At 51.9% G+C, this 127,662-nt stretch overlaps 9 protein-coding genes and 1 long non-coding RNA gene across 23 annotated transcripts; 5 read left to right on the top strand and 5 right to left on the bottom strand.

The window, feature by feature from the left end:
• Positions 1 to 1,152: 1,152 nt before the first annotated feature.
• On the top strand, positions 1,153 to 36,496 carry TJAP1 (tight junction associated protein 1). Of its 6 annotated transcripts, XM_084514437.1 has the most exons (13): positions 1,153 to 1,225; positions 1,895 to 1,966; positions 2,267 to 2,356; positions 21,785 to 21,879; positions 23,253 to 23,306; positions 24,812 to 24,970; positions 27,768 to 27,796; positions 28,463 to 28,624; positions 29,117 to 29,183; positions 29,670 to 29,699; positions 30,565 to 30,672; positions 31,105 to 31,188; positions 32,647 to 36,496. In XM_084514437.1, the coding sequence occupies exons 6-13, from the start codon at positions 24,845 to 24,847 to the stop codon at positions 33,964 to 33,966; spliced, it is 1,926 nt and encodes a 641-aa protein (XP_084370563.1). In that variant the 5' UTR covers positions 1,153 to 1,225; positions 1,895 to 1,966; positions 2,267 to 2,356; positions 21,785 to 21,879; positions 23,253 to 23,306; positions 24,812 to 24,844; the 3' UTR covers positions 33,967 to 36,496. The 6 variants fall into 6 exon arrangements, with proteins under 6 accessions (XP_084370563.1, XP_084370565.1, XP_084370566.1 ...); XM_084514439.1 differs by lacking the exon at positions 29,670 to 29,699; XM_084514440.1 differs by lacking the exon at positions 24,812 to 24,970.
• Positions 36,188 to 41,595, bottom strand: LRRC73 (leucine rich repeat containing 73). Of its 2 annotated transcripts, XM_084514441.1 has the most exons (6): positions 41,169 to 41,587; positions 40,604 to 40,764; positions 39,488 to 39,610; positions 38,777 to 38,877; positions 37,981 to 38,164; positions 36,188 to 36,626 (listed from the first exon to the last, which is right to left on the bottom strand). In XM_084514441.1, the coding sequence occupies exons 1-6, from the start codon at positions 41,438 to 41,440 to the stop codon at positions 36,556 to 36,558; spliced, it is 912 nt and encodes a 303-aa protein (XP_084370567.1). In that variant the 5' UTR covers positions 41,441 to 41,587; the 3' UTR covers positions 36,188 to 36,555. The 2 variants fall into 2 exon arrangements, with proteins under 2 accessions (XP_084370567.1, XP_084370568.1); XM_084514442.1 differs by lacking the exon at positions 39,488 to 39,610 and having other exon boundaries at positions 41,169 to 41,595.
• A 115-nt stretch (positions 41,596 to 41,710) lies between these two features.
• On the top strand, positions 41,711 to 53,785 carry POLR1C (RNA polymerase I and III subunit C). 4 transcript variants are annotated; one of them, XR_014691385.1, is made up of 11 exons: positions 41,711 to 41,972; positions 42,919 to 43,084; positions 50,943 to 51,014; positions 51,122 to 51,229; positions 51,611 to 51,743; positions 51,863 to 51,982; positions 52,197 to 52,349; positions 52,523 to 52,672; positions 52,857 to 52,973; positions 53,162 to 53,347; positions 53,454 to 53,785. XR_014691385.1 is itself a non-coding variant. In XM_084514450.1 (10 exons), the coding sequence occupies exons 2-10, from the start codon at positions 43,076 to 43,078 to the stop codon at positions 53,278 to 53,280; spliced, it is 981 nt and encodes a 326-aa protein (XP_084370576.1). In that variant the 5' UTR covers positions 41,711 to 41,972; positions 42,919 to 43,075; the 3' UTR covers positions 53,281 to 53,452. The 4 variants fall into 4 exon arrangements, 2 of the variants coding, with proteins under 2 accessions (XP_084370576.1, XP_084370575.1); XM_084514450.1 differs by lacking the exon at positions 53,454 to 53,785 and having other exon boundaries at positions 53,162 to 53,452; XR_014691386.1 differs by lacking the exons at positions 41,711 to 41,972; positions 42,919 to 43,084 and adding an exon at positions 50,669 to 50,856.
• Positions 45,815 to 50,679, bottom strand: YIPF3 (Yip1 domain family member 3). The gene is made up of 9 exons (XM_084514451.1): positions 50,509 to 50,679; positions 50,230 to 50,430; positions 50,049 to 50,155; positions 49,455 to 49,500; positions 48,970 to 49,062; positions 48,498 to 48,629; positions 47,694 to 47,807; positions 47,281 to 47,404; positions 45,815 to 46,307 (listed from the first exon to the last, which is right to left on the bottom strand). The coding sequence occupies exons 1-9, from the start codon at positions 50,605 to 50,607 to the stop codon at positions 46,186 to 46,188; spliced, it is 1,038 nt and encodes a 345-aa protein (XP_084370577.1). The 5' UTR covers positions 50,608 to 50,679; the 3' UTR covers positions 45,815 to 46,185.
• Positions 53,786 to 54,308: 523 nt separating the features above from the next.
• Positions 54,309 to 80,591, bottom strand: XPO5 (exportin 5). Of its 4 annotated transcripts, none has more exons than XM_084514443.1 (33): positions 80,345 to 80,591; positions 79,678 to 79,799; positions 78,972 to 79,044; positions 78,273 to 78,410; positions 77,784 to 77,966; positions 76,830 to 76,871; positions 75,955 to 75,981; positions 75,574 to 75,759; positions 75,260 to 75,336; positions 74,723 to 74,822; positions 73,574 to 73,657; positions 73,025 to 73,150; positions 72,815 to 72,905; positions 71,397 to 71,525; positions 71,019 to 71,134; positions 69,924 to 70,079; positions 69,464 to 69,505; positions 68,774 to 68,881; positions 67,234 to 67,433; positions 66,551 to 66,650; positions 65,491 to 65,672; positions 60,808 to 60,908; positions 59,968 to 60,064; positions 59,414 to 59,550; positions 59,196 to 59,293; positions 58,606 to 58,652; positions 58,163 to 58,257; positions 57,307 to 57,369; positions 56,892 to 56,974; positions 56,640 to 56,747; positions 56,336 to 56,473; positions 56,059 to 56,223; positions 54,309 to 55,922 (listed from the first exon to the last, which is right to left on the bottom strand). In XM_084514443.1, the coding sequence occupies exons 1-33, from the start codon at positions 80,519 to 80,521 to the stop codon at positions 55,782 to 55,784; spliced, it is 3,732 nt and encodes a 1,243-aa protein (XP_084370569.1). In that variant the 5' UTR covers positions 80,522 to 80,591; the 3' UTR covers positions 54,309 to 55,781. The 4 variants fall into 4 exon arrangements, with proteins under 4 accessions (XP_084370569.1, XP_084370570.1, XP_084370572.1 ...); XM_084514444.1 differs by having other exon boundaries at positions 68,774 to 68,863; positions 80,345 to 80,590; XM_084514446.1 differs by lacking the exon at positions 76,830 to 76,871 and having other exon boundaries at positions 68,774 to 68,863; positions 80,345 to 80,587.
• Positions 80,592 to 80,640: 49 nt separating this feature from the next.
• POLH (DNA polymerase eta) lies at positions 80,641 to 88,054 on the top strand. The gene is made up of 10 exons (XM_084514447.1): positions 80,641 to 80,855; positions 80,931 to 81,065; positions 81,156 to 81,367; positions 81,700 to 81,869; positions 83,888 to 83,991; positions 85,003 to 85,122; positions 85,410 to 85,533; positions 85,936 to 86,001; positions 86,565 to 86,728; positions 87,130 to 88,054. The coding sequence occupies exons 1-10, from the start codon at positions 80,719 to 80,721 to the stop codon at positions 87,935 to 87,937; spliced, it is 2,040 nt and encodes a 679-aa protein (XP_084370573.1). The 5' UTR covers positions 80,641 to 80,718; the 3' UTR covers positions 87,938 to 88,054.
• A 1,859-nt stretch (positions 88,055 to 89,913) lies between these two features.
• On the bottom strand, positions 89,914 to 98,397 carry GTPBP2 (GTP binding protein 2; the record flags this gene model as incomplete). The annotated part of the gene is made up of 12 exons (XM_084514448.1): positions 89,914 to 91,429; positions 91,813 to 91,977; positions 92,251 to 92,422; positions 93,151 to 93,209; positions 93,574 to 93,709; positions 94,113 to 94,332; positions 94,984 to 95,158; positions 95,454 to 95,651; positions 96,168 to 96,276; positions 96,584 to 96,768; positions 97,044 to 97,070; positions 98,185 to 98,397. 12 exons carry the CDS (start codon positions 98,395 to 98,397, stop codon positions 91,232 to 91,234), a joined length of 1,857 nt encoding a protein of 618 aa, XP_084370574.1. The 3' UTR covers positions 89,914 to 91,231.
• Positions 98,398 to 98,542: 145 nt separating this feature from the next.
• On the top strand, positions 98,543 to 101,605 carry MAD2L1BP (MAD2L1 binding protein). Its single transcript, XM_084514452.1, has 2 exons — positions 98,543 to 99,772; positions 100,248 to 101,605. The coding sequence occupies exons 1-2, from the start codon at positions 98,594 to 98,596 to the stop codon at positions 100,776 to 100,778; spliced, it is 1,710 nt and encodes a 569-aa protein (XP_084370578.1). The 5' UTR covers positions 98,543 to 98,593; the 3' UTR covers positions 100,779 to 101,605.
• A 1,068-nt stretch (positions 101,606 to 102,673) lies between these two features.
• LOC311434328 (epoxide hydrolase 1-like) lies at positions 102,674 to 112,612 on the bottom strand. Of its 2 annotated transcripts, XM_084514453.1 has the most exons (10): positions 112,339 to 112,610; positions 110,942 to 110,965; positions 109,877 to 110,090; positions 109,013 to 109,193; positions 108,010 to 108,240; positions 107,576 to 107,705; positions 107,004 to 107,218; positions 104,268 to 104,376; positions 103,953 to 104,078; positions 102,674 to 102,973 (listed from the first exon to the last, which is right to left on the bottom strand). In XM_084514453.1, exons 1-10 carry the CDS (start codon positions 112,365 to 112,367, stop codon positions 102,772 to 102,774), a joined length of 1,461 nt encoding a protein of 486 aa, XP_084370579.1. In that variant the 5' UTR covers positions 112,368 to 112,610; the 3' UTR covers positions 102,674 to 102,771. The 2 variants fall into 2 exon arrangements, with proteins under 2 accessions (XP_084370579.1, XP_084370580.1); XM_084514454.1 differs by lacking the exon at positions 110,942 to 110,965 and having other exon boundaries at positions 112,323 to 112,612.
• On the top strand, positions 111,001 to 116,589 carry LOC311434329. The gene is made up of 2 exons (XR_014691388.1): positions 111,001 to 111,454; positions 115,793 to 116,589. It is a non-coding gene; the product is annotated as an uncharacterized lncRNA (long non-coding RNA).
• The last annotated feature ends 11,073 nt before the right edge of the window (positions 116,590 to 127,662 follow it).

A 127,662-nucleotide genomic window follows, 5' to 3' on the forward strand; every position in this document is an offset into this window, starting at 1 on the left:
ACAAGTATTGAAGGCTTTCTTGAAATATCCCTGGCTGACGTGTGGCATGGTGCAGACGGCACTTGCTGGGTGCAGAGCAGACGTTTTTGCAAAATATTCCCAAGGTCATGGAAGCAGGGTCCTGCCGAGCACCTGCCTGTTATTGTGTAGGAGAAGAGAATGCTTGGGTCCGGTTTGCAGCACTGTGAGCCTTTTACTACCTGGATGCACACATGAAAGCCTTGGAAACGTTATACATTTGGGAATATCATCCAAATGCTGCCAGGACTTCTCTCAGCTATGCAAATTTCCTCTGGGCTTGGCTCAATGAACTACCATGTGGTTATCAACTGTTAGTGAAAGAAAGAGCAACAGGGAAGGGAGCAGAGGGTGAGCTGACTTCCCTGTGATGTGCCCCAAAGCATCGGGGTGTTTCTCAGCGACTGAGGCACACAACAAGCAGAGGAAGCTGCAATTCTGGATGTTGGCTCCCAGTAAATTGCCCTGGCTGGCAAAGACCTAAAGAGGGCAATTCATCTGTAGTTACTGCGAGCCCATCCTGGGGTCCTGAGTGCCCCCGCACTCTTAACTCCATTGAGACCTGTAATATTTTTTCCTGTAGTCCTCCCGTTTCTTCTCCCCACATATCCCGAGAGTTGGGCTGCCCCTTCTCAAGCCCTGCTGTGAGGTGCAGTGACTGCATCACCTTAAAGGCAACCTGCAAGGCACTCTAGGGCTGCTGTGGAAAGCAATGTGGCAAGTCAGGCAAAGAGCAGGGGCTGGATCCTTCCTCAGCAAGAGTCATGCCATGAAGGGGAGCTGAAGGAATAGCTGCGTAACCACCCCATGTCCCTAAATACCCATGAAGGCGCCTCAGCCCTGACAACTTTCGGTGTGAAGGCACACGGCTTGTGGGACCACTTGGGTGCCACATCCCTTGGCGTTATTTCCCGAGCTGGCTCGCCTCATCTGCGAGATTTACGGGCACAGCTGGAACGGGGAGCCCCACATGTAACAGTTTGTCAGGGTGCCGATGCCTCCACCGCAGAAAAAAGCCGCCTACATCCCGCTAACCCCACAGCGCCCATCCCTCCCTCCTCCCCCCGCTCCCGCCCCGCCGCCATTTCAGGGTCGGGGCCCCTCCCACCCCCCCCCTCCCTCCGCGGCGATGACGCGGCCGCGGCGCGGCGTGGGGATTCCGCCGGCTTACCCGGCCTGCCCCGCGCCAAGATGGCGGCCTGAAGCCGTGAGCCGGGGGGAGGGGGGGGACCGGGGCTGAAGCGGGGGCAAAGCTCGGGGCAGGGCCGGGCCGGGGCACGGGGGCGGCTGGGGAGGGGGCTGAGAGGGCGTGGAAGGAGCAGGAGGAGCCTGGGAGGAGGTTTTGGGGGTGTAGGAGGTAAGGGGAGGGCAGGGGGGTGGCGGTGTGGGGGCTTCCCGCATCGCCCGGCTTGGTGTGGGGGACAGACGGGGCGAGGAGGGGGGGGAGGTTCACCCGGGGCAGCCCCTGGAAATGTTAAAAAAAATAAAAATAAAAATAAAAGCTGAGCGAAAGGGAGCGAGGTGCGTCCGGATCTGAGTTCAACGCCCTCAGCACGGGGTGGAGGAAGGGGCAGAGTGCTGGTGGTTGGGGGCTTGGGGGTGAGGTTTGGGGGTTGAAGGTGAAGTTTGGGGTTTGGAGATGGAGTTTGGGGGCTGGAGGTGAGGTTGGGGGCTGGGGGTGCAGTTTGGGGCTTGGGGATGCAGTTTGGGGTGCAGGACATGGCATTGGTAAGCATCATTTGGGGTTTGAAGCTGGGAGCCCCCAGGATCTGAGGTACGCCAGGCGGAGGTTGTCCACCGGAAAGAATCGTCCGCCAGGTGGGAACGGTCGGGTGCCAGAGGAAGGTTTTCAGAGGTGTTGGTCTGTGTCTTACAGATTCAGAGAAACAGCTGGGATAAAGGGCCCACGTGAGAGGAGGCAATGCGTCGCTGAAGCATCAGACAGCAGGTAAGACAGCCAGGAGTGAGCTGAGGCCAAGTCAGGCTGTGCTTTCATCCCTCTGCTTGAATTTTTTCGACACTATGGAACCGCATACTCGACAACCAGGCCCTCTCTAAGGTGCTCTCTCCATTCAGCCGACACAAGCCTAACATGCTGCAAAGGTCAGGGATGCAAATGAAATGGGAGTAACCCTGAAGGCTCCAGTAAGAGTCCCTCGGAGGAAAACTTCAATTAAAGGTTTAGATTAGTGCTCTTTACGTGAGATCTAAAGAAGCTGATGTAGCTGTATTCTCTGCATAATTATAGGAGGCCTGAGCCAGAGTCACGGTGATATCCTGATCGCTCTTCTGAAGATCTTGCTGCGGTGAAGATCAATTGCTGCGGTGTCAGAGTTAGGTAATTCTAGTGATCCTCTGTTCTGTTGGGTTATTTCTTTAACCACGTTTTGTTTTGTACCCATATTTAACCAATCCGATGACGGCACGGGTGTGCTGCTGGCAGGTAACAGCTTGGTCCTTTACATTTTCCATCCCTTTTACTTATCAAATCACTTTAATACAACTCCTTCATCTTTTCTCCGCTTTTAGTGGATCACTGCAGAAAATGTGTGTCCCGACAGTGCTTTGCGTCCAGTGCTTTTCAGCTTCTAGATGTTACATCAACACTTAAGCTAGCAGGTCCTATCTGCGGTAATCAGAAGCTTTGCTTCTCACCAGGCACCCAGTGCTCTTGAAGTTGTGGGAATGCATTTCAGAAGGGCCGGCGGGGTTCAAAAGTGCAACCTATGACTATCTTCATCTTTAATATTAACAGGACATTGGGTCAGGAGGGGATATGTTGCAAGCAAAGACCTGTTGACTCTTCAAAACAGCTTTTTGAACCAAAGATGACCTTACATTCTTTTTCAGTGTTTCAAGTAGTTTGTTGGCTGCTGATAAGTCACTTGCTTTGCAGCTTTCAAATCCTGGATTCTTATCTTCCCCAACCACTCTAAGTACAACCATGTGGCATGGTATTTTGGGAGAGCACGAAGTAAACTATACCTTCGAAAGAGGAGTAGTCCTTTGCGAGTCTGCCCCTTTTTGTTCCAGAGCAGGAGATGTAAAGGTGGGCAGGATGATGGATGTCAGTGCTGGTGTGAACAGTACCAGAGCTGGCTTGGAGAAGGGATTTGTGGAGGATGATGTGGTGCAGAAAGTGCTTTTAAAAAGGTAAAGCATGCCTAATTGTTTCAACAGTAGCAAAATAAGCAAGATTCAGTAAGAGGTGACTGTATTTTTTGGCAGTTGTTTGACATATACCTGATGTTTGTGAGTCCTGGAAGGTTATGATTTTTCCAAAGATGAGCTCCCTACCCTGCTGAAACATCTGCTACGTTTTATGAAGGATCTACTGAAAACTGGACCCTGAAAATTCCACTTGTCGCCACATCTACAGCCTAGTCCCAATAAATAATTCTGGAGGTTAGGTCATAACAAATAACCATCTTGCGTCCTTGTTAGCAAGAGCCAAATTTTACAGCGCAGTGTGGCAAGAATAATGGTGTACTTTGTCTGCTGTTCTTGTTACTGGGAGAAATGCTACGTGGAGGAGTCTCAAATGAGCCTGCACGTGATACTGATTGAGGGCAGGATTCCTCCACTAAGAAACGAAGATTGTAGTTGATATGTTTTCTACTCCTCTCTCCTCTTTTGACCATTGTTGTCAGGAACAGGCATTTGCATAATGAATGGAGCAAACTTCCTTGGCTGTTGGACTTGGTTGATCCTTTGTGAGTAATTTAAGGTCCTGAAGCTCTCCTAGCGTGAAAGCTTTGTTTGGGAAGATGTCCCCTTTGTGAGTGACACCTTGTGTGGTTGTGCCAGGTGTGTATTTCAAGTAACTAGCAACTGGAAAAATATGGTTCTAATATCCGTTTTACATAGGAGTGCAAAGGAACTGTGTGCATAATCTATGCAAATAGGGCTAATGCCTTAGGCAAGAAACTGTCTATCATGTTTCTCTGCCAGTTCCCCTACCTGAGGGCTTTTTCCGAACTCTAGACTGGCTGGGTCTGGAACAGAGGTAGGAAGAATGTTGCTTTTTAAAACTGAAGTACCTTTACAGCAGGTTGGAGGGGAATGATGGCCAGAATGTTAAACTGTGAGGTTTAACAGAGATGCCAGAGATGGTGTGAATGTGTTCAGATCATTCCTGTTCCTCACTCTTCATTTTTTCGGTTGCAAAATTCCCACCCCATCTTACCTTTTAAGATAACCTAGTGTGCAAAGCTGACTTCAAAATGAAGTAGACTCCTGCATGTTCCACTGGCCTGCAAGTGCTGTAGCACGATGAAATTGCTGGGGAGTCTAAGTCAGGCCACATCTTTAAGGCAAGTAGCCCCTCTGAGACCCCTTTTTTCCCTTCCCAGGAGCTGTTTCCTGTTTCCATGGCTTGTAATGCTTTATCTGGCCGAATCTTTACGACTTTAATTAATCTTTTGTCTTTTGTGCCCCCTAGTTTTGTTCCGGACTAGGCAATTATTCCCTTTGTTGCCCGGATGTTTATGGTCTCATTGCTAACACGCTCAGGCGGAGAGCAGCAAGCGGCTCGCAGGCTGTCTCCTAGTCAGAGTGCCAAGAGCCACCCTCTCTGCTGTCCTCGTGGGAGCAGTGCTTAGGAAGGAGACAGCGTGGAAGGCCGTGCAGGAGGGAGAGCAGCACTGCAGCAGCTGGAATGCAGGATAAGCATCACTTGGGTGGGCTCGGTTTCCTCTGCTTTTCAGCGGCGCTGGCTGCCAAGTTTGAGGAAGACTGCTGCGCAGAGGTGAAGGAACTGGAATGTGCTCTTCAGTTGAGGTGAATGCAATTCGGTAACACTGATAGGCATCAAACTGAGTAATGATTTTAAAGTATTTTCACATGATGTCTAATCTGTGGAAATTCGCTACCACATAATAGCGCTGAGGCTAAGCGCCGAGCGGGATTCAGGAGAGATCAAGCATTTATACAAGTGGAAATGTTCAGACTTGCTCTCGCTAAAGAACTTGTTTCAGAAGGCATATTTTTCAGACATAACCCAATCTCCAACAGGCAAAGGTTAGGGAAAGGGACAAATCGTTCCGTAATTGTCCACTCAGGCTTCTTGCTTTATCTTCTAAACCACTGAGTACTGGCTTGTGTCAGAGGCAAGGTATTGAATCCCACTTGCTTACTATTTTATTTGCCTAATGACCTTTCCTTTTGTGACACATCTAGAAAAAGGGACCCCAGCTGCTCTGGTTCGGGCTGGTAGTTGAGGATTTTAAGCTGGTGGAGAGGAAAGGTCATGCAGTCTGTAGGTGAGGACTGTCTTATTTGTGAATGCGAAGGCAGGTAAGTGCTGTCTCTTTACTTCAGGTGTGAGACGAAGCAATTTGTGCTCCCCACCTTCGCTTCTAAGCGGGAAGAGTGCATGTGGAGTTTGGCCTTTCCACGTTACAGTCCCGTAGTGGACTTTAGCCCTTAAGGTGGCTGGCAGGAGACTTTAAGGCTATTCAGGTGAGATCCAGTATGTTGTAGTGCAAGCCTCAATTTAGGGAAAACACAGCCTGTGTCCTGCAGTCTTGTCCAGTCCATGTTGAGGATCAAGAGGATCACACAGGCACGCATTCGATTTGCTGATAAAGGTCAGTGGCAGTCGTATGGAGATACATGTAAGAGGGGGTTTGTAATCTCTGCCTAAATGCAAGGGGAACTCCTGGAGATAATTGCAGACCGGGAGGATTTTCAGAGCTAGGAGCAGGTCTTTCAAACGCAGAGATCTGTGTGTGGGTACCCTCCTTATGGGCTGGTCTGGAACAGCGTGTGCTCCAGGGCACAACGTAACCCTCCTGTGGCAGGTGTAAGTGCTGTGAGTGAAGGGTTACTGGCTCTCACAAAGGTTGTGTGGTACTGAGAGAATAACGATTAAAAAGTGAAATGGTTCAGGGTCGGGAAGTAAGGTTTTAAGTTTTTTTTTCTCTACAGGTTGGGCTGGTTTTTAGGTGCAGAGGTTCGTTCTGACCTGCTGCTAGTGGCAAGAGAGAACTGGCTCACGTTTCTGATTTCTAGGGGTCAGCAAATTCAGAACTGAGAGTCCACAGTGACTCTTGGGTCTTGGGTTGAGTTCTTTATTTGTATTTTGTCCGTGCAATAAAGCTGCTTTTGGCAGTGTACAAATCCTAACTGTGGATTTCCGTTCTCCTGCGCTTAAAGTCTCAGTTACCCAGCTGCATTCTGGTAACACTCATGTGAATGGTTCTGAAATCAAGCGACAGATGAGGTAGTTTCTCTAACTATTGGGGAATTATACTTAGGCTCATAAAAAGCCTTAGGCGAGTTTTTACTTCATAGCATTTGTTTCAAAAGAATACAAGCTATTTTCCCAAGACAATAATTAGATAATTACTGTGGCAGTGAGATTTTCAACCATTATTTTAGCGTGTGCTACACAAGGTAACTGTTCAGACCCAGGAATGTCTCGCTGCAGAAGCTCTGTGCAGTTCCCAAAGACGCCTTGCTTCATTGTCTCCTAAATCAGATTTCATCCTGCAGCTTTGCTGTTCATTAGCGAGGGCTCTGCTGCTGCTTGATGGGGAAGTTAAAAATATTCTGGGGAGGTGATTTGAAATCTGGTTAATCTCAGATGAGTGAAAAGTGATTGCAGTTGATTCTACTATTCTGATTTTCATTGTTGTTTTTTTTTTTGATATATCTTATTTATTGCTTTTTCCTTATTTAAGGGTTCTTCCCCCTTCCGTTTGACTGTCAAATGGGGGAAAGGTAATGGAAAATGGCAGGATAGTTGTTTAAATTAGAGTTGCTTTAAGTAACCTTCCTTAGAATGGACTTCAAGTTCACTTCCTACCTTTGTTTTTCTGAGTAGAAAGCATCTCATGCGCTGAAGTGTGCAAACTATTTGAACTTCTAGAACTGAGTTTCTAGGCATTGCTTGCGCTATGGTTAAGCAAATACTGGGAAGTGAAAATTTTGAGAGGGATTTTCACAGCTAACTGCATTTTGCTAGCAAATACAGTGTGTTACTAGATGTCTGCGTAGGGCTCAATCCTCTTTCTTCTAGGGCTAGCAGGGAGTGTAATTTTGGGAAAACTTCTCATGCCAGGTTGGACTGACTCCTGGAAGCAAGTCAGCCAGGCCAGACAGCATAATTTCTGTAGAACCTACTTGTGAGTGTATCTGTTTTTCCCTCCTGTAATGATGCCTCTGTAATAGGGTCCTAGGTGAGTCTGAAATGGCTGTAACAGGGCGCAGCGTCGTCAAGGCTCCGGCTGGATGGAGAGAACTGTGCTGCTCTGCAGCTCCGGAGATGATTTACTGCCCGACTGACAACTTGCAATATAAACATTAGTCCAAGCATGATCTTGTCCCAAAACCCCGCCTACGCAGGGAGCCAGGAGTCTTCCTGCCACGCGCCATAAATCGTTTACGGTTTGCTCATTCCCGTGCATCTGAAAAACAGCTGCGTAGTGGGGATTAGCAGTTTGCAGAAGGCCCGTGCGGGGCTAAATTAGGGGCTCTTGCCCTGCTGGTGAATACCCGTAATGGAATAGCAGGAGTGCTTCTCTGCAGTGGAAGGCAATTTACTCGGGGAATGGGGGTGGGTGCGGGGAATCTGTGAGGGTACAGCAGCCGAGGGAGAGCATCAGATGGCAGAGCTCCCCTTGGAGCTCAAATGCCTGCCCGGCGTGGTGGGGGGTGGAAAAATTAATTGTAAGATGTGTTTTGTTAAAACGTTACTCATATATTTCTATTTAGTATGTGTGCATACATATAAAAATATAAATGTAACATACGTCATATCTACAGAATGCAAGCAGACTCCTTTTGTCTCTTAGGAGCTGAAGGGCTTTATAGGGTTTGTTTATTTATTTAATTCATGTGTGTGTGTGTGAAGAGTGGTTTCCCCTTTGTTAGGCTGTGGTGGCAGAATTTGATGATAGGAGGGCATCTGGGGCTTCACAGCTAACCTGAAGCCTTCAGGAAAAGTTTTACGATGCCGCCTGGATTTATTACACCTTTGCCATTTCAGCTCCTTTGGGAGCTATTTTTGTGCTGTCTGCGATAATTTAAATTCCCTCCAGGAGCTTCCAATGACTAACTTGTGCTTATGGTGAAACCTCCCATTTTTTCCAAACCCTAGAAGCACGATCTGTTTCATAACTCGACGTGAATTGATGCTCCTACATACATCAGAGCCTAAAGCCAGACGGTGCCTCAAGGCTTTGCGTAATAAGGAGAATATTCAGCCTTTCCTGTACAAATGAGACTAGATAATGGGGTTCGGATACCTCCTGCGTGCTGGGTGACGGAGCAGCTGCTGAGGAATGCAGATATAAGTAGTTCGTTTATGGCTGGCGTGGTGTCTCCAGCCACAAATCCTCTCCTGGGCGGGTTGGGTAAGAATCTGGGTGGAATGTGTCACCGAGGCACCCCCTTCCAGACCCATCAGCTGAATGTGAGCGCTCCCAGGCTATAGCATAAGCATCCAGGGGGCCAGTGGCAGAGAAAATGGGTCTTGGGTAAAGCAGGCGACTTATTTCCAGAAGGATGCAGTTAGAAAGGTTCTCGCTGCTCTGCTGAAGCTGCTGCATGGCATCCCTCAGAAATAGGAACTTTTTCCTGCAGCTTCCTGCTTTGCTCTCCTCTTCCCCTGACCTGGGGAGAGCAGCTGGAAGGGCTCATCCCGGCCTTGTCCAAGCCTAGGAGTTGCCTCCTGCTTGTATTTTTCTTTAATTCCCTTTTGGTAAGAGGCTTTGCAGTCTGTTTGATTTCTTGTGCCTGGCCGAGATGGAGGCCAGATAGCACCAAATAAGTTTGTGGCTGTTTGTGTGGGCATCTGAGATCTGGCAGGCACCTGCTAATGAGCTGTGGGTCATGCCGTGGCAGCTTGGCTGAGTTTCCATCAAGCTGGCTCTTTGTTGCGGCGCTGCGTGTGGACTGTGTGTGTTTGGGGATCCCTCTTATCTCGCCCGGCTGCAGAGGGTTTTCCTCCAGTTTGCTGCCTCCTCGCTCCCCACAAGGAGAAAAATTGCCCGACTCTGCCGAGCTCTTAACCTCAAGATCGAATCAGCTGCTTCACTCCTGCTTGTGTAGGCTTCCCAGATGTTAGAGGGGCGTGGGGACGTGATCGTATTTTGAGCTTTCCCTCTGTGGTGCTGTTTTCGATGCTGTTTGTGGAATTCACCTTCCCCTTTCCCTCGGAGCTGCCGGGAAGGAATTGCTGCAGTCACCCGAGCAAAGCTGAGCCTCATGCCTCAAGCGCTTACCCCTCGGGGCGAGGACTTTGCCCAGCAGACGGTTTATTTACGAGCTTGTATCGCCCCAATCTGCTGGGTTAGGCCCGAAGGGAAGGATTTGGGGCAGTGGAAATCGCGACCCAGAGCCCCTGGAACAGGGGAGGGGAGAATAGGAGTTAGCCATACAGTTAACTCCCCCCCCCGCCTCTTCTTTCTTCTGTTTCCTCACCTGCCCAGCTGTGTAGTAGGTTAGCAGTACGTGTCTGTTCTTATTCTTATGAAAGTAGACTTTGTTCTCTGAAGACTGGTAATCATGCCCCATGGGGGTGTAATCAGTTATAAGGTATTTAATACGGTGCAGGCGGGAACAGGCCGCCTGGCCGAGCTGGCAGATTGCAACACTACGGTTATAAAGGGCCCCTTTCCCCCACTCACCCGCCCACCGGTGGCAGAGGGAGGGTTGTGTCTTGGAAATAAAGGAAAATAAAGCTCTGGGGGGGGGAGGGCAGGGAGAGGAGAGGCTGAAGGGGCAGCTCCTATTCCGGGAAGCGGGCCGGTGGCAATGCTCGGAGGGCCGTGGCCACGGCGGGTTGCGCTGTCGAGGCTTGCAGGATTTTGGGGGCAGTCGCTGCCCAAGTGGATTGCAGGGGAAGGGCCCTTGGCAGCCTGCAGAGCAGCAGGGGCTGCCGTCCTCTCGGCACTGGGTTTTCTTGTGGTGGTTGGGGTTTGGGGAGGCATGGGGCGGTTAGGAGGGGAGAAGCCCTTTCTCCTGCATGCGGTGATTTAGGCACCCAAGCCGGTCGGGTGCTTTTGTAAAGCCTGCCAGGCTTCTATTTATATCTTCGGATAGAAATCTATTGGTAAAGCCAGCCTTTCGTGCCTCTTGCTTCCCGGTGCTGGTACAGCAGCCTGCCCTCCCGGCCAGGGAGGGAGTAGGTGGCTTGAGGCCTTGGATCCTAATGGGCACGGGGCAGGCTGCTGGGCCTCATCTGGTCTGTTCTTGGTACCTCATCCCAGGCCATTCCCCTGGCTGATGGGTTTTTAGGCGGGGATTGGCATTTTATTGTGTCCCACGGGGGTAAGTGCAGGTTCAGAGCAGGAGATGCAGAATGCAGCCTTCATTTTACGGGCTTGAGTGCTGACAGCTTTACCTCCTGGTTCATCTTTTATCCCGTAGGAGCAACTTCCCGTTTAGAAACCGAATTCTTTGAAAAGCTTTTGGGACTTCCAGGAGCTGCCCATGGGGAAAAAAAAAAGAAGTGTTTGCTGACTAGAACCTAAGGTGACTCTAAAATAGTGAGGTTCTGGGACTAGAGGTGACCTGCCTGTTGGATTTTTGTGCACTGAGTCTCTGGTGGTAGTGTCAGTGACCCGGTGTCCGTGCTGCTGGAGGGGAGGAGGATGCAGAGTGCAGATCAGGGCTGTTCTGTGGGCAGGAGGGCAGTGTTTTTGGAAGGGCTTCATTACCGAGGAAGAGATTGCATCTGGGAGAAGCTGCTTGACTTCAGGCAGAGTGCTTGCCTTGGTGAGGAGGAAGCCCTGGACCCTTCCAAGCACCCCTGATGCGCGAAGTCAGCCTCCTGTTCAGCTCTGCCCCCTCAGCTCAGCAGGGCTCAGTGCTGAGATCTCCCCTCCTGTTGTAGAAAAAGGCAGGGAAATTCCCTTCCCAGGCAGCCGTGCAGCTCTCGCTTCCCACTCAGGGCTACTTCCAGCCCTGCTGATGGCTCCTCACATCCCCACACCGGGCAGCCCTGCTGCCTCGCTCGGTGGCTTTTTAAGGTATCTCAAAGCCTCCTGAAGGGTTCAAAAAGGCCCCCAAAAAGACTTTGAGGCCGAAACTGTCATCGGGGTCCTGGCAGCGGCAGGGCTGGCGTGCGTGGGGAGCGTGGCGGGTGTCAGCCGGGCGGGTGTGTGGGCTTGCTGCTTGTTTTCCTCCCCTGCCCGGTGAGGAATGCGATGTGTTTGCCTTCCTTGGCCTGTGGTTGCAGCCACATTCCTGCGCTGGGAGTCAGCGCGGCGCGGCGTGCTGTTCGTTCCCCCCGGCTACGTGCTTTCAGCTCCACATCAAAGGTGTGTTTGGTGTGTAGCTTGTGCCATTCCTGGCCACACCTGGTGGCCTGCAGGCACGCAGGAGGTGGAGTCTGGCTGCGTTTGCAGATGGCATTCAGGGTTCAGGCTCCTTGCTGCTGGAGAGGCTGGAGCTGAGGCCATGCTAAACAACCCCAGGAATGCAGCGGGAGAGCCGAGCGGCACAGTCACTCCAGGGGCATGTCCTAGCAGCGATGTTTCCTTTATAGCTGCAGCAAAATAAGTCATGCCTGCTCCTCCGAAGGAACTGCCTGTTTGCTCGGGTGTGTTGTAGGGTTTAATTTATGCCGATAAGGCCAATTAAGGTTGGCCTGTCCCCCTGCAGCCTGTATGCTCTTGGTAATCAGCAACGATTGAGTGACTCGTGCCATCGTACAAACTGCATGAAATGCCTGCCCAGGGGTGCAATGGACCCAGGATTTAAACTGGGCAGGAGTGCTTCCCCCCAGCCAGTGGGATAAATGTTCTTACACGTGTTTGCTGCAGCTTGACTGCCCCAGCTTCTTCTGGAGAAGCTTTCCTCCTCTTCTGGCTAGTACCTCAAGAGCTGGAAGCTTGGTGCAGGATGGCAGGTCAGGATGCAGACGCATTAATTTGGGATCCTTGCGGGGATGCCTGAGAGGAACAGGCAGTAAGTTTTGTATGTCGCTGTCACAGGAGCCCTCCCAGTCCTATTTACATGAGTCTTTTGTTTGTCTGGCTTGGGGGAAAAATGCCCTCTATTGTCAGCATCAATCCGAGTATGGGCGCAAGGTTTGTGGGAAGAACAGCGGAACGTCTTCTGTGTCCTGCTGCAAACTCTGAGCTTTCCAGCTCATTAGCCAGTTGGCTTTGATCTTCCAGTCTTGCAGTTCCCCTTCTGGCAATTTCTAGCAGCCTTCAGTTCTCTGACCAGCCAGGCATCTCCATATCCGAGTTCATCCTCTGCAGAAGACCTCCCTGCTGCCATCCTTAGCCAGCAACAGGCACGAAAGAACTGACTTTTGGTAGCCCTCTGCCTTCATAGCGTCGCTTTTACTTTTTGGCCGGGGCCACAATCTCTGGATCAGCTGCTGCAGAGCTCCTGCTACCAGACTGCTCCATGCCACGGGCTCTTAGGAAAGATGCATGGCTTTGAAAAGCAGGATCTCAGTGGTGGCTGATCAGGGGCACCTTACTTGTTGCAAAAGACAATTGTGATTGCAAATAATTTCCAGTCCTTTCACATGGGGCTCTCTTCTCCCCTGATTTTACACAAACTATGCATTTTATTTCAAACGAGTGGCCACTGGCTCTCTACCTTCCTTTTAAGACCTGGGCGTTCAGGAGAAAGCGTGTTGCTTGAGTATTTGCTTTCCTTCCTCTGTTCTGCGATGCCAAATTCAACAACATCTCCTGTGGCAACACGAAGTGGAACAAAATATAAATAGGTCTGAAACAGGATTATGTGGTAAGTTATTGATGGAACGGTTAGGTGTATGCAATCGTTGCGTCTTTCGGCTTTGTCATGCAACATGGGCAACTGCTGCAGAAATGGAGAACTTGGAGCAATATTTAATCCAACTTTCCGCTTGCCAGGAAAGGAGTGAGGCTGATTCGTGGTCTTTTGCTTCCCCGTCAGTGAGTTTTAATATATTGAGGAAAGAAAGTTGGTTCAGCTTCCCCGCAGGCCTTCAGGAGCGTGTAGGAATCCAGGTCCTCGTGCTGCAGTGTCCAGTCCCGAGCACCTCTGCCAGGGAGATGTGCTCCTGTGGCTGGAGCAGGAACCTTCACCAAGCAGCTACATCTCCCCCTGCTGGGACAGGGCCCGGAAAACAGGGCTGCGGCCTGAGAGGGAAGTACCAGGAATCCTTCTGACCCCGGAGCACCTTGAGCCAGCAGCAGGTGTGGTGTGCCTCCAGCCGAGACATTCCTGAGGCCGGAGTCACGGACTCTAGAGCCCAGCTCTTGTAGCTGCACGAAGCAGAGGGATGAGGCAGCGGCGCTGGACAAACACCTCCACACATCTGCCTGGCAGCGCGCTGGCATTCCTCCACTCGCTTTGCCCTCGGATGAGTGGCGACCTGCTAGCCCTCCAGGTGCTTTCCTGTGATAGCTCCCCACAAAAATGTACGCAGGACCTGGCAGCCTGCTTTCTGTAGGGCATCCGGTACCAACCATCTTCGCAGAGCCCCTTGGAGGAGAGGTGAGCGGCGGTGCCATCGTTTGCAGCATGGTGAAGCGCTCGCCTCTGCTGCTGAGAAGATGTTTTCCCGTAACCTCAGAATAATTAACAGGCTTGTACTATCCCAGGGGATAACAGCGGTGAAGACCAGGCGCTTGGGTTTTACAAGAGCAGTGCTAGTCTGGACAAGCTGCCCTGAGGTGCAGCAGAAGTGCCTGGCCTTGCTGCGGTTGCCCTTTGGGACAATTTGTGCTCGTCATTACCTCCCACAGAACTGCGCTGGTGTCAGCAACGATGACAAACGTGGAAGGAGATGGTTGAGGAGAGTGCTAACGCTGTGTCAGAGGGAAGATCCTGCAGAGGGGGAAGGTGAAGCTTTGGGGTATAGGACAAGGGAGCGGGACAGCCACAAAAAAGAGAGGAGATGCTCAGGGTTACGCTCTGCTTCAGGAGCCGCGCCGCGCTGCTGTTGACAGAGCTGAGACAGCTTTTGTGCCCAATCCTGCCCTTGGCTCAGGCCCTAAATCTGCTGGGCCCAGCAGCACTCTCAGCTTCTGCAGGGAAAGCAGCAGGGGGGGAGAGGGCGGTGAACGCCCTCCTCGTTTCTAAACTGCGGCTGGATGGGGTTTGTTGCCCTAACGCCCCTTCTTCTCCTCTCAGTGCCACCTTGCTCTTCCCTGCCAGCTCCTAAGGAGCTGTAGGTGACGTGAGGATCAGTGCTTGAAGGAGGAATGACCTCGCGCTATCCTTACCCGGTGCTGGAGCCTGTAATTTTACTTTGTTCTGCTGTCTGCGTTCGGTGCGGTAGAGATCATAAAATATTTCTCTGCTGGAAGATTTTCGCTGATAAATAGCGCAGGGGATGGCCCGGGTTTCCATGGCAATGCTTCTGAATGTGCTTCTGTGTCACCAAAGACAGGGGGACTTGGAGTTGAGGAAGGGTTGAAGGTTTTCCCTGAGAAAAGGGGATGGTGGCGAGGCGGCGTGTTCGTTGTTTGCCTGCCCTTGGGTAGTGCCCCTGATATATAATCTGGAGAAGGAGGAAGCTGCCATTTGGCTAATGGCAGGGATGGACGGTGTCGTGCAGGCTACAGCTGGACCCCTGGCCACGCTTAGCTGTTCAGCTACAGCTGCAGCTGCACGATCACACAACAGCTAAGCCCGTACCATTCTCTGCCTCTCACATCTGACCATCTGCTAGGGAAAAGCTAATTAAACCAAAGCGATTCTTGCCGGGATTAAACCCTAGCAGCGGAGAAAATTGAGAATAGTACCACTATTGTTCTCCCGCTGCTGGACCAGGATAGCTGCTTTATTTGTGGCTGTAAAGAATTGCAGCCTATTCAGCTCGTTGCTGTCAGGTAGGTGTTCAGCTCGTGCACTTTCCTTCTTTCTACCCCGGATCGCTCCTGGGTTAGGTGCAAGAAATGAGGCTGCCTCGCTGAATTTTCTCGCACTTCCATTTTTTATGGCAGCTGAGGCTGTTTCTCTTTACGTGGGATTTCATGCAAACGCAGCCCACGAAGCTGTTTTCTCTCCTGGTGCCTCAATTTCTTGATTAGGGGAAATTGCTCCTGTCTCACACAGTGCTGAGCATGAATCCTGGCTCTGGTACTGGGGACCTGAAACCTTGTAATTGCTGCAAGCAACTGGTATCCATCTGAGATTTGAGACCAAGCAGCTTAATGGGAAAATGTACCTGCGGCCCTTGGAGAGTTTACATTTCAGTCTCGTAAAATAGAAAATGTGGAAGCGCAGTTCCCTTAGCAACTGATCTCTTGCATGTACCTACAGCCCTACAGCGTTACCGTGGGATGAGGGCTTCAAAATAGCTCTTCACAAAAAAATAATAAATTAAATGGACTTGAAACTCGGGTTGATTTCAGTGCTGCTCCTGGAACTCGAAGTGACAGCTCACCCTATTGTCCAGGGCTGTGGCACAGTTGCTTCGATGGCTGAGGAGGGATTTAGTTCTCTGCAAGGGGCTCAGAGTATTTTCCATTTGTCTTTCTGTTTTGAACAGGGAAGACTTGTTGCACCAGGAGGTAGCGGCCCCAGGAGAAGGCAGTGGCAAGCAGTGAAGGTTGTGTGGCAGGAGTGGATGTGAGGAAGGTTGGAGGGAGCTCAGAGACCACACTGGAGAAGCCCGTAGAGATGAAAGTGAGGGCACCAAAAGGCTGAAGATAAATTAAGTCTCGATACTCAGGGAGAAACGGTTCAGATAGCTAAAACTTGAGGACTGAGGGGAGAAAAATGGTAATTTTGGAGTTGCTAGAGTTTAATGTTGACAAATTTGTTTTGGGTGGAAATGTTGTGGGAGCCGGAGGGGTGAGAGGTGACTTCAGGGTGTGGGTTTGCAGCCCTGTGCCTTCAGCCTTGTTTTGTGCATGTGCTCGCTGCAGGGTTAGCAGGAGAACCTCAGACTTTCGTGGAAGCAGCGCAGTAGTAAGACCGTGCCTGGGGGCAACTAGCAAACATGCTCCAAAGAGTTTACTCAGATAAGCTGCTGGTGAGCCATACCTTTAGGAATGAGAGAGCGGGGAACAAACATTCCCTTCCCGGTGTCTGAGCTGTTGGACATCAGCAAGCAGAAGCTGCGTGGGTGTCTGGAAAGCAGGGTGCAACACACGGCCTTGCTAGCACCCTGTGCCCCTCGCCTGCGGAGAAAGGAGAAAGCTCCGTGCCGTGCAGGGCTTGGCATCGTGATGGTTAGTTGGCATAGGAGTAGTAAAGCCTCCAAGTCCTATAAATGTCATAACTTTAATTCCTTAATGTACCTCGAGCAGTGTGGTTGGCTTATGTTGATTCTGAGAGAGATGCCATTCTCTGTTTTGTCTCGTTTCTTAAAAAAACACGCAACGAAACCTTCTTAGGAAACAGAAAAGGGCAAAAAGGGTTAACTGCAGTATTGTTAAGGATTATGCCTTTGCAGGGAAGTTGTACTGATTTAGCTTAATCAGATTAGAAACAGTTGTGATTATATTAGGGCAGCGTTCTTGTATAGGCATCCTTAATTTCGTTTGTCTTGTATCTATCTATTTAACTTAAGTTGATTCAACACAAAGTGCTCTTAAACTGAATTAAAAACATTTCCCCAGGAGGGTTGTACCACTTTACGTTATTTCCTAACTCAATTGACTTTACTGCAGTGTATATGGAGACGAGACCTTGGGGAGAGAGCTGCTCCTTTTTATTACGAGCTGAGCGGTTTGTCGCGTCGGGCTGCGGCCGGGTGAGCGGGGAATCAAAGAGCCCCTTGTGGCTGTGTCGCTGGAGGATGGGCACTCTGAGCCCTGCATACCTTCCTACAGCTTGGGCATTCTCAGCCCTAGCAGGTGATTAAAGTCATTGTTCCCCCTCACCAAATGGGGCTGTCCTTCCTAGCGCAGGTGTGAAGCCCCTGGAATATTGTCTTGGGGTTGCTCCTCAGCCTGCCAGTAAAAGTGCCTGCAGAGCCGGTCAGCCAAAAGCAGCATTTCAAAGCCTTTTCAAATCTTTCGTGTTTTAAGGGACTTTCGTGTTTTAAAGGATGGCTGAGAAGGTTCGTGCAGGACTTTTCTGCAGCCACGCAGAGCTGGAGAGAAATTTTGCGTAATTTAATGGAGCTTCCCAGGCACCACCTCACCCCAGCGTGCTCCGTATTTTATGTGACTTGGCATGAAGGGTGACTTCTGCAAGACTCGTGGCTAAAGAAGAAGTTACAGCAGGAGCACTGCAGGTGCCAGTTCCCTTTCCTATTGGAAAGGATGAATCCAGTTGCTCCATGTGAGTGAGGGCTGTACGGGAACAAAACTGGCATGTGGACTACTCCGCAAGGCTGGCTGTGGTGGCAGCATTTCCGAAGAAAGCCGACTGCTATAAACACGCCTTTCGTGTCTTGAAATGTGCTTTTGCCACCGCCTGCACGCATCGGGGCTGTGCCGAAAGCCTCTGCGACCTTGCGAGTCCTCTGGAGGTTGGGTCGCTGCGACGAGCTTGTCCATCTGTCCTCTGTAAGTTATGCAAATCGGGCGCTGTGCTCCATTGTCAGTCTGCGTGGGTACTGCCTGGCGTGTGGGCCATCTGTGCACCGCCACAGCTCCTAGATGGAGGCTGCGTTTCGGGCAAGCCTATAGGTTGCAGTAACGGAGCATTTCCTCGCACTGCTGTTCGTCTGTGGCTCCGTGACTTTCGGTCTCTGCAATTAAAGAATCGGAGGCCACAGCTTTCTCATAACGTAGGAACCCGTGGGCTGAAACAAGAGGATTGCTGGGGGCTGGATGAGGCTTGGGGGAATACTTAGAGGTGCTGAGAAGGCCACTTGTAGGTTGTTGAAAAATTTTAAGTCGTTCCTACATGTAGTTTGTCCTAATCCGATGCCTTTTCATTGTATGCTCTAGGAAGGTAATGTAAGATTTTTTTTACTTTTCTTCCTCTCCTACACAGTGGAGGAATTGGCATGGGAAGGGGATTCCTACATGTCGAGTTTCTACAGAAATGCTCACCCACTCCCTCCTTTGCTTCTCTTCAGTTGTTTGCTTAATGTAGCCATTCTCCTGTTTGTGACTGAGAGAAAAGGTGAGGCCGTGGCTCCCCGATTTCCCTCATGTCATCTCCCACCTTCTGCCAGATAAATATCGTTAGGACATCGAGGTTTGCTTTTACTAGCAGGACCCAAGTAGTTATTTTCAGGAACTTTTGAGGTTACTCCTAACCTCCATGAGCAGTTTTCTCATGGCTGGGCATACATCTCTTGAAATACCTAAGGAACGTGCTCCTGAAGCCTTCCCGTGGAAGATCTGAAAAGAACCCAGGTAAGGAGACGGAGTGGGGAAGGAAGTGAAATCTGAGGTGCAAAGATAACGGTGCTCGGGAGGCTTGCAGCCTAAACCACCTTGTGAGAGTTGAAAGGATCACTCAACAACCTAAAGAGCTCAACCCAAAAGGATGGCTGAACAAAATGAGCTGAATTCTGGTGCATCAGCGTTTTTGGGTAAGGGGCTCTTGTTAGCCTCTCGTGTAGATGCCAGGTGACCTTTTGCCGAGCTGGTTCTTGTGCGGTTTCAGAGGTAGCCATTCAAGGTGGTTATGCTCTTCTGTGCATTGGAAAGCTCGCGTTCATTTCCTGGTCAGAATCTCCCCTGGGTATTTTTATTCTCCATTAACATTCCTTCTGGGGATTGTATTCGGGTCCTTTGCTTCCTGTCCTGGTCCTGTTCAGATGTTAATCAGCTGTTGTGTTCTATTCCAGTTACGGGTGAGCCATGGCAGTGTTTCTTGGGCAGTGCTGATCTGCTCTGGCTTTTATGAACGGTTTAGGGAAGCTAAGCTGCTCTTACCAGCTACTCTAGGCGCTGTGTTAATGCATATTTAGGGGTAGGGAGTCCAGCTGAATTGGTGGCACTGGGGTCTTTGTATTGTAGAAAGAGGGATGGGACTAAGAAAAGTCTGATTCTGAGATGGAAGAGACTTCCACGGGGTGCATGGATGTGACAGACACACGATATGTGCTGCCCAGTGGTATTTATATTCAGCCAGAACTACGTAAGACTGGATTTCATTTACTTTGGAAACACGGTAGGTGCTAAGCAGGGTTTGTTCCGTGGCCTGTTCAACAGCTAGCCCGATCCCTTTCTTTTGGTATCTTCTGGAGTTTTTTCCTATGCAGGGAGCAGAGATTTCTGCTTAACAGTCAAGGTTAATTGGTCTGAAAAGGCAGGAATGAGCAATAATCCTCCTGAAACTCAATTTTAATCCAGGAGTCACTATAATGCTATTACTCAGCTCTGAATCGTGCGCATTAACATGCAGGCAGAACCGAGAAGCAAGTTTCTGCACTGGGAGCTGTCATCCTTTTATTTTAAAGCCAGCCTCAAAGTAACTAGCAGCAGGATGGATCTGAACATATTTTTAATTGGAATTCCTTCCCTGAATGAAAAGCTCTCATTAAATGTTAAAGCGTCCTGTAATAACCTTGCCGTCCTTCTCCATTGTGCTTGGCACGAGCGGGCTGCAGGGGCTGCTTTTAGCTTCAGGCAGCTTGTTCTCCTGTCCCAGGCAAGACCTCCTGGTGCAGTTTTTACATCTCCTCTCTGATTAGGTGCCTCCATCAGGCTTGCTGCAGCAGCTTCTCACTTCATCTGGCTTGAGACACGCGGAGGCGAAGGTTGGCTCTGCCCATACGCACGGCAAGGCAAGTGGCAAGCCCCTCTTCTTGCTTCTCGGGAGGCAAGCGAGGAGAAATTGTTGAAATTAAAGCGGGCTGTGCCCATCTCCGGTGCTGGATCTGTGTTTGCACTAGAGGTTGGCTGAAACAGCGTGAAGTTTCTGGGTTAGCTGCGATGATCAGCTCTGTGGCACAGGACGGTAGCAGCGATTATTTTTACACATGAGTACGTGATTGGAGTTTTTTTTTGGAGTACTCTGACTTGGTGGTAGCCAATGAGTGTTCCCGTAGTGTTGCTTTAGAAACAAATGGGGCTGTGATGGTGCTATGGAGTGTGTTTTGCCTGTCATACAAGTTTATCTTTCTGAATAGAGAGCAAGATCAAAGAAACGTTGCTTTAAAAAGGAAAACACTGGGAAAGATGACAACGCCTGAAATAAGGGACACTTTCCGCAGTGTAGTCACCCTGTTTCTGTTAAGGAAGGGAAATGCTGATCCTGAACTGGTGAGCGGCCTGTTTTATGGGATCAGAAAAGGCAAGACATGAGCAGGTAATGATGAGGAACACCCTGCAAGTCCTTCTCTGCCCTTTTGTAGGGAACGTGCAGCCGCTCCAACAGCAGAGAGCTAACCGTGCGCCTCCTGGTCTGAAAACCAAAGCTGATTATTAGTTACCTCGGGGCTGGAGGGACTTTGCAAATACCAGGAAAGCAATAAGTATCTGCACTGTTGTTTTTTTCCTTTGATGCTTTTTCCATGTTGTCCAGAGGGTTTGTATGTGTTACTGGAGAAAACGTGATGTGAGTGAGGTGGTGTCATGGGTTCTGCGGGCCCTGGATGGAATAACCCAAGCCATTCTGTGCTGCACCACGTCTGCTCCTGGTGTGTGGTGAAAGTCTTGGCCTTTCCCAAGCCTCACAGAGGACACAGCCACTTGCAAACAGAGAGGGTGGGTTTTACACAGAGGGCTGCTGCCTGAGAGCAGCAACTAGTCAAGCATGCACACGCAGCTGCGCTCAGTCCCTGTCCCCGTGAAAAGAGGGGCTGTGTGGTTCCTCTTTGTGAGGGGGTGGAGGAATCAGCAGCTTTTTGCATTAACAGAGCAAATTGTTAGGTTTCTACTGCAGTCTTCAGAGCCTCGATGTGCTCGTGGCTTTGCCTGGAAGACAAGGCTATTGCTGAGGCTGGTCAGGGTGCAGACCCAAGCCTGGTGACCTTCAGGGAGCTCTTCCAGTGAAGCTGTCTCTGTCAGTGAGCTCAGAAATGACTCTGGACTGTGGGTAGTAGCTAGAAGATGGAAGAATTGGAGCTGGTGCAGGTGATAGTGTTTACAGCTCTCCTTCTAGCAGCCCTAAGGGACATTGCCGATGAGAGATGGACAGGGCAGATAAAAAAGGAGCAGGAGGTTAAGTTTCCTCTTGTGTTACAATGCTAATTAGGATGGCAAAGACCGGGCTGAAGAGCTGCCTGCTGCTGTAGCTCCAGGACAAAGCCGAACTTCTCCTGGGTAGTTAAAATGTGGACCCGACAGCGAGCTTCCTCGGAGAGAAGCTTGTGAATAGTGTGGTGAGTGCAGGGCAGAAATAACGCTGTCTTAAACCTCTAGGTAGTGCCTGTGTCCTTTCCAGCTTTGAAGCACAAGGTCTGTTTATTCTGCAGAGAGTCTGCTGCTCTCTGAACAGAGGCACGGCGAATTGAGCCACCTTGGGTTTCTCTCTGTGGTAGCAAAGGATGCCCACTCACTGCAGGCAGAGAGCTTAACTGTGCTGTTTGGCACAAGGAAGTCTGCAAAACAAACTCGGTTGGGGTGGCAGGCTGGTTGGGGCACGCATGGAGGAATGACAGGCTGATCCCTGGCGCTGATCAGGAGCACAGGCTGGGAAGCAGTGACCCCTGGAGCCACCTAGGAGAACCATCCGCCTTTCAGAGCCCAGTCACCGTACTGCAGAGGCATCCAGCTCACTGGAGGGCTGCTTAAAAAAAATACACACCACTTCTTCTTTGGGACGCAGTGAAGACAAGGAGCTTGCTTCACTCGATGGTCCCGTCATCAGACAGTGGCCGGATGGTGCAGCAGTTTGCTGCTGGCTCCCATCCCGGCACCTGGCCGTGGGTTGGCCTGCGCGTGCCTGGCTGTTTCCATGCGTTGTGTTGATGGGTGACTGACACCGAGTTTCCTTTCTCATGTTTCAGGGGCTGTTGGCCAGATGCTGCTGGATGCTGACAGGAGAAAGCTGATTCGGAGACGGGCAGCCAGAGATGTTTGGACACGTCGTCATTTTGGATCTGTAAGTCCTTGTTTGAGGGGAAGTTGCCTGGAGGCACCGCGAGTATTTGAGTGTCTCTGGAAATGCTCAGATCGTGGGGGCAGGTTCCCAGTCCCGGTAGCTTTTTGAGGTAGGTGGGGAGGAGATGGCAGGATTGGGTAGGAAGCAGGACAGAAGCGTGTCACTACGCCTCTCCTCACTACAACGCTGCAAAGCATTGGGAGGGGGAGAGAGAAGGTGTAAATCCAGGAAGGACCAGGTCAGTGAAGCCTGAATCTGCTTCTCTCTCTCCCTCCCTGTGCTTTGCAGCTTTGCCCTGCAGAGCAGTTAGACTGTTGTGAAGCTGTTTTTCCCTTTGCTAGTCAAGACCCGACCGCAGCCTTGCAGTGAGGAAGGGGGCCAGACAGCTCGTTGGGCCTGGGCCAGCGCTAGGGCACCTTTCAGTTTGTTTTGGCAGCGCCTGAGTTTGCGTGGTCCTGGTTGCCTGCCTGTGCCATTCACCTTCCATCTGGCTCTCCCCGTGTGCATACAACTGCTCCACACCCTGCGCTCCCGTCCCGCCTCCCAGGGCTCGGTGCCACGGGCAGGGGAAGGAGCAGCGCAGCAGCAGCAGCGCGTCAGGAACGGGAAGGCTCCGCTGCCATGTCTTAAATCAGGGGCAGAGCGATAGCCGCAGAGCTCAGCTCTTCCAGGCAGCTCGCAGGTGAAGCCATTTCTCATCCTGTGGCCATGCGTACCCCGGGCTGTGAGCACAGAAGATCCTTTCTGATCTTGTGTTATGGCCTGGGTTGGACGGACAGCGTTTTACAGCAGCCTGTTAGCGTGCCACGCTCTACCTTGCTGCTGTTTGCTGGCAGCCAGAGAGTAGCTTATCTTCCTCTGCCTCGTAGAGGTGTGGGCCATCACAGCGGTAGGCACAAGGACGTCATGTTTTGGCTCCGAGGAGAGCCTGCTAATTGCCAGCTCATTTGTAGGTGCACAGACTTAACAATTACCTCACTCAGCCTTGTAGCATTACCAAGCTCCTGTCCCTAAGGCTTCACGCAGAGGAAATGAGCAGGAAATGTCCAGTTTCACAGGAGGTGCCTGTAGTCCTTATGGAACCAGGGTTCTCTGTGAGCTGTTGCTTCATGAATTTTGGGTTTGCATGGTCCTGATCACCTCGGATGTGTCCTTGCCAAGTGGCTTTCCAGCTCTTGCAGGGCTGTGTGGCTCGACTGTCCTAAGCTAATTTCCTTTCAGAAGATCCGTTGTGGGTTGGGGCAGGCACTTAGAATGAGATGAACATCCTGTCGTCCTTGGTTATAAACATGCCCCACTCCTTAAATATTCATGGGGTGAGATTTCAAACTGTTTCTTGTATGGATTCTGAGCTGTTTGTTTCCCTTCTTCAGGGCATCTGAGTGAGGGTCCGTGCTTCATGAAGCTTTGAATTTGAGCCGAGGCTGGTAAGTGCTCAGGTTTTAGGGGCAAGAGAAATGATAGTGTGGTTTCAGCTCGGGATATCTGTATGAGTATCTCCTGCCCTTAGCCTGGCAGGAGTTGACAGAAGAGATCACCTGGTTGGCGGTGGGGTGTTGACAAACCTGCTGCTGGTCAGGATTTCAGCATTTCTTTTTGAAGAGGAGAAATGTCTTCACAGCAAGGCAGAGCCAGCTGTGGTGTTTGGAGATGCAGTGCAATGTGTATTATTTTGCTGGACGTGTTTTTTTCTAAAGCATTAGAGATCACTTCACCTCACTGGTTCCTTTTAAGAGAAAGGATCTTGAGGGAACAACTGCAGCAACGTTGAATTTTCAAGATTTTGATGGTGGATTTGACAGGCTAGTTTTAAGAAGTTGCTCATGTACGTGGAAAACACATGAGAGACTTCAGCGAGCCTGTGTTATTTTTTTTTTTAATGAAGAACAGCTCACGAATTGTCCTGTGAAGTGTAAAGCCTGCTGTGGCTTGGAGCCACTCTGTGCCTGGTGCAGGCATTTCAGTCCTCCCAGGGGGCCTGATCTAAGTGCTGAGAGGGTGCAGCCAGGCAAGAGTGGATGAGAACTGCAGAGAACTCCTCAGGGGCTCCATTTAGACACCGAACAATGTGTAAAACAAGTGGCAAGGCTGCTTGGTGGGAAGTCTTCCTGCCCTCCACTCAAAGTGGTGGAAAGGAAGATTATTCCATGCATACAGGATAGCTGCTTTCCTTCTGCCCCATATTTTGCTCTTGTGCTGCTCCTGCTCCTGCAGCAGGTGGATTCTTCCTGCCCAGCACAGTTTGGGTAAAGGCACAGAAACTAATCTGGGCTTTCTTGCAGTGGTACTGCTGCAAGTTGCAACATCTGACCTTAGGTACCAACATCTCAGTGGCATTACTCCCTAATTTGATGCCACCTGTGACTTGGGGGTGCTCTTTTCACTTTTCTGACAGTGAGCAGTTGGAAAGGTATGGCACCTCCTTCTGACAAGCCTCCCGTGGTTTGCCCCGCTTGTGGCCCAGTGTTAGCAAAACTCTTCTCAGTTGGGGCTCTTTAATGACCGGAGTCTCCTCCCACAAAGTCCCTGCCGGCAGCGGCAGCACATAATCGATAACCCCTGCTGTCACTGCTGCCTGGCAGGCTCGCTGTGTCCATATTGGAAGAGGCCTTTCCTAAAGAGCCTGATCGATAAGCTGCTGTGAGGCCTCTTCTGGTTTGCTATATATAATCCAGCTCCACACGAGCTACGTGAGTGAGCGTGTGGAGAAGGGGGGAGAGGATGTGCCAGCCCTCCGCTCCCCCTGGCTGGGAGGACGCGGCTACCTCTGACTTTGCTCCCTCTCCTGCGGCCGCCGCTCGAGCCGTGCGCTCACATCCCTTCCTTGCTCTATCCACGCTCTGCATGGGGAGCCGACGTCCTGCTGGGTTGCTTCTCAGGTTGCCTGCAGCGCGCGTGACTCCCTCTCCCGTGCGCTTTCTGCTCTTGGCAGGTAGCCCGCCGGCGGAGCCCCGCAGCCGGGAGGATGTCGAGCACGGCTCCCTCCAAGAAGCCCTACCGCAAGGCGCCCCCGCAGCATCGCGAGGTCCGCCACGAGGTCCCCATCATTCGGGACGAGCAGGACGGAGTGATTTTGGCCGAGCAGAGTCAGGTAACAGCTTGCCGGGTGGCGAAGGGATTAGCAGCGGCGCGCCAGCACGCAGGGTTTAGTCGCGCCGAGGCGGGCCAGCTCGAGCAGGCGGAGGGGTTTGAGGTTTGCAGCCCCAACTTCTCCTCGTCGTGGTCTCTGGAGTCCAGCAGTGAGAAGGAAGCGGCAGGGCGCCGAGCAGAGCTGAATGTCAAGAGCCAGCCAGCACTGCCGCGTGGTAGGAGGATGGCACAGCGGGGCGGGAAGCGGTGCCCGAACCGCGCTCGTGGGCACCTCGGCAAATTTGTGAGCCGCAGCATGGAGACGGTCGTGGTGCCTGGAGATGAAAAACCCCACCCTCCTTGCTCGTTCAAGAGCAGAAGCCTGGAACGCTCGCTTATGTTTAAAGAGCCTCCTGAAGTCTTGGCACCGAGGAAGTTTCGGGTCTCCCCTACGCACCTGCCTCTGAAAGGGATCTTAAAGCAGACCGGCCTGCGGGCGGGCGCATGCCCGGAGACCCTCCGCAAGTCCCGCTCCGTCGAGGCACTTCCCCGTGGCCGCAGCTCCCGCAAGTACAGCGACCCTCAGCTGGGCCTCGGCCGCAGGGAGCGCAGCAGTGGCAGTGCTGCCGACTCTGCCAAGCGCAAGGAGAAGCTCAGAGAAGAGAAAATGCTCTTCTCCAAGTTCCTGGACGAGATTACCCAGCGGGTGCTGAGTCCCATCCGCTTGCGCTCGCTGGGAGAAAGCAGGGGAGCAGAGCAAAGCCAGAACTCTGCCCGTTTCGCCAAGGGGTTTGCCCCAGAAAGCCGAGGGGAAGGTCATCTGGAAGAGGTCAAAACCAAACGGGCAAAAGAAAGATCCTCGTGCCCAAGCAGAAGAAAAACAGCAAAGAAATGTGAGGGGCCGGGAATGGCTTCGTGTCAGAGAAATCGTGCGGAGGAGGCTGAGAGAGTTTCCAGATTGAGCAAGAAGCCCGTTCTTGGGAAAAAGAACAGTAAGGAGAAAGTTCTTTCCTTGGAGAGAAGGGTGGTAGATCTGTGTCAGTATGAGCTGCAGAAGCTGGCAGCCCTGGGGCTGGCAGGGACATCCTCTGGGCAGCAGCACTCACTGTCTTCATGGAAAAGCAGTGCAGAGGGCAGAAGGGATGAAAGCAGTCCCTGTTCCCGGCTGTTACAGCCACACCATCTGTCTGCTAAAATCGGGCAGAAGCAGAAAGTGGAGCCGAACCACCCAGAGAAAGAATCCTTTTCCCCTCCAACACCCTGGAGCCGGGAGGAAGGGCCAGCTCCACCTAGATCCTCCCCTTCCTGCAGCCTGGCACTAAACAAGGTAGGTGCCAGGTCTGCTGGCTCTCGCAAACGGGGGTCTCACCAAGGCCGAAGCCCCCGCCTGGTTCTCACCTCACCCCTAATGCCAGTGTGGGGGGACAGAGCGGGCCCCCAGCCCTGAAGCTGTGGGCATCTCGTCACCAGAAGCTGCTATCCTGTGGTGCTACTCGTGTCGCTGCTGCAGGCTGGGTTTATCTTTGGTTTATCTGGGGTGCTGGATCTCTCCTTGATGGCTGGTTCGGGTCTTTGTAAGCCATCCCCTCTTTTCTCCAGCCTGCTTTGGGGCCACTGCCTCATTTTACTGGAAATCGCTGTATCCACTTTGCCTGCTCGCTACCCTGTGCTGGGTGTGGATTTGTAGGGGTTGGGGAGGCAGATGCTGGGTAATTCTGCAGGAATTACTGACTGCCTTGTGGGGTAGGGATGTGAGGAAAGGGTGGATTGATGCTTTGCCTTTAAGGACAGGAAGGTAGGTGCAGGCGCTGAGGACCATCCTTTTAAAATGAGCAGTGATGAAGGAAGCCCCGTGGTGTCTGAGGGCCAGGCCTGAGATGAGTTTGCCCTCTGTAGCACTGCTGGAAGCTCGGCAACCTCAGCCACAGCTGCCTGTGGCGTGGCCTCTCACGCTTCATGGGCAAGGTGACGTGTGGCAGCTCAGTGCTGCAGGTACACCACGCACCAAAACTGCTCCGTGGGCAGCTTGGGCCTCGAGAATGGTCGCGGCCTCGAGCTTTCACAAGAGATGTGGTTGTTGCTAGTGCTGATTGAATCTCGCCCAGCTGTGCTGGCAAGCAGCAGCCACCTTTTGGGTTAGCACAGGGAGCGAGAGCAGCACAGCCACGTGCTCCTGGTGCAGCACTGTCTCGCCTTGTTCTGCAGGTCCCTGCTCCCACCAGCTCCGGGGACCTTGCCCAGAATGTTTCTTTCACAGGCTGTTCTACCCTTTAGTGTTTCTTGTGCTGTCCTGGAGCAATGACAGTGGCGCTCTTCAGGTCTGCAGAAAGAAACCCTTTTCACAGCATCGTCTAGCTGGCGTGACTGCTGGACAGACAGCTCTTTTCATCTCCCAGAAAACACGCTCTGATTCTTCTGGGAGGCCTCGAGGGTGTTGTGGTGGCACGTTAATTGCTGGTGCCTGCTGGCCTGTGAGATTCCTGCTCCCTGTTAATCGTGGACGGGCAGGAAGGTGAAACACCAGCAGAGGTGGCCGTGTGGTGAGAGAGGCTGGTGCTCACCGTGGGAGAGTGAAGTTACCCAACGTGTGTGGTGGTTTCTGGTTCAGCTGCTCTGAGCCAGAGCACACAGTCTGTCTTAGCATCGGGCATGGGGGTGGTGTGTACAGATCCCAGCTTCTAATCTACCTCCCCTGACCCCTCAGAGGAAGAGCAAGAGTCCCTGCTAGGGTCTAGCAACGAGACGTTGCCCTTTAGGGGACGGTATGAGACCAACTCCTCCCCTGAAAGAATCTCACATCTGTTTTCTTCCCTGTGCAGGAGCCCTTGACGGATGCAGAAAGGATGAAGTAAGTGTCCTGCTCCCCCCGCCCGCTTGTCGTGCTGATCCCTCACCTCGTGGTCGTGCCACCTGCAGGGCGAAGCTGCCTGCCCCTGTGGGCTCCCCTCACATCTCCAGCCCTCCTGGGGCCGTGTGGGCAGAGCTTTGGTCTGTGCCTTGCCAACCTCAGGAGGTGTGGGGCCGCAGATCTCCAGTGCAGGTGCAGGCAGAGGAGTCGGTGGGTGTGGTGGAAAGCAGGAGATAAAGCCTTTAACGCAGGTGGAGGGAAGAATGCCTTCATCTCATTGCCACCGTCGTAGTGTGAGCCACCAAAACCAGCACGCAAGGGCCTGCTGCTGGGTGAGGGTGAGGTGTGGGGCCCAGACAGCTGCTAGCACTGCGCTTCATCCTCTTCTAACCTGCTCGGGGATAAATTATTGAGTGGGTCTCATTCAGCAGGGAGCTGAGCAGCCCATCTGGCGAGCGGACTTCACTCGAGCTCTGTAACCCGAGAGGGAGCTGGGAGCTGATCCCACAGCTCGCGTGGGCTTGGGTTTGAGCCTCCCTCTCCTAACTGTGGTGCACTGTTCACTGCGTGGGCTGGGGTCCCCTGACAGTTCAGTTCCTGGCTTCTGGGGTCTCTGTGTGGGATGTTGAGCCCCAAAGCAGTGGGGCCTTTTCGCTGTGTGCCCAGGTTGCTGCAGCACGAGAACGAAGAACTGCGCCGGCGGCTGACCTACGTGACGAACAAAATGGAGGCGATGGAGAGGGAGCTGGAGTCGGGGCAGGACTACCTGGAGATGGAGCTGGGCCAGAACCGGGAGGAGCTGGAGAAATTCAAAGACAAATTCCGTAGGTATGGAAAAGCAAAAAAAAAAAAAAAAAATGAGGGACAGAGTTGGAGCAATCACTCCCACCAAGGGCTCCCTCATTTGCTTCGAGCGGGCTGTGCCCTGCTGTGTTGATCGGAGGCATGCTGTCCTCAGAAAGGTGCTCCCCCAGACTGAGGGGAGGGTGAAAGCCTCACAAGTATTGCCTCCTCCAGGGTGCAGCAGGCACACTACTAGCTTGAGGGGTTGTCACAGCTCAGAGTCATCCAACGTCCTCACACCCTCCCCAGCAAAAGCATGAAGGGTCACCCAGCCAACCTCAGCTTGCCTCTGGTAATTTGGGGTCTGGAGGCCATTATGAGGCAGAGGTGAGGCACAGCTGACATGCCTTGGTGTCTTAGTGCTGGGAATTTCAGTCTTCCTGGATCTGTGGATTAATTGGTTTGCTGGGCAGTCATGAAGAAGACTTGTGTGAATGCCCGAGATCCATTCCCACGTGTACCACCTTGGTCCTGTAGGTTGCAGAACAGCTACACCGCTTCCCAGAGAACCAACCAGGACCTGGAGGAGAAGCTGCACGCCCTAGTAAGTGCCTTACTCGGTCCCTACAGAGAGGAGGTGGAGGTAGACCTATGTGCTAGGAGCAGAAGGGGGAAGGGGCCCTGGCTTTAGCCAGCAGGCGTGGAGGTGGGCGAGGGTTGGGATTCTGGCCACGACCACCTAGTCCCCCTTCTGGCTGGTGTCGTGAGCTGGTTCCTTGATTTACGGAGCCCCTACCTGGTCATGCACGTGAGCTTGGTTGCCCACAACATAACCGCATGGTGTCCGTCCGTCGTGTTGCTTCAGTCCCTCTGGAAACGCCAGGGATGTGCCAGCCGCTCCTGGGGGGCTCGTCCTGGGGGGACGGGGACAGTCAGAGCAGAGCCAGCGTGCGTGTGTGTGTCTGTTGTGTGCATTCATAACACTCATGGCTGTTTCTTTTCTCTCCCTCCCCCTCTCTCTCTCTCTCTCTCTCTCTCTTTCTCCTCCCCACGCTGCTGCTGGCACACGCTGGGCGCGCTCACCTCTCAGGCCTCTCTCAGCCAAAGCTGGATTTTTGCAGTTGCGTCTTTTCGTTTGTGTGTTTTTTCTTTTTTTTCCCCCTTTTACGTGTCCCAGCCTGTCGGTTTCATTGGCAGTCCCACATGCTCCAGCCCAGCTGGAGGGGGGCCCCCAGCCCTCGTCCAGCCAAGGGCTCACCTGGTATCCAGCAGCTGCCCGCAGCTGCAGCAGGCCCTGGCTTGCAGCGCTCCATCCGAAGAGCGTTTGACACCGAGCCAGTTTTCTCTTCTTACTCTGTCACTTGAATTTCTTGGGTCAGTATTCATTGTGCCCCTCTTACATCCGGGTCTCCGCCTGCCTTGCTCCTAAACTGTTAGGGAGTCTGAAGAGACGAGACCACTTGCATTAGGGTGGGCGTTGAGTGAGCTCCAGGTCCTTTTTCTTACCAGAGCAAGGCCTGAGCTCTTTCAAGGTGGTGTCCTTTCCCTGCCAAACAAATCTGTCCGCTCAGCACAGCCTGCTGACCTGTATGGGCAGCGTTCTCGCTCCGTTGCCCCAGAGCAGTGGGCTGGGTATCACAAATTTATAGCTCCTTGCTGCTGGTGGCAGGATGGGATGAACTATTCAAAGCCACCACCTTTCCATCAGGCACCCCATCAATCAGGGCAGAGAGGAAACGTGGTTGTGCTGCGTTAAGGAGCTTTCAACTCAGCTGTCACCTCTGCAACCAGCAGAGTGGCCGGCTCCACTTGCCTTTGGAGGCCCTCCCTGGGTGAAGAGCCAGCCTGTCCCCCTTGTCTGTCTGTCTGGAAGTCTTTGTATCCCAGCTGAACGTGGCGTTGTGCTGTGCTGGGGGTGAGGTGGGTGGTGAAGCCGGTTTCTTCTGTGCTGGGGGGATTTACACCCTTCTGTTCCCGCATCCCAGATCAAAAAGGCAGAGATGGACCGCAAGACGCTGGACTGGGAGATTGTGGAGCTCACCAATAAACTGCTCGATGCGAAAACTACCATCAACAAGCTGGAAGAACTCAACGTGAGTGAGTCTGCAAAGGGTTGTGCAAGCGTGGTGAGGTGTGGGCTCGTCCTCTGGTTCAAAGTCATGGGCGTAAAGGAGCATGGGGATGACTTCAGTGTTTATGAAGGCGGGGGAGCTGCACGCAGCGGTAGGGACAGGCAAACAGAAAAACGGCCTGAGGGACTGGGCAAGGAAGGGCTGATCTGCACGGCTGATGAAGATCAGACTCTTTTGGTGTCTGAGCTTAAGGTTTGACCTGAGCCCAGGCTGTACCAACTGAGGGGACTTCTGGAGATGAATTCCACAGGGAGGGAGGAGTTGAAAGGGACGTGCTGGCTGAGCCGTAAGAAATGCACGGGCCTTCTGTTTGAGCAGCACCTGGCCAGGCGGTGCCTTTTCGGGGAGCAGCTACGAGCCTGACGCGGCTGCACGCTGTGCCCTTTCTTGCAGGAACGCTACCGGCAGGACTGCAACCTCGCGGTACAGCTGCTCAAATGCAACAAGTCCCACTTCAGGAACCACAAGTTTGCCGATGTGAGTAGCAGCCCCGCGGAGGTGGGGAAGGAGGGCTCGTGGTTTCCACCTGCGCCTTGCCTTTTTCCAGCTTTCTCTGCGGGGCTGTTGGCCTCTCACCCTTCAGCCCTGGGCAGAGGTGTGGGGGGGCTCCCGCTCCCACTGGGAGGGCAGCACAGAGCCTCTGCCAGCTCCTCTTTCACCCCGGCTCCATTTCACAGGAGCTGTTATAAAAAGCACAATAACCTTGAATTCGATAGCCTGCCGGGTGCCTGCTGGAAGCTGGCGGGAGGACAGACCTCTCTCTTACCCTGCTCCGTCCTCTTGCCTTTCTCACCTGTCCACGTGCGAGGGCCACGCTGGCAGATCAGTGGTTTGCTGAGGAGCAGTTCGGGGGGCAGCGTTCAGGGTGTCTTTTCGGCCTCCTGAACGGGAAAAGTCGGTACCAGGACGTGCTCCCCCTTGTGGGTTCTGCTCAGCTCGTCCTGCCTTCAGGGTGAGCGAAGGTAGCAGCATCACTTCTCCGGCTGGGAACATGAAATCTGCTTCGGGCCCTTGCCCCAGCTCTCTCTTTGCCCGTGCCCTTAGTCCCCAGCCCTTGGTAAGCTCCTCTCAGCGACGCCGTGTGCTCATCTTTAGTAACTCAGCAGGTGACCGATGCGTCCCCCTCCCCCTTTGTGTCTCAAATTAGCGCTCCTGAGGTCCGTGTGTATCAGTTACTGCTGGGGTAACCTTGACCCCTCTCCCAGCTGTCTCCCCTCCCCAGGGCTTTGCATTCTGCCCCCCCAGAGGGCCGTGTCCCACGCTGGAGGGGGGTCTGCCCCTCAGCCAGCTGTTCTCACGCACCCTGCCCCGTGCCTCCAGCCTGGGACAGGGTTTCCTTCTGGCTGTGACACGGGACAGACCCTGTTGTGCCACGGAGCGGCTGGTGGAGCTCTGCTGTCCGCCCTCTGCATCTCCGAAACGGGGAGAGGGAGGAAGTGGGATCAGCAGGGACGAGGGAAGGCATCGATCCCGATCACGGGCGGATGCCAGGGCGGCCAGGCTGTAATTACCGCGTGTGGGGAGCGCTGCGGGTCCTGCACTGGGGGCTGTTCAGTCACTGGTGCAACCACCAGCGGATTTTCCACCGATCAATAGGCCTCCCCCTAGCATGGGCTGGCTGGGCCCTGCCTCTGCGCTCACAGGCGTGGGGGATGGAGTCCCGCCTGCCACCTTTTCCTGGCCTTTTTCCGAGCTGGGTCTGAGAGCCACGGCCTGGAAACGTGGTTGGTGTGACAGCCAGAGAGCCTTGTTCATCCCTCATATGGGGCAGGTTCTCCGTGGAAAGAGATTTCTTCCTCAGGGCAAGTTGGGTGAACGTTAGGGTTGAGATAAGGAGTAAAAGTACCCGTGAAGATGGGTTGGAAAAGGCAGGTTAACTGGGGCGTCATGGTTTCTGGGGCAGCACCCTTCTGACGTCCTTTTCCTTCTCCCCAGCTTCCCTACGAGCTGCAGGACATGGTCAATAAGCATTTGCACAGCACTCAGGAGTCTTCAGGCCCTGGGCAAGAGGCAACCCATACCTTGGCCCCGTCTGACGTTGTGCCCACCTCGGTCATCGCCAGAGTCCTGGAGAAGCCGGAATCGCTGGTGCTGAATTCGGCCAAGTCCAGCAGCGGCAGCTGCCCCATGGCTGAGGACGTGTTTGTGCACGTGGACATGAGCGGAGCCCCTCCTGAGGCCTGCCAGAGCGCGGGCCAGCCGGGGAAGGAGGGAGGGGACGCGGGCAAGCAGCAGAACGGCGGCTGCAAGCCGCAAGGCAGCGTGGAGAGCGTCCCCGAGGACGCGCCGGCCTTTGAGAAGCTCAGTCCTTACCCTACCCCGTCGCCCCCCCACCCCATCTACCCCGGGCGCAAGGTGATCGAGTTCTCCGAGGACAAGGTAAGGATCCCGAAGAACAGCCCCCTGCCCAACTGCACGTATGCCACGCGCCAGGCCATCTCGCTCAGCCTGGTGCAGAGCGAGGACGAGAGCTGCGACCGGCACCGGACGCTGCCCGGCAGCCCCGCATCCGAAGGGCGCCGCTCGGCCTCCAGCTGCTCCTGCCAGCAGTCCCCCAAAGCAGCCGGGGCTCCCGGCTCGTCCCACAGCAGCCCCTTCAGCAGCCCGCCCCAAATCCCCAGCGCCTTCGCCAGCTCGGCCAGCTCGGAGGAGGACCTGCTGGCCAACTGGCAGCGCGTGTTCGTGGACAAGGCGCCCCCCAGCTCGGAGCGGGCGCTGCTGAACCGCACGGCTTTCGGCCGCGACACCGCCCCGGAGCTGCAGAAGAGGTTCAGCCGCTCCATGCAGGAGCTGGGCAGGGCGGCCTCGGCCTACTCGGACGGCGAGGAGTCGGCGCAGAGCTGCAGCTGGACCGTCAGCCGGGACTCCAGCGTGGACACGGACAGCACCGAGTCCAGAGCCCGCCGGAGCCATTTCTCCTCAGACTACGGCACGGATTTCTCCCAGGACGAAGCCCAGAAGCTGCTGCAGGGAGGCGGCGGAGGCCCCGCGGAGCCTGGAAGCCCCCCGCCGGAGAAGCACAAGGACTACGTGGACCTCGGCTTGCCTGAGAGCCCGGCTGACGAGAGAGAAATGTTGCTGCCGGGAAGCAAGGAGAGCAGCCAAGGAGGAGCTCAGGAGGAGAGCGGCGAAGGCAGCAGGGCCAGGCCTCCCTTCGGACGGCCGCACCGCAGCCCCAAGAGGATGGGGGTCCACCACTTGCACCGCAAGGACAGCCTGACGCAAGCCCAGGAGCAGGGCAACCTGCTCAGCTGAGGCAGGAGCAGCAGCAGCCGCGTGCTGCGGGACGCCTCCACCTCCCCACTTTCTTCCCAGGGAGAAAAAACCTCTCGCTACCCTCTCACGCTCTGAAATTTTATATTTATTCTCCTCTTTGGCTACCCTCGGGCCCGCAGCACACCCGCTGCCCCGGCGCGCTCGCGGCTGTCCCCGCGGCCTCACACTGGTGCCTGTACCGGACTCAGTTCTGGGTACCCCTCGTCCCGGCGTGCCTCTGCCTCCCCGCGCTCTCACCCTCCCTTTTCCCTTCCCACTCAGGTACCTGAGGCCCCGGCTGCTCTCTTTCAACTCGTGCCAACGGGGCAGAGCGCCCGGCGGTGGCGTCTGAGCCCCTGGGAGCCCCCGGGGGCCCCGGCTGCCTCCGTGCGTCCCCTCCCCGGGCAGAGGAGGTTTGGTTTTGGGGCTTTGTTTGTGCGTCTCCTCCCTCACACCTCTTCTGTTGTTTTGTTGGAAGGCTGCTGCCTCTTCTCCTCTTGGGTGGGCTGCTTTCTTCTCGCCCGCCCTCGGGTTTTTGGGGTGGGTTGTTTTTTTTTTTCCCTTCCCCACCCTGCAGAACCAGCCGCAGCGCTTGGCAGCCAGGCTGCTCCCTGCGCCGAGGGCGGCCCCGAGCCCCGATTCCCTTCTCACCAGCCCGCAGAAAGCCCTCCAGCCTCGGCAACGAGATGGTGAAGGATGCTGCTGGGATTTTCAGGGCCTGTGTGGATGCGAGGGCAGTGCTCTGGGGAGCTGCTCCCTGGCTCAGCAGCAGCCCTTTGCCAGGGGCTTTGTGCCCCCTTCTTTTGGGGGGGCTCCGGGCTGGCTCTGGTGCCTCTCCGGGGCTTCCCCTTCTGGGTAGGGCCTCCAGGCGTGTTTTTTTTTTTTCTAGCCTAGCGTGATCTTGTGACTCTTCTTCGCTGTCTCGTGTGCTCAGTGTCTTATCGGGGAGGGGGGAGGGATGGGGAGAGGTCTGTAGGTGTAGGTTTGTTTTTTGTTGTTTTTTTTTTTTGAGGGCTCTCGTGGCCTGGTGTCCCATTTTAATTTTGTCCTGTGCCCTTGTCTTGTCTCGTGTCTCTCACCTGGCCCAGGGGGTGAGGCAGAGGGCTAGCCTGGCTCCTGCTGGCTGATCCTTGGCCTGCTGGCTGTTGTTTTTTTTTCCTTTTTTTAGTTGGATTTGCATCGTCTTCCTGCCCTGCTCCGTCAGTGCTCCTTGCCGTGCCGGAGGAGAGCATCCCTCTGCCGGGGAGGGAGCCAACAGCCAGAGATGCAGCCCAAAGCTGCCCGGGGGCCCTGCTCCCCTCCCCAAATCCCTGTTTTTTCAGAGGGCTGCTTGCAGCTGGGGCCTCAGCCCCAACCCTGATGCTCCAGGGCCTGTGAAAAGGAGCTGCAGGCCCCTGCGCCGTCGCCCTGTGTCCCACCTCAGGCAGCTGCGGAGCCGGGGCTCGGCCTTTCACTGCAGTATTTCACTCGATTCCTGTGCAAACAGGCTGGTGCTGAGAGCAGGAGCCTCCCTTCAGCTCGCAGGGCGTTATCTCCTGCCCTGAAGCCGGGAGGAGCGGAGCCCTCCCTGGCTGGCGCGGTGCCTGCCCCCTGCGCCCCCCGGGGCCTCGAGCTGACCCCGCTCCCCTCCAGACTGTTAATCTGTAACTGACGTGTTTTTGTTTTTGTTTTCTGAAATTTTCAAACTGATGTATATTTTAAGAGCAGAAATAAACTATTTTAAAAGTAAGGGGGGATGGCTGCCGTGTTTTCTCACCTGAGCCCGCTCTTGAGCGTGTTGGTGGAGGAGCAGAGCCTCTTGTGGAGTGTGTGCGCCACCTGCAAGCGTGCCAGGCACTGAACTGGCTGATCACCCACTCCGTGCCTGCCTTGTGATGCCCTCAGCAGGCTCAGAGGTACCCAGAAAGCAGCTGAGCCCTCTCCCAGCTGAGCTAAGTTACTGCTGCCCTCCAGCCCCTTGTTTCTGGTGCTTCAGGAGCCGAGCTGGACTGTGGTGGGCACGCAGAGACAGCCCGGAGGGGAGCCGGGGATGCCAGGGCGGTGCTGCCCCCTGCTGCCTTCAAGCAGGGCCGGGGCACTGCTGTAGCAGAGGCAAAACGGGAGGAAATTCCCCTTTTTGCCACCATTTCTGGTTCAGCACGAAGGCTGCAGGAGGCTCAGGTGGCTGCGAGCGGTGCCGCGGCTGTGCCCTTCATAAAACTCTGGTCGTGACAGCAGGACAGGCGATAGAAAGACCATCTCTTATACACATCTGAATAAATACAGCCTGCACCCTGTGGGGTGCAGCCAAGGTGTAGGGGGGGAGAGAGAGAGAGAGAGAGAGGCAGGGCAGCGTGAGCTACGCATGCAGCGACTGGACAATCACAAGCGGCCGACGGGGCGCGTGGCGACACAGAGAGGCATGTGGAGATTCACTTGGACCGGGCTCCAGCGCTCCGGGAGCCAGCGATGGGAGGTGAAATGTGTGAGGAGAGCCTCGGGGCAGCTCAGCGGAGGCACGGGGGCTTGGTGGGTGCGTGCTCCCCGCCCCCGCTGTGCGTGGTGCCGGCGCCGGCACTCTCCTGGGCAGGAGCAGGCAGGGCAGCCCAGCTACATCTCCGTTTCTGCTAGGAGGCTGTCGCCGAGTCCCGACGTCATCAGGACCATCTGGGAGCTGGGAGCTGTGGCGAGAGAGGGAGAAAACCGTGAGATTTTTGGGCTGTGGGAGAGCCTGGAGCCAGAGGTGAGGCTGAGGAATCCCTGACGCGTTAAGCGCAGTGGTAGCGGTGCCGCTGACCCAGCTGTGCCTTCAGGCAGCCCCACGCCTCTGAACCTGCAGGCCCCGAGCACCTTCCCAGCTCCGCAGCCAGCAGCCAGCTGGGATGAGCTGCACGCAGCCCAAACCCACGCGGGCAAGCAGCCGTTTCGTGGCAGCAGAGGCCTGGAAACCCTGATCGTGTGCCCTGTGAACGGAGGGTTTGTGCAGCCCTCCCTCCTCCGCCTGGCTTCAGGAAGACCAGGGCAGTCCTCGGGCTCGGGGATGGCACAGACTGCTGGCCAGGAACTCGGTGACTCCCCCTGCCAAGGGAACTGGCTGCAGGGAGGATGGGCACGCATACCAAAAGCCAGCAGGGTGCTGGTCTTCCATCCAGAAGATTTTCTAAACCGCAGAAAAAGCGTTTTTCCTGGATGCAAAGGGGGGAAAAAGATAGTGCCCCTGTGCTTCAGATCCAGACCTCGCATATTCAAAACTGCAGAGGGGGATCTCTGTTTTGGGGATCGGTTTCTGGAAACTGGATCCCAAACGCAGCCAAAGCTGCCAGCAAAAGAGGTTTATGGCTCTAACAAACGAAGAACCAGATGTTGTGAGGCACTGGGGGTGCTTGGGCTTGTCTGCTAGCCTGATACTAGAATTGGGAGGGAGGGAAGGACAATTAGAGGTGTAAGGTGAAAAAAAAAATTAAAAAAAAACAAACCACCAAGCCGGCAGGATCATGATGTAGGCATGGCAATGCACAATATTATACACACAACAGGCAATTGCTCTTCCCATCATGTACCTTTTTTTCTGTTACAAGCCCCTGCACAGGCAGGCTGTGGCACCTGGCTCACCCCTCACAAGTTTAGGCCACAGAGATAGGAAAAGCTGCTCCTGTGCCTGTTGCAGGGAGGTTCTGGAAGTGGTGAGGAATGACACGAGTTTTGGCTAGGATGTCTGGCAAAGGCCCCTGAGATCTTGAATGCTCCTGCCCTTGGTTTTAAGGCTTTGCACCAAGATTTAATTCCTGCAGCATCAGGAGAAACGCCTCTGAGGTACCGCTTCTGCTCTTTGCTGCATTGTCCTTGGAGGTTCCCTTTCCAGGCAGGGCTCAGCCCAACGCTGCTTAACGTCAAGGTCGTGGCTGGGGGCTGTCTGGGTTGCAGCTCACAGGGATAAGGGACCAGCCCCACCATGAGATCCGTGGCACTAGAAACACCCCAAACATCCCTATGGCTGTCTGCCAGCCCCACCAGGCCAGGCCCCAGAGCTCTTACTGTTCTGGCAGATCCAGGGGTTCTTCTCCCTGGCCGTGACTTCGCGAGCCTCCGTTTCCTCCTCTTCCTCGCCCTCCGAGAGCAGGTCAGAGATCTGCTGCTGCAGCTCCGGACTGATGTTGTTCTCCGCCAGGATGAGTGTCCGTAGGGCTGTGGGGTAATTCTCCACCATGTCCAGCAAGGTCTGGGCAGAGAGCGAGATAAAAGCAGGCTGACGAGCAGCACAAACAGCAGCTAGGTTCAACAGGAAGAGTTTCAGCACCCTGTTTCCCCACAAGCTCCAGCCCTCCTCGTTTTATCTCTGCCATCCTTCAGCTTTGACCTCCCTCTGCCAGACGTTTTGAGGACTTCTCTTCTTTCTGTGGGGAGAACTGAGCCTGGATTTCCCGGTTCTGCCCGAAAAGGAGGCTGCTCTACACCTGCTGCTCCCACATACCCAGGCAAGGCCCCTCCTACTGCTGGGAGCTGCACATGGACCTCTGATTCTCCATCACAAATCCAACCCCTTACTTCTCCCAAGAAACCCAAACTACAGACAGAGCTCTGTGACTTTCTCTGCTGCCTTGAGGGAGGCCCAGGAGCTCTAGGTCAGAGCTGTGCCTTCCAAGTTCCTCCCATGGCTGAGTGCTGCGAGCTCGGGGAAAGCAGCAGCACCTCTGGGTGCAGGCAGGGAAGGGGACGTGTGTGGAGTCTGGAAAGGGCAGGGAGGCAGGTAGACATCCTGGTGCCCCTACAGGTGGCCAGGACCAATTTCAGTGGGGCTTCAGTGATGCTGCAGAGTAACAGGTTTCCTTACCTGGGCCGACTGGTTGGTAAGTCCTGTTCCCTCCAAATCCAGCACTTCAAGGGTTCGACTGGAGGCCACAGCGACAGCGAGCATCCCTGCTACCTGGTCACCTGGAGGAGAAGCAAACCAGGGCTGTCGGCAGTGCCTGCCTTCGCTCACACACCACCCCTGCCCTCGTGGGGCTGGGGCTGTCACGGAAACACCCTGGGGCCCTCACCACCCTGGGGGGGGGCTCCATTTCCAGCAGGGAAGCGAGGTGGGAAGCGCCCAGCCGCTGCGCTGGGTAGGGAGGCCCGGCCCGGTCTCCTCCTCACCACCTTGCAGCAGAGCTGGAGAGAGTTGGTTTCTATGGCAACCCATGCCAGCCTCTCCTCCTCCTCCTCCCTGCTCCGGGAGAAGGGAAGGGGGGAGCAGGGGAATGCTTGGCTTCTGCCGAGCTGATGTCAGGCCATGGGGCAGAAGCAGGGGGTCAAACGTGATGGCAAACGCAGGCAGGGCACGCGGCCACGCCGCCCAGAGCAGCGAGGCTGGCTTCCCGAGTGCCAAGGGTGCTTGGCAGGGTGGATTCACTGCTGGGAACCAGGCAGGACCACTGCAAGGTCCCCATCCTGCTGGGGAAGCTCTGCTGCCCACGCAGAGCTCGGCCCCTGGCCACCCAGCAAAGCAAACTGCAGAAGCCCGGGAAGGCAGGAGTCAGGCCCCTGCGGTCCCCCAGCTTACCCAGGGGGTTGTAGTCCAGGTTCAACACTCGGAGCTGGGAGCTGTGAGCCACCGCAATGGCCAGGCGGCCCCAGCCTTTGCTTGTGACGCCCGGGTTGGCGCTCAGCGTTAGCTCTTTGAGGCCTGGAGAAGAGAGAGAAGCCAAACCAGAGCCTGAGGATCACCAAAGCAGCCGGAGGGGAACTAGTTCAGCTAACCAGAGCAGCTCTGAGTCGTGTCCCCTGTACTCCAACAGGCTAAAGGGTTTGGTTTTTGCTCCCATACACATCATTTTTTATATCACTGCCTTCCAGTGTCCCTTTATCTGCCCATGCTGTGACTGCCCCATTTCTCTGCTCTCACAACCTGTGCTCTGCTTACCCTAAATAGCAAGCACAACCGAGACAAGGGCTGTGCGAGGCGACTGACTAGAAGGAGGTGGCATGAGGTGACAGGTCAGAGAGAGGATCACAGGGACGGTGGGCTCTGAAGCCTGCACCTAGGAGGGGTGGCCAGCTGAGATAACAGCATCGGTGACACTGTGAGCACAGACACAAGGTGCTCGGGAGAGGAGTTGGAACGCACTACGAGCCTCAGGGAAAGGGGTGCTGTTCCCTCAGGACCTGCCAGCTCCTGTGTTCATTGACCCACCAGCATCAGACCGCTAAAGATCATCCCCTGTAATGATGTGAGCTTGGCACTAAGGCTATCACCAGCCATCTACACACTCACCGAGTGCACCCGCAACTGGGGACAATTCTCAGGCGCTGACAGTGAACTAAGTGCTGGGGTAGGGGGTACGCCATATATTTATCTGTGGTCACTATCAACACATAAACAGAAGATAATAAATGCAAAGCCCAAGCTCTCCACTCCTCCAGTTTCACATGCTGCTGTCATAAAGCAGAAGCAACCTGTTGGTCTCTGAGCAACAAACTGCCAGCAGGACAGATCAATAGCAGAAAGCCCACGCCTGCCCAAGGGAACCGGTCCTGTATCGCTTGGCTTTTCTGCTGTACTGAAGTCGGGAAAATAAATGCCCAAACTACAGAGCCTGCTGCTCCCAGGGCTGAGGATTTACTGCTCCACGGAAAAGCTCTGCTGGTTCCTGTGCAGCCCACGGCTCCTGGTGCTTACCTGACTTAGCCCCATCGGGTGGCAGGAGCCCACAGATCAGGTTGATGCCTTCGTCCCCCAGCATGCAGTCTCCTAAATCCAGAGCCACCAGCGAGGGATGGATGGAGAGCGCCGGGTTGAGGAGGGCCAAGCCTGCATCCGTCAGGGGACTGCCATGGAGGCTGCGTGGGTCAAAGGGAAAATTACCACGGAGCCTTCTAGGGGCAAGCTGACCCGGTGGGGAGCGAGAAGTGGGTGAAGTGAGGAGGAGGAGGGGGACAAATCCGAGTGTCAGGCAGGGAAAAAGCCTCAGGAGGGCTCTGCAGAGGGGGCCAGCCGGCAGCTATGGAGCCCAGCAGGGATGAGGGGGTGCGGAGGGCACCGGCGAGGCTCAGGTGGGTGTAGGGGAACCCAGGTTTTTCGGGGATGGGGCTGAAACCGTGCCAAGCAGGCGGGAAAGCCCGGTGAAGGGCGAGGGGTGAAGGCAATGTCAAGGGCATTTCTCCCCTGACGAGACGTGAACTCCGGGGAGCTGCTGGGCACCCCGAGCAGCATCACCGGGCCGGGGCCCCCCGCGGCTACTCACAAGAGGGACTGGACGGAGCGGTTGGTCTTGAGGGCCTCGGCCAGCTGCTTGACGCGGTTGATGTTGGAGACGATGCCCAGGTTGAGGTTGAGCTGGGCGAGGGAGCGCGACTCGGCCGCCCCCCGGCAGACGTGCCCGAAGTCCCGCTCCGACAGCTGGCAGCCCCGCAGCGACAGCAGCCGCACCGAGTTCTCCCGCAGGCTCTCGCAGATGTCCCGGATCTCCGCTCCCGACAGCGTCTCGCCGGAGATCTGGATGGAGCCCGGCAGCATCTTCCCCAGCCTCGGGGAGCCGCCGGGGCTTGCGGCGAGCTCCGGCGACACCGCGGCCCCGGGGGCGGCCCCGGGGGGCTCAGCCTCACCGGCGGCCGCCGCCGAGAGCCGAGGGGGGAGCCATCGGCGGGGCCGCTGAAGGCGTTGAGCCGGCCGGGGAGCGCCGCCGAGCCGGCAGCGGCCAGAGGGGGCCGGGCGGCCCCGCTGCTCCCGCCCCGCTCCGCCCGCACCTGCGGGGCCGCTCCGCCTCCTCCCGCCTCCCGCCCGCCCGCCCCGGCCCGGCCCCGCCGCCATTTTGCGCCCCGCCGCCACTCGAGGCCCCTGAGGGGTGTGGGGTTAAGGGTGCGCGGCCCCGCGGGGGGGGTTTGGGGTCTGGGTGGGGTTTTGCTCTCTCCAAATTAAGCCGATGTCTTGAGGAGAGCAAAAGCTGGAGCAGAGTGGGTGGCCCAGGGGTTGAAACCTGTGGAGAGGATGAAATTTGCGCTTCCACGGCTGGCCAGATCGCTATAGTGGGCTGCGGTGTGGTGCTGAGGTGGGTTAATTTCGCGTATTTTCCCCTCAGAAGGGCTCTGGAGCGCAGCAGGAGAAGCAGAGGGAATCAGGCTATTTATCGCACCTCTGCTGGTATTTTGGGAAAAAAAAACACCAAATGTGTGCCTGCCAGAGCGAGGGGGCTGTGGAGATAGATGGATGTTTCCTCAGGCACTGGGGACATGGCTCTGGCAGAGACAGGCTGGTGGTAAAGGAGAGACCCTGCCCCTCGTCACCAGCCCTGCTGCGTGCCAGGAGGCGGCTGGTACAAGGTATTGGGGCTGGGGAAGTGCCACAGGTTTGCCCCCCTCAGCAGCACGCAGCCTCAGCCCTCAGCCTGGTGAGAGATGCGAGGGGCACGCCTGACCTTCTTGCGATTTGGTGGCGCAGGTCGGAGGGATTTGCTCCCTCTTTCCCCTCTTCTGGCAGTGCTGTGCTTGGAGAGAGAGATGAAGCAAGGCCCTTGTCGTTTCGACTCCGCTGAGCCGAAAAAGGAAGCCAGTGATGTGGAAATTAGGTTAAACCACATAAGTAGGCAGCTTTCTGCACATAACTAATCTGTTAAGGAGAAAGCCTGGCTGCTCCGTACAGCAATGCTCAAGTGAATTCCAATGCAGTGGGTAACTGAGGGGCAAACCGGGGCTCCTCTGCTTTGTTTGCAGGCCAGGAGGAGGTGGAAAGCGAGGAGAAACATGAAGTATGCAGGGGGACATGAAGCAGTTTTCTTTCTTCTGAAATGAAGGAGCAGGTCACCTGAGCCACAGGGTTGTATGTTATGTCCTGGATGAGACCAAGGGAGAGAGCAGATAAGCTAGAATTGGATATCAACTTTAAGACTTTGGCTTCAGCATCTAATTTACCAAACAGATGTCACCCTGCTTTTTGAGTAATCCATTGCTGTTCTTCAGGACTATCTACATATGTCTCCTTGTTTTCCTTTTGTATAGGGGTGCATGGACTCACTCTGGCATCTGCAAGCTGCATTGAGAGCAGATCGCAGGCCTGGCAACACATCTGCGCTGGGATATGCACAGCAGCTGTATGCAGCCATCAGCAGGATCCTGGTGCAGGTGAAAAGGAGCTCCTGGTCTCTGAGGTCATTAAATGGTGCAGGTGAGAACGGGATCCTGTGTGTTTCAGGGCTGTGAGTGGCAGAGAGTGAACGTCAGGGTGCTGAGCAGGGGTATGACCAAGTAAACAGCAGCTGCTGATCAGCACAGGTCACGTGGAAGGCTGCACTCAGTCTCACCTCATGCTCACCTCCGGGCAGTAATTAACCCATGCTTCGTTCAGCAAGGCTATTATTAGAGAAGCACTTGGAGGAGAGCCCCTGGGACGCGTCCCACTTCAGTCGACAGCAGCAGCCTCAAAGCACTGCTTAGGGCATCAGGCTGCTTCTGGAGTCCTAGCGCTGACATCTTCGCTGCCTGTCGTCAGGTGCCGGAGCACATTGAGGAGACAAACGTCCTACCTTGATTTATGCTCAAATACACTGGGAAAAGTGGCACAGGAGCTAGTGGTTGTGGTTCAAAGCCTTGGTTCACTAAGCCTCATCAAAGGCTGCGCAGAGGCAGATTTGGCAGTGGTGTTTTGTGAAGAACTAGGTATTACTTCCTTGTTCATGTGCAGTTACCCAGCAGGTATGAGGAAGGTGGTTTATTGTTCTCCTCCTGGGGTGTAAGGAAAGAACTGACTCCCCAGGTGGATGCCATTAATTCCTCACACGCAAATGGAGAAAAACAGTGGGTGACGAGCAGCTAGAGAGAGACTAGATGTAGGGAGGAAGACAAATGGGAGAACAAACAGCCTACTTGTAACCCAAAACACCACTAGGGTGACAGGAAGTGCAACAAGGAAAGGCTGTAAAAATGGTCGGTCTCCCAGGCACTGCAGAGGAGAGAAGGAGACCACAGCATGCTTTAATGTGTGTATATATATATATATTTCTTCTTTCTAATCTGGCAGCCTTGAATGTTTATTTCAGCTCTAATAAGAAAAAAAAAAAGGGCTTACACAGCTCTTGCAGCATTACCCTTCCTCAAAAGCTGTGTGTGCGCAGTGGAATTATGTCAGATTTGCTGCAAGGGAGGAAGGAGAAGATGATTTTTGCTTTGTTGCAGGAGCCGTAGAAGAAAACAAAGGCATTAAAGGTAGAGAGAGTGTGGTGTGATGGAGATGTGAGGTTTGTGCTGGTAGCTAGAGGCCTTGAATAAGCACTGAGACGCCCTCCCACAAAGCCTTGACTGAGGCAGTGTGTGCAGCACGCTCTGTGGAACTGCAGCACACATGCGTTTTCCTGCAAAAGCGTCTCCCTCTGTCAGCAAGAGGGGAGGCTGAATCTCTCAGCGCAGCGCTGAACTTGTGGCAGCACAGAATATTTCAAGCTCCAGCTGCTGCTGCACAGACAATAAATTGGGGCTGGGGGAATGGGATAGAGCAAGCCCCACAGAATCTGATGAGGGTGTTTTGTCATCGCCCTGGTCACCTGTCCCCAGCTGACAGGACACGCAAGCTGCACAGGGGCAGCCTGAGGACTTTCCTCACTGCTGTCTCCTGTGCTTTGAGTCACAACGCAGGGCCCAGCTTCATCCCTCTGACCCAGTGACGTGGCTGGGAGTGGGAGGGGGGCACAGGGCTTCTCTGACGGTGCGTGTAGATCAGCAGTGATAGAGTTAGGGTGATTTTTCTTTATCTGGACTTATCCTGCTTGCAATCATCTGCCTCCTTTCCTTCCCCTCTGCCTGGACTTGGAGAGTTTCTTCCAAGAGAAGCAGCCAGGGCAAGAGGCACAAGTCAGGAAATTAGAAGCCAACCTCCCATGGAGCTATAAAGAGGGAAAAAGCAGGCTCACGCAGCATTACAAACTGACGCTTCCATTTTGTTAAGTCTGATAGTAATGGGATTTCCAGGGGCTGACAGTGCTTCAATAGCTCCAAAAACCACGGGGGATATTGGCCCAAATGATTTGATTCCCCAAACAACTTGCTTGGAGGTGTGTTCTTCCGCCAAAATAAATGTGGGGGCGTGGAAGATAGTGAGAGAACGCGTCTGCTATGGACGTGCTGGGAGATGAGCTCTGTGCTCCTGGGGGGGGGGAACAAATCATAAATTCGGGAATAAGCAAAGCTGCAGAAGGGAGGTTTATGACTCAAAATGCTCAAGTCCTATCCAGTGACGTTTTTGTTCTAACTGAAGCAGGCGACCAGCCTGTCCACTGTAGCTGGTGCCGTCTTCGTGTCATTCATTGCACTGTGGCTCTAGCCTGAATGCCCCCACAGCCGTGTCCTCTCCCAGCAGCAAAAGGAAGGGGCCAAAGAGAGCAGCTCTGCCACGCTGCCTGCCCTGTGGGCTGTTCTTAATCTTTCCTGCTGGAGCTTTCCTGCATCAGGCTGCTGGACAAAACTGTGCCCGCTGCTCCCCTTGCTTAACGGGAACACTGCTGTGGGAGAAGAGTTTGACAGAGCAATGAGAGCAAGCTGCACGAGGGTGAACGACCCTCCTCAACAGAAATATCCACAGGTGCAGGGAGAGATTTCTAACATACACAAGGGACGGTGAGGTGAGACAGCAGCTTGGACCAAGTGAAAAGAGAGGGATCGATCTGGAACACGACAAGGAAGAGAATATGGTAAAAAAAAAAAAAAAAAAAACATACTACTGCTGAAAATGTGCAGTGACACCGAAATTCGTGTGCCTTTTGTCCAAGACAGGACTTGAAACATTTGAAGTAGGACAGCACAAAAGTGCAGGGATCCTGCTTTGAGCCTAGCACGGGGTGGATCAAGATGGAGAGACCCCGCACCACTCTCCCTTTACATAGGTAGGCTCAAACGTAAGACATCGTTCAGCACCAACATCAATTTAATTCTTCTCTCTTCGGGACAGGAACAGAGCAGACAGCCCTGGGGTTACATGAGCGAGTGGAAAGAGGGGTAAGGGACAAACCGAGCTGGGGAATCCCAGCTAAACATGCAGGCGACAGAGCCACTCTACTCAAGACAGCCCCGAGCTGGGTGGCAGAAGAGGGTAATCCTCCCGAGTCACTGAGGTGCTGTCCACTCAGCTGCTCACAACTGCAACCCGATGGACAGGCCCGGGAAAGCAAAACCAAGTCTTAACTCCTGCTGTTCTGTCCTTTTCCTAAGAGGCAGCAGGTTCCTCTGGCCCTATGCAGCCCCAGAAGTAGTGAAGGAAGCGAGTCCGAGAGTGTGAAACTACAGGGTCAACGCGACGGCTTTGGCTGTTGTGTTCAGGACAGCGTTAGGAACAGCTGGAATGTCTCTGGCGACTCTCTGGAAGGGCGGCATGTTGGGTCCCTCCAACGTGTCCAGGATGCCTGCGGGGAACAGCAGAAAGGGGAGAAGGGCAGGAGTTAGCTCAGAGGCAGGTGAACCTGAAGGTAGACGCTGCGAGAGGCGTAAAGCCTCCCTCCACCTCATTCCAGCATGCGCCCTGCTCTTAGACCAACTGTTTGCTTTTCTGTTGAAATACCCTTGCGGGCTTACAGCAGGAGCTGCAGCTGAGGGTGCGATGCGGAATTTGTATCACTGCAATGCCAACACGAGCCGTGGTTGGCAGGAAGCGCACACATACTGCTGCAAGTGCTCTCCAGTTCCTGTCAATTACCCTCTCCAGCCTGAAAATCGGTCCTGGAGATCCTTGAAGAAAATTGCTTCGGCTATATTCTACCCTGTTTTGCGTGCTAAGAAGTTGCAGATCAGGGCTCAGAACCTTAGCCGTGAGAGCAGATCCAGGAAAGAACAGTGTTTATCTCTAAAAGGACTTGAAATGCTACGCTGCAACCCTAAATTATGCAGATTTGAATTTTTTTTTTTTTTTTTTAAAGGGACTAATAGGAGAAATACTACAAGAAAGAAAGAGAGGACTTGCATCTGTACAGCCTGGTAAATAGCACCGACTGGAAAATGCAGGTTCTGCTGGCTGTGTTGTACAACACAAGCTCTAACAGCGTTATGCAAAGAAGGAATATTTTTGTGACATGTTTCCTGATCAGGATAAAGCAGCCTGATTTCACCAGCGCGCAGGAAGGGACCAGACATCTGCACAAGAGCAGTCGTTGCAGCAACTCTTCACTTGTGGGTAAAGACAAAGCTTTGTGCCTCACAACTAATGTCTTTAGTACTAAATGCAGTGCACAGAGACTTCCCCATGTCAACCCCCTTCCCTGCTTTGGCAGTTTCTGCTAACAAAGCTGGTGCTGCTCGGTTTTGGGTGTGAAACTGGCCCAGGTGCCCTCAGGTCAGGTCCACGCTGCCCACAGGGGCTCCCTTCGTCTCTCCCTTGCTTACCTTCTACCACCTTGTGGTAAGCAAAGTGCAGATAGAGGAGGAAAAGCATATGCAGAGCAGCGAGGGTCCCACACAGGATGAGCCGCTGGGTGTGCCCCACAGTGCGCGACACCAGCACAGCAACCTAGGGGAGAGGTGGAGATCAGAAGGTTGGACACCAGGCAGCTGCCACCTCAGCCTCTGGTGCTGCGGTCAGGAGCACGCAGGAGGATGGGCCAAAAAGTGAGAGCCAGTGGAAACGGTGCTCAGAGCCTTTTTCCCAGTCTGCACCAGCAAATTCAGGGTAATCTGACTTTGTTTGGGTAAATTCATCTTGGCCTATCTCATCAGGAGTGCAGGAGGCTCAGGCAGGAGACACTTCCCTCCCTTTTTTGTCCCCAGAAGAGGAGGGCTTCAGGCTGCCTGTCACTCACCATTCGTAGTGTAGAGAGTCCACCGACGACCAACCAGAAGATGTAGAAGAGGGAATGGAAGTGGATGTTATAGGTGACAAACAGAGTGATGCAGTGGCCAAAGAGACCATAGCCCTGACAAAACAAGAACAGCCACATTCTAAACATCGCTCTCACACAAAGGCCCGCTGAGCACGAGCAGCCTATTACAGAATCACAGAATCACAGAATTTTCTAGGTTGGAAGAGACCTCAAGGTCATCGAGTCCAACCTCCAACCTAACGCTAACAGCCCTCCACTAAACCATATCCCTAAGCTGTACATCTAAGCGTCTTTTGAAGACTTCCAGGGATGGTGACTCCACCACTTCCCTGGGCAGCCTGTTCCAATGCCTCACAACCCTTTCTGTAAAGAAGTTCTTCCTAACATCTAACCTAAAACTCCCCTGGCTCAACTTAAGCCCATTCCCCCTCGTCCTGTCACCAGGCACGTGGGAGAACAGGCCAACCCCCACCTCTCTACAGCCTCCTTTAAGGTATCTGTAAAGAGCAATAAGGTCACCCCTGAGCCTCCTCTTCTCCAGGCTGAACAAGCCCAGCTCCCTCAGCCGCTCCTCGTAGGACTTGTTCTCCAGGACAAGTCCTATTCCTGCAACGTTTCACCAAAGCAAAGCTTTGCAAGCCACTCCTTCAAGAGTCAACCATTTCCAGGTTGTCCCAGTGCAATGCTGACTTACAAAGACTTTTCCAGAGCAGCTCACAGGCCACCCTCCCACTGGCACACCGTGCAGACACCCCCATCGTGGCACAGCCCCCCCATACATACCAACAGCGACAGCATCTGCACCATCGTGATCTGGGCGTTGCACAGATATGCCAGGAAATAGATGAAGGAGGAGACTCCCAACCAGTAGCCAAAGCAGGTGCCGATAGCCGTGCCCATCAGCGTGCCTTCCCTCTGCGGAGACAGCGTCAGGATGAAGAAAACTCAGAGAAGTGACCTGCCAGCACCCAAATTCCACCTTGAAGTACCCAGAGCCTTTCATAAGCATTATCAAATAGCTGGCTAGCAGCATGCAGGACACCACATGACCTACACCCCAGTTCTCCCAGCAGATGAGCATCAAGACTTTCTGATGCGTCGTTCCTCCCCTCCCCAAGCCAACAGGCTCTTCCTCAGATCTACACTTTTCAGCAAGGTGCTATTCTGTTATAGGAGGCTTCCTTTCCCTTTTTGCTGTCATTTTGTCATTCCCAAGCCTGGTCAAACCCCAGCTTATCACTGAGACTCGCCGTACAATGATGGTGTCCGAGGTCTTCATCCCGTGCAGAAGGATGGCCACCAGGGTGAAAACCAGCATGAGGGGTCCGTAAAGCTCACCTGCAATCTTCTACAGGGCAAGAGAGAGGAAGGAAGGTTTGGTCAGTGCTCCCGGCTACCAGGCTCCCCACCCCAGGTGACATGACGAGATCTTGGATAGTTTGTCACCTGAGAAGTAACAGCAGTGCCTCTGCTGACTGGAGCCAGACAGAACAGGCTGTGTGAGGAGTCGTCAAAGTGGTGTTAAACAGAATGCAGAAAGGGGATAATTAAAATCTAGAGGTCTAGAACCGTACCAGAATGGGGTTTGGAACAACTGTAGGAAAGGGTTTACCATCTTTTACATTTTCAGGGAGGTGAACACCTAGCAAACTCAAATCCTTAGTAACGTGGAAGTTTTACAGGGTGTTTGTGGGACATTCACTCAGAGCATGGAGTCGCATTCAGCAAAAGAGAACTCACCTGTGGGAAATTAATCATCTTCACGGGAATCATGGACTCCAGCAGTCTGTGTTGCAGCAAAGCAAGGAGTGACATCGAAAGCAGGAATGAGAAGAGAGTGAGTAAGATGCTTCAGAAATACCAGACCCCACACATGCATCACCAGCGCTTTCTGCCGTGGCTTATAGGCCTTGTGGGAGTGAGTCCTAGGGGGTCACATAAGGTAACTAAAGAAAACCCTACTGTCAGTGGGTTAGCTTTGCTGGGGAGGATTCAAAGGTGATATTTAGGGATCCACTCAGGGATGAGTGATCACTGGGAGAACAGCAGCATTTCTTCAGCCAGCCTCAAAAACTTGGCCTTTTTGGACAGCACTACGCATCCCAACAGAAGCCATGTAAGCCCAGTGAATAGAAAAGCCTGAAGATGTCCTAAAGCCCTTTTCACTTTGTTAAATTCTTCTCTGCTGAGAAGCTCAGCTGGGTGCTAAGGGCTGCTGCTGTTCCTGGGTGCCCTGAGGATGAGGAGCGGGCTCCTCACGCTGTGTTTCTGTGTCGGGGCCATGCCTTGAAGCCCGCAGCCCACCCCACACGCCCTCAGGCAGGGGCTGCCCACCTGGCGCGCACTTGGACGGGTTCCACGTCGAAGTATGGCCGCAGGATGTCGATGTTGGCGTAGAGGCTGAAGGCTTTCGACGCTTGCCTCTTGCCCACCTGCCACACCTGCGGGGAGAAGGCAGCGGGCAGCAGCGGTGATGCCAAGGGTGCCCGGGGGGCCATGGCGGGTCTTGCCTCACCTGGTCAGCGACCTGCCGGCCGAGCTGCCCCCGCAGCCCCTTGACGCCCAGGAACTCGCCGTCCTCCTCGTCGGCTCCCCCCGCCTCGCCGTCGTCGTCCTCCTCCTCCTTCATGCGCTGGTGCATCTCCCCCATGTCCTCGAAGCTGGAGCCCGACGTGTCGTCCATGTTCTCCATGTCGATCACGGCGGAGCCGCCGCCCTGAGGCCGAGCCGGGGCCACACGGCGTCAGCCCCGCGCCTCTCCCTCCTCTCCCCTCCTCATCCTCCCGGTACCCACCTGCATGTTGTCCTCGAAGCCTCCCCACTCGGCGGCACCGCTCCTGACGGTGCCCGAGGGCCCGGTTCCCGGCCCGCTCCCCGTTCCCGGGGCCGCCATCGCTGCCGCTGTGAGGCGCTGGGGGGGGCGGTGCCGCTCTGACGCGGGCTCTCGCGGGATGGCGGCGGCGCCATCTTGTGTGCGGCGGCGGGCGGGGAGGGGAGGAGAAAGAGAAGGGAAAAGGAAAGGAAAAGGAAGGGGAAGGGACGCCACACGCCTCTTCTGCCCGGCCCCGGGGAGATGGCGACCAGGCGGAGCACCGACGAGATGAGGGAGCGGGTGGTGCTGGGCGAGTTCGGCGTCCGCAACGTGAGGGGCGCGGGGCAGGGCAGGGTGAGGGGTCTCGGGGTCGTGAGGGGGGTCCCGCCGTGCTGACGGGCTGTGCCTCCCCTCAGGTGCACAGCACCGACTTCCCCGGCAACTACCCCGGCTACGACGACGCCTGGGACCAGCAGCGCTTCGAGGAGGTGGGCAGGGGGCGGCGGGGTGCCGGCCCTGGGGTGTTTGTGGGGTCCCCGCTTGGGGCACGCTGTGGTGATGCTCTGCCTGTCCCCGTCCCCATTCCCTTCCCCAGGAGTTCCGTGTGGACGTGGTGGGCGAGGAGGATGGTGTGCTGGAGTTCGACATGGTGGGCATCGACGCTGCCATCGCCAACGCCTTCCGCCGCATCCTGCTCGCCGAGGTAGGGCTGGGGGTGCTCTCACATTGGGGCAGCCCTTGGAGCCTTGGAAAATGAGGGAAATTTCTCTTCGTGCCTGTGCCCAAGGAGAGACGGGAGCTTAGGAGCCCGAGCGTTACCGCTCGTTGCTCTTGAGGATGCTGTGGGTAGAGTCTGGGGGTTGCTCTGCCCTCCATCTCTCACACTCATCCCATTTTTAAAAAAAAGAAGGGAGAAGGGGTTTATTGGATAGCCTCATTTGGCAAGAATACCAGTGAAAACAGTCTGCAGAGCAATTATTTAAGGAAGAGAAGGGATGCTGAAAATAAGACCGCGCTATCTGGATGTTCTGTTGGTGACTGCTTTGACTCTTCTCCTATTAAGTCAACCTCTTGTCTCCTTGAGGTACCAACGATGGCTGTAGAGAAGGTTTTTGTGTACAACAACACATCCATTGTGCAGGACGAGATTCTGGCTCATCGCTTGGGCCTTATCCCAATCCGAGCTGACCCTCGACTCTTTGAATACAGAAATCAAGGTGAGAGTCTTGGATCAAATAGATGTACTGAAGGGTGAACCCAAAGGCAGAAATTGGGGTCACGTAAACTGAGCAGAAGTGTGATTCTGCAAAGACTCATGATGTTCTGTCCTTCCCAGGAGATGAAGAAGGGACAGAAATTGATACACTGCAGTTCCAGCTGAAAATAAAATGCAGCCGAAATCCTCAGGCAGCCAAGGAATCATCTGACCCTAATGAGCTGTATTTCAATCACAAAGGTAAGCTATCTCTCTGTCCTAAAATTAGGAGTTGTTTTTTTCTTTTTCTTTTTTGTTCTGTTCTTGGGAGATGAGATTTGGATGTTCTCTCAGGCCTGTGAACAGAGACAGCTGATTCAGTCGTTCTGCTAAACTCACTTTTGACACCACCTGTCCTGTCCAGTCCCGTTTTCTGAGGCAGCAGCTGGCTGATGCTTGCAGCTTCTCTTCACAGTGTACAGTAAGCACATGACGTGGGTGCCCTTGGGGAATCAGACAGACCTCTTCCCAGACGCTGACTTCCGACCTGTTCACGACGACATCCTCATTGCACTGTTGCGACCTGGCCAGGAAATAGACGTGCTCATGCACTGTGTCAAGGGTATAGGTGAGTGGGCCTGGGGCAGGGGGGAGAGGAGTGCGTGTGCTCTGACTTGGGCACAGCTTTGTGAAGGGGAACTGTGGGGAATGGGCTTTCCCCCAGAGTTTGAGGCCCTGGCATCATTGCATTCTTGTTCCCTGAGGCCTGCCCTCATCCTTAACTCTTAACCGTTTGTGCAGGTAAAGATCACGCCAAGTTTTCTCCTGTGGCCACGGCGAGCTATCGACTGCTACCTGACATTACTCTCCTGCAGCCTATTGAGGATGAGGCAGCCGAGACGTTGCAGAAATGCTTTTCCCCTGGAGTCATTGAGATCCAGAACATCAAGGGTACTTTCTTCCCTGCTCTAAAGTGCCTTGTTCCTTACAAGTCTTAGCAGAGACTGATTTGTATTTGTGGCTTTGCTGCCTCTGCTGATGGGAGAGTGCTTGTTTGAGGGACAGGTACCTTTCATGACTCCAAGGCATCCATCTGCTGCAGGTGCCCATCGCGTTTCGTCCTTTTCCCTTTCAGGAAAAAAGGTGGCGAGAGTTGCCAATGCACGGTTGGACACGTTCGGCAGGGAGGTTTTCCGACACGAGGGTCTGAAGAACCTTGTGCGCCTGGCAAGAGTGCGAAATCATTACATCTGTGAGTCTGAGGTCATTTTCACAGCAGAGCCCTCCTCTGGCTTGTGCGAATTTTAGGGGCAGCTTTGGGCCTGACTGTGTTTGTGTTTCTTGCTGGCACGTGTAACCTCTTCCCTTCTGGCTGCAAAGAAGGAAGAATGGGGGACAGAAATGCTGCGCAGCGGGGTGCTGACTCGTGTCTCTCTGCAGTTTCAGTGGAGTCCACGGGTATCTTGCCTCCAGACGTGCTGGTGAGCGAAGCCATCAAGATCCTGATGGGCAAGTGTCAGCGCTTCCTGAACGAGCTGGACGCCGTGCCGATGGAGTGACGGCGGGGCAGCGGAGAAGCTTCTGGCACCTGCCTGCAGGAGTCGGTTCCTCTTCCATAGGAAAGAGGTTTGAGATGGGTTTAAGAGTCCTCAGACCATCTCTTTAAACTTTTATACTGTTTGTAATGAGCCTCAGTGAGGAGACAGACTAAAATAAAAGCTTTCTTTTACAGCTGTCTGCTTCTGTGCTGTTAACACATGTGCGGAGGAGGAGGTGGCAGCAGGCCTGAAGCTGAGTTCTAGCATTTATTTCAGGTCGCAAGCAGGGCGTGAAGAGGATCGATACGGCAGCGTAGTAGAGCACTTGGCAGCAGGTCAGTGAGCTGGTGACAGGTCCCTGGCAGCTGGGGACTGCTTGGAGGCGTCAGGCTCTGGTCGCTTACAGGCTGTGTTGTCCTGTAGCACTGGGCTTCTCTGTACGGGGGGGAAGGTGGAGGTGAAAACATGCTCTGGAAAAACTGTCTGTCCCCTGTAAGTACCTCAAGCTACGGCATTTCTCTCCTCTGTTCGTTTGGACTACTCTGTTCTCAGCCACTGAGCATGATTTGGGCTCGCCTTGAAGCAGAAGTGGGTTTCCTGGGGCACAGTGGAGGGCAAGTGACGGGTCAGATGCCCGTGCCCACCGGGGGAAGCCTGGGACAACGTGCAGGTTAGCATCAGGGGGTCAGCATCGTGTGCTGCTGTCAGCACAGGGAAGTTCTTGGCTTGTGGAAGCCTCTCTGGACAAACTGATAAAAGAACAGGGCCACCAGAGTGGGCTGGGAGTGTTCCAGGTGCCCAAATTATTTGGATTGGGTGCAAGTGCTCCTGCTTTCCCTGTCCTGGTGTCAGCGGGATGTGGTGTACACGCACTGACGGGCTGGAAGCAGCTCAGGAACAGCGGGTGACCCCTGGTGTCACCTCCCTGCCCCATGCCGGAGTGGTGCATCCCTTCCCTGCTGAGGTACAGCGACTGTCAGCCCCTGTGCTGCTTTTTTGGCAGCTGGGATAAGGCGTGCTGAATAGAAATGAAGTCATGACACCGTGGGTATGAAACTGGAATAGCTTTACTGACATTCAGAGGTGTAACACAACCAGTTCAGAGACGGCTTCGGATTTAAACATTCCTACAAAAAAAGGTTCTAAAAACCATTAAAAAAAAAAACAACCCTTGTGTCTGGCATGAAGTCACAGAATGTTAAAACAACACAATAAATACACCCAGCCTTTGCTAGAGCCAGGAGCCACGTTAGCTCAGAGGTTAAAAAAGTCTTGAGGCCAGGAAGAAAGTGGAGGGTGCTGGTGGAACAGCGGGGCAGGAGGGTGAGAGCAGCTTCCCAAGGCCTGCTCGGCCTTGCTGTGCTCCCACCCTTTCCTCCCCAAGCTCTTCCGCCTGGTGTGCCCAAGCAGCGACCCCAAACAGGCTCAGTGCCTGTTCCAGCTCCGTGGCCAAGCTGCCAGCTGGCTCCGGGCAGCCCCTCCCAGCTCCTGTGCCACGGGGAGTAGGGTGAGGGAGCCGCTTGTCAGGTAAGAGCCAGCTTTGTGGAGTTTGCTAGGAGCCCCACCTCGTCTGAACCCCACTTTCTGGCCTGGCTCCTCCCTGTAAACTGCAGTCTGCCCCCCGCTGCCGTTCTCTGAGAAGGAGCAGGCTGGGGAAAAACTCAGCCTCCTGCCCCAGCGCCGGGGGGAGGAGATCCCTGTGGGGCTGCAGGTGCTTCAGCTATTGGTCCAGGTTTGTATACCCTGCACTGGCCATGACCAGGGTGTGGTAAAAAGAAAAAAGTAAGAAAAAAATAAAATCTGTCCTGCTCCCCCTGAGGGAGAGCCAAGAAAGGCTGGCAGAAGGTAAAAGCCTTCCCTTTGGCTCTGGGTAGAACACGCTGGATGATCAGATACACACACATACCTCCAGATATATGGGTGTGGTGGCACCTGCCTCCTGGAGAGGAGCTGCACCTTAGAAAGCCTGAGCTCGAGGAGATCCTAAAGCACCGCGAGGCTTCCTGGCACCCAGCCCTCAGCCCAAGGCTCTCAGCATCCCGGCTGGAAACGGGGTGATCAGAATACTTGTCCCGCTAGGGACACGTGTGGTAGGCGTGACGGGAGTGCCCGGTGCCTTCCCTGCAAAGCCTGGCCACGAGCACCCAGAGCGAGGTGAGGGCAGCCCCCTTGGCACGCGGCACTGCTCCTAAACCCCAAGAGATGGAGAAGTGGAGTGAGAGTGAGCCGAGGCTGCAGGATGACCGGGCTTCGCCCAGCAGAGTCTACGCCTTGTGGAGATGCGAGGGCTGAAGGTGCTCATCCAGCGGAGGGGAGGGGAAGGAACAAGAGAAAGCCTAACAGACTGGGTCAGACGCCACCGCAGGCCCCATCCCAGCGTCGGGAGGAGAACGGGATGGGGCCTGCGAGGGCTTTATTCAGACGGACGCTGATGGAGGCGATGACAAGGAGAATCTAATGTGCTTACTAGGAGAAGAGACAAAATAGAAGGGAGGAGAGGAGACAGCTGCAGCATCCCGGGCTCAGGGCTCAAAGAGCGTGTTAAGACCTTCTCCGTCCTCGTTTTCTAGCACGTCTGTCTCCAGCGATGGCTTCACCTTCTTGAAGAGAGACGGCAGGTTCCGGATATGCACGTCCTTGCGGAACTGCTCCCCGAGGGGCTTCTGCAGGGGACGGAGAGGATCAGTCATGACCACCCTTCGCAGGGTGGCCAGCACCCCCTTCGCCGCTGCGTTCAAACAAACCCCAGGGGCACAGGACAAAAGGAAACGGGCTCGTTTCCCCCGGGGCATCACCTACCCCAATGCAACCCGTGATGAGGCGCTTGAAGTGATCCTTCCGGCGCTTGTCTGCCACCTTCTGCAGCGCTGGGTTCAGCAGCTTGGAATCGAACTGCTCCAAGGAGTCCTTCTGGATGTCGGGGATCTGCTCCATCACGGCCTTCAGCTCGGCGTAGCGAGGGCGCTGTGGGGGCATTGCAGAGATGGGGGCTGTTAGCTCCTCCGCCCCGCCCCGAGTCCCAAGGGTTTGGGATTTGTCTTCCCCCCCCACGTCCCGACAACAAGCAGCTTCTCACCAGGGCCTCGTAGATCTGGAAGGCCAGGTGGACGAGCGCGGCCATGCAGCCGTCGTGCTGCCCGTGCGTCTGCAGGCCCTTCAGCACGCCGGTGAAGAACCAGGACACGGCATCGGGCAGCAGGTTCCCTGAAAGCACCTGGGGGGAGGCACCGTCAGCACACAAGGACCCCGGGGGCCGACTGCCTTTCTGCAGCAGCGCAGCCGCCCCGAAGGAGAGGGCTCCCAGGGCGAAGCAGCCGTGCTTCTCGCTGCTTCCTCCCCTCATCCCGCCAGAAGCGCTCCCCTCTGCCTCCCGCGTGTACCTGCTTGAGCAGCGGCCAGCAGAGCTGGGTCGTGGTTCTTTGGCAGGACAAGGTGTCTTTCCAGGAGAGGGACGTATAGGCAGTGACCAGCAGAGCAGTGCAGACGTCCTGAAAAAGAGTTGGAGAAGGAAACTGCTCAGGAGCTGTTTCCCAGCTCTGTGATTCGAGCCAGAAGGGACACATGGGATCCTGGGACAGCTCCGGGAGATTTTACAGAGAAAGGGAGGTGGCGGTCAGGGCAGGGGCTCTTACCTCCTGCTGTGTCAGGCACTTCCCAAGCTCGGTGAGCTCTGCGCTGGCAGGGGGAGCCACCTCTGTGGCCATGGCTTCATCGTCTGCAGAGGAGAGAAAAGCAAGGCTGCGAACACGGCCTCCCGAGGACTCAGGAAGACAGAGCAAGGACTGAGCTCTCAGGAGCACTGCACATCCCACTCTTTTCCTCAGCCCTCCCCTTGGTGCCACAAGGATCACACCCCACAGCACGTTCATGCCTTGGTGAGACTGGGGTTTTCTCTGGCCCCCAGGCACATGGGGCTGAAGGCTGTGCACCGAACGGACACCACTCGGGCACAACTGCCAGCAGCAGGCCGGTCTCATCTTTTAAGGAATGGGGAAAGTGTTTGCACGCACCAAAGGGGTGGGAAGGCAACGGCAGGCAGTTACTCACCATCTCCGTCTGCAGCAACAGCAGAGTTATGCTCAGCCCCTTTCTTAGACACACAGCAAACGGCTGCAAAAACAATCGGAGGTGAGAGGAGCAGAACAGGCAGGATGTTAGCTCAGAGCATGCAGAGATGATCCTGCATGCTCTGATGGGGTCAGAGCTGCTTCAGGCTCCCCCCAGCTCTCTCCCTAGACCTTTCTCCTCACACAGCATCTGAAGAATCTGACGGCACAACATAAGAGGCCAAATGCTGCACTAACTGGAAGGCTGGAGCACCTCCCACAGTGGAACCTGCTGCATGGTGGCTGCTTCATATTACTAAGAATGTGCAAAATCATTTGAAGCCTAAAACCTACAAAGAGCAGCATTTCAAGGCAATAGGGCTGACAAAGAAAGGAGATGTGATGTTGAGGACCTGTAATCTCTACGTGGAGTTAATTTTCCCAGCCTATCTGCTCAAAGCCACACTGGCAGGAAGAAATTAGAGAAAGGGAACACAGAAGGGAGACTGCTTGTGGGAAGGGACGTGTCCCTTCTGTCTGCAACAGAACTGCTCTAGACTCAGCTTCCAAAGGAGGACAGGGCTCCTATGGGGACGGTGCCAGAAGCACGGAGCCCTAACTGCTAACAAAATGAAAACAAACAAACAAACCTTTTTTTCTGAAGGTTTTAAATCGATCTCTTACTAGGTTTTAGATGAGATGTTGACAGGGTTAACTGCCTCACACGTGGCTTTGTAGGATTACATTAATTGCTACTGGCCATGGAGGTTGTTTTTTACTGCAAGCTAGAAATCCCGTAGTCCTTCCCAGGGCAAACCTCCCCCACGCGCCGGCAGAGCTTGCTTGGTTTCACTTACTGATGAGATCCATGACTTCTCGGGTCAGCAGCCTGACCAGCTGCTCTTCAAGCATCTCCTGAGACTCTGGGTTGTCATCTGCAGCATCGTCCTCGCTGAGGAGAACAGGTTTTGGTGGGAAGGGAGCCAGAGCCCAACAGCACCCCCTCTGCCCAGGCAGTCACCCAGGGCAGGCACCGTGCTAGCCCTGGGTCCCTCTAAGCCCACTGCTCCCCCAGCACCGTGGGGAGCACCGAGGTGCAGTTGTGGCAACCTCCTCGCCTGCACCACCTGGTAGCAAGTCTGAGAGCAAACCAGAGAGCTGCAGACTCGAGTCAGAGCCCCAGAAGCACCAGCGTTTTCCATCTCTCTACCAACAAGGCTGTTTCGTGAGCAGAGGGCCACGTAAAAGACCAGAGCTGCACCCGCTCCCCCTTCCCCAGTACTCATCACGGGGTGCTTACCAGAGCATGCTTCGCTGGTTGATCACTTGCCATTTCTGAGACAACCTCTGTTTAAGACCAAGACAAAAGAGAAGATTCAAAACCTTCCCCAGAGAAGACTGAAAACCATCCTGGACACACTGCAAAGAGGCGCAGGTGCCGCTCTCACTCGCAAGCAGCAACAGCTGCCTAAGGAAGCAAAATTGGAGCCTTAAACACAGCTCTCAGTTGGAATGGGACAGGAACTGCTGCCAAATGCACCAAAGACCCAGAAAGACACCGCTGGCTGCACTGGCTCGAGGAATCCAAGGGAGCTGTCAGAACAATTGTGGGGGGACAGGCAAAAGTCCCCCTCAAACACTCTCAGTGCTGAAGGTTGAGGATCTGACAACCACAGGTTTGAATTCACAGCAAGGGGTGCTGTGGGACAATCAGGGCTCAATGAACATCAAAACCCTCTCCCCCTGCCCCAACAGCATAAAAATTGTTTAGTATCAAGGCTCTGCCCTCGTCCCTGCTGGCTGTAGAGAGTCACAGAAGCTCTCACAAACTGCTGCCAGCTGCGAGAAGGAGCCTGGGCTGCGAAGGACCAGAACAAGCTGTTTCCTTACCATGTGCAGGTAGGTGAAGAGTGGTCCCAGCATGGGGCAGACAAGGGTTTCGTAGTATTCTGGAGGGCAGGAGAGTACCAAGGGCTTCACAAACACACCTGCACAGCGCACTTAAGGAAGAGACACAACACTTAAAACTACGCTGGGAAGCCACCAGGCTTTCAGATGACATGCTTGAAGCCCCCCCTAGCTGGCCCGAGACAGCGAGGGAAGGATACGGAGCATGGGACGCAGCCTGTAATCAGGAATGTTGTTGAGATTGATGAAAGCTGAGCTGAGGAGCTGGGTGGCAAGACCCTCGACGGTGTAGAAATCCTGCTGCATGGAAGGGCCTGCATTCCCCAGGATGTGGAAACTGCAGGGAAAAGTAAAAATTAGAACTGTGCCAGGTAACAGGTACCGTGCATCCGACCTGGAAAGGCTGCAAGAACTATTAAACTGAGATTACAGAGTTGCCATGTACTAAAAGAAATATTATAGATGAATTTTAGCATAATATCTGTCTTTTTTTGGGATAACTGCAGAGAGAGGGTCCATAAATCAAGCATTTAAGCAGTAAAATGCACTTCCAAGTACTGATGTGTCAGTAGCAATTAAAAAGGGCAAAGAGACAAACTAGGCCCAGTGCTCCAGTCTGACTACCCTGTTGTGGAAGAGCTAAAAAGCAGATCCCCATTTTACAAAAAGCCCAAGCCTGAAAATCAGCCCCAGCCCCAGCCCACTGCTCCAGCCCCGCCAGGCAGGGCTGTGGGGGGATATCTGGTGCCCTTACCAGTTGTCGTAGAGGGTACAAAAGAAACCCTGCATCCTTTCTAAGACTGTTTTGTAAACAGGAGAGTCATAAAGCTCCAGCAGAGGCTGAGGGAGACCTGTGGGGAAGAAGAAACTTCAGTTACATTAAGGAGAGCACAGCACACCCCTCGGAGCACGTTCCCAGCCAGGCCTGGAAGCACTCAGCAAGGCAACACGCAGCCCGTAGGAAGAGCTGAGCCTCTCTGCAGAGGTCAGGGAAGCTCAGAGTGGTGGTACCAAGGCAGAGGTTTCATGCTAGGGCTGGTAGAGCCCCCTCATTCCTCCAGAGCCGAACTTATGGAGCTATCAAACCCACCCAGAAGCAAAGCTGACCATCCTGCAGCTCAGCTAACAGCCCGTCCCTGCTGGCCTCTGTTCATCTCTGTCAGCACACATATTACTTACTGCCGGACTGCACCATTAATAAGCTTAGAGAAGAGATCAAGGCCCTGGGGCTCCATGTGCACAGGGCACAGACAGTTTATAGGTCACAGAAAACAGATAAAGGAAGCATCTCGGTTTACAGACAGAAAACGGAGATAAGAAAGACAAAGCAACTTCCCCAAAGTCTTTTGCTCAGGCAAAACCTGCAGTTTTTAATTTTTAATTTAATGCAGAAAAAACAGAAGTAGATCTGTCTGAGACAAGCGACTTCTTTAGCTTCTTCATTTCAGCAGGTTCAAAGCAGAGCTGAGCTGCAAATACTGTGAGGAAGCTGGCTCTCCAGCCCCTCTTTGCTCCCACGGCTAGTGGCGGTGGACCACTGCCTCATACGGCTTTGAAGACCCTGCCCGCACGCTCCTCAAGAGCAGCTCCTTACCTAGGATGGCATTCTTCTCCACCTCCAGCATGTCTAGAGCCTTTGCAAATGTTTCCCCCAGCTTAGCCACCATCTCTGGCATGTAGAGATTGTTGTGAGTCCTGAAACAGAAGAGTGCTTGGTTTATATTCATGTGGCTCGCCCCCTCTTGCCCTGGACAGTGGGATCCTCTCCTTCAGCTTGTCAACAGCTCCTCTGAGGCAGACGATGAGGAAGGTGAGACCAAGCACGTGTGCATGGGATCCCCCTTCCCCACCTGCAAAAATATTGGGGGAAGCTCACCCGACAGAGACATGGAGTGATTCCACCTCATGTCCTGAATCTCCTGGCTGCCCCCTTCTACTTCTTTCGGTCCGCCCCACCCCTCGCAAGCACTGGCAGTGAGAACTCCCAGCAGTTCCCCCAGCTGATGCTGGCAACAGCTTGGGATCAGAGAGCGTCTTTTTAAAAAAACCGACAAGACACGGATTCTGTCATCTCGGAGGATCTTCGGCACCTGAGGCCCCTGCGGAGGGAGGGGCTGCTTCAGCTCCAAAATACACACACTGCCCCCCAGGGCTGGGTCACAGTCCCCGGAATGGCAGGCGGCACGGGAGGGACTGCGGGGAGAACGTCAGCCTGCTGCAGGTGTTGCTGGTGGCGGACACCCGCGCCCCCTGGACAAGGCGTCCAGCTGGGAACAGCTCCGCGGCAGCGGGAGGCCACGGGCAGCTCTCCGAGAGGGACACCAAGTCGGCCACGGGTGGCTGGCTCTTGCCATCCAGGCCAAAATGGGCCCCCTCCTCTTAGCCGGGGCCCTGAGGCTCAGAGCTGGACTCGGCAGGGGGTGTCTCTCTCACCTACCTCTCTCCTTTGAGACCTCAGACCTCCACTCTGGGTGTCGCCAGCTGCACACAGCACAAATCCTGCAGCCTCCTCCAAAACTGCAATGCCATTGTACCTGCTGCTAGAGGTGATCAAGGGCAACTCAGTATCTCTCCCTAGAGCAGCATTTCCCAAAGCAGGGGGGTACACGGGAATGGCTGGGGGAAGGGAGCGCAGACAGACCTCAGGACGTTCTCCAGAGTCTCAGCTTTCACTCATGTCTTAATGATTTATTTTTGGATTTAGTTTTATTTTTTTGGAAGGTGGCTGTTCACAATCCTGGCAACCCCGATGCAGCGATAGCTGCCTGCGTTAGCTTTGAAGCAGCAACTCTCCCGTTTCTCTCTGCACGTGTTCAATACTTCCCCGCTCACTGCAGGTGAGGAAGGCAAGTATTTAAGTCTCAGAAGAGCTGCACAAATCACTCCTTTGCCACTCACGCTCTCACTCTGGGCTGGGTCTCAAAGCATGCAGCGCTCCGCAAAGGGGACAGAAGCTGGTTTTACTTTCTCAGGAGAGGCCATGGCTTAGCCCCGCTTCCAAAAGTTTGGCTAATGCTGTTCCAGTGACTCAGAACTGTGTGTTTCTGCTTGAGGCTACCCTGAAACCTCACTTAAAATCACCTCTCATACGTCTCCCGTCTGCTCCAGGCCAACATTGGCTTTGCCCCATGCAGAAGGGCAGTGAGGCAAACCCAAAGTGTTGCGGGGTGAGCCCTGAAACCTCACTGCTCTAAGCCCAGCAGGATGGGTCAGACAGTCACATCCTGAAGCTGTGGTCACGGTCCTTAGCTGTTTCAGAGTCCCTGAGGCATTTTCTCAAGTTTGACAGCTGGAAGGGCAAATATTCACTCACAGGCCAATCTCCCTCGCTATTTCAGCCACATCTCAGTGGTAACAGAGAGACAACATCTCAGTTGCTCCCCCTGGGAGTTAAAAAAGAATCCAGCAGCCCTTGTACATGACGAAGGTCTAGTCCCTAGGCATGGTCCAGCTGAGACTCTCACTGAGCAGCACTCCTGGGCATCCCACAAACAAGAAAGCATGGAAAAAAAAAATTGAGAGATGTTTATACTTTAAGCAAAGGATATAATACTCGAGGAAGTATATTTTCAGAAAAGGGTCAGAGCTCTGCTGGAAAGAGTGTCTGATGCCTACAGGTGTGGGCTTGGAGGCCAGGAGATGAGTCCTTTAGGACAGTCCATGCCTGAAGCGTCTTGACCCAGACCTGGAGCTGCCTACACTGGAAATGCTACAGCATCCATGCCTACCCGGCAGCTCTTTCACCAGCATTAATGCCTTGACAAGGTCAGCATCTCATCAAGAGCAGTTCCAGAAAAGCCTTTCTCTGTGCAAAGTATTTTGCTGCGCCTGATCAGGCCATTTGTATATATATATATATAAAAAAAAAAAAAGCCACAAGCAAATCTGAACACAATAAAGGTGCTGTGCCAATCAGCCCATGCAGCTAGCTGTTGGCTCCAGAAGTGCCCTCATCTAGAGGCAAGGTAACATTGGTGGCTGGAGATTGCTGTTTGGGGTTTAAACCCAGAAGAGAACCATTTTAGCAAGAAGCTAGGAAGCAGTTGGGTGAAAGGAGGTACTGCAGAGAGCAGGAGAGTCATCGTTCAAAAAGCTGCAAGCAGTGATTAGCAAAGCAACCTCGAAATCGTTTAGTAAATAGAGCTCCTGAAACAAACGCGGCCAGGCACAAAGAGATAGGCTGGCAGGGAACACACCGTGCTGCCTCTGCCGCACAGAACTCCCTGATTTTCCTTATCATTTGAGCTCCCTCTCATTCAGCTTGGCTCTCTGGTCACTCCCATAAGCTCCTCATCTCGGCAAGGACCCATCAGCTTCGCATCTTTCACCGTTTCCACCCAAAACCACAGCAGAAAAATGCCACACAGGACCCAGAGAGCAGCACGCCCAGCTGCTCGGCTGGCCGAGTGCCCTTTTCTGCACACTGCTGCCTGACGGGGAGTTCAGTTCAGCTGCTCAGGGGGATCGGTGCAGCTGCTGCTCGCAGATTTGCTCACACAGCAACCAGCACCACCTGCGAAGGACGTCCACATCTGCTTCGAGCAGAAGCACAAAGCAACGCCGGGCCTGGCTTGCCCCTGCAGGGCTGCCTGCTGGCACGCAGCTAAGAGAAGCATCCATCCCCAGCACAGCCAGGTTGCTGAAGGTGTCCTCACACGAGCGGCGTTTTCCTCCTCCTATCTCTGCTTGTCTGCGGACACGCCGCTACGGGTTCCCTGTTCTCTTGTGCAATCCGTGTTAGAGGGCCCGAGGAAGCAACACATGGAAAAGGTGCTCAAAGCCAGTAAAGAATGCACCAGAACTGCCACAGCACCACCTCCAGCTTCTCCACAAAGACGTAAGCATCAGCAGCATTTACACTTTAAAGAGGCCTCTGTGTCCAGCAGCTGCCAGGAAAGGAATTGAGTGGAGGATCTCTTCTCTCCATGCCTCAGATGTAGGTTCTTGTTGGAGCACCCAGCCTTCAGAAATGCCCGGATACCTCAGAGTGAAGTACAAGCCATTTGATGTACACTACCAAGTGCTCAGAAAAATCTTAAGAAGCCTTTAGTTTGCAGTGGAAAAGCCTGAACACCACTGATGCGTTACGACAGAAAACAGCAAGGGAGCCTCCTCCTTTATGCTGATGGGGAAGTGCTAGACTAGAACACTGCTTATGCATTTTCCTGGAAGAGAAAAACAGCAGACACGGATTTTCTGCTTCTTTACAGGTACTGCAGTAGAATTTTGACTGAAAAGAGTGGCTGACAATAGTTTCCTAAGCTTGTTGCAAGAGGGATGCCTGATGTTTTTAAGAACGCACGAGTTCTGGCAGGAGCACAACTCTACTCTACCCAACCTGCCCCAAAAGTTCACCCCTCGGATATTTCCTTCACGATGAAAGGCAAAACCACCTCGAGCACAGCTCACCTGCACCACAGCCATAACCACAGGCCGAAGAACCACCCGATGGGCCACACGGAGCTCTGAGAGGAGAAGCAGTGCTAGAGCGGGCCAAGACAGCGCGTGCTTGTCCTGCCAGCCCAGCACGGAGCTTCTCACTGGAAGCAGCACAACCTGGAGCTCAGCAGTGACTACCAAACACACCTGACTGGACAGCATGAGTAAAAGGGCAAAACCCCACTGTCACCCTGAAATAAACTCCTCATCTGTAAGCGTAGGAACAGTGTTATGCAGGATTCCTCTTTTCTACCAGATTTTTCTCCCTCCTCTGGCTGCCCTAGATGTCTACACCACCAGGGATGTGCAGAGAGGCACAGCAGGGTAGCAAGAGCCTGAGAGTGTGCATCCGCTGGCTCCGACAGCAGGCAGCGCTTCAGGCAGCTGACAGTCACGTTCAGCAAAACCAGCTTAATTTAAGACTGAAGAGAACAAGGCAAACAGGAGGCGATGAGAGCTGGGACTGCCCCGGTGGTGACTGGAGAGGTGGCCTGGTGGGGGCTGAGGGCAGAGCAGAGATGTTAGTCGAGAAACGATTAACGGTGTGGCAGATTTATAGCAGTGGAGGTGGGGGAAGCAATCCCAGCCCAAGCTCCCATTGGCTTTGATGGACACTCGCAGGCCAGGCCAAGGGGTGTTCAGAAGGCTCCAGTTTCCCCAGTGCCATTCCCCACTGTGAACAGTCAGGAACAGCACTTGGGCACCTGCACCAGCCTGCGTTCCCACTGGCTTCGCTGGGGGAACATGCTCCGAGCATACCAGGAAGCTGAATTTATCACGGTTTAGCTTTCAGAGACTCTTAAGGCAACAGAAATGATTTCGAGGCAACTCGACCCACCTTATGAGAGCGAGCAAGTTGTCAAAAAGCTTCAGGACCTGCTCAGTGCAGGGGTTGCGGTAGATCGGAGTTCCACTGGGCATGAACCCAACCAGGAATCCTCCAGCTTTCGCCTCTTCCATTGCGGCAGGCCAGCGAGCTCGCTTCACAACTCCCAGGATGGTGTACACACAAAAGCTGATCTGCAGCAAGAGAGGGGAACAGGGTGTTTTCAGCCAAAGCACAGCCTGAATAAATAGGTATCCAGAGAAACCCGTCATCATCCCATCTCAAAAGGAAGACTCTAGTGAGCCTAACGAGGAGCAAACTCTGGTGGGTTTGTTACCAAGAAAATGCAGCAAAAAATTGTGCTCCTTTCCATCATGTTCAGGGACCCTTAGCCACGGCAGGGCTCATTATTAGACAAAACATGAATGGATAGTCCAATTCGTATTCAGGTAACCAGGCAGGTTCCCCTCTAAAATGCTCAGCACCACCAGTCCTTCAACTCCTTCACGCGCCGGGACGGATGTGGACATGGGCAATAGCACAGCGGTCAAACAGCATTAGCATCAAATCACAAGCACAGCTCCGTGGAGCATTTCAGCATCTTCTGCAGCCCTAGTGACAGCAGCTCCATTTGCAGCCTGTCCAGAAGTGAAGACATCTCACTAGCAACTTTAACAGTATGAATGTCCTCGGGTGAATTTTAGTTGTACTGCATGCTGCAGTCTCAGCACGACGCTTTCCATGTTGCCCGGCTCAAAAAGCACAACTCAGCACGCTGTATTTCCAGAAGTCATGTAAACCAATGGCTCCTCCAAAACCAAATTTTGCCACACAGAGAGTAAGGAACAGAGTGCTTTACTGTGCTGAATAATCTATATTGCACGGCCTGCATGCTCACTGGAGAGGCAAAAAACTGCCTGTTACTCTGCCATCAGAAAAACCTACTCATCCACACACTAAAAAAATAGATCATCGAGAGAGATCTCGTATGTAACCACAACAGAAAGGCAGGATGCAAGGAGGAGAGGCCTCTTTCTCTAGGGATCGTGCCTCTCCTGGTAATGATACTCACTCTAGAGCGGTTCAGGCCACTGGGATCTTCCAAGACTGGATCAGCAATTTTATTATCTGCACCCACGTAGGAGATAAAGGCTTCAGGATCTGAGAGGACTCTAGCAGCAAAAGACAGCACAGGGGATTATTATTTGTACCAGGGTACTTTGAGCAGAGCTTTACACTGGCCAATAAACATCTTAAAAATACAGAACAGGCTAGAGAGGTTGGCTAGCACTCCACATTGTACTTGAGAGAATGAAAAAAAAACAAACAGCTGAGTTCTGGATGTTCTCCAAGCATCTTCAGTCCTCTTGGGCCATAAGAACCCAAGATGTTTAAATCTCACATAGACAGCATTGCTGGGGAAAACTCTTATGCATGCCCAACTGTCCAGGGCTGCAGAAACAGCTCAGCTCCCTAGCTTCTGCTGGAGATGAGCAAAGATCTTTCATTTCTCATTTTCTGCAAATGCTTTAAGCATACGGGGAGGAGTTAAACAACTCTTCCCTAGCAAGGTTCAACAAACAGCACTTAGACTTGAGTCGCCAATTTCTGGAAGGCAGAGCTATGATGACAATAACTGCCCAGAGCCCCGGTGTCACCAGGCACCACCCCACCCCCTTTTTTGGTACACTCCCTGCTGGGCTTCCCACCACCTCTGCAACACGGCCAGCTCAAAGCTGGGAACAGCGCCCGTACCTCTGCATCTCTGCGGAGAGCCACAAGCCAGCAACGGGGGCCATGAGCTCCTCCAGGAAAGCCTTCTGCCGCTCGTAGTCCTTGAACTGGTTGCTGATGAGGACGAGGGCCTCCATCAGCGCACACTTCTCCATCTGGGTCAGGAGTAGCTCGTTGGAGAGCAGCTGCTTTACATGGTTGTACAACATCTCAAAGTTTGGCTGGAAAACACATCCAAGTGGAAGAGCGTCACCATTTGGTGTGGAAGAGAACCACTGGGGAGGACAGAGGTGGGAATTGGGGTGTACTGCACTATCCAAAACAGCTGGAGAAGCATGTTCTAAGTTTTTTTCCACATATCCATCTCCTTTTCAGTCTCAAGTTCCTCTGAAAGTTCAGTCTAAAAAACCACCTCTTTTCTTCCCTGCTCCTCTGTCATCATTCAGCATCCAGTTTACTTTAGTCTCCAAAACGACTGAAGCATGCAGAGGCCACCTCTCTCTTCTAAGCAATCATTTCCCTTGCAGTAGGGTCACACCTCAAAATAGTTCTGGTCCTTTTACTTAGCCACAGAAAGTACCTTGCTCTTCTGGCTAAGTGACTCTTCCAATCTTTGCTCACAAACTAGGATAACAATGATTCATATGGTCAACGCTATCTCCATGGAAATGGTTGAGTTTCTTCCCTACCTACTCCAGTGTAACCACGTCTTCCTGTAATTTTGTGTAAGTATCAGAAATCACTTGCTGCAGCAAAGTCGTCAATATATTTTGGGAGCAGCTCTAGGCCCTTGGCTCTTCCAGGGAGAGTATTTGGTTGGCCATTGGGAGATGTAGTTCAGGGGTCAGTACAGAGGGAAAGAGACAAACCCAGTAACTCATGGTAGCTGGTGCAGAATGCAGACTAGAACCCCTAAACTACCTTAATCAGCATCCTCAAGAACCCTGCTTAAACAAACTAGCAATTCCCTCTTGTGCTTCTTTAACTCTAGAGCCACCTAAGATAAACACCAATAAAGAAAGGAGCTCAAGAGGCATTCATGCTGTGTGCAGCCCACTTAATTCAGCAAAATCAAACAGAACATCAGCTTGTGGATTTCAAAAGTAAAGAATGTCTGGATTTTCCAGTCTCCACAAGCTAATCCAGAAACAAATAGTCTCCTCTTGCTCCTTCATTCTTTTAAGTAACAGAAGAGAGCCTAGAGATTAGTCACTGATAATGTCTTCAGCTAAGGAATCAACTGAGACTACCACAAGTTGCGAAACAGAAAATCAGCAAACAATTCCTACAAAATGAATCTAGCGCTGCTTGTTTCCTCCTCCTCATCCCTTTTGGATTTAATTCATAGCTTTACGATTCAGCTTTTCAGTCATAAAAAAATTTTGGGGGGTGGCAAGGGGTGGTGGGGCAGGATGAAGGAAATAAAAACCACTTCATCATTTGAGCAGGAGGAACATTTCCTTGAAGAAAAACAGAGGCTGTAGCCAAGGAAACTGAAGATCCCATAAAATCCAGCTGAAATTGAGACAAGACTCTTGGTGACAGAGCTGCATTTACGTACCAGGACAAGCTGAGGGTAATCCCGACACATCTTTATGATTGAGGAGCATGCATGCCTTCGCACATTTTTCACTGCTCGAGTTCTAGGAGCCTGGACAGACATAACAAACTTCAATGCAACAAAACGAAAGTTCAGACAAATGCAGGGTATCAAGAGACAAATGCATTACATACACTTTTCTGCACTGTTGAGTACACATCAAAACACCCCCCAACATTACACGCCCTGACCAGCCATGCAACAACCAATTTCCTCTGGAAAGCAACCCAAGGAACCTACACTTGGACAAGCTGTGCTCCCGGAGCGATGCTGTGGATCTTAATGACTACATCAAGACTCCAAGTGTAGCTGGCAGCTTTACAGCCGTTGCTCACAGCCACGGATACCAACCCCTGAAGACTACCCACAGCTAATGAATATATTTCACTCTCAGGAGGGCCAGCATAGGCTTGGGACCAAGTGCACTGGCCTCAGACGATGCCCGTGGCCTTCTACGTGTGTGAGCCAAAGCCTATTAGGCTCTGTCAATCAGGAGATCAGTTATGTTTAGACTCCTCAGCTCTTTCCAGGAGCAGGGCTATACTTGAAAAGCTTAATACAGCAGAGTCTTCAGACTCAGCATGCTCTTAAATAAATAAAACATAATTTGATCCAACTGTTACAGAGTATTAGAGAATAATTCAGACGTACCTTGCTTTCTTCTACAACTTCAAAGGTAACTGAAGCAAACAGCTGTGAGAAAAGGGAGGAAAAATCCAAAAGCCCATGTCATTTGTTAATATCCAGCAGTCACAGGTGTTTTGAGCTCAAGGAACAGATCATAAGACTTTGGTGCAATTTCATTAATGTCAGTTAACACCTGACTAAACTGAAAGATGAATCATAGGCACAGAGAGGCCTTGAAATGAAACATGGTGCTCATTGGCCAGAGAGTACACTCAAGGTTAAGATTTAAGGCTGGAAACTGCAAAATTTATGTTATTTGATACTGTTTCTTCTTGAACAAGACTCGAAGTGTTTTCCCATCATTAACACGGAGGACAGTCTTTCCCTGATGGGAATGTTGAGAGAATGAACTACTGCAGCTTAGTACAAGGGCCCTGCTCCACAAAAAGCCTACCTGATTTTCGCATGGCCTGCAAGCACCTACCTTGGAAAGTACTTGTGGTAGGTATTCTGGTCGGTAAGTGACAAACGGGAAGAGAGCAGAGACATTGGTGAGCACACAGGACAGGATGAGAGGATCCTTGGTTTCAAAATTAAGGACAAGCTGCAGGAGATCTATGCCATCATTCACCGGGATTTCCTGCAGGAACAGGGAAGGGAAAGGAGGAGGAAAGAAAAAAAGGAGGCAACGCTCAGTACTTCAGCCTGCAGCACACGGCCTACAACTCTTAGAGCTAGACTGACTTGCTGCTGCTAAGATATCAGGCTTCTCTGCTTAAGACTGCTTATCTCAAAGCAGAAAGAAAAGCAGTAGAGACCTCAGCTTACCTGCGTGCTGTGTGCACTTGCTGAGGGAGGTTGAGAGCAGCATTGCCATTGCTGCCAGGGCAGTCTTACATGTCAATCTGAAATCCCCACTATTGCTTGTGCCTCTGAGAAAGGCAAGTTTCCTCTCTCTGTTTGGATCTCAATTTTCCTTTTCACTGTCCAACAGACTGCATGCTTAACCAACTACATCAACCCATGTCATTATTTTACTGTGATTAGAATTAGTGTGAGCAGCCTAACGGGACAAAAATCAAGCCAGTCTACATGAGGCTGAGATGAAAAAATGCTCTCCTGATTTGCTTACTGTTGAACAGCAGAGAAAAATTTTATCCGATCTTCTGATCTCCCACACCCTGAGCATGGGTCTTTCTCACTCAGATAAAAGCACAGAAAATGAGAAGAAAAAACATGTCAAATCATGAGGATGAGTAAAAAAAACGTAGGAAATTTCTGCTTAAGCAGGGCTCTAGCAAGGCACTGTCAAACCACGTCATCTGAGCACTCTCCTGTGACCTCTCCTACCATCCAGAACCAAAAAATGTCTGATAGAATAAGCCAATATGAGACTGGTTCCACCTAAAGAAGGGTCAGTACTCATGAGAAACACTCACTAAACAATCTGTGTTTTTTTTTTTCTTTGCATGGGGATGAATGGTAACTACAAGTTTTCAAGGACAACACAGCTGGAAAAAACACACAGATCAACCCAAAAGAAGCCAGGAGAACAGGTAAGAGCATCTGGTACACATACGTCTTTGTCCAGGGTTCGAAACATCTGGCTGATGACGCTCTCTGAGAAGAAGGTCATGGCATCCCACTGCACAAAGGATGGGGAGAAGATGGAGCAGAGACCTTCACCCGTCTTAGCTGAAAGGAAGAGAACATTGGAGCTCTCACCGCGCTCCTCCCCTCACACACAGCACCAGGCTGATAAGCTCCCACACCGCAACATCTCAGCACTCCCAAGTACTTTTGTCACAAACAACTCACAGAAGGGAAAAGAAAAGGAGGGGCCATATGCCCAGACTCAGCACTGCAGGCAAGACTGCCCTCAGCGTGACTTCGTAGAGCACCAAGTCCATCTTGACTTGAATTACAAACCAAATCATTTTTTTTTCAGATAACTTACAGTTCATGGGTCCGGTATCAACAGGAGCTGTGAGCTGGTACTTCAGCCATTCACCAGCCATTTGGAAGCCAGTTCGAGGGTCCAGACGACAAGCCATCCTCATCACCTCCCCTTGCTGGGCTCGGAAAGCTGCAGCAAAAAGAGTCAGCCACCATGCAATGAGCTGATGCTACAAACGCTGCTCCCTCAGCAAAGCTCACCTGCATCTTTGCAGACCTGGGAATGTTTTGTACTGTTGTTCCAGCAATAGCTGTGTATTAATCTCAGTGAGTAAACTAGCTATAACAGGATGCACATTTTTTTTTGGAAGAGATACAAATGGACTAAAAATGATGGGTTAAGTAAAAACAATTAAAATGCAATATGAATTATTAAAATTACTCTAAACTGAGATTTAATAAAATTGAGCATCTGTTTTTCATTTAAAAAAAATCTTTAAACTATACATGTTTGCTGTTACAAAGCACCTTGAGATACTGAGATACAAAACTCAGCATTAGGTAACTATCACTTCCCACAGCTGAACACTTTTTACAGTTTATTCAACTTTACCCAGTTAAGTGACAGGCCGAGAAGCTAATGCTAGAAAAAAAAAAAAAAAAGAACCAAAAAAAAACACTACACCAAACCAGCAAGCCTTGTTTTCATTTCCAGAAATATGAACAAAAGCAAAGTCTAAACAAGAATTTAATCTGTTCCAAAATATTCCAGGATATGACCACAGAAAAGAGACAGCTCTACTGATTACAGATGCGACATCCATCATTTAAAATAAATCTTCAAAAATCTTCAAAAGTAAAAGTAAAAAGCAAGTAGTTATTAAGAATACCCTCTCAGCCACCGAGTACCAAACTACACCAGCCAGTGAGAGCCAACCTCATTTGTAGAAAGTAAAATACAGAAAGAAAGCAAATATAAAATTATTAAAATCCAGGTTTCCCTGCTTGCTGATATAAGATCATGATTAAGATCAGCTGTTTTAATTGTTCAATCACACAGTTGGTACTGAACCAAAAGCTTCCTAGCAGGGCCAATACAGACTCTCTGGAATGACATATGAAGTCTTCCATAAGCTGTTTTCCTCTCCTAGCCTGAGCAGGATTCCAGGCCATTTCATTTCCTCATCTAGGTGATCAAGAGGGCTATTTTCTTTGACACTAGGTAGCAAATGCTACTTGACCACTCACCTGGCCAGCATGCAAAATAATTGTAAAGTATGATAGCAAAAAAGTAAAATGAAATGCCTGAATTGTCACAGGAAAACCACAAACTCATTCAGCTCCAGGATTCAGGCTGAAAGAGTCAGGACGTGACTGGAAGCTGCCAAATCAACACGGCAGTCTCCAAGCTCGGCCAGCAGCTGAACGTAAGAGGAAAGGCACACACAACAGCATCCATGTGGGGTGAGGGTGACTTACAGTTGAAGAAGGCATTGAAGTCCTCATCGCTGTCAAAATCGAAGCGGGAGTATTCACAACTGGGGCTGTCTGCTTTAGAGGGAAAGCCCACCTAGAGGCAGAGTGGACAACATGAGGAAGGAAGAGAAGTCGCCCGTCAGAGCTAACACCAGCTTCAAGGAGGCGAGACTGAAGGAGCAGACAGTAAAATGCAGTATCATTTCCACATACCTTCACGAGGTTGGTCATAGATGCACGAAGGTACTTGGGGATCATCGCCAGCAACAAGGGGTCACGAGACAGAACCTCGTGCCGAAAAAGGGCTCCCCACGTGATCTGAGTGGAAGATCGCAGAAACTGGGGGGGGAAGAGGGGGAAAACGGGAACAGAGAAGGATTTCAGTACTGGAATCTCCACTGCTAAGCCTCCAGCGTTGCAATTAGAAGGTAAGAGCAGATTATACTGACTATTCAGCTGAGGCCAAGGCACCCTGCAGGCTCAACCTAAACTTCCAGAAAGTCAAAAAACTCTATAATAAGAACTAGGGCTGGTTGCAAATTCTGCATTAGATTCTGTACTCAACACTTTTGCGTCAGGTACCATTCCTAATGGGGTGGTAATGAAAGAGAATCCACTCTGTATTCCAGGTCTTCAGCTGAACTGAGAGACTGGAAAGCCATATTCGGCAGACGAAGTTCTGCAGTCTTCTATAGGGTAGTTTAATTATGTATTCACACATCCTTACAGAGACCTACACAAGACTTTCAGCCCCCTACATACCTGGCTGGGGTGGGTTGTGAAGGCTAAAAATGAGTCAAGGTATTTTCCAAAGTTGGCAGGTGTTTCCACATCAGAATCTGAGCCCTGCGAGGAAGACAAAGAATTTCAGACAAAATACTGAACGCGTGTCATGCCGGGTTCACAAGTGCCATGTCTTTAGGTAAAGCAGAACTTACATCCAAGGCCACGGGCTGTGAAGGAGCAGAGACAAAACCACGGAACACCAGTGAGTTTTTCTGAAACCAGCAGCCTAAGGAGCAGCAAGTTCTGCTGACCAGCCTGGGGGTGCTGGACTCAAATCCCAACCTCATTACTTCGTTATGGACTAACAACTCCCAGTGCCTAACACCAAGTGAAGTCCCTGTCACTGGAAGTAATAACTCACCCTTTGTTTGCTGCCTATTCTTGTAAGGGATAAATTATCAAAGATTTTTTTTGTTCCTTCCCTACCTGTGAGAATTTACGCTGCTCTATCACTTTACACAGGCTGGCTGCCTCAGTCTCCTCACGAACAGTATCTCTCAGCAAGCCTGCCTTCCTTGCTGTAGAAGCACTGTGCTGAATGAAGGGAGTGGGAATTCAGCAGTCAGCACCGCATCCAAAGCATGTGTGCACTTTCATCTCAATGTCGACAAAAACAGTGTTAAAAAGATCAACAGCAGGAACAGAAAACAGTTTCTTGTTTCTTGAGAGAATGTTGGCAGAAGAACAAAGAGGTATACTCTTCGAGAACATCTCTGATGCTATGTATGTATGTTACAAACATCTATCTTTTAGATATTTTTAGCGGTGAAATTTAAAAAGCTTCCCACATTAGTAATTGCCTCAAACAGGTTTCCTGTAGTAATAGGCAGCAAGAAACTGAAACAATTTTCAGTAGATTACAGAGGTTATTGGAGATGACTCTCGATGACAGCAGAGGCCTGAAATCAGGCAGGGTCTCTTCATTCTATGTTCCTATGACTTGGCAGGATACAGTTATCCTACCTGCAAGCAGAGTCGTTTCTGCCTTTTCCAAATGTGTGGAGAACCTTAGGGCGGCCAACCGTGCAGACAGAACCCTGTTCTCACGTCAGATCAGGGTTATCTCACCCCCAACCCCAGAAGCTAGCCTTGCCAAGACTGCTGCTGGTATTAGTAGAGACTTACTAGCAATGCACACAGCTGGCTGCCCAACGCACACAAAACTTGGCAAAGTCTCTTCAAGAAAACATAGTGTTTCTCCACCAGACCTTCTCCATCTGCTGTCCTGGGTGTGAAGGGAATGGAAAACAAAAACAAAAACAGTTACTCATGCTGTAGGTAACTATCTTGTAGACAAAGAGAACACTAGAGCAATTAGGTTCTTGCACGGTGAGATTTTCTTTGCTTCTATCAAAAACCAATACTTTACTGGCATTTAAAACCTCTAAAATAGTTTATTTCAGAGTCCCCCCTCATCAGTTTTAGTTTAAAAGAGAAAGCTGGGGAAGCTGATATTTATCCCACTTTGTCCTTTAAATATGGAATCTGAAAAAAAAAAATGCAGTTTTTCAGGTTTAGGAAAAAAAAGGTTGTGTTTTTTTCTCTCCTAACCAGCTTTCTGCAGCTGAGCAGCACTGTTTTTGTTTTTTTTTTATAAATTACTTACAGAAAGCCATTGCTATGCAGCTTTATGTGAAACGACAGCAGCAAGGTGGTACTCACTGGGCAGCGGAGAGAATGTAGTGCATGGCAACATCTCCAAACAACACCATCAGAGGTTTCCGATCCTCCAGCTTCCCCTATGTAGAAGAAAAGCCAAATGCCTCGATTAGACACTACTACTTATTCCCACCTGCAAGTGGGAATGTGTTGTGCTGGCACGACATTCACTATAAATGTCACTAACACAAAGCAGTCACATTCGAATGTTGTTGCCTTAAATAAAAGAGTAAAGATATCATTGTTCGGTCTGAAGAATTACATAGGAGAATAGAAGGAAAACAAAGAGGACTCAGGGTGGCTGAGGAAGAACTTACTTTCCTGCTGACGGCAATCAGGAGACACTCTGCTGCTCCTATTTGGAGCTCAGGCTCATTTAGGAGCAGACACAACATCTCCAAGAGCTTGCAGTTGTCCGCCGTGATGTGGCTCAGGGCCACCCAGTCGATGTAGCCAGCCAGCGTGTTGAGTGCTGCTATCCCCACGCGGCAGTTTGCCTGGGCCTGCAAACAGAGGAGGCAAGAAGTCAGAACCAAAGAGAAGCACAGGTTCCCACTTCTCTCTTCTCAGTGATTAGGATAATGAGTGAACAAACCCATCTGCAGGTAACAGGCTCTAAAGTCTGGGAGAGGCTCATTTCTAGGCAACCTTGGTTTTACAAATGGCTGCTGCACTGATGCCTCCATAGCTCCACTCACCTTTGGTTCCTGAGCCAGATCGGTCTTCTGAAAAAGAAAAGAAGGAATGGTGAGTGAGCAGCGACAGCACGAGCTTACTCCCAGCCGCTGCTGGACAGGCTCATTCTTGAGAACGCAGCCAGAAGAAGCTCCACGGAACAGCTCCCTAGTGAAAGAGGCTGCAGCCGTCTCCTGCTCAAGCCACTGCTACAGCCATCAAAATCACCGCTGCCTGCAGAGTGAGACGGCAGGACTTTCAGCTGCAGGTTAAGCCACAGTTTCCTTCTCATCCAAAAGATGACGCTCCAGTCAGCAGGCAGACAGCGGACAAGAAGGAAAGGCATCTCAGTGCTTCCTGGAAGCTTCCAGGAAAGAAGCTTTTGACCTTTTTAGAGTGTCTTACACCCAAGAGTCAGTCTCTGAAAGATGCTGGTGGCTTTTATCTACCGAGATTCACATCTGAAAATGTTAAGTAATTTCTCTGTGGTTAGAATGGCAGCTGGAGAGAGTGCTGGGGCGAGAGCTCACAGCCTGACTCACAGTTGCAAACACTTCACAAGGCACCGCTTGCACCATCTTTTTCCCTGACACACAGTTTGAGGCTCTCAGAGAGGGCAAGCAGTATTTGTTTTGCAGATGCAAAGACACCAGAAGCATTTCTTTCCACTGCAAGGTTTTGGTTTGGAAACTGTCTGCTGATGTATTCAGTGCAGTTACTTTCAGTCAATCTGTTTGGGTCCCAAATGTTTAACAACTGAGCACAACTACATACTTAAAAGCACTGGGGAACTGTCCATCAACAGCTCCTGGGGAACTGTCCATCATCTCCCCCAGTCTCGGTGTGCACCCAACCCTCAGCATTTCCCTGCGCACAAACATCCCAAAGATCTGCTAACCTGTGGAGTGGTGAGGGCTTCTTGTTCCTGGGGTGCTCCAACCTTGCCAATCAGAAAGATGCCACCGTTAGCAGAAGCAGCCACACTTCAGAACCTCAAGCACTGCAATTCAAACCTTACCTGGAAATGCATTTCAACCAGACTACGAAACGCACCAGGGCTTCCCACCCACCACCATGACCTACGCAGAGAACTGTCTGCTCTGCAGGAGAGGTTGTTCAGTGGATCGGTTTATTAGGAAAAGGAACAGAAGTCAGGTAAGGTGTGTTTTTTTCATTTCATCCCAGTTTTGCTTTTAGTGTAACTCTGGATTTCAATTCACAGGGAAAAAAAAGGACAAGAGATACACCTGAGCAACTTATTTCTACATTGGTTTCTGAATTCTGCTTCACTCTCTCAAATCCACTTCCTTCTGACAAGCACAGACGGGGGCAGACATTTGCCTACACTATTCCATCTTGACCAAGCTGCACACCTCTGACAGTAGGCAAGAACTCAGGAAAAAAAATCTCTTTTTGCAAAAAGGAAGAGCATTCCTCACCACACCTTGGCAGAGAAGGGCCTCTTGCCCTGAGCTCTAGGAGAAAAGGACCAGAGAGGCCCAGATGCAATGTGTGCGTCAACACAAACACGACTGCAGCAAACAACAGCAGAGCTGAGCCTGGGGCGACGTCACTTGACCACTGCCTGTTACAATGCCTACCCCAATCTGGTGTCAGCCAGCTGAGCATTCCAGCAGCGCTCACGAGGCACGCGTCCACTCGAGCCATTTACACTCCAAATCCAAACTCTCAGTGCTAAACCTGTCAGCCCTGTCACAGCAGATCCCTGCCCCACACCTCCAGCAACGGGGTTCAGACCGTTTCTGCCCCTGCTTCCCAAGCCGTGCGAGTTGCATGCCAGTTCCTAAACGCCTCCGAGCCGCGAGTCAACCTGACGGAAGGAGCCGCTTACCATGCGCCTGTACTTGTTGACGTTCTGCTGCAGGGCAGTGAGCAGGAAGCTGAAGATCTTCTCCATGTTCTGGGTGAGGGTTTGCTGGATATCTCGGCGCCGCTGGGTGGGCAGCGTTTGGAAAGTCACCACGTCCTCTGCCAGACGTAGGAGGATGAACATCACCAGCTCTGTCTGAGTTTCCTAACGTCCCAAAATGAAACAGACTCCATGAGCACGGCTGAAATGTTAAAATTCCTACAGATAAGCTCAGAGATGCAGAAAGTAATCATACATGAAGGCACGAGACACATTTTGGGAAAAGAAAACAGAAGGAGGGCTCCCTCTCTGCTAAAACCATCTCCTAGAATAACTGACTCTTGCGGGTACTTTTTGAGTGTGTCATCAACCTGTCTCACCTGACGGTGAGTTAGGCTTTCCTCAGAATCGTGGAAGACTGAAACCCACCCTACCAGCAAGTGGAAGGGAACAGACAGGTGTGGTTCATACCCCTTGCTTGGAGAGGGTATCCAGCTCCTTCAGCATGTCAGGCCAGTGCTGAGGCCACTCACGCTTGATCATCTCCACCACGATGCGAGACAAAACGTCCTTAATGTGACTCTCCTCCTCTAGAATACTTTGAGTTCCCTGCGAGAGGAGAGAGGCGCAGTTACACAAGCAAGGAAACACCAGACAATTGTAATTCTGTCACAGAACTGCACAGTGATTGCAAATATTCTAAAAAAAATAATAAAAAGAACACCACCAAACCCGAGAACATCAATATAGGGAAACTCCACATCTCAGCTACCCTGAGAAGCACTTCTACCCTCCAAAGCATCCACAGCTGGTGAACTCTAGGAACCCAAACTATTTTCCTCAAAGGGAACTCACCCAGCCATGACAACAACCACAACTGTAAAGTAAACACGACTAAGATAACGGCTTTAGTGTTCTTGCAAAGATAAAACTTTTCTATTTACTGAAGGTCCTTCTATGAAAGCAAAAGTAACTCATAGAAGCCTCACAGCCTCCTGCCCCGTGAGATGACAACACCACAACAACCAGGGATGCACAGCAAGAGAGGAACGAAATCCAGACTCGAGTTCAGGTCCTCTGTGCTAATTAACTGGAGTCCTTCCACCTTTTTGCTCCCGCTTTCTATCTCCAAGTGAAAGAACCACACTTCAGAGACCGGAAGGTACTTACGTTGGATATGAGGCCCATGACATTGTTCTTTAGATAAACCTTTTCCAGGCGAGGCATATTGTTCCAGCGGAACCTGTTCACAAGAGTTAGAAAGAAAAGAGAAAAGAAAGGACACCAAGTCAAAACATTTATGAAGATCTCCGACTCGATTCTCACTGGACCACCAGTTCTTTACCTAAACTAGATAGAACGAGACACTGGAGCCCAACGTCCCTGCCACTGCCCAATCGCTTAACGAAAAGGCTGAGTTAAAACTGCAGCTGGCAAACGGGCGTGCACTGCTGAGGTCAACAGACACGAGAAGCAGCAGCAAAAGCACAAAGCATCAGGTCTGTAGAGGCGACAGAGAGGAATCTCAGAACTGAACTAACACAAAGCCTCTTTGTTAGCGTGTGAGTAATGACAGAGAGCACTGCAAAGGACCTACTGGTAACCCTGCGTGCTTGTTTACGTCTTGCAGTGTCAACGTGGCTCAGAGCGTGGTGAATTAACCCTCCCAACCTGCCTGAAAGCCTGTTTCTCCTTAGAGGAGAAAGAAGGAGGACAAGGAATGGCAAGAGTGCCAGCAGCCATCCCCTGCTGCAGGACAGGCTCTGTGTGTGCTGAAACCTCTCCCTGGAGCCAGGAGGAACCGAAGGGGAGTAGAGCAAGGACCGGTGGCTGGCTGGAAGCGGGCTGGCCCCCAGCCCTAGCGGAGCACCCTTACTTGACCACATGCTCCAGGATCTGCAAGCCAAAGTGCCGGACGATGGCCGTCTGCGTCTTCTCAGCCAGCTTCAGCCCGCAGGGCACACAGATGGGACACTTCTCCTTGAACTCCTCGCAGAACTGCTCGGGGACAGCGACAGACATGCGGCGGGTGCTCAGCGGGGCCGCTCACCTCACCATGGAGCCGATCAGCCCCCGGTGGGGACCCCCCTGACCCCCTCAGCACCTCAGAGCCTCCCCATAGCCCCTCAGAGCCCCCCCCCAGCCCCTCAGAGCCTCCCCCTCAGCACCTCGCAGCCTCCCCTCAGACCCTCAGAGCCTTCCATAGTCCCCCCTCAGCACCTCAGAGCCGCCCATAGCCCCTCAGAGCCCCCCTCGGCCCCTCAGAGCCCCCCCTAGCGCCCTCCCAGTCCCTCAGAGCCCCCTTCCAGCACCTCAGAGCCCCTCATAGCCCCCCTCAGATTCCCCCCTCAGCACCTTAGAGCCCCCCTCAGCACCTCAGAGCCCTCCATAGCACCCCCCAGCCCCTCAGAGCCCCCCTCATCGCCTCAGAGCCCCCCTCAGCGCCCCCCTCATCGCCTCAGCGCCCCCCCCCCCGCCTCCCTAGCGGCCCGCTGCGGGGCCCCGCGTGGCCGAGGGGAGGACGGGGACAGGGCCCCGCGTACCTTGAGCGCCTCCAGGCGGTACCGCTGCGTGGAGGCCGGGTCCATGATCACGGTGACGGCCTTGACCAGCTGCTCGCACAGCCCGCTCACCTGCTCGGCCGACATGATGATGGCGGCGCCGGCCCCTCGCCACCGGCCGCCGGCGTGCGGGGGGGGGGGGGGAGGCGCCCTGCGCATGCGCGGCGAGGAAGGTGTGCGTGAGGGAGTGCTGTTGGGACTACAAGTCCCGGCGTGCCCCGCGCACCGCCTACAGCTCCCGACAGGCTGCGGGGCGCGGTGGCGGGAGGGCGGGCGGTGAGGCAGGCAGTCAGTCGGGCGGGTGGCGCTGGAAGGCGAAGGAGGGGTGGTGCCGGCGCTCTGCCGCCGCCGCCATCATGTCGCGGGGTCGGGAGCGGGTGGTGGCCCTGGTGGACATGGACTGCTTCTTCATGCAGGTGGAGCAGCGCTTCGACCCGCAGCTGCGCGGCCGGCCCTGCGCCGTGGTGCAGTACAACAAGTGGCAGGGCGGCGGGTAGGTGCCGCGTCGCGGTCTCTCCCCGTGTCGCCGTGTCGCGATATGGCGCCATGCCCGCCCGTTGCCTTGCAGGATCATCGCGGTGAGCTACGAGGCGCGCTCCTTCGGCGTGGCCCGCGGCATGTGGGCGAGCGAGGCGCGGGCGCTGTGCCCCGAGCTGCTGCTGGCCAGGGTGCCCGAGGCCAGGGGCAAAGCCGACCTCAGCCGGTGAGCGGGGGCAGCGGGACGGGGCTGCGGGGACACCCGGGGGCACCCGGGGACACCCGGCGACACCCGGCTGAGCCTCTGGGCCGCCAGGTACCGGGAGGCCAGCGCCGAGGTGATGGAGGTGCTGTCGCGCTTCGCCGCCATCGAGCGGGCCAGCATCGACGAGGCTTACCTGGACCTGACGGGCAGCGCTCGGGACAGGCTGCGGGAGCTGCGGGGCCGGCCGCTGGCAGCCGAGCTGCTGCCCACCACCTTCGTGCAGGGGCTGCCTGCCAGCCCGGACCCCCAGCACGCCGCCAAGGGTAGGCAGAAGCTCGCCCCGGTGGGCTCCCGGTGGCCGGGCCGGAGCTTGGTGCGATGGGGATGCTCCAACAGCTTGGCTGCGAGGGATGAGCCCACTCCTGCTGCTCCCCTTCGTGCCCCCCATCCCCTGGCAGAGCATGAGCTGCTTCATCCCCTCTGGAGACACAGCACTGTGACCAGGATCTCTGTTTTCCCCGCTGCTAAGTCGCCTGCTTCTCCCCCTCGCAGCTATCGGTGCCCGCAGCTCTTCCCTATAGGGCTTGCAGCGGTACCAGCCCCTCTGCTGGGCTCAGCGATGCCCATGCCAGTCCCTTTTGTGTCCCCCTTGCAGAGGAGCTGCGGGAGCGTGGCGTGCAGGAATGGCTGGCCTCGCTCTCCTTCGATGACCCCGACTGTCCCGACCTGCAGCTGACCATGGGAGCGGTCATCGTGGAAGAAATGAGGTTGGCCTTGGAGAAAGCCACTGGGTTCAGGTGCTCGGCTGGGATTTCACACAACAAGGTATGTGTGTGGAAGGTGTCAGCCCGTCTTCCCCGAGTAGCTGGGTTGGAACGGATGGTAGATGCTGTTGTGCTCCTCTGCCAGATGGAAGAGGAGTGGGGAATGCAGCCGTGTGTGAGCATGCCTTCAGGGAAATCATAGGGCATCTGGGAAGGGGAGGAAAACTCTTCACAGAGATGTAGCCTGTGTGGTCAGCAATCAGTTAATTTACTAGATGGGGTCATAGTGTACTCTAACCACTTCTCTTACTAGGAAGAAAATGGTTTTGAGTCCCTCAGGAGAACTACAAAACACAAGAGCTTAAAGCAGGTTGCACCCTGATTTTTAGGGAACAGTGGGTCCATCCAGGGAATATTTTTACTGACTTGTTTTCCAGCGACTTGGAGGAAGAAGAATAGCAGTTTGGTGGCCCTGAGGTGAGTCGAGTTGCTTTTCCTCTTTCTGGTCAATCAGTCTTTACCCGCTGTTAGCCACGCTTTGGGTGCTGCTCAGCCAGCTGCTGCGAGCACTTCATGCACGACAGCAGCTGCAGAAACAAACTGCCTTTGATGCTGCAGTTGTGGATGGTTTCCTGCTGGGCGATATGCTTTGGGTGGTTTTACTGAGAGCCCCTAACGCTTGTTTCAGCCTCTGCAGAAAAGGCTGGTGCATACAGAGGCTGTGGAAGCACCTTTGCACGTGACTGTGCAGAATGTGCAGGCTTTTGACCTGGTGGTCTCTGCATTGTGCTTGATAGCATAGAGAGTTCTTTAGGGACAGCACAGTCCATCGTAATTTCCTTATTTCCCTTGAAAAATAAAACACAACGCTGGCATAGAAACTGGGAGCTGGGAGATGCTCTTAGGAAGAGCAGGAATGTTCTCTGTTAGTGCTGTTAATGAGAGCAAAAAGGCCAGCTGAGCATCCCTTCCACTGGAAGTTCCTACACCGGTGCTCTTCCTCAGCTAGCTCTGCAGAGAGAGCTCCAAAACATCTGTTTAGTCTTTATCTTTTTTTTTATTTTATTATTATTTTGGTCAGAGCTTGTATATTTAAAGTTGTAACTGATGAGCCCCTCTTTGCATAGGCTGAATCTCCTGTTAGGGGCTCTCGGTAAACCACCCAAAGCATATCGCCCAGCAGGAAACCATCCACAACTGCAGCAGCATCAAAGGCAGTTTGTTTCTGCAGCTGCTGTCGTGCATGAAGTGCTCCTGGGGCAGCTCTCAGCAGCTGGCTGAGCAGCACCCGCAGCATGGCTAACGGCGGGTAAAGACTGCCCAGAAAGAGAAAAAGCAACTCGACTCACTTCAGAGCCACAAACCGGTGTTCTTTTTCCTTTTAAATTGTTGGGAACTGCAGTAAGTCGGGAGTTAGTCTGGAGTTGTGGACAGTCATCAGGATGAGTCAGTAACAGGGGTGCTCTTGTAGAAAAGGCAAGTCCTGCTTCAGCATGTGTTAATTAGGTGTCAGGAAAAAAGTAGATTACTTCTCCCCATGAAGTCTCAGCCACTGGTTCAGTATGCAGCAGTTCACCACAGGAATAGTGTGGGTAGCCTTGGAAGAATCTCCAGTGAAACAAGAATAACGATAATTGGGCGTCTGCAAAATGACTGAATATGAAGAGTTGAAGGAAAAAGATGGAATTCCTCTAGAAAAGAGAGAGGACATGTAAGCCTGTGAGAAAGGCTGCTAATAAAGATCATAGCTTAATCTGCAGGAAGGAAGCTTTGTTTAGTTATAGGGGTAAAGCAGTGAAAGAGGAAAATCATTGCTTTTTTTAATTAAAAAACAAGCTATGCTTATTTCTGGCTAGTCTGTGTATTCTTGATCTTGAGTCAGATTAGGGTGGGAGGGGAAGTTGTAGAGCAGGTGGGTGAGAGGACATCCCTTCCAAGAGCTTCTGTATTTTGCAGATTTTCTTCTGCAGCATTATGCTGCGTCCTTCCTAGCAGCTGCTGCAGCACGTGCCGTTAAGTACAGTGCTTTGCAATAATGCCGGTTTGTAATAACAGGCTTTCCACTCCTCCACGTTACAGATGCTGGCAAAACTGGCCTGTGGGTTAAACAAGCCCAACCGGCAGACACTGGTACCTTCACGATCTGTCCCGCAGCTCTTCCGCCAGATGCCCATCAGCAACATGTAAGTGCTGGGGAGCTGCCTGCAGCTTGGGGCTTGGGCTGAGCTGGTCTGTGGTGAGAGCGTGTGCTTGAAATGCTGGTGCTGTGCTCCCACAATCCGGGCTTTCCTCAGGAAGAGGGCCCTGATTGTCTTCATTGCTGGGGTACGTGTCTGTGGGTTTTGTTGTTGCTTGTGTAAGGAGAACCAAAGTGACTTGGGGGTAGTAAACGGTTCCTGGCCACCTCAACAGAGAGCAATTTCATCTCAATTTATATCAGCCAGCAAAGGCTTTCATCCACAGTAACCACTCACCAGTGTGTGTAAGAGGGAGAGGAAATCCTGCTAGGAATCCCTCACAGCTGTGCGTGGCAGTTCAAGAGGAGCACGCTGGGGAGTCGAAGCCGTGCCAGTGAAGGAATCACACCTGAAGAGCTCAGCAGCGTTTTCTGGGCAGCCTTTCCCTGGGAAGAGCTGTCCCCAGAACGACTGCTGGGACGCACAGGTGTAACGGCGTAAGGCAGCAGCAGCCCTGGGCAAGGGGACCAGAGCTGTACCCCAGTGTGAGTGACAGAGCTGTGCTCCCAGAAAGCAGTTCTGGTTTTATTCTGAACACACCAGTGCTGTTCCTTGCGTGGGGAAGTGTCACCAGCCCCACTCCTCTGGAGGAATGTCACCGGTATCCAGGCGTGCAGTGGCTTTCTGCCTTCAGTGTGTCACTAGTGATGGAAAAGCGTTGGGGGGAAGGGTTCTGTTCACGTAGAAAGGAAGCAGGGAGCCTGTGAGGTGCTCTTCAGGGCATAGTTTGGGATCATCTTCTGAAGATGGATCTGAGAGAGGCGCTGAAACTGGGTGAGCTATTCCCATTTCAGCTCTTATGCATCCCTCTATTGTAAGCAGAAGACTTATGTACCAAGCGTTCCCTTCTGTCCTCCTAACTTCTGGTTGCCCTGACCAGTGGCAGCTTTTGCTGCACAAAGGCTCACTGTAGTCGTCCCCACGGTGTTTCATTTCCTTTTCTTGTCTCTGCTGTAGCCGTAACCTGGGGGGCAAGCTTGGTGCTGCCATCATGGACATCCTGGAAGTGGAGTACATTGGGGAGGTGGCGCAGTTCAGCGAGACAGAGCTCCAGACTCACTTCGGAGACAAGACAGGGTAAGGAGGTACCGCTTGCTGCGGTTTGGCTCTTGGCAGGAACCGAGACTTCCTTCTGACTGTAGGTTGTTCTGGAGCGGTTAGGAAGCTTGGGAGGCAAAAATGCAGTGACATCTTTGAGGGGGCAGAAGCAGCGGTGCAGCAGGCCCACAAACAGGCTTCTGGGCTTGGCTTCTCCCAGGCGCCCTCACCAAGACAACGCTGTGCCCGTCCCCAGCTCCTCTGCCCTGCTCCACGGTTACATTTTCCATTGGCTACCTTTACCTCATGCTTCTTCTGGCTTTCAGGTCCTGGCTCTATGACTTGTGCAGAGGAATTGATGACGAACCTGTCAAAAATCGGCACTTGCCCCAGTCCATTGGCTGCAGCAAGAACTTCCCTGGGAAGACAGCCCTGGCCACGCAGAAGGAGGTAGGAGAAGCCCACATCTGACAAAAAAAAAAAAAAAAAAAAAGCTTGGCCTTTGGACCAGATAATAAAAGAACATTAAAAGCAAAAACTAGCTGGCAGAAACAGTGCTTTTCTGTGTCACAGTGCCCTGAAACCTGAGCTAGGGGCCTGGTAGGAGGGAGTGATTTGCGTCCCACGAATTAGAGAAATCTCTTGTTGACAAACTCTTCCACAAAAAGGTCCAGCCTCATGATTTTCCTGAGCAAAATAGGCTTGTGCTGTTCAAAAGGTATTCGTGGTGCCAAGCTTCCAGGGCTGGTTGCTAGAAAGAAGGTAATTAGCCCAAAGAAAGAGGGAGGAGGCACCTTCCATGTGTTCTGGGGAGGGCATGGGCCCAATCCTGTTTGTTGTTGTTTTGTCCAGGTGCAACACTGGCTCCTGCAGCTGGCCTTGGAGCTGGAATCCAGGCTGATCCAGGACAGGAATCAGGTAAGGAGTGGACAGCAGCCTTCCTGCTGTGCCCGAGGAGGCCAGGCCTTCGGGAAGCCCCGGGGTGCTGTTTGCAGGAGGCTGGTGGTGGTGGGAGGAGGGTCTGCCTGTTCTCAGGTGTTCTCCTGTGCTGAGGTGCTGCAAAAAGGTGTGCGAGAGCCCGGCCAGCAAGGATGGCTCTGTCCCAGAACGCTGCAGGGCTAAGGATGGTCCTTAAAGCCTGTGGCATCCTTATCCTGCCTTGCTGCTGCTCCACTGCAGCTTGTAAGCCCTTTGCTCTTGGAATATGGTCAAATGCACAAAATGCAGACTGCAGGCCAGGGTGAGGTCAATCTGCTAGCTTCACTGCTGCAGGGAGGCCGAGAAGTGCTGTACAGCTCCCTTTGAAGAAAAGCGAGGACAAAATGCGTCCCATCCTGCGTGGGGCAGCTGTGCAAGTCCTTGCTGTCCCGTATCACATCCCTGGGAGATCAGGCTGGGCATCGAGGCTGTCTCTGGAGCCATTCCTGCTCTTCCCTGTAGATGTCGCTTGCAACTCAGCTGTGTCTTTCTTCTCTTCCCAGAACCACCGAGTGGCCAAGCAGCTCATGGTGGTCATCCGCATGCAGGGAGACACCCGGCTGTCCCGCTTCTGCGCCATCACCCGCTACGACGCCCAGAAGATCTACAGCGATGCCTTCGCCCTCATCCAAAACTGCAACATGGCCGGGGCTCACCAGGCAGCCTGGTGAGTGCGGGAGGAAGCCATTCGTGTCCATTCGTGTCCCTCCTGCCCTCTGTCTTTGACTTGAGGACCCACCGCAGCTCCAGCCTGTGGTGGGCTGGCAGTGCAGGCTGGCAGCTGGCTCCAGTGCTTTTTTTTTTTTTCTTGGGGGAAATGCTGTTCTGGGAAGAGGCTTTCTGCTCTGCCCAACCCAGCCTGTTGTGTCCGTGAGGCTGTGTTGCAGAGATAGCAATTCTCACAGGAAACCTCCTTCCCACCCCTTGCCAGATACCCAGACTAAGCTCTTCTGCAAGTTTCCCTCCCTCCCCTGCCTGTGAACGTTTTATGTTGCTTGAAGCCTTACCTCAAAGGGCATTTTGCTTCCAAGGGTGGTGTCTGAGTGGCTGTTGTTCTGTCCCTTGCAGGTCTCCACCACTCATATCCGTGCTGCTCTCAGCCAGCAAGTTCTCGGAGGCCCCCACACTCCTTTCTGCGGGCATCGCCGCCTTCCTGACAAGTGACACCCAGCCCGATGGCACTGACGCTGCGAAAGCCACATCTGGCAGGGGGCCCAGGGTCAAGTTTTTCAGGAGCCCAAGCAAAGAGCACAGGCAGAAGCCAGCTAACGCTATTGAGTCCTTCTTCCAGAAGGCAGCAGAAAAGCGGCAGTCGCAGGCAGCAGCAAGCAGCCTGCCAGCTCCTACCAGCTCCTCAGAGCACCCGCAGGGAGCTGCTGTTGGATTTGCCTCTGAGCAGCGTGATCTGGAGTCCCCCGTGAAGCAGAGGCCCAGAGAGGGGAGCCCTTCTCCGAGCAAGAGGCTTCTTCCCTGCGAGACGCTGCTGTCTGATGCCATGCAGACGCCCTCCACCCCACCCAGCTCCAGGATGCTTCGCAGATCGGAGCCAGCTGTGGAAGGCAACGAGCAGAACCTGCCGCCCTCTCCTGAGCTCCCCCTGCTCCCTCCTGCCTCGCCGGGGGACCAGCAGCGCTGTGAGAAGTGTGGCCAGCACGTGCTGGTGTGGGAGCTCCCGGAGCACATGGACTACCACTTCGCTGTGGAGCTGCAAAGCTCCTTCCTGGAGGCCAGCTTCCCCACGGCTCCGCCTGCAGCTGCCAGCTCTCCTGCCAAGGCAAAGAACAAGCCCAAGACTCCGGCAGGATCTAGCACAAAGCGCCCTAGGGAAGGTGTGACAAGAACTTTAGATTTTTTCTTTAAACGCTTGCCTCCTTAACATCCAGCCGGGCTGGGAGTTTTTAGATAATCGCCGTTTTTAAATAGGGTTAAAAGATTTTATCCTGCCTTGCCGGGTTTTAATGCGGAGAAGTCTAATAAATTATCTCTACCCCAAGTCTAAGAGGAACTGGAACTGATGAATAGTGTGTGGTGCAGGATGTACCCAGCTTTGCAAACTGCTCAGATGGGCTGGTGGCAGCTCGCTTGCCTCTGCATCATCCTCACATCTTGCTCTTGCTTTTCCCTGGGATGGGATCGGTGGCTCCCAACACTGTAAAAGCAGGTGCTGGGAGCACAGTGGCTCATCCTAGGGCATCTCCAGCCAAGACCAGGCCAGAACCCCAATCCAGTCACTTCAGAGGAAGCCTTCACCTCGTGATTTTCTCCCCTGGCTGCAGTTGCAGGCCTGGCCCTTACTGTATTTTATGTACAGTAGCTTAGTCTGCTGGTTACATCTCCCTTCTCTACTCAGTAGGGCAACACTTTTTTTTTTTTTTTCTTCCACCAAAATGGATTTTCCACTGCATGGTTTCTTCTACAGAAGGGTTTTTTTAAATATACACTCTGACAACTCTCTCCATGTAGCAGTCCAGTGCATGATGCTTGCCACCAGCTCTGGAGCGCCCAGGAAAGACTGCTCCCTGCTTTGAGGAGGCTGGAGCAGCAGGGTCATGCTTTCAGTGGGCTTTTTAAAGTCTCAACGCTAGTTCCAGGTAATTGCCATTGATGCATATGCCCAAGTCCTAATGCCAGGGAGGGGGAAGCAGGCTAGTCACACAGGCTGACAGTGTAACCACGTTTCTCCTCCTCACAGGCTCTGGGTGATAGTCTCCCAGCTCCATTAGAGGTATCTGCTTTGGTTTTTGGTTGGCCGAACAACTTGTTCAGCTCTCTGGGCCACGGTTCACATGTGAGAGCCTCCCCAAAAGGCAAGGGAGCTGAGGCAGCTGAATATCTTACATGGAAACTGCGGGCACCGAGAAGGGGAGGTGCCCTGCAGGGCAGGAGATGCACTCAGGGCTCAGCTCTGCCGAGAGCCCGGGGCCTCTTCCAGCTGTGCAGCCGCAAGGGTTTGGCTCCAGGCAGGGGGAGGGAACTCGCCACGTCAAAGCAGCGCCGGGTGGGGGCTGGAAACTTTGCAGAGGGTTTCGTCAGCTGCAGCCTTCCCCTCCTTCAGCAGGGGGAGAGCCTTTCGGGCAGCAGCTGATGCAAAGTGCAGCTGTCCTTGCACGCTGTCGTTTCCGCAGGGCAGCACCCTGCTCGTACCGCCGAGCTGCTCTCCCTCCACCGACTTGGCAGCTGTCACCAAGTTTTGAGAAGCTCAGGGCACAGCCCGTGCTCGTGCCTGCAGTCACGAGAAGGAATTACAGCGTCCCTCCCCTTAATGACAGCCCTCACGCTGCCAAGTGACAGGTTCCCTGAAGTCCCCGTGTGTAAAGGGAAACAGCAACCAGTCCAGTAGGGTTGCCTCACGTTCCTGAGCTGACAGCACACCTCACATCCTAAATGTCTGGCCGGACCGGCCTCAGCAGGTGCCACTGCCTGCCACAAAACCACGCAGAGAGCAGGCACAACTCCTCAGTGCCGTGTCACCTCCACGGGCAGCCCTCCTGCCCCTGCTCAGCCCCAGGGAACGATGTGTTCTCCTGGGCGGCGCTGGCAAACCCCTTGATAAGGCTGACACTATTTTAAAAACAAGCCGGGGCTTAGGTCTGTGCCCTAGAAAGCATCCCTTTAACCGGGCTGGGAGGGAACGAACGTGTGACCGCGAGGAAGCAGCAGCCAGAAGTGCTGTGCTCAGGGTGACGTGGCCACCCCAGGCTCGCTCAGATAAGCCGGGAGGGCAAGGCTGTAAACAGCAGCCCCGCCACGCCACGCCACGGGATTTATTAGGGCCGAGTGCAGGAAGCTCAGGAAGGGGTGACCCAGCACCTGGGCAGCAGGACAAGAGCCCGCTTTCGCTCCTTGCACGACTCCAGCCACCTCAATAAAACATCTTTATTCTGTACAGTGATATCTCGGTGCTGGGGGACACGGCTGCCACCAGCTGGCATCACCCCCCGCACAGGGCAGCTTTCTAGCACCAAAGGCAGAAGGAGCACGATGCAGGGCTGAAGGGCTGGTGCTCGTGGCTGACCCCCACGATTTAACAGTCAGCAGCAAAACCAGAAGCTTATGTACAGCTCGGCAGCCCCTGCTGCACCCTCCAGGCTCAGAGGGGCCTGGAGGAGCTGCGTGACAGCGAGTGAAAAACAGAAGTGCTCCACTTTTTGTGCCCAGAGTCCTCGCTGGCAGCACCAGCTTTCCTCTCGCAGCACGCCCCAGTGGCAAGGGAAAAAAACAAAGTCTTTCTTGAGGAGAAAAAGAAAGCAATTCCCGTCGCTATCTAATCACAGCTACACAGAAGTCACCTTGGTGTTAGCGACGCTGCCTGCCCCCACACATTAAGGCAAGCGTGTGAGGAGCAGCGAGCTGCAAACCGCTGCGGCCAACACGCTGGCGGCACCGAACGTCCACAAAAACAACCTGCCCGTGCCAGCACAGGGCCCGGGCCCCGCTCTGCACCACCACACAGCCTCCTGCTCTGCTGCTGCGAGGAGCAGACCCGAGTGCAAACGTCCTGCACCACCCACAGCTTCCTCCGAGTCCGAAAGTGGGATGCTGACAGAGTGCACGGGGACAGGGCGCCCGCCCGACAGTCAGGCACTCGGCTTGGAGTGATGCAAAACCAGCATACGAAGGGACACACCGCAGATTAAAAGCCAACCAGGGTGAAAACGGTGAAAAAGGGTCCTGAACACGTTTCGAGAGGTTCAAGCAGGGCCTCTTCCATCCCCTCGGCCCGGAGGGACGTGCTGCGGGGTGACCCGAGGAAGTGCTGCGTTAATTAACCCAGAGCTCGGAGAGCTGGAGTGGGGCCAGATCCCGTATGCGAGGTGGGAAAACATCCCTTCACTGCTCGTCTCCCAGGGTTCTGCTCCTCCCAACCAGTAATTTCCAAACAGTAAACAAAGCCAGAACTTGCCTGCCCAGGTCTGCAGGTGCCTCTGATCTATTCTGAGGGAGGGCAGGGTAATGAAAGCGGCAGGCAACGCGGAGAACGTGCTCAGCTTGCCCCTCGTATGGCACTGAAGGCGAGAAACTCTCCGAGGCTCCATCTCCCAGCGTGGAGGAGGGCCACCCCTGCCAGAACCGGACAGCAGCAGCTCCAGGCACCACTCGGAGAGCCACGGGAGCTTCCATCCTTCTCCCCGGCCGTCGGTGAGCGGAGATCTCTCCGACCTCGTGGTAGTCAGAAGTTGAGCTGCCCAGGCCCCAGGGACTCCTCCAGGCCGTTTTCTTTGGTGGTGATGGCTTGGAGGTCAGTGACGTGCCCGATGCCTTTGGTGACTCCTTCACGGAAAAGCAGCTTGGCTCCGATCTTCAGGTACTCCGGATGCTTGATGAATCGGAAGCAGACAACGGCCTTCTCTCCTGTCCGCAGCTTGTCCTGAAGAGAAAAAGGGCACAGCTTAGACCCACCTGCCCTGTCCGTGCACGCAGGTGCTAAGAGGAGGAAGCAAACGAGCGGGTTGACTCCCTCAGGCTGCACGGCTTGAGTCCTTCCCACTGCTGTTGGCGCAGGGGAGGGCAAGAAAACATAAGCTCTGGAGAAGGCAGAGCTCAACCCCCTCCTCAGTCTTGCTGAGGAGGAAACTCTTTAACACGTTGGGAGGGGAAATGGGTAGAGGGTAAAGGGATGGAGTGTGCTCCTAGGAAGGGACACGAGTACTCGGGATAGCAGTAGCCCCTCGCTTTAGTAGGGGACACAGCAGAATCCCAGCAAACCTCACAGGGAGGTGTGTTTTTCTCCACTTTCCTCCCATGCCTTACCTTTCCATGGATCTTCTCTACGATAGCGGTCTGCCGCACGTTCCCCACGTGCACTGTCACCTGAAAGCCTTTCCGGAAAGTCGTGGCATGGAACAGCAGCACAATCTCGGCCTCAAACACCGAGCAGATGGTGGGGTTCATCTCGGGGCTCACCATGACCATGCCCTGTACGACAACCCAAAGCTCAGACCGGTTAGGGCCAATCCCCCAGCCTCTGAACAGCACCCAAAAACCACAAACATCTCCACTCTGGGACCTGGCCTTGCACCCCACTCTCAGCCCAGTACTCACCCTATTTCACAGGCCACTTCCTTCCCTTCCAACAGGTTTTCTACAAACATCTCTCCTTCACTCCCTCTCTACCAACTGGGGATCCCCAGGAAAGCCTCCAGTCCCTCTCGCTGGAGCAGAGATGAAGCTGGCAGCATCAGGACCCACCTTGCGCAGCAGGGAGCGGTCGAAAGGCCCGAGGGCCAGCGTGGCTGCCTGGCCGGCCCGCAGCACGCGGCAGGCCGAGCGGTTGCGTTGGATGCTGCACACTTTCAGCCGGAGGAACTTCCCGTCGTCCGTGGGGCCGACCACCAGGCTCTCCCCTTCTCGGCAGATCCCACTGGCCGGGGCACAACGGCAGGACAGAGCTCGTCAGGGGACAGGGAGGAAGATGCAGCCTCTGAGATCACCCTACACAAACTCCCCAGGGCCAGGGAGGTGAGCGCCTTTGGGCTTTTACCCAGGCGTGGGACCAACTAACAGGGACAAAACACTGGTGGGGACAGGGATTTCCTACAGTAGGAGCAAAAGCCACACTATCACCCCTCAGAATACCAAATATCCCTCACACGGTGCCTGTCTCTCTGCCACACTGCGTTGTTTTTGCTGGGGAGACTGCAGTTGCCACCCGTTTTGTGTTAGTGCACTCTTATCCAAACTGCCCTGATCACTCCCAAACGCTGAGGGACAGCTGACTTCTCATGGGGTGGCATGAGGTTAGCTTCTCCTGGGGTCAGGGGACTTGCCTTCTACATCTCCCCCTGCTTGAGGAAGAAGCAGAGCAACGCCTTGGGATCCTGACTAACCTCTGCTGACTCTAGATACCAGCGTGCCTTCCCCCAGCACACTCCAGGTCACACTCCTATCACGCTGCTTGCCACTGCACGAGCAACGATCTGCTCAGGGCACCTGCAGAGTGCTGGGAGGGCTTTATCCTCCCTTGGCCCAGTTATCTGGCAGGAGTCAGCACGGAGCTTTGTACTGCTTCCACCTGCAGCGGGTAATTGTAACCTTGTGGGAACCCCAGTAACCACACACACCCACGCCCGTCTGCCTGGCCTCACTTACCTCGACAAAGTTCCTCCCACAACAGTCCCCACCTCTGGCACAGTGTAAATTTCATCAACCTGCAACAGGGAAACAAGGAACAAGCTGCTCAGACACCATGGAATAGCACTCCAGGATGGGAACAAGCTGCCCACACAGGGGGCATCAGGCACCACTTGAGAGCTTTCATCAGCCTCTACAACCTTTCTCTTAGAGGACCCTCTGCCTTTTAAGAGGAAAAAAAAAATCTCTCTGAACGTACATCCCTTGCTTAGGACAGAGCCTAGCCTACCAGGCTTTTTTCAATAAATTAGTTCTTTCTTTACTTGAACCAACAGCTCAGGAGTTCACCGTGTCTCTCCCTGTGGTGTCCAGAGTTCCCAGATGTTTGTCACATGGCACAACAAGTGCAGTAATAAAACGAGCCAAACTACCCTTATGTACCTGAAACTCTGTGAGTTGTTGCATTAGTTCCTCCTGCTCTTTACTGTTGGTCAGTGGAGGAAGGATGTTGAGGAAGACTTTCAAGAGATCCAGGTTCTCCCCAGAAACGCTGGACAGTGTGAAAATTGGGGTGATGCTGCCAGACACAAAGAGAGAGGAGTAAACAGAAGGTGGCTGGGATTCTGAATCTACCCAGTCAGCAAGAGGACAGAGACTACAAAGATACACAGCCAGAGCAGGAGGGCACATGGGCTAGGTGCAAATCTGCAGTAACCCCTGCCTCAGCGATTGCTTGAGGCGCCAACCCTCTGTCAACCCACGTTTCTGTCTTGGAGAAGCAGCTCCATGAAACCTCTGGCACCTTCTGCTCCCAGAGCCCAGAAAAATGCCTGGGAGGCAAAAAACGCAGAGGTAGGAAACCTGATGAGGAGCCCAGATGTTCAAAATGTGCTGCTCTCCCCTGTGGTCACCTTTTCCCAGCTCCGCACAGCAGCCCAGTCTGAATTGCCTGGTCCCAGCAGAAAAGAATGGTTCCTTACTTGGGAGACTGTGCAAACTGCTGGGCTGCTGTAACAGCATCATCGTCTGAGGTGACGAGCAGGGGGAGCTTGTTGCAGCCCGGCTGCTTCAGAATTCGCTCCAGCTGCTTCACTGTCCGCTCCACGGTGGCTTTGGAACACAAGTCAACTTTGCTGATGACGATGAAGAAGGGGACCTTGAGGGCCATGGCCAAGCCCAAGTGCTCTCGCGTTGTGCCTGCTGCAGGAGAGAAGTGAGAGTGTTGGTGCAGCAGCATTCACCACTGTTGGTTGCTTACGTGACAGCTATGTCACCCAATTAGGCCCTCCTAATTGCCCACCCTCAAGATTTCACCCCAACTGCTCAGTCCATCAGGCAAGGAACAAACGACATTATTCTTTTCAACAAAAACCAAGAGCATTCCAGAAAAATAAAAACAACCCAGAATTATTGTAAGTGATCTCTTTGCTTCAGAAAGAGGCGGTAGTTTTCCCTCTTGAGCTACAGTTTGCCAGGGAACAACCACAAAAATGTCACAGAAAGATGTGGGAGAACTCCAGCTGCCTTTTCACAAGGCTGAAGGATTCAGCACCCCTAAGAATATGTAAAAGCTTTTTTTTTTTTTTTTTTTCTTTTTCCCCCTAACAAACACAGCCCCAAATTCCAAACAACCTTCTCTGTCCAGAGCACTGTTTAATGTGGTTTACGACTGGTAACCCAGCTCTGCTCCCCTCCCAGGCACTCACAGGCATTGGCCTACAAAAAAATCATTAGGGACTCGCAGACTACAATGTTTTTCTGCCAACTACCACTGCTAACAAAGACCTGCTCCCCCCATTCCCCATTTCTATTCACACTGCTGTCGGTGTATGCAGACAGCACCAGACTTACCAATGCCGGTGTTGGCGCTAACCACCAGCATAGCAAAATCCGGGCAGTAGCTGGTGAGGCCGAAGATGGTTGTTTTCAGGTACTTGTGGTGGCCAGCCAGGTCGATGAACGTGATCATCTTGGAGGAACTCTCACAGATCTCTTCTGCCGTTCGGGAGTCACTGTAATTTACCACCTGAGGAACATGAAGACTTGGTAAGTGGAGGAGCCTCAGCAGGCAAGTGAAGGAAGAGGCAGCTCTTATCAGTCCACTTTAACCTCAAAATTAGTGAAGAGAGATCATTTACCACGGGTGCAAGAAACTACTTCTGTTGCAAATGGGCAGGCAGCACTCAAGTTCAGCTAAGGGGACACGGAGTTGTGCCACCTCTCTTCTCTCATGTCCCCCTCAGTGCTGTAACAGAAGGGTAGTCCTGTTCTCCTCCACCATCCCAACCACTCCCAGCTGAGTTCAGCAGTCCCCTCCTCACCTCTCCTTTGCTGTTGAAGCCGAGAATTTCAAAACTGATGCTTGATGTTCTTCCTGACTGGATTTCATGGAGATGCCGGAAGAGGTTGAGGCGTGCTCGGCCCCGTCCGTTGTCCAGCTCGCCTTGCGTTAGGACGCCCAACAGGGTTGACTTCCCTGAGTCCACATTCCCCAACACAGCCACTCGCAGGTCTAAGAACTACAGGAAAAAGAGAAAAGAAAAAATGAAACCAAACTGCTGCTCTGCTGGGTGTGTGTGAGCACTGCATGGCAATGGAGACGTGCCCCGGAGAGCTTCCTTCCACGATGGACACTGCAGCATAATCTTGCTCTGATTCTGCTCCTGCTCATGGCAAATGACACCTGAGGAGCTGTGATACACTCTTGGGTGTTGTGACTTGACTCATCAGCAGGAAGTCTAAACTCTTCCTTGTTTGCACACTGGGCTGCATCACAACTGCTGTCAAAGAAGCGAAATAGTTTCTCGAATCTGATCCAGCCAATCTCTGCTACTTGGCATCTGCCGCAACCGCAACCTTGGAGATAAAAAGCACTGTCCTCAAAGTCACCCTTTGGCAGCTCTTTAAAGCACCTGCTATGGCCCAATCTAGCGTAAAGTGCCTCTAGGGTTTAGGCTCCCATCCCAAAACCAAGCTTCTTATATGAAGGCTGTAAGTTGCCAGCAGAAGAGGACAGCCAAACCCCAGGTCCCTACCTGCTGGTTGTCAGGCACCTTTCGGACGAGCACCTCTGTTATCTTCCTTGGAACGTCGCTGTCGTAATCCACCTCCCTCTCCCGCAGCACCGTAATGTCAGCCCCAACCCTGGCACAAACACAGGAGGGAAGAGTGAGACACGTGCTTGTACTCGGCACCCCTTGTACCTGCACAGTCAGACCTGGCAAAGGGAACGGGACAAAAGCTAGGAATAGCAGGGCAGGCGCCTCAGGCTTTAAGCCAAAAAGTCCTCGAGCTGCCTTCCTATTTCCAGAGCCTCATGATAAGGGTATTTCAGTCATACAAAGATGTTGTGGAACGGAGCCACCAGCTCCTCTGGGGACTCCCGGAGCCAAGTCTCTGTACTGGAGGCTGTTTATACCCGCGGGTCCCTCAGACAAAAGGGAAGACGTACTTCTCTGCCATACGGCGCAGCGTCTTGAGCGAGGCGCGCATCTCCTCCTCCGAGAGGCCCACCAGCAGCCCGTTGTCCTCCACACCGATCTGATAGACGGCCTCACCACGGCCTTCCTGTAGCCGCCACTTCATCTGCGTCACCAGGTGCTCAAAGCGGTACTGCGAGGGGTTCACCAGCTTCAGCTGTTTAACAGAGCGGGGAGTTACAGCCGCAGCTCGGGTGCAGAGGGAACCCCACTGCCCGAGCCAGCAACTCTCTAAATCAACCCCATGAAGCAACGCCACCAACCCTGAGATCAAACTCTTCCAGCTCAGCATACCGGGCATCGCTAGACACAGAGATTGTTCTTTAGTACAGCGCTGCTTTTCTGTCCCTTCCTTTGACGTGCTCCCCATAAGTTACTCACTGCAAGGTAATTGTCTGGGAGGAAGACTTCCTGCAACCACAAAAGGCTCACCTTGTACTCGATGTTCCCATCTTCTGCCTGGTCAGAGAATAAAACAAAACAAAGGTTAGATGCTGTGCCAGCAGGGACTTCTACGGGCTATATCAGCTGCACAAATACTCTGCAGTTTGTACTGACAGTTTCAGAGAGGGAAAACTGCAGAAATATACTGTTAGGTCACAGCCCGTTCTGCCATTCACTCCTAAACTAAACTGGAACTTACTGTAGGTTGTGTGATGTAAACAGCAGAAACAATGATGAAAACCAGGTGACAAAACTAGAGAGTGACACAGGGCATCATACCGCTTTGGGGGGGGTTTATTTATTTATTTTTTTACCGCCAGCAAAGGCTAGGGACAGTCACAGAGAGTTCCAGTTTCAGAAAACGTACAGCGTATGATGAAGTGCGTTCCCCCCTCCCCGCTCACATCCCGCACTGCCAGCCAAACCACCCCCCTCGCACTTCGTCCAGCACCTTCAGATCGCCTGGTGTGCACAGAGACAGGGGACGGGGAATAAAAATTGCTGTGTATTTGCTCATTTATTGATACCCTCAAGTAACTTCTGCACTCGTCTGCTCTAAGCTCCAGGAGCCGAGCACTCTGCCAGCCCACGCTCAGCGCCTCCTTTTCCCCCGGACACCAGTTTGCAGGTCAGGAGAGGCAGCAGCCCTCTCTCCCTGCCTCCTAGCCCAGCTGCTAGCCACAGCCCAGCTCCTGGTGGCCAAAAACCAAGGGAGGGAAGCCCTGAGCTGCCAGCTCCGCTCTCGGGCAGCGGGGCTGTGCAGAGAACAGGGTGTAGGCGGGAGGCTTCCCTTAGCGCTCGGCAGCTGGCGGAGGGTAAGAAAAACCCCAAATAAAAGGGCTGGGTCTGCTTGAAGGCAGCAGAGGGAGGCGAGGCAGCAAGCGGGGTGGCCGAGAAGAGGAAGCGGCGCTGACAGCGCCTCGGGCCGAGGGGAACAACGACTGCAGGGGACGATCCTGCTCACGGAGGGCACCTGCCAGCCCCTCCGTGTCACCCCCCCGGGCAGGCTGCGAGCCCAGCAGGGCTGGGGCGCAGCACGGGGGGCACCGGGGCGGGCACAGCCCCCCCGGACCCCCTTCCCCCGAGGACCCCCGACCCCCGCCGAGCCCCGTGGCGGCGGAGGGCTCACCTCGGGCGGCAGGTAGGGCGGGTTGTTGGCCTTCCCCCCCCGGCTCCGCCCGCTCTTCTTCTTCGCCTTCGAGCCGCCGCCGCCGCCGCTCCCCCCGCAGCCGCCGCCGCTGCCCCCGCTGCCGGTGCCGGGGGCGCCCCCCCCGCGCCCTCGCAGCGCGGCGCCCGCCGGGCGGCAGCAGCCCCCGAACAGCTCCGACACCCGCGAGTCCATGGCGGCCCCGGGCTCGCCGCCCGGGCTCCCCGTTGCCCCCCTCCCTCCCTCCCTCCTTCTTTCCTTCCCTTCCCTTCCCCTCCCCTCCCCTGCCCCGCCCGCTGCGCGGCGTCACGGGAAAGCGAGGCCGTGCCCACTGCCCGCCGCCCGCCTACAGCTCCCGGCACGCCCCGCGCCGCGCCCCGCGGGTTGCTCTATGGAGCCCGCCTCGCGGGGGATGATGGGAGTTGGAGTCCCGCGGGGCGCTGCCGTTTCTCCCCCCCCTCCCCCCCCCCCCCCCCCCCGCCCTGCGCGGCCTCTCCGTGCCTCCCGGGGGTATCCGCGGAGGTCCGGGGGTTTTGGCAGCTCGCCGGCAGGGCCCGGAGCTCCGCCCGTTCGCCACCGGCTGCCGGCAGGGGCGGGGAGGCAGCGCGTTTGCGAAGGTGCTCGCCATCAGCTGCGCAGAAACGGCAGCGGCTCGAGCTGCTCGGAGAGACACCGCGACCTGCTGCTAAAAGGGGGTCGGCAGCCAGACCGGCGGGCTTTTTGGGGACAGCCCTGCCGTGCCCGCCCCCGTCCCGCTGTCACTGAGCTCGCTGCTTCGGGCTCGCTCGTCCCACCGCCCGCCCTCCGCCGTGGCTCGGCGGCTGCGCCCAATGGGGCCGCGGCCACGTTGTTGCCAAACACGGGGCCGCTCCTCCCGCCGCCGCCGGGCCCCGCTCCCCGCCTCCGCCGCGGGGAGGCGCTGCCACGGAGGCAGCGGGGAGGGCACCGGGCCGGCATTGAGGGCAGGAACAGCCGCAGCTCTGTGACAACCACGGGAGATAAAGGGAGAAAAACCCCGCTAGCTGCAGGAAGGCTCCCAGTGCGCCACGGCCAGGGACAACACATGCTTAGGGAGGCCTTAGGGCTGGTGCAAGCAGCACCACGCCGCCTCAGCGCGGCGGGTGGCGAGAAAACGGAGCCACCGAGCGGCCACAGACGAAGCCCCCTCCTCCTCTCCCTCCCCACCGCCCTCCGGAAGCCGCGGGGCCGGGCATGGCGCCGCTCCCATGGTGCCCCGCGGCGGCGGCCATTCAAACCCCAGCCGGGAGCCGCCGCCGCCGACAAAATGGCGGCGCCGGGGGGCGCTGAGGCAGAGGGCGTGGGGGCGAGCCCCGCGGCCCCGCTGTTCCCCGCCGAGCCGCCCGCAGCCCCGGGGCTCGCCAGGGGGCCTCATCGCGGCGGGATGGCGGTGCCGCTCAGCCCCACGGTGCCCGTGGTGTTCCCGGGCGCCGTGAGCCGGGAGAGCTGCTGCCGCTTCGCCTGCGAGCTCCTGAAGCACGTCCTGTACCAGCGGCACCAGCTGCCGCTGCCCTACGAGCAGCTCGCGTACTTCTGCCGGCGGCCCTCGCAGGTGGGTGCGGGGTTTTGCTTTATTTTATTTTATTTTATTTTTTCCTGAGAAACTCCGCCAACGTTACGGGAAGTAGCTGGCGGGGCTCAGCGAGTTGTTATTTTTACCCCCTTTTGCCTCAGTTTGCACTCAAAACACGTCGCTCTTCTTGCACAAATAAGACTAGCAAAAGCCTTTTGAAGTGGCTTCAGGGTGGAAGTCGGCCTTTGAAAGATGGGTTTTCTTATCTTTAAGATTCATTGGTAGCTTGATGCAGACTCAAATTGAGCAGCAGTAATGTGGCATTTCCTGTTATTCCTAGGCCTCCTGACTTCACATGAGAATACTTTATTGCCTTTAAAAGAAGCATAAAACCCTACGAATCTTCCTCAAGTTTCAGGGAGGGCATGTGCCATGCTTTCTGAAGAACGCATTGGGGCCCTCTCTGCTTCTTCATAAATGTGCTAATCTGTTTTTTGTTTCGGTTTCCATCCAGGTTGGGGACATGATTAAAAAGCCACCCTCTGTGGACCTGGCAAGCAAGAAATGCCAGCAGGTGCTGACGGATCTGGAGGGAATGCTCCAGCACTTGGAAGTGATGTTCAGTTTGACTCTGGTTCCCCGGGTCCTTATCCTGCTCGGAGGCAGTGCCGTGAGTCCCAAGGAGCTTTACGAGCTCAACCTGGAGGGGGTGTGTGTGGGCAGCACTGAGGAGAGCCTGAAGACCACATCCTGCGTGCGTAAGCTCTTTCACTCACTCTTCATAGCGGATGTCTTCAGTGAACTTAAGGCTCTGCCTGCCATGGGCACTGTTGTTATGCTCCAAGGACACCGCGACTGTGGTGTTGAATGGTTCCGGCCCAAGCTCAACTATAAAGTGCCAACCCGGGGAAGGAAACTAACTGTTAATTTGTCCTGTGATGGAGACATCAGTATAAGTGCCTCAGCTCCTTCGAGTACGACTTCTGCTTGGGAGGACTACGTATGGTTTCAAGCACCAGTGACGCTCAAGGGCTTTCATGAATGACCTGTGCTCTGTAGAATTTAAATGGAGTATTGAATAACCTTTGGTGCTGCTTTATGTGGTAATTTTATCAAATGCAACAGCACATTTTTATCTATCTGGATCTCTTCCCCAGGGTACCTACTGCCTTCCTGTAGCTGGACTGCGTTCTTCCGTGTTCGTATCCTGAATTGTCTTTGAAAGCAAATACCCTCTAAGGCACAATTGCATACAGATACCATGATTCATTAGGGACCTGGCCCGAGGCATAGGAAATGAATTAGTGTCTTGGGAATAAAACTTCTTAGCCACAGATTTGCTGAACTGACAAATACTGGATACAGTTTTCTGAGTTTTATTGCAGCCATATCTCTGGTAATAATGACTATGTTAGCTGATTTTCTGGGATTCTAGATAATGTATGCAATTATTAATATAGTTGGCCGTTACAATGAAGGCTGTAACTATTTTTATCTACCCCACTGCTGTGAAAGGTGACATTTCCTGCAGTCTGATCAGGCTCAAGTACTGAAGTGCTTGCCCATCTATTTCACAAAATCAGGCTTCCCCGTGACTCAGTTCCAGTTTAACAATGTAAGGAGTGGCACTTTTCAGCAGTTGGGAGACTTCATGCCTAGCACAGTGCCTTCTACAGGCAGTGGAAAGAGGTTAAGCAGTCCTATGGAGGCAGGGGAGCACGTTTTCTTCCTGTTTTCTACTAACCTTTTAGTCCATCAGAGCTGACAATCAGTTTGATATACAGTTAAGATTAGGAATAAGCAATTTATTCTCTAGCCTTCTTCAGAGAAAGTTAGGACTCCTGCCCCAATGTGCTAGTTTATTCTCACTTTTTTTTTAAAAAAAGGCAAAATTCTTGCTTGCTTTTGCCTTTCAGATATTTCAGAGTCTTAGACTCTAAAAGTTTCTGAAATGTGAAGAGGAGGTAAGGGGCATGCTATCAAGTTCAGCACTATCTTTAAGTCAGAACGTCTTACCAGGAAGCAGAACTTGAATCCTTTCTTCTGGACTAATGTCTAGTACAGAATGAGACATGGAGGGAGGGAGAGAAACCTGTAAAGCACAATGTGCCAGAACTAGATATCTGCTGGAGTTGTCTTGAATCAGCTGTGCATGTATTTGTAATGTAATGAGCTTAACAGCTCCATCCCATTTGAAGAGAAGCTCTAGTGTACTGGCAGTGAGGTTGCTTGCAGTTATCTGCTATCAAAAGCTGCTTGATGGGGTGCTAAGAGTCCTTTGAAAGGAGATCAGAGGGTGAAGTAACCTTCCATACCTGTTACCTATTTTAAGCTTGTCTGACATGTTGGCGTGGAATAAGATTGTAGAACTGGAAGGAAATTAGTTAAGTTCATATTTTTGAGCTTGGAGAACACTAGGAGTACAGTCTCTGCCTTACTAGCCTCTGACAACTGTCATATAATGTGTAGTAACTGCTAAAGCTAGCTCCAGGGGAAAACTGCTAAAATAAAGCAAGCTGCCTTATGTGCAGCTGCCCACTTGGGAATGTAATCACAGGTCTCTCGAATGAAATGTAACTTGAACTATTCAGTAGGAGTGTTTGATGTGCTCAGGAGATCAAAGCCCTTCTGCACTTCCACCAAAGCTACTTGTAACACGTCTTTAAGAATGCTGGCACTCAAGAATTTAAGGAAGCTTTTGAAAAGACGCCTTAGTTCTGAGGATCAAGGGGCATGTTCCCTTCTGCTTTATCCCCCAAATGAGTGCAATGTTACTGCATTAAACTGTTTACATACTCTGTTATACTTGAACTATGAATGCAGCAATGATATGGTGCTGGAAATAAAAGATGACAAGATGCTTTTTTACATAGGAAGAGCTTTAGAACTTGATTAACTAGTAGTTACAATCATTATCAAAATAAAATGTTGGCTTCTGTATTGTGATTACATTGAGTTTATTTAATCCCTCAGAGTAAGGCTTCTGTGGGTAGCAGAGCAGCTTGCTTCTTTTCTATGCATGTATCTAAACAGCAGGTTCACAGCTGCTCCACCCTTCTCACAAAGTGGATGATGTCTTGTGCCAGAAGCTTTGGTTCCTCAAAAGCTGCGAAATGCCCTCCGCGGGGCATGTAAGAGTAACTGACAATGTTCTTGAAGATTGTCTTTGCCCAGCAACGTGGTACATGTGTTATCTCCTCAGGAAAAGCTGCGATCCCTGCAGGAACGTACACTCCAAACCTAGAAAGACAGTAGTTAACTGCATTTTTAAAAGAGTTCTTAGGGAAAATCTGACTTTCAGAGTCTGAAGTAAAACCTTCTGACTCCAGTAGCTGTCATGGCGAGTCGGAGAAATTTTACCACTTTGTAGTCTACACTCTGCTGATGAGCTTCATTTGTATTTGAGTCTCTTTGAGTTCAAAAATATTATATCCAAAGATGCATAAAATGAAGTCCACTAACAGTATTAAATCTTGAAAAATGTTTCAGGTTTTTGAGATTGCCGTATAGCTTGGTGACATATCACATCTCTGCGTGAAACTCAGAAACGGGCTAACTCATATTTACTTCAGGATTTATGGTACCAGAATAATAAATTACTCTCTTGAGAGGGAAAGTAAACTGGTTGTCAGTCTACAGAGAATACGACTCCCCTATTTTGTTTCTAATATCAATCACTTGGAGAGGAATTCTGCTCAAGAGTGTGTTTCCTGGTCAGCCTCTCTTGTAGTCATCTTAAAGCCAGCAGCTGTTAGAAGGTGTTGAGTTTCAAGTACTGCTCTCCTGGAAGCTTGTTTACTTAGAAAAATCCCTTCCTGAACTGCTTCTACAACTTTCTGCTTAACAGCTGTAGTTCATAGCTTATCCAGCAGTAAGCTATATCCTTCCTAATTCAGTTTAAACATTAGAAATGCTCATGATTTTCTGTTTTGTTTTTACCAAACCAACCCGTGCATTATATTTGTTTGTCTGGTAAATCTATAGACCTGTATTTGGAAGACAAGACAGAATTACTTATTTTCTTGACCACAGGCCAGCCTGTGTAGGTTTTTAGGTTCAAAGGAAAAGTGACCTTTAACTTTCATTTATCAAAGAAAATAAGAATTCAAATTGTTTTCTTGCCTAGGTTAGATTTGCTGTTGTGAGAGATCTAAACGTTTATACAGGCAAATCTGATTGTCTTGTCTGCAAATCTGTTTTGCACCTGCCAGTTCATTACCTGGAATTATCAGATAGAGCAGGATCCCGGGATAAGTTCTCCTTGTAGTATCGCATGGAGGATGCAATAGACGATGTCACCCAGTAAATCATCACATTGGTCAAAAGCTCATCTAGCGAGTACTTCCTATGGAGAGAGAAAGAAGAAGCAATTTATCTGAACCAGTAGCTTGCAGGCAGCCTACAAGTTAACTACTTGTCACGTAGTCTTTCATCCTTAAAATTCACCCAATCTTTTACTTATCTCCTCATTAGCTGTCATCACACTTCCTTTTAATGAGTTTTCTCATCAAAGAAAGAGCACTTGTTTCCTTACCTTTCCAAGCCTCCATCATCTCTATGCAGAAATGATTTATCTGTCCAGGTAGAGAATTTCTCCAAAATATATGCAGCAAGCCCCACCGGGGAGTCATTCAGTCCACAACCTAATTCAGGAGAACAGCAGAGCTTTGGCATTTGCATGGCATTGTAACACTGCAGCTGAAGTTAAACTGGGCTTTCACAAGTTCCTCGGAGTTTTACATGAGAATTTGGCAGAGAGATTGTTTTTAACTAGCCCTGGCAGTACTTTATTCTTGATGAATTTACCCCTATGGAGTTGAGCTGTAAGTGACAGTGCTGCATACACACGTGGCTCCTATGCAAGAGAAGCAAGGAACAAAACCAGACCCGTCAGCTTCCTGTTGACACGCGGCAGGAGCACACTGGGATGGAAAGGGATTACACTCTACAAAGAACTTTTAAATAAACTGTTTGGGAATGCTGTCCTGCTTTGGATGGGTAATCAGGACACGGAGCACAGTTCATCACCTTTTATGTCATTTAAAGAGTGGAGTGCTGTGTATCCACTACCTGTTCCTGCCCTTGGGGAGCATTATGTTAGAAATGTTATAAAGATAGCACATACATAGTACATTATCTCCATGTTTTACTTGTAAAACAAGGATAATATTTACTTCAGTAGCAATATGGGCTTGCCTTCAGAAAATTCCTTGACAGTACTCTAGGCTGTAATTTTAGAGTGTACTAAGCACTGGGTACTTTCAGGTGTATTTTAGTGTGACTTCAGCACTGAATGACTTTTTAGAAGATGATGCACACCAGTGTCTCAGTTTAATAGTGGGCCTAGCTAAGGAAATTTGTACATTGGCACAACAATTTCCTGCACGTCAGGCCTTGAGTAATGTGCTACAGATTGAAATCATATAAATGCTTTGGCCAGCAACAGTAGGGCAGGATTAAATGTGTCATCCAGCATACGACCCATCTGGAGATGAGCAGTTTCTGGGCTGAAAGCTGCCTCTGAACCACTTTATTGAGTGTCTGTGGATTAGACACTCAAATAGCAGTCTTGTTTGTAGCTTCTTATTCAACATGCCACAACTGGTGCTGTGTGAAAGTACTGTGACTTTGCTTTAAACTTGCCTGATGAGAACTGAATTGATAATGTAGATATTTCTTAAGACTGAGTAGGGAATATATATATATATTTTTTTTTTTCATATTTATTTTCTACATTTCACAACTCTAGTGTGCTAAGAACTCCCTGCTGTTTTTTCTTCCATGCTACAGAGTTCTATAATGTGTACAGTGTTTTTATGTAAGCTGCTTGATCACTTCAATTTTCCTTTTTTCCCCCCTTTTTGTATTCTGATTCTAAGGCATGCTTATGAATCAGGCTGAACAGGAATGCAATGGGTCCTGAATGTAATGTATTTGGTATTTTGTCTTGGTCTTTTTTTGTTGTTTTGCTTGTTTGACAGTCTGTAAAATGCTCTTGAACTTTGGCTGAGCTGGCTGACATTTGAAAGAACTATCCATGACTCATGGATTTTCTTATATGGCAACAGCTAAAGAGCCCGTTGTGATTTTCTTCCCCTAATTGCTTTGCACTTTGGTGACATCAAATTTTATTGGCCAGTTTAATCAACTAGTCAATTAAATGTTTTCGCAACTCTCTGCAGTTATCTTTAGATTAAACTAAGCCCTGGATAGCAGTCAATTTTTCACTTAACAATTAACTTTCCTCTGTAGAGAAATTAGGATCATGCTGAATTGTACGGGTGCCAGCACAGATTTTTGTGATACTCTCCTCACCCCTGGAACTTGCTTACTTGTTCCTGTGCTCAGATTCTCATGTTAACCAGTTATTAGTCATGAACTTAGTCCTATTCTAAAGGCACTTTAATTTTTTGGGAAACATCGGGGAGGAACCTCAACAAAACCTAGTTTTTGAAATTTGAAATATGTTATACTACTGGATTTACTGCTCTTTGGTTCTGCCAGAGCTCTCATCTTTGAGCCCTGATTTTCCTGTGACTATCACCTGTATATCAATTTTCTTCTTTAAAATAGTTCTGCCAGCTTGCTGATCACAAAGACTAGACATACTGATCTGTATTTTTCCAGGGCTGCTGTCCCACCACTTCTCTTCTTGTCTATTAAAAAACAAAACAAAACACACAACAACAAAAGCAAACAAACAAACAAAAAAACCCACCCTGCTATCTTGCTTGCCTCCTTTTATTTCTTTGGTATTGTGATGAGTTCAAGCAACAGACTATGTATTAACATTTTACTTTCATTTACTTCCGAATGTCTCAATGAATAGCAGGCTGAGATAGTATTCATTCTGTGATCTCTGCTAGTAAGACCAGTCTGAGGCAGTTCTGCTGTTATTCCTAGTGAGAGAAACACTCAGAAGAATACATCATAATCTTTATTAGCGTGGACTAACACAAATAATTCATTTAACCTTTCTGAGATGGCCATATGTTTCTTCTGACTCTTTATCTGCTGGCCACACTGACTCTGTCAGCCTTTAGGGCTAAGTCTACCTTCCTGCAAATTTCACATTACACTTGCTTATTTTCATGTTTTCACCCATTTCTAGAAGCTTCAGTTTCAAGACCCTATGCTTCACTTCAAGGGGCTTTTTGCAAAGGTGTTCTTTCCTCAAGAGAAGTGGTACTCCATTTTAAACAGTTTCAAAAGTAATATTTGCATAAGCAGTTTGTATACTATATATAGCAATATAAAGAAGGTTCATTACCTGCAGTGTCTGGTTTGGTGGCTTGGATATGTAAGTAGCCAGATTCTCGCAGAATATCATATACATTCTTCTGCATGAAGGGGTACATCCGTCGAACATCTTCCCTAGTGAAGCCCACAAGCCATGGTACGTAAGCCCCAAGCATCACTTGAATCAACTTTTTAAAACCTCGTATGGCGATGAAGACAAGATTCACATGAACCCCCTTCACAGATCTAAAATCAAATCAATGAATAGAAAGTTAAATCAAGAAATTTTCTGTATCCAAATTTTCTAGAAAGTAAGTCTGACTGGTGCTATGACAGAAGCATATCACTGAGCCAGATATATAAAGCCCTGAAAGAACCTGAAAGGTTCATCATAGTTAAGATTGTAGGAGTTAGAAATGATACAGCTGGTGCTATCTCCGTTCAGCTGTGCCACTGGTATGATGCCAGTTTTTAGGTGTTAAATGCTGAGCTACAATGCCATCTTCCAAGGAAGGTATTATGTTTCTTTTCTGATCAGGCTCCCTCAACTTTGCATTTTAGGTGGGAAAGTGCTATGCTGAAAGGATTCCCTTTGCTACTCACTCTGGCAGCATCTGGGCCATGTTTGTAGTAATACTAGATCCCCAGTCTCCTCCCTGAACATAGTATTCCTTGAAGCCCAGTCTCTTCATCAGCTTGTGAAATATCCGAGCAGTTGCGCGGGTGTCAAAGCCTGTATGTAAAGAGAAACACCACACAGGAGACCTGTTTGTCCTAGCATGATGATGTAAATTCAACGCAAAGAGGAGAAAGTGGAAAGCAGAGATGGCTTCCAGCTACTGTTGCCTTCCAAATCTCCACAACCAGCCCCAGGGCATCAGTCACGTTAGCATATGTGCAGAGCCAAGTTTACTGAACCTCAGACCCAGAGCCTGCCTTCCTGCATTCACAGACTGCAGTGCACAAGGGGCTGGGGGATAGCTGAAGCGTTACACCAAAAACCTTGCGATTTCTGATGGAGCTTCTTCATCACTTACCTTTCTGGTGCGGAGCCTCTGAGAAGCCATAGCCTGGGATGGATGGGCAGATGACCTCAAACACCACGTCACCATCACCCAGGCCGTACCTGGCTGGCTCTGTGAGCAGAGGGATGATCTTGTAGAACTCATAGAAGGAGCCAGGCCAGCCGTGGACCATCAGGATAGGTTGAACAGCTCGTCCATGAGGGACATAGGGGGGCTTCACATGGATAAAATGGATATCAATCCCTGCCAGACATCAAAGAGATAAATTAAGCTCTGGCTCCATCTCAACTTCTGTTCTGGACTCTGAAGAAGGAGGCTGGCAAAGTAGTAATCAGGTTTCATAGTAGAAGTTATACAATCAACCAATGGCAAGAAGATGCCCAGCTGAAAGGGGGATGCCTGGCATCATAATTATGTCTCATCTTTTGTGTACTGGACGAGGTATTGATCCCAGCCCCAGAATTTGGGGTTTCAGCAGACTGAGCATCCCTTTCCTGAGAAAGTGGTTTCACACTCACGGGGAGAGCTACACTTGAATGCACAGCATAATGCAGGTGAGGCATTGGGCATTACCATGTAAAAACATGACATAACGACATGAAAAAATATTCTAGCCTTAGAGCCTGGATAAATTTTGCAGTCTTTGAAGGTTTTGCCAGTGCATCACTAGAAGAAAACCAGAAAACCCCATTGTTAGTTAACACAGGTTCTGAGCCAAAGGAAGCTCATCTTGAAGCATACCTAAACTTATTGCCAACATATGATGGTCTTAATCTATACAAGATTACTAATAGCGTAGGCCACCGTAGTGGTATTTCCCTTATATCACCAAGCTGTTAAGCGTATGCCTTAAGCATTCTAACATCGTACGCTAGCCATCAGGGCTGGGCTTCCAGCAGCTCCTCATGTACCACTGGCAAGAGCAAAGTGAGGGCAGCTAGTATCTGCCAGAGAAGCACCCTGTGTTGGACCAGGGAGCCATGTGGACCTGCTTGAGACACAGTGACCCCCTCACCTTCAATGGTGGTGTGGAAATGAGGGTATTTGTTCAGGATTTCCACTTGCTTGCGCCAGTCAAACTGATTCCTCCAGTAGGCCACCACCTTCTGCAGGTAGTCGGAGTTGAAGCCGTAGTGGAAAGCTGCCCCTTCCAGCGGGGGTGCATAGCGAGCCTGGTCGAGGCGGCGGTGCAGGTCCTGCAGGAGAAGCGAGGCTGCCCAGCTGCCCTCCCATACTGCGTGCACTAGGGCAGCCACGAGCAGGAGCCATCTCTCCAGGTCCTACCAGCTTTTAGGCCACCACAAGCCCAGCTGAAGCAGTGGCATGCTCTAAAAGTTCTCATCAATTGCTTACGTGGGGAATACATCTTTCTACAGATTAGTTGTTCCCCCAAGAGGATCCCACTCCTGCCTTGCTGCTAACTTCTTTTAGGAATTTTGGTTCTAGCAGCTTCCAGGCCTTGCTGGCTGGAAAAAGAATTTAAAAAATATTGGGCCCAGCTGTGTGTTGCTAATTGATTGGATAATTAGGGACAGGTGCTACAATTCATCAAGGCTCTGTCCCTTCACCCTTTCTAGGTATCTCTCTGTGAGAGTTCCTCAGCCCTGCTGTAGCCACTGCTGGCCCTACACCCCGCTTTCCACAGCCCACTGGCAAACTGAGCTGCTCAAGGTTGCAGAGGGTCTGTGATGTCTGAAAGTCTTTAGGGGACATTGCAATGAATCTGAACCCAGATCTGACTCAAAAAGGATGATGAGACAGCTTCATCTAAGGGTATTAAGTAACTGCACTGGTGTGTCTGTAAGCAGCAAGGTGGTGACAGGGAGGGAGGCTCCATCTCACAGCTTCCGTCCCCTCCCTACACCCCAGCCACTGGTACCTCAATTTCTTTGTCAGAGGTTTCAATCCTGAAGGGGCGGATTCGTTCATCTTCCTTCTCTCTTAGGGCTCTTTCACCTGAGCCCCACCATCCATCACCCACTTCAAGTCTCTTGACCTTGCGTCTGGACATTAGCCAGCACACCACCATTCCTCCGACCCCCAGAGCGGCTGCAGGGACCAGGACTGCATTCTTCTGTGAATATTGAAAAGACCTAGGGAGGCATAACATTTGCATTCAATAACAAAAGCGTCAAGGGTAGTGGGACTGCGCTGAGGCTTGTTTTCACAGTGGTTGGGCCCAGTAATTAGCAGATGTCCAAACACCCCATGGAGTCAGCAGGGGCTGAGCATTTCTGTTATTTCTGAAGACCACATGCAAGATTTGGGGCAGCCCCCCAGAGGGCAATGAGTCCCACAAATACCAGCTCAGCAATCTGGAACCAGTATAGAGATATTAAACTCTAACAACAAGAGTCTGAAGACAAGAAGCCTCAAGGTTACATCTACCAGTGCTCATTAGGGATCTCAAGCTCTTGCTGATCATGACTTGCTCGTCACAAGGCTCCTGAGCAGAGACAAGGGTCTTCAGCTGCTAGAGGGAGCTCGATGTGCTGGACATACGCTTCTTGGCAGTGTTTTACACATAGCTCCCCTACAAATTCAAGCATCTCTTAGGGCAATACTGGCCCTCTAACATAGCCTTCCACAGATAGGGGTCTAGGTTTTCTGTTTGGTGCCCCCATTTCTGTTCCACACAGATGAGTTTAGGACTTTCTTGAAATATGGGAGCTAACTTGCTGATTTTAACAGACGTGTAGCACGTTCTGAAGCTCTTTAAATGCATGAGCAATCAGTCCCAAATGCAGTGTACCTTCCTGTCCCTCTGACATGTGGCTCAAGCTCTCCAGCTTTCCCTGGGGATTAGGAGTTGTGCCTGTTGCAGGGGGCTGCAGGAGGACTACAAATGAAAATTTGTTGTTGTCATATGGAGGTGGGAAAGGACTATGCTGTATCCCAGCTAGGGAGTTAAATGAAAAGTGGAGGGCTTGGCTGTTTCACTCACCTGATGCGGGATAAGATGCTCTCCCTAAAGAAAAGAGAAAAAGAAAAAAAAAAGATCTTTACAGACTGATCGTGTTTTCTGAATGGTACCAATCCCTGGGGACAGTGCAAAGAACCTCAACTGCCTTGGGATCATGAGCTGTTTAGCCACATGGATACATCCACGGCTTTTCTTGTACATTTGGATGAGAAAGAGAGGGAGTGCAGAGGCAATGTTTCTTGGCTGTGTGTTAGCTAGATATCTTGTTTAAATAATGTTACCTCCTTCAGCACAATTTAGATAAAAGGCCCTAAACAGACGGGTAGCTGTCCTTGCAGACTTTCATCCTACGAGTGGCTGTGATACTTCAGCCAGGAAAATCAGTTATTTTGACCACTGCATGGAGATAAGCACACAACCCTGCAGGGAACTTTTAAGATCAAGGTTCACCCTGCTCCCAGCCATGCTGTGCTCATTGTGCCACAGGGCTGGCACGAGGAGAGGCTTGTAGGACCTTTACCTGCTCAGATTTCGGTGAGTTGCTATAACTTTCCTACTTCTAACAACTCCTAGCTGGATACTGAGCTTTTAGGTCTCATCTGCTGTCAAGAAAAATGAAAATTCCTCCTTGGTTCTGTTTTAGCCTGATGGATTGTCTTGTAAGAATAGTTACTTCTGGAAAAAAAAAAACTAGAAGTAACAAGAAAAAGTTTTGTTACTCTGCCCTAGGGAAGGTGGCTAAAGTAGGGAGCATAATTAATTGATTGCACAATTGATTGGAATCATAATTAAGTTATCTCAAAACAAATAAAAGGACACAAAACTCCATGAAAACACACACCCATTTGCTGTTTCTTTCTGCCTGCTATCGTTTCCCACCACTACCTGTGGCACATAACCTGGTGCCCATACTGGTGTACTGGGTCTGGCTGGACCCTAGCAGTCCCCACAGCAATTTGGTAATGATCTCTGGTAGCTCGTGTGTGATTTGTAAGGAGGTACCTCCTTAAGCAGCTCCCTGCCAAGGCAAAACAAAGCTTCTGTAAGCAAACAGTGTCACCCTCCACCTCATGGAGGCTGAGCAGCTTATGCAACAGGTAATAAGATCCCCGTGCACTTATATCCCAGACTTTAGTGAGTCGGAGGCATGGAGCGAGTTACCGTGGCAGTAGCACCAGCTCATTACTGTTAATAAATCAAGCATGCCAGAGACACAGCTCTCTGAGCAACACAAAGCAAGCTTCGGTCTTGTACAACCTCCTCCTCAGTCATGTTCAGGAGGTATCAGCTGCATGCTCCCCACACCCTCCGATGGCTTGGCTCAGCCTGGGGGACCCCACAGGGCTTTCCCCCCCCCCCCCCCCAGTCACAGCACAGCCCCGTTTGGGCCCTTCCTCCCCACGCTGAGGGCATCTCACCAGGCGTTGGGAAGGACCTCCTGCCACATGGTTGCTCCTCCTTGCCTTGCCGCAGCTCTGAGCGAAGCAACCCAGGTGTCTCCTCGGCTGGCTTTCTCTTGGCGCTGACGCTCTCTCAGTGACAAGGCAAGCTACATCATTCGTTGGTGCCACCTATTGCTTAAGTGTGCGCATGCAAATTAGGTTCAACAAAGTTCAACAGAGGCAAATACAAAGTCCTGCGCGGGGAGGGGATAGACCTGTGCTCCTGCATAGGCTGGGTGCCAAAAAACACAGAAAGCAGCTCTGCAGAGCCTGATTTGAGGTCCTCAAGTGAATCAGGCAAGGAGGGGACCATCTGGCAAAGGCTAGCTGTGTACCTATACAGCAAATAACGTTAGCCAGCAGGCTGGGTGAAGTGATCCTTCCCTCTGTTTGGCCCTTGTGAGACCATGTCTAGAAGTGCTGTGTTGAGGTCTGGAGTTGTTGGTAGAGGACAGAGCAGAGTGAGCCCAGTGCAGGGCCACCAGGCTGGCCAGGGGCTGGAGAGACAGAGACCTGTGCTTTTTCACCCTGGAGGAGAGAAGGCAAGTGTGTGTGTGTCCATCCTACTGCTGGCTACAGCTGCCTATTGGACAGCATAGAAAAAATAGAGCTAGACTCTTCCCAGGGTGTGTGGGGGGAACAGACACAACAGTGGAGGGACAAAAGGCGATGGATGCTAATTGCAACAAAGGAAGTTCTGGTTAGATATTGGGATAAATTAGTTCCCCATTCAGGCACTGGAATGTGTCTCAGAAAGGATGCTGGAACATTGTCCCAGAGTAGATCTGGAATCTCCATCCTTGGAGGTATTCAGAATTTGTTAGGAGCAAGGCACTCAGCAACCTGACCTACCTGGGCCTGCTCTGTGCAGCTGGTGGGACCAGCTGACTTCCACAGGTCCCTTCCAACCTGTGCATCGTGTGGTTCAATCCCATGTGTGCCTGTGATTTGCAGCAGCCAAAACAAAACAAAACAAAACAAAACAAACAACAAAAAAGGAAAAGTTAAGTTTTCTCATACACCACAGAAACTAGTGCTTTGATTTAGCTCAGGGAACTAGATTTCATTTCCCCAATGATCAATTAAATCTTACTGGATAAAGTTTTTTTTTTTTTTTTCCCCCAAATTGTTGCACAGTGTCCTTGCTGTGTTTCGCTCCAGGGATAGCTGCATTTTACTGACAGAGGGAATGATTCTTACCTCCATGCAATGCTCAGAGTAAAGTCCAATCACCAATGAGATCTGTGAGGATCATGTCTCGTATTGCTGTGCTGTCAAAAGAGCTATCAGGAGGAAAACCTTGTAAATCCTACATTTGGTTGAAATTCAGTTTATTCCTACACCACAGCTATTTCTGGTTATGGCTGTGATTATTTAGCTTTAAGGCCTTATTTCCAAAATGAAAAGCAGGTCTGGAGGTCTTTTGGAAGATGTCAACCCTGATTGCAGAGAGGGCTGTAGTCAGAAGACTGGAGAATTATGATCAACAAGAGGAAAAAACAATCACCTGGGTGAAAGGTAGTTGAGGACCCCCGTAGTGTGACGTGTTGGGGTACAACAGGCTGTGATGTTTCTAGGATTCAAAAGAGACCTTGAGAGAATTATGTTTCTTACCTATCACTAGGAAAAGGCACAAAGGAGGAAGATCTGACTGAAATAACTGAGAGTGAAAATCTCTATTCCAGGAATGTTGGAAAAGAGCCAGCAGAGCTAGTTAAAGAGGCAGAGAAAAGACACAAGCTGCTGCTGTCTGTCTAAAAGGTTTGGGACTATCAGAACAGGTTTCTCTGAGATACAGGGGGACACATCAAGGCCATTAATATCCTGAGGCTAAAAGGCAACAAAAAACCAACCAAACAAAAAACCCATAAGCCACAAGACAGTGATAAATCTGATAAATCTGAAACAGCTGAGATGCTAGGATACTGTCTAAAATGCAGGGTATATGAGCAAGAGTTTGGTGAGTGCAGGAGCAAAGATCTCAGGGGGTTCCAGAGGAAATCCTCCACTTTGGGATACTACAGCAGGTTGTCCCTCCACTGGAAAACAAGTTTTTTCCCCTTTTCTCTTACAACCCCTAGTGGCTCAAATGCACAAGTCCAGGTATGGTGTCAACAAGGCTGCCTACCAGGAGGCTGTGATGCACGTCCCATAAATGTAACTATCGGAGGAAAGGACCTAGAAGAGTATCTCTGAGCATTTCCCTGCTCTGGGGCAGGATCTCTTAATCTTGACAATGGACTTTTTATCAAACTCGTTGTTAAAAAGCCTCCTTGGAGCACTATTAGAACATTTTCTGCCTCTGTCCCAGTGCTGTGATTTTCCTGGTCCAGCTGCTGTTCTGGCATGGGAAGGAGAAAAAAAAAAAAAGGAAGAATAATAATTAATGTATAGTGTTTCAGTATTGCATCTCTCTAAACTTTAAAAGGCTCTCATGTTTCCATTGCACAAATCCCATGTGAATAAAGGGCTTGTTTCCTCTTTCCCTTGCTGTTGCCACCAATCAGCAGCATCACACCTGCACCAACAATAGAAAATACGCACATGGAAAAGTAACTGCAATGCATTTTTCCCACCTGGATACAAGCAGCAGCAGCCAAACACAAAATAAAAAACCTGCCAGCTCTCCCAGGGCCACTCACAGTGCTGGCACAGGGAGAGCTGCTGCTACAGCGAGCACCAAAAGCCCAACCAGAGCTTAAGCGAGTGCCAGCAGAGGCACTCGCAGCACTTCTGCAAATACTGGGTGCCCTCTGGTGGGAAGAGCAGCTCAGAGTGCACAGAATAATAACCACTATTTTTTTTTTCCCCTTATTTGAGCACTTTGTGTTTTTCTCATTGTCCTTTGCACATAATCAGAGTGGAAGCCTCCTAAATGCCCTTAGTTCCAAAACCTGAGACGTGGGGGGGGGGAGGAAAGCTGGTGATTTCTGGTCATGAAACGAGATTGTGAACAGAGTTAAGACTGGAGCACAAAAGCTTTGACTGCAGCTGTTTTATAGCTTGAGATGCTGGGCTAACTTGTAAACGATCATTCTGACCCTTAGGTTTTATGCTTCTGGCTGTAATGCTCTGCCCTCCACCTTTCTGTATGAAGAATTCCCTATCTAATTCTCCTTTTGCATGTGCAAAATCAGGTTCACTATCCTGAGACTATTACTGGAGAGCAAAAACTGTGCAGTAACAGGGGATCTTTATGCATGTGGTCTCCTGCCATGTACCAAGGACCAGCTGTCTTCTTTTTAGTTGGTGAGTGGCCACTTGGCACGCTGCTGGCTGCCGATGCTGTTGCAGGGCAGGGCAATGCCAGGGAACATCAGGGCTGCCCTTTTCCCCTTCCAGGCTGTCACACAACCCTGCTCAACCCCTGGCATCACCTGATGACACCCACCTTCTCTGTGACACCTCATTTTCTTCCATTTCTTTTAAGGAGAATCCCAAAGGCTTTCCTCAATTTGACTGGACCTTTGCTCCCCCAGACCAAAGACAGCTCCAGATGCTAAATGCAGCATTTCCCTGCATGAACTCCGGAGGTGAACAGTCTGCACAACCCAACGGGTCCAAGCTGGGTCTGCTCGTGCACGCAGGTCTCTTTCCACAGGTGTTGTATGAAAACAACACTGCCCAGCAATGGGATCCCGCAGGAAGAACTGCAGAGCTTACCACACGTGGCTGTGTCCTGGGGGCCAAGGAAGAGCCCCAAGCGTGTCTCCCTGCCCACAATGGATGGGCAGAGGTTTCACCTTCCTGGCGAGGCCTCGGGGAATGCAGCTGGTCAGCGGAAGATTTGCTTTTCACCAAAATCTGCCTGAGCCCTGAATGGCTTCCTCTGTGTTCGGCCTCAGTGATTACATCCCAGAGGAAACACTGAGCTCCTAAGCGCTTCCAAGCTGTTAATTCCCGAATTGTATTAACAAGAGCCAGACCAAACATCTGACAGCAGATCGCAGCGACACCTCACTCCTGCCTCCACCAGCAGCCAGCCCACGAGGCTGCTCCACGCTATTTTATATAAAACTCAGATGGCAGGAGCAATGAACAACTTGGGAGGGCCATGGACAACCTCTCCTCTTCCCTCCTCCCCCTTCACAAATGCTCCTTTCTTGCCTAGAAAGCCCATCTTCATTTCTCCAGCTCTCTTCTGCAAGTACCCCCCTTCCCCATCTGTTTAGTCCTTTGCACTGCAGTGTAGGCTGAATAAAAGTTAGTGTTTTCCCAGCTGGAAAAGGCCCCTTCTCTGCCTCCCTTATTCTCAGGAGACCTCACAAATGTTTCCCTGCTACCTCCAGCAAGGACTGGCCCCTTCTGTTGCTAATTAGGGAGCTAAGAGGTTCCCCCAGGCACTTCCCAGTGAAACCGAGCCCATTAAATGAATGGCAGGCAACGTCTCAGGGGGTGGGGAGCAAAGTTACACAACAGCTGTTTGGAAACAGGCAGTTGGTTACGTGTGCTGGTTTTTAGAGACTCTGCAACATTAAAAACAAAAGCAACTTTCAAGTCCAAAACAGCGTATTTAGGTCACTGATACCCTGGGGATAATCTTGGGGATATCGGTGATGGGAAGCAGGCAGCAGGCACTGGGAACTGGTGCTCAGAGCTTGGATGTGCAAAACGTGGTGGTTGCCGCATGTGCACCCCTCCAAGCGCCAGGAGCTGGGTGCTCGGCCCCTTCCTGTGCTCTGGGACCTGGATCCCGCTGTGCTGCAGATGAGGCCTGTTAATCCCGGAGTGTAATGTTGGGGCAGAGCCCCCCTGGCCTTGGACACATGGAGTGAGTGTGGCTGAGGCTAACCCAGGAGCCTGGCAGCCTGGACATGGGTAAAATCCCTGCTGGAGGCTGAGAGCATCAAAGCTGAATGTGCTGTTCCCAAGCCGCGTGTCCCATGAGGCTGGATCTCTGGGTGATGTCCTAAGGGCTACGTATCAAAGCTATGCATTAAGCATCAAAGAATAATCTCTGACACGGGATGGAGCTCCATACAACCAGTGCAGATGCAGCTTTAAAACCCCGATCAGTTATGTCATTTTCATTGCCTTACAATCTTAGCAGTGCATTGTGTACCTCCTGCAACAGTTGCCCCAAATCACCACCTCACAAAGCAAACAAGAATCATTGAAGAAGAGAGGAGGCAACTTACCAAAGGCACTCAAGACCAGTCTTAAGATCCGTAGGGCAATAAAGATATAAATACCTTATAGAAAAGAATATTCTGGGTGATTTGTCATTAGTGTCGTGATGGAAATATTGGAGGCAGAAGCGAAGGCCTTATCTTCATCAAAGGGCTGAAGATAAATCAGTACGCACAGGTGGTCTGTACTCAATAATTTATTTAGTTTAACAACAAAATACTGAATAAAGCAATATTTGGGTGAGGCAAAAAGAAATGGTGGAGAATGAACTCCATCCCTCTCCGTAACAATGACCGCTGCTGAGGATCCTGCAATGCTGATTATGATCACCGGTTCCTTTTCTCTGCCCTTGTCCTGGCAAGCTCTGGGAATTGCTTTCGATGGGCAGCAGTGCTCAGTGGCTGTGGGGAGTAGGTGCACTGGAGGAGAGGGGCAGGCAGTCTCTGCCCCACTGCTCTCACATAGCTCTGCCAGCCAGTCCTGAGACGCGGCAAACCTCCTTCAAAGAAGGACTTCACAGGGAAAGGGAGAAGCCCAAACCTAAGCATGGTTTTGCAGAGACACCAGCAGAGCTCCCACAACTGGAGTGTGTGAGCCCCCCTTTGCAGGCCTGAAGAAACATGCAAGCAAAAGAAGATTTCATTTATTTATTTATATGTTTATTTATTTATTGAGAAGTCAGTTTCATGGCGTGTTCAGTTCACTAGAAATCTCAGAAAGTTTTCTGTTCTGATCCTATGCGTCAATTCCTCCCTCTTTGGGAACGGCGCTAGCTATCTGGAAACATTTCTGTGGCCTCCTTTCTGAATTATCATTTATTCTCTGTGTGATTTTCCCTACTGTTCATTATTAGTTGTTATGCCTACATTGTATAACAACAACAACAGTGACATGAAGAAACTCTGTCCAGAGGCATTAAGCAAATCAAGACCCAATAAGCTGAACTTCTAACATAAGGATATGATTTTCATTTTTCATCAAAATCAGCTAGTTTGGGAAACAAGGGAAGTTTGTGTATAATGCAATAACAACACTGCAGACATCTCTTCGAAAGAAAATAGAGCTGCGGACTTTAAGCCTTATAAGAGGACCTACAAATACAGCTGGGAAAATAATTAGGTATTGTATTTTAAGCTATCAGGCTGATTATGGTAAACAAGACTCTATCAACAAGTCTGTAAGTATAATTTTTTATTTTTATTTTTTTCTCTCCTTCAGCTTTTCAGCATTCTTGGAAAGACTTATCTAAGCACTATCCCAGCATACGTAACTGGCCCTTCCCAAAGGTACAAGGATAAAGCCCTTTGCAAATGGCTATTAAGAAAGCTTGGCAACAACAGCTTGCAGGATGAATACTTGCCAAAGATTAATAAGCAGTTCCACAAGCAGTGGAACTAATGAAGCTTTGTTTCCTACACATATTTGCAAAATACAGCTACTATTTGCAAATACAAATACAAAAACTTTTAAACTGAATTATTGTAAGACTTTGTTTTCTCTATGCACATTTAAAAATTTCCCCCTGTAATTCCCAGAACAATCAGATTTCATGAAATGTGTACAAACACATTTCATAACTATTTTGAACTTGCTGCTTGCTGAAATTGATCAGCAAATAGATCAAGAAATTACTGGGGGGACACACCAAATGATTGAACAAGCATTGGTTCTGCAGAAAGCAAGGGAATAAACTGAAATTGTGAATGAAAACATAGGAGGAAGCATCCATTTCTTAGCAGTGCTTTATAATAGGAGTTGCGAGGCATTTCCCATGATCAGCACTGTGATGTATAGCAGCCAAAAATGACCCACTCCAACTCTTTATTGCAGTGGCAGAATCTTCAACACTGCTAGTGAGACCACAGCTTGCTTTTGCACCACATCCAGAAGATGAAGAATTCAGTGAAATGGCCAAGTCTATGTGAGATACAGAATGGTTGTGAAAAACTTCGAAAGACCCAAGCAAAGGCTGCTCCTTCTAAATCCAACGACCGCTGCATGTTTTGACATTTAGATTCAGCGGGAGCAGGAATGAAGCAAAACTTAGGTAAGTGGGAAAAAGTGATGGCAGATGGAGCTCTGTGCATGCCAGCTTAAGTCATGGAAAGCTGGAAAAACTGTTTTACTTATCTGCACTCTGAAAAATTCTGCAATAGAGCTGATCTCAGGGAAGAGATCTGGGTTATTCCACAGATAATCATAGAATCATTTAAGTTGGAGAAGACTTCTAAGACCTTCTGGTCCAACCTTTAACCTAGCAAATAATTCAGTATTTAGAGATGAGGCTGAGAGCAGAGCAAAGTGAAACCAAAATAAGATGTCATGTACTAAATGGGAAATTATATATTGTCATAATAATTCATAAATAAGTCATCTGTGTATCACCACCTCGAAATCTGTGTTGGATACGATCACTTCCTTATCTAAACTGCAGAGAGTAGTAGAAAAGGCAGAAAATAAAACAGTGTAACAGTCATGGAACAGTGGAGGCTGTGATGGGAGAACAGAATGAGCGAACAGCATGGCTTAGTTTTGTGGAGAGTTGAGTTAGAGGAGAGACAAATACTCTTTCCATAGCTCCCGTGCAGTTACAAGCCCCTGTCCTGAAGATAAGTTTTTGTTTTCAAGGCCACATCTTCTCTCTGGACTAACCACCTGAGGGCAATCTCACACATGCAATCACCCGCACTGAGCTCCCGTGCCTGCAATGCCGCGCTTGGTTCCAGGAACTGTATTACCAGAAAAAAAAAAAAAATGACAAACTAGAAGCAACTCAAAGAGCAGCAGTGATGATCATTAGGAGGCTGGAGCTACCATGTAGAAAAAAAAAATGAAAAAAAAAATATTGACCTCCAAATATTTGAAGAGTGAAGAGAAATTATTCAGCATAATATAGGAACATAGACCTAGGAGTAATTGGTGGAAATGAGGCAAGGAAAATGTGCCTGGTGTTCCTGTTGTGTTTTTCCTACCTGTGAGATACTGGTCTGGGAATTAAATGTATTGACTTTCTGATTGTGTAATAAAGATCAAGGCTCTGTCAAGGTAATTGTGGTACAGGCCAGGACCACAGACTCTTGGCCAAGAAGAGCAGCTCATAGTCAAGTGGCAACCAGGATATGACTAATGAGTAAAGTGCATCACTGTTGTGGGGCAGGAAGATAGCACAAAATATGCAGTTCTTTGAGAAAAAGAAGCCATTTCTCCAGGAGAAACACCTGAAGGCCTGGGAACACCAGGCTGTCCTCCCCCATCTGCAAATTTCACAATACATGTGGTCCCAAGAAATCTCTTTCGTCTTTGTCAGTCTATGACAAATTTTTGGATGCTATAGAGCAATACTGATATCAGGCCAGGGCTATTTCTTCACCTTCCCACTTTTTTCCAAGGAAGAAGGCATTTGGGTCCTTGGCCAGACACAAGAGACACCATTTACCAGTGGGACTGAGTATGGGATCCTGTGCAGTGCGGACAACTGTGAGCCTCCCTGAAGGGCCACAGGATGGCCATAAAGAGGATGGGATGGGGTGAGATGGATGTGTTGGGCAAGCCAGCAGAACTGCCGCTCTGCAAGCCCGTGTGCTGCCCCTGCCTCTTTGGGACAAAAAGCAGATTTAGCAACCTGGGAACGCACATAGTTGGCAGGATCACGCCGTGCCAGGTCTGAAGGCAGAGCTAAGCTGCCGAGCTAAAGCTGTGCCACTAGGGGTAGGGCAGCATCTGTCCTCTGCTCAGGAAGGGAAAAGCTTACAAGTGCTCATGGGGGGCTCTGAATGCCTCTGTCAGCACAACACAAGAAAATCTGGTTCAGCTCAGCCTCATGTAGGTCTGCGGGCAAGAGGAGCAGAGAAGCTAGCTTCACGTGGCTTGGTACACCACGTGTGGTGGGGATGACGGGGGCACAGCATGTTCTTTGTGGAGCCAGCCAATGAGGCCAATACGCCCTCAGTGCTCTCATGCCTTACGGGAAGCAGGTCCATGGGAAAGGGGAAAACTGTGTTTGTTTCTGCGGGAGAAGCAAGAGCTGCTGGGTCATGGTGCTAAGGCATAGTCACGGCCTACCTATTTGGTAGGTGCTGCCAGCCTGTGCAGGTTAGCGGGACTCAATAAAGCAAATGTCATGAATCAGGGCAGCACAGGGGCAGCATCTCCTGCCTGTTTGTGTCAGCCTAGCCTGCACCCAGCTCCCTTGTGGCTGTGTTTCTGTGCAGGTGCTGGAGTCACTATCCAGCACCTCTCACCACCCTGTGGGCTCTCCTGCCCTGTTTCCCTCTCAGCATCCCTTGATGATGAGGTCTGAGTGGCACTGGTCTAGCTGAGAACCACCTCCTTCCCCACTCCTCCCTCAACTCTCTACCTGGCACCCAAATTTCAATCTTCCCATCAGCAGGCTTTGCCTTTCTTCCCGTTCTGTCCCTCCATCCGCCTCCTTTGGTCACTGACCTGAGGGGGCCACACCAGCTCTTGGATTGTGCCAGCATCAAAACCAGCTCCTAGCGCAGAGCTCCCTGTGACCGTGGAAAGCTGCCTGGTGTTGTAGTAAGTGCCAGGCCCCTAGGCAAAAGTGGAGCAGGCTCAGCTAATCCTGAAGGGAAATGATTAGCAGCTGTAGATTTGCATCTTGGTGACACAGGATTTGGGATTCATTTTCTTAAAAAGTGCAGAGCTGGAAGCTTCAGGGTGATCTGAGGCCACCAGAAAGCCCTGGAAAAGCCCTGGAAAAGAAGGGATTCTGGTCCTGCCCGATGTCCGGAGCACCAGCTTTATGCCATGACTTTGCAGAAAGATTTGCAGGATGTTCTTTATTTAAAATGCAGTTGGGGAAGGGAATGCTGAATGGGCAGACTTATCTATCTCTAAGTAACTGGGATGTCAATAGTGGTAAAGCAGCAGCAGCAAGGCCTAACAAGCTTGCTCAAGCCCTGATTAGGCTTGTCTGGCCTTCCTGGAAGTCTGTCCTGCTGTTACTTCATCACTGTTAGAGTTTACTTACAGTTGCTATGCTGCAATTAAACATTCTGATTCTGTGGTAAGTATGCCCTGAGTGTGACGGAGCCTGAAAATTTGGGAAGCAAACTGAGCTCAAGTAACAAAACTGACCCTAAATGGAAAGCAATAGAAAACAGCAACCCCTCATTCTCTTCTCAGGACCCCCATTGAAGAAAGAAAATCCTAATTCTTCTGGTTACCTGTACGAATTACTTTTTTTTTTTTTTTTTTTTTTTTTTTTTAAGAAAAAGGGGTAAATCTACTGTCTCCTCTCAAAGAGCTTATTTGCAAATATGGCTAGCTAGATCCCTTTCCTACAGTCTGCAGCAATATATTTTTTTCTTCTCAGAGATCAAGGAGTCAACACTCAACTCAGTCAGCCTCAGACCCTGGAGCCAGTCTAATGCACCATATCCTCCAAAGCATTATCCCCACAGCCTGCTGTTTTCAGATTCCTGCTAAAGATTAATAATCAAAGAGCAAACAGCTTTTGTTTTGACTCTAATACCGAATATACCCTGGATCTCTGTTTGAGTAGAAGCAAACAAATGAGTGTTCACTTGTTTTGAGAACCACTGGTTCCCAGGAAAGAGGACAAATTTCTCTTTCCATCTGGATTGTTTGTATTGGTAGCTCTGTGCCCCAAAGACCTTCATGCCTCCATGGCACAGCAGCTAGAACCCAGAGCATATAAGGGTGTAAGAATCACAGAATCACAGAATTTTCTAGGTTGGAAGAGACCTCAAGATCATCGAGTCCAACCTCTGACCTAACGCTAACAGTCCCCACTAAACCATTTCCCTAAGCTCTACATCTAAACGTCTTTTGAAGACATCCAGGGATGGTGACTCCACCACTTCCCTGGGCAGCCTGTTCCAGTGCCTCACAACCCTTTCAGTGAAGAAGTTCTTCCTAACATCTAACCTAAAACTCCCCTGGCTCAACTTAAGCCCATTCCCCCTCGTCCTGAGAGGCTGTATAATTCAAAATTAGAAGAAATTGTTAAAAAAAAACAAACCAAAAAAACAAAAAAACTGAGTGGTTTTCCAACTGAGGACAATAACCCATGGCTCTTCTGGCACCTTAAAGCCCTATCTGTTCTTTACCAGCACCCTCTGTAGGTTCCCGTAGTGGGTACCTCAGAGTTGAGGATGACATGGGGAAAGGACACCAGTAGTGAAGTGCTTATTGCTCTGTGTTGGTTTCTAGTATCTCCAATCCTTCCATTCCACTGTTGAAAAACAACATACAAAGGGTATCTGGCAACACACTCAAGTACCTGACCTGTGCAGTGACATGAAGAGGGAGATACAAACTGTTCTCTTAGAGAAGAAATGGCAGAGGTCTCCCTAGCTGGAGGGAAAGTCATCATTAGGAGGTTGTTTTATTTTTCCTGGCTGTTTTTCCGTGGCTTGGTAGGGTCCTTGCCCACCAGCTGTTTTCCTGGGAGAAGTAGTCAGAGATATTAATTTGATGTCATCATAACCTGTTTTTACTGGCTTCTGGAAAATATATCTGTTATGAATGTGAAAGAGAAAAGGGATGAGTCCTCAAACAGTGATCTGTGGGACAGCCATGGTGCCCACAGCTACCTGTGTCCTGTGACCATGACAGCCCCCTCCTTGCTGTGCAGACACTGAGGCAAGAGGTGTAAGAAAGCCCAGCATCCTACCCCTAGCGTTGAGACAGGCACAGAACAAGGTGCTCAAATCTCTCCTGGTGCTTCACCACCAGCTCGCAGCCAATGCTGGCTATGGAAATTCTGTCTTCGTGCTGGGCCCTGCCTCTCAGATGTGTCAGTAGGACAGCAGCTCAGCTTTCGAGTTGCCCTCTTGCTCTTTTACTTTAGCGTTAGGGTGCTGTTGTCCCACCCTTTCCACTTATGACTTAAAAAGGAGGAGAACATGTCCACCAGAGCAGAGACACACTGGTCAGCCTTCATGGATGTTGGTCTGGAAAATCTGGAAGCCAGCAGCCCCCTCTGCTTAGGGCCTCATGCTTTATTCATCCTCCTTTGCTCTGAGTTTTGGGAATATAGATCCAGCCAGCTTTGTCTTACAGCTGGACATGGAGAAGGGTCATTTCACAATCCTTTGGAGCTGCTCCAGGTGTGCTGGCCTCTAGTATCTATCCCACTGTGTATTCCCAACATCCCCTTTCCATCTAACTGCTCTCCCATGTCTGGCATTGCCAATGTTACTGCTCCTGGCTGCAGTGTGCTATCGTGCAGAAGCTGTTGCTTCAGCTAAGTTCAGTCCTGTGTACATTCATTCTTCTTGCTGGTGATTTCCTGGATGACGAGCATCTGCATGGATCCCAGCCCTCATGTTTCAAAGGGCCTAGAGATGGAAGGCAATTAATACCATCTTCTGCTTTCCGACCCAGAGGAGCTGCAGGGACACCATCAACCACCAAGGCATTAGGAAGTTATCTAGAGTTTCACACACTGATTGGAGAGAAAAGCTCCCTCCCTGTCTCCTAAAATCTATCTAATCCCTTTGCATCACAAGAAAGCCTTCACCTTCCAGGCTACTGCCCTGGATGCTCCTTTGTCAATTCCTTCAGCAGGGGGCTTAATGGCCACAGACTGCTTTTCTCAGCAGAAGGCCATCTTTGGCTCCCTTCTCAGGGTCTCAGTGAACTTCTGGAGGCAGCAGCAGAAGCTGAGAAAGCACGAGGCCTTTATGGAAGACATTGTGACACAAATGGGAACCAACCTGAACAGTTCAGCCTCTTCCCAGTGGGGTCTGGTAGGTCCTGAGAACCCTGTAGAGTCTGGCAGGACAGGATGGACAATACCATCAGGCATGAACTTGGGTCTGTAACCTGCACGGTTTCTCAAAACATCTCAGCTGCAAAGAGCCCTTTGTACAGCTCTGCCTGTCCATGGGAGCTTGTTCAAGAGAGCGGCTGTGGATGCGCCAGAGCACGCAACTCACTATGTACAAAAGCACTACACCAAAATGTAAATGAAGAGGAGATTAAAGGGGAACAGATGTTGGCTGATCGTGTCCACCCTGCTCCTGGGAAGCAGCCCAGTGCAGCTGCTGTCTGCCCGGGGCCCTGCTAGCTCAGGGCAGGGCAGCAGGGCTGGGATTCTTGCAGCCTCATGATCCTCAGAGTACTGAGTGTGCTCCTTTTCTTGAGGTGCATATCCTCAAGGTAATATCTTTTTTTGCCCTGGCAGCTTGTTTCATAGGGAGGCCTTTCTGTACAAATTCCTTTAAATGAACCCCCGTGACCATAAGACATGAGCATTTGACTGCAGGACACTGGGTCCCTGCTCAAACTGCAAACTGGGCCTGTCTGAGGTGAACAATCCAACCCCTCTCAGGAAAGAAGATCTGAACAATGGGGTCATTAGTCCCAAGGCAGGTTAGGCCATCCATGACACACAACGTGCCATCAGAAAAGACAGAAGGGGCTTCTGACACTGCCTGACTCTACACATGCTTCAGCTGCTGAAACTATTTTTTCTCACTTAGTGCATGAGGCACATTATTCTTGCTTTGTTATCTTTTTGCTGCTTTCCTTTCATTGTCCAAAGCCTTCTTTTCAATACTGTCTGTATCCTTGTCTCCTTTATTCTTCACTCTGCTGTACCAAGCCACCACTTACTCATAAAAGGGGTGGACTCCCTCGCCTCATATCCTCATTGCTCAACCTCTCTGTTTCCTAAATCCTTGGGGAAATGCCGCCACCCACATTGTCATCTCTGAGGGATTTTTGAATGTGCTTCAGCCAGCTTCTGGAGAAGTTATGCTCTCATGTCTCTTTGTAGAAAAAGGCCTGGCCTTCAGTCATTTATATTTCTTTTCCTGGAGGGTCCTGATGGAACGGGATGAAAAAAAAACTGATCAAGAAGAAACAGCCCAAACTGAACAGCTTATTCTTTTTTCAATATTCTCCCTCAGTATCTCTAAGCCCTTTCTGCTGTTTACTGATCCCTCCCTTCTGCCATTTCCCACCACTGGGAGCTATTGTCCATCTAATGCAGAGCAGAACACGCCTGCAAGCTCAAGCCAAATTCAAACCATTACTTGTAACATGCCTACCACTAAAGTATCGTCAATTAGCTGTGAAATCCCAGAGAATTAAGCCTGAAGACGTAATGGCAGAAATTGGCTTCTTGATTTTTATTTATCTGCATATAATGGCTCGCTCATACATGTTTGTTAACGTGAGCCAGCTCCCTCATGTTCTACAGCTGAGCTGAGAAGCTGCAGCTGTAACTGTGGAGTGAGCTCCTTGCCTTTCAGCCTGTGATGGTGCTTTCCCCACAAGTGCATCCCAGGTCCAGCCTTCCCCATCTCCTATAAACTCAGAAATGGGAGATGGGGGCACCTTTGTTGCTGCACGTCTGGACTGGTTTTGCCCCCTCCTTGCCATGGTTCTTCAGGCCGCTGCGCTCTGCTGAAAACCCCATGATGGGGCTACGGCTCTGAGATCACACTGTGCCATCCCTGTGGGGCTGCCTTAATGATTCACCATGCACCCCTGCTTATAGCTGCATCTTCCCAGCACCCGACTCCATGAATATCACCATGAATATCACCTTTTCTGTGTCTCTCCTGATACAGCATCATATGCTACCTGATACTTGCAAAAAAAAAAAAAAAAAAGAACATCTTTCTCAGCAGGTGTCCTGAGCCCCCCAGGAAGTGTTTGCTGTTCTCTGTTTGCAGATCTCTTCTCATTTATCAGGCCAGCCTGGTCACTCATCACCTCCTGATGTTAATGCTGGAAGATAGGGCTACTGAGTGCAAGAGTGGCAAAGCTGTCATGCTCCAGCTGGGCAAAAGTGGAGCCTCACTCAGTAAATATTGACACGTCTGCAAGCAAACAGAAGGCAGCTTTCAGCAGGCAGCTCTCTGGCTCCCTGAGCTGATGCTGGACCAGAGACACTGGGTGCTTTGCGGTTAGGAGCTGCTGTTTACAGAGTGCAGGATGCAGGAATGGATCTCCAGCAGCTGTGATGACAGTGGCAAATTGATGGGCTCACAGGAGTCACCAGCTGCATGCCCACTGCCCACCTGCAGTACAAGTGGCTGCGACCACTTCAGGCTCTGGAAAAACAAGCAGCCTTTCCCAGTCCTCAGCAACTTCTGGCCAGGTTTTCTTCAAGAAGATACTCAAGACTGTCCCTATTAAAAATAGACAGCAAAAAGCAGAGTTTTGTTA

This window comes from Aythya ferina, assembly GCF_964211825.1.
Source record: "Aythya ferina genome assembly, chromosome: 3".
Lineage (NCBI taxonomy): Eukaryota > Metazoa > Chordata > Aves > Anseriformes > Anatidae > Aythya > Aythya ferina.

Coding starts and splice junctions, on each gene's coding strand:
- TJAP1 (XM_084514435.1), top strand. CDS start 25,193: ATGGCACAGCGGGGCGGGAAGCGGTGCCCGAACCGCGCTCGTGGGCAC. Junction 27,797..28,462: donor ACGGATGCAGAAAGGATGAA/GTAAGTGTCCTG, acceptor CTGTGTGCCCAG/GTTGCTGCAGCACGAGAACG. Junction 29,700..30,564: donor GCCAAAGCTGGATTTTTGCA/GTTGCGTCTTTT, acceptor CCCGCATCCCAG/ATCAAAAAGGCAGAGATGGA.
- LRRC73 (XM_084514441.1), bottom strand. CDS start 41,440: ATGCTGCCGGGCTCCATCCAGATCTCCGGCGAGACGCTGTCGGGAGCG. Junction 40,765..41,168: donor CGCTCCGTCCAGTCCCTCTT/GTGAGTAGCCGC, acceptor TGACCCACGCAG/CCTCCATGGCAGTCCCCTGA. Junction 38,165..38,776: donor TTACCAACCAGTCGGCCCAG/GTAAGGAAACCT, acceptor CTCTCTGCCCAG/ACCTTGCTGGACATGGTGGA.
- YIPF3 (XM_084514451.1), bottom strand. CDS start 50,607: ATGGCGGCCCCGGGAACGGGGAGCGGGCCGGGAACCGGGCCCTCGGGC. Junction 50,156..50,229: donor GCCGGCAGGTCGCTGACCAG/GTGAGGCAAGAC, acceptor TTCTCCCCGCAG/GTGTGGCAGGTGGGCAAGAG. Junction 49,501..50,048: donor CCCGTCCAAGTGCGCGCCAG/GTGGGCAGCCCC, acceptor GCTGCAACACAG/ACTGCTGGAGTCCATGATTC.
- POLR1C (XM_084514449.1), top strand. CDS start 50,788: ATGGCGACCAGGCGGAGCACCGACGAGATGAGGGAGCGGGTGGTGCTG. Junction 51,744..51,862: donor CTTTGAATACAGAAATCAAG/GTGAGAGTCTTG, acceptor TGTCCTTCCCAG/GAGATGAAGAAGGGACAGAA. Junction 52,350..52,522: donor GCACTGTGTCAAGGGTATAG/GTGAGTGGGCCT, acceptor CCGTTTGTGCAG/GTAAAGATCACGCCAAGTTT.
- XPO5 (XM_084514443.1), bottom strand. CDS start 80,521: ATGCGCAGGGCGCCTCCCCCCCCCCCCCCGCACGCCGGCGGCCGGTGG. Junction 75,982..76,829: donor AAGCCCTCACCACTCCACAG/GTTAGCAGATCT, acceptor TTTCTTTTTCAG/AAGACCGATCTGGCTCAGGA. Junction 68,882..69,463: donor AAGTTGTAGAAGAAAGCAAG/GTACGTCTGAAT, acceptor GTTGCATTGAAG/TTTGTTATGTCTGTCCAGGC.
- POLH (XM_084514447.1), top strand. CDS start 80,719: ATGTCGCGGGGTCGGGAGCGGGTGGTGGCCCTGGTGGACATGGACTGC. Junction 81,368..81,699: donor CCCCCAGCACGCCGCCAAGG/GTAGGCAGAAGC, acceptor TCCCCCTTGCAG/AGGAGCTGCGGGAGCGTGGC. Junction 85,123..85,409: donor CACTTCGGAGACAAGACAGG/GTAAGGAGGTAC, acceptor TCTGGCTTTCAG/GTCCTGGCTCTATGACTTGT.
- MAD2L1BP (XM_084514452.1), top strand. CDS start 98,594: ATGGAGCCCGCCTCGCGGGGGATGATGGGAGTTGGAGTCCCGCGGGGC. Junction 99,773..100,247: donor TCTGCCGGCGGCCCTCGCAG/GTGGGTGCGGGG, acceptor GTTTCCATCCAG/GTTGGGGACATGATTAAAAA.
- LOC311434328 (XM_084514453.1), bottom strand. CDS start 112,367: ATGTGGCAGGAGGTCCTTCCCAACGCCTG. Junction 108,241..109,012: donor TTTCCACACCACCATTGAAG/GTGAGGGGGTCA, acceptor GATGTCTGGCAG/GGATTGATATCCATTTTATC. Junction 104,079..104,267: donor GATGATGGAGGCTTGGAAAG/GTAAGGAAACAA, acceptor CTCTCTCCATAG/GAAGTACTCGCTAGATGAGC.